The sequence below is a fragment of the Heteronotia binoei genome, chromosome 5, assembly GCF_032191835.1.
Source record: "Heteronotia binoei isolate CCM8104 ecotype False Entrance Well chromosome 5, APGP_CSIRO_Hbin_v1, whole genome shotgun sequence".
Taxonomy (NCBI): domain Eukaryota; kingdom Metazoa; phylum Chordata; class Lepidosauria; order Squamata; family Gekkonidae; genus Heteronotia; species Heteronotia binoei.
In genome coordinates this window covers 140,299,766-140,443,944 of record NC_083227.1, presented here as the reverse complement: position 1 = coordinate 140,443,944, position 144,179 = coordinate 140,299,766, and the positions used below count along the sequence as shown (strand labels likewise).

At 43.2% G+C, this 144,179-nt stretch overlaps 2 protein-coding genes across 5 annotated transcripts in view; one reads left to right on the top strand and one right to left on the bottom strand.

The window, feature by feature from the left end:
- The first annotated feature begins 36,791 nt into the window (after positions 1-36,791).
- Positions 36,792-125,502, top strand: SEPTIN8 (septin 8). 3 transcript variants are annotated; one of them, XM_060240510.1, is made up of 10 exons: positions 36,792-37,114; positions 83,832-83,946; positions 92,917-93,112; positions 94,998-95,184; positions 104,024-104,185; positions 105,954-106,050; positions 107,329-107,497; positions 108,607-108,739; positions 110,307-110,497; positions 125,443-125,502. In XM_060240510.1, the coding sequence occupies exons 1-10, from the start codon at positions 37,085-37,087 to the stop codon at positions 125,495-125,497; spliced, it is 1,335 nt and encodes a 444-aa protein (XP_060096493.1). In that variant the 5' UTR covers positions 36,792-37,084; the 3' UTR covers positions 125,498-125,502. The 3 variants fall into 3 exon arrangements, with proteins under 3 accessions (XP_060096493.1, XP_060096495.1, XP_060096494.1); XM_060240512.1 differs by lacking the exon at positions 125,443-125,502 and adding an exon at positions 118,337-122,152 and having other exon boundaries at positions 36,797-37,114; positions 95,004-95,184; XM_060240511.1 differs by lacking the exon at positions 125,443-125,502 and adding an exon at positions 118,337-122,152 and having other exon boundaries at positions 36,797-37,114.
- A 5,305-nt stretch (positions 125,503-130,807) lies between these two features.
- CCNI2 (cyclin I family member 2) overlaps positions 130,808-144,179 on the bottom strand; it is a 19,421-nt gene continuing 6,049 nt past the window's right edge. The window contains exons 2-7 of one of the 2 annotated variants that reach the window (XM_060240513.1): positions 138,564-138,720; positions 136,422-136,556; positions 135,739-135,813; positions 133,974-134,114; positions 132,427-132,657; positions 130,809-131,409 (exon numbers count right to left, since the gene is read on the bottom strand). In XM_060240513.1, coding sequence (XP_060096496.1) covers positions 131,014-131,409; positions 132,427-132,657; positions 133,974-134,114; positions 135,739-135,813; positions 136,422-136,556; positions 138,564-138,677 — 1,092 coding nt within the window. In that variant the 5' untranslated portion in view covers positions 138,678-138,720 and the 3' untranslated portion in view covers positions 130,809-131,013. Of the gene's footprint in view, positions 131,410-132,426; positions 132,658-133,973; positions 134,115-135,738; positions 135,814-136,421; positions 136,557-138,563; positions 138,721-144,179 lie in introns of both variants that reach the window. The other variant, XM_060240514.1, reaches the window with a different exon arrangement.

The window sequence follows — 144,179 nt, the reverse complement described above, 5'->3', positions numbered from 1 at the left end:
AATAAAACCACCACCACTGGGACTTTCTTTATGCTAGAAATTCTCTTTACCTGCATATTCTATATCTAGAATGCTGCAGTTCAGGGGTCTTTTCAAAATGCATGCATTAATGAAGAAAAAAGAGAAAAGAAAAAAAATCTGGTGAACTTTAAAAAAAAAACATTAATACTTTTAGGGGCAGAGGATCCAATGTGATCAACAGTAATAAGAACACAGAAGCACTAATAATAATTCCAAATGAAGCACTAATAATAATTCCAAATGATTCCAGCAAGTAGGAGTGAAAAGGCAAAGCAGTCCCAGCTGTAATAAAAGCTTATTTTTTACCTTTTTCAGTAGATCAGCACCTCTGTATGCAAAGTAAAGTTTCCAGCAGGACAGGCATATACAACAGGTAGTCTGGGTAAAGGGTGGAGCAGTGCGCAAACACTGTGAAAAGCATACAAACATGATAGCTTACACTATGAAGGGACACAGAAAGCATTGGCAGGGTGGAACATTTTGTGGAATGATTTGGCAAATAGGTGCAGTCAAAGGACCAGTCTGTTTTCCTCCTCCCTTTTTTCCACAGGTAATAATAGGGTAAGGAGAGAGGATGTTCAAGAAGGCTGTGAAAGAGTGTTATCCTATTTCTAATTCAAACAATGTTGGGGTATACAATTATCAAATCAAATGACTAAAAATCCCTGGCAACATTAAAGTTATCACTATACAATAAAACCTAACTATAAGAACAAAACCAGCAAATCAATAGGGGACTCAAACAACCAAGGATCAAGGACCAATGTAATCAGTAGCTCTTAATTGACCTGTGGCATGCCAGCAAGGGGGGCGGGGTTAGCAAATTGCCCTTGAGACACCTTTTTTTTTTTTAAATCTGAGGCAACTCCTGAGAAACTCCTGCTCCTCATACAGGCCAATCTTGCCTTTGAATGAGTCGGTAAATGCTGTCGAAACTATCTGCTGTATCGTAAATTTCAGGAGGTTCTCACAGGGGCAGGTGCTCCTTATCCAGCTGTTTAGGGTTCTGAATTCCAGCACCTTAAATTGACTGAAAATACCAAGTGCAATTGCAAATTTAATGCCTATTCTATTGATGTGTTTTAAAGTTTTACGGTCTGTTTTTCCTACTGTTCAAAATACAACTTATTAGAAATGTACATTTTAAAAATGACTGAACATGAAATATGCTTATTTAGTGACTGAAGATGAAATATGCTTATTTAGTGTTGTTATGGAATTCCTGCAGTTAACTTTGGGAAAGCGAAAAGTAAGGTGGAATTGCTTGGCAAGTAGATCCTATAAACCACAATAAGTTTAGAAGTGAGTCCTGATAAGTACAGTAAGTTGAGAAGAGGATCCCACTTCAGTCTGTCATTGCACAAGAGCATGAATGACCGGCCAGGGTTGGGGCTGGTGAACTGAATGAAGCTGGAAAAAATGGAATCCTAGTGTAGATCTGGGCTGAGTGGCACGCCAAAGTTGCAAACATGGTCTTTCAAGAGAAAAATTCCAAGACAGATCTTCCCGTTCTACTATATCCATAGAGTTCTCTGATAGCCAGTTTGGTGTAGTGGTTAAGTGTGTGGACTCTTATGTGGGAGAACTGGGTTTGATTCCCCACTCCTCCACTTGCACCTGCTGGAATGGCCTTGGGTCAGCCATAGCTCTGGCAGAGGTTGTCCTTGAAAGGGCAGCTCCTGGGAGAGCCCTCTCCAGCCCCACCCACCTCACAGGGTGTCTGTTGTGGGGGAGGAAGGTAGAGGAGACTGTGAGCTGCTCTGAGACTCTTCGGAGTGGAGGGCGGGATATAAATCCAATATCTTCTTCATCTTCTTCTTCAATATAATTCTGTGGATTAAGGTTATTCATTTTCACCCAATCTATGACAGAGCTCAAGCACAGACTTAGAATACTGCTTCACCAGCCTCTCTACTGAGATAATTTATTAAAGATAACATCTCTATCCCCCAAAGAAAACCAAGCCAGTCTGAAATGGATCTAGATCATTTAATCCAACGGTGCCTGGAGATGTCCAGCTGCCACCTTCAGTTATTTTGCCCCAGAATTCTATTCGACAGTCCTATAATTCTGAACGTTGAAAACGATATGTAAAAGGGGGCCAAATATGTAAAAGGGGGCCAAATTCTAGAACTAAAATTGATTCATGAGACACCCCTCAGGATAATTCTTTTGAACAGGAACATTTTTTTTGCCCAGAGGTATGATCTGAAATCTATCACCCATAAAGGAACAGAATCACTGCAAAAAGGTTCTCTCAGTCACAGAGTCAGTGTGGTCTAGTGGTTAGCGCCAAACTAAGAGAAACCCAGGTTCACGTTCTAGTCCGGCCATGTAGCTCACAAGGATGAGCCTGGGTCACCTATTCTCTCTCAGCCAAAGCTATGTCTCATAGTTGTTGTGAGGAGGAAGGGAGAAATATATCTAAGGTCCTTGGGGGAAGGGAGGGATAAAAAATACGATGTAAGTCTACAAGGTGTTATTATGGGATCAAAAGTTGCTGAAAGATCAAACAGAATGAAGTATCCCACTCCTGATTTAAGTTATCAAGCAGGGGGATTAAGGTAAACTCCATCTGAAACCCAGCCAAAAGTCAGACTTCGATAGAGCTACACACTAAACTTCCTCTAAAAGGGCTTATCATTTTCCAGCTGCAGCTCTCACAATCACAGGTTCTATAATTATGTCTAATGATGAATTCTTAAGGACTAGTGGGCTCTTATTGATGGTTCAAAGCAGTTAATACACAGCTCTCCAAAAATCTCCAAAAAGGATGTGCTTATGATTCCTACAGCTAGCTGTTACCAGCCATGCGAGACAGGCATTGACAGATTTAGCATTAGCACAGATCTCCCCAAGCGCTTTGTGCACATCCTCAGATAAAACTGACTGAAACTCAACACCCTTTAGCGATCTTGTCAGGTTGTTGGCACCAATCAATGACAATGGGAGGATATGGTGTAAAAAAAACCCTACCCAAATTTAATTATCAATTAACAAGCAACCCTCAGGACCAAAAAAATTAAGCCTTGGTCAACTCAATGCAATGTTCCTTCAAATCTATATTAAAACTGGAATAGTCATTAGCCAAGCAGCAACAGTGCCAGAATAACAATCATGTGGTATGTAAAAGTGATTGCACCTCAAAAATAAGGAGCTTACTATATCAAACTTGCATATGATGTAATTTGATCCACTGGGACTGTCAAAGGGTTGGAGGGTTTGCTAATATTTATTCCTTTCTATTTGATTCACAAAATAATTATTTCCCTCTCCCTGCTTGTCATGGTTTTCTCTAGTTCCACTACTGCAGACTCTTCAGGTGACAAGGAGTCCCTCTCAGGCCCTGAGATATCTGAGGTGCAGGCCCCTCTGAGTGCTCCGCAGGTGGACCCCATGATCTTGTCGCAGCAACCTGTTGTGGACCCCACCCCTGCCCTGATCCAACTGAGCAGGAACCCACCTGGAAACCCTTGTGCCCCTTTGGCACCTTCCAATGACTTGGAGCCACTACCCTGCCAAGGTACTGTGCCCCCAGGTCCACCCAGAACCTTGAGATTGGAGACAGGGATGCCAGTTCTGACTCAAAAAATATCTGGGGATTTTGGGGGTGGAGCCAGGAGACTTTGGGGGTGGAGGCAGGAGCAAGGGTGTGACAAGCACAATTGAACTCCATAGGGACTTCCGGTCATCACATTTAAAGGGACCGCATGCCTTTTAAATGCCTTCCCTCCATTTGGAAATAATGAAGGATAGGGGCATCTTCTTCTGGGGCTCATAGAATCAGACCCCCTGGTCCAATCTTTTTGAAACATGGGGGGTGTTTTGAGGAGAGGTGCCAGATTATATGTTGAACATGTGGTGCCTCTACCTTAAAAAACAACTCCCCCCAAGAGCTCCAGATACCCACAGATCAATTCTCAATTATACCCTATGGGAATCGGTCTACATTGGGAATAATGGAGTGCCCAGCAGACATTTCCCTCCCCCTCCCCAATTTCTGATGACCCTGACCTCCAAACAGAGGGATCCCGCACCCCCAAGTGGGGATTTGGCAACCCCAACTGGAGGACTGAGGAGGACAATGACAGAGATAGGGACCAATTGAAGGAACACACAATGAGCAGCTCAGGGTCTGCCTCTTTTTTGTCTCTCCAAGGAAGGAGAGGAGGTGTAGTAGCTCTTGACAGGGACTGGGACTTCATTCAGGTCATCACAAAGGGCAAGGATCACTGCTTTCTCATATAAACCTGAAGAAATTTGGAAGGTTTGCCGGTTCAACAGCTTCCATAAAGACTACTGTCATTGCCTTGGACTCTGCCTACTTGCCAGCTGCTTGCCTCAATACTCTCCTTGTGTCTAGTCTCCCTTACGCCTTTACTTTGTACCTGCCCTGATTGTCACCTGCCTACCTTCTAGCTGACCTGCTTCTGGCCTTCCTGCTCACTTTGCTGGCCTCAGAATGACTACCGCTTGTTGTCTACATAACAGTACACTTATCGCTCTGCCTCCCCGATCTGTTTGACAGTGATTCATTGTTTCCCATTATTGGAATAAAGAGTGAGATCAAGACGTAATTTCATGACCTCTACAGGGACAAAAGGCAAAACAAAGAAGAATAATCAAAAGATTACTGTTGCCTAGTCCATTCTTCAAAAACACCTTTCAGGTATTGCCAAAAAATGCAAGATCAAAAAGTATAAAAACAATTGAAAGTGGAACTGCAGCACACTTAAACAAGGGCAGCAGAATGTTTTATTTTGATTGCTATATTAAAACATTTGTATCCCACTTTCCTTTAGATGATTCTAAAGCAGCAGTGCCCCTTTCAGAATGGCAAATGTTAACATCATAATCCCATGGAATCAGATTCCCAGAAGTTGCCAAGCAATCTTCTGTTTGGACCACTGTCAGATCCAGATCTAGGGTTTGATTAACTATGTTTCTGCAAAAAGAAGGATTTTCACCTGCAGTGTGTGATTTCTCTCTTACCACACCTGCTGCAATCCAAAATGGCTCCCAAAATGCTCTTCTGGGGGGCCCCTTGGAGCAGCACTGAGGGAGTATTCTGGGAAGGAAGGAAGGAAGGAAGGAAGGAAGGAAGGAAGGAAGGAAGGAAGGAAGGAAGGAAGGAAGGAAGGAAGGAAGGAAGGAAATAATGCTTTGTGAGTGGAAAGTCTTCCACCTGTGGAAATACTCAATCAGATCTAAGTCACAACATGATCAGGCAATGTAAAAAACTAAAACCAAACCTAAAAATACAACCACACCCTATTACTGATTTCAGCAGATGCCACATCTTTCCTCACCACTGCATAAAAACCAAACAGGCTTCAGGCTCTGATGGACAAGCAAGCCCCAAATATCCCCCACCCTCTTCCTACCTGTTCTTCTTGTCAGTGTCATGCAAGTGGCCTCCTTCAGTACTGGCGGCATCAGCCTGCTCCTGGATAGATTTCAGATCAAAAGGCTGAAGCCAGGTAGGATGCAATAGCTGGGCCTGAGCCTTTGCCAAGTGTCACAAAAGTGCAGCTAAGTCAGATGCACATGGAGGAGATTTGCTTGAGAATAAAGACTTTAGTTTGCCAACTTCAATATACTAAGCTGAAAGCTGTGGGTTTTATTTGATTAATGGGGTGGGATCATTAATTACTTAAGAAAGTTGTGACAAAATAAATCAAACAAACATTTTGTTTAGTTCCAGCAGTCATGTCATCAATATTCCTTGCTCTGCTACTTTTAGAAGTTCATTTGGCAAGTGCAGTCGCAAATGTTGCATTCTGTCCTCTTGCTTCAACTTACTGTCACCACTGAAGCTTTGATTTTGCAGAAAGGGAAGGTTGAAGAGAGCAGGCTATGCAATATGAGTTGCTGGGAAAGAACTTTCAAAGATTCTTCCATCTATAAAGCTTTTAAAGATGGGTGAATACTAGAGGTGGGCACAAACTGGGAAAACGGTGGTTTGTTTTGGCTCATGGTTTGTTTGGTTGCTCAATTAATTGGTTTGTGTTGATTCCCGTTTTTTCGATTTCCTGAACCAATTCATGATTTTTTTGGTTCATGTTGGGTCAGGGAGGGGTAGAACAGCCCCTGAGTGGTCTAGAGATGCCAAACTTGTGGCAAACTCTTCAGTGGACGCTCCTCTATCTGCTCTCCAAGTTTGGTGAGAATTGGATTGGGAGGGCTGAGTTACTGCCCCACAAAGCAGATGCCCCCCAGCACAGTTGGTTTTGGTAAACTGATAGAAATCGCACATTAAAACAAAAGCTTATGATTTAATAATGGCTTAGCAAGTTGTTTTTTTGAAAGCTAAAAAATAAAACAGCCACACTGGCATGAGCAGACTAACAACCCCCTGCACTCATTAAATGGCTGCTTTGAAGGGTGGACTCCATGGCATTATACTATGCTGAGGCCCCTCCCCTTCCCAAACCCCACCCTCTCCTGCATCCACCCCTAAACTCTCCAAGTATTTTTCAACACACACCTGGCAAGCCTAGAACAGACAAACTAGTTTTTAAAAGGCCTAATATCTGAGTGGGCTGGGACCCAATATCCCAATCAAAAACCAGATCACTAAAGTTATGTTGACATGAGCCTGTCAATAGCAGATAGCCCAGGAGGGGGTCCCTTTATGACCCCCCCAGGGTTACTTGCAGTCTAACCTATTCCATTGTGTACTGTGAATCATAGCATCAATTGAAGGAGTGTGGTAAAGCAGGGATACAATGGCACCATTGTCCTGCCTTGGTAAACAAATGGTTTGTCTCTGTACCTGAATTGTTATCCAAAGGTCACAAGGTTGATTTGCCAACTATTTCGATACCAACAGCCAGTTATCTTCCATTTGGACTCTTCAATCCATTTGCAGGCCTAGATTTTAATATGCTGTTTGAGCCAGTGTTTCATGAAAGGACAAGAAATTGAACTAAAGGTCCAATTTCTTAACAGTGATGCTTTCGTCCAAGGCAAGGAGCCTTCCCTTGAAGCAAGAGGGCTTTCATCAGGGGAAGGACACTAGACAACATGGTTATAAAAGGGGAGTAAAATGCTGGAAGGTAAATGACTATTGGCTATGCTAGCCAGATGGAATCTCCATTAGGCCAGTGAGCTACAGTTCATGGGAGCCAAAAAGCCAAAACATCATGCCTGCTTGCAGAGTTCCTAGAAATAAGGATCTGGCTGACCACTGTTGGAAATATGATGCTGGACTGGAAATCCAAAGGATATTACTCAGGGAAGAAGCTGTCCTGATTTTTAAAATGAATGCACTAGAACCCATAGGTTTAAATTCAGCCCTGGATTTATCTTGCGTTTTATAATTAAAATTATTTTGGTATTTAATTTTCATTGATGACCAAAGTAAGTGGTACATAATAATACGTAATAATGTACAAGTCGTTTTGTCCTGTGGAACTCTAGGCTTTTCTATACCCCTTCTGCATCACAGCTGGCTTTGCAAGGCTTGCTCAATCACACAGGAGCTACAGAGCAAAACCTCTATTTTCTGCATTCCCTGAGGCTGCTCCCTTGGGGAGAAGGGTGATGGGCAGAGCTTACTTTACCAGGCTCTCTCAATTGCACAGCAGAGCTACTGAGCCAAGCCTCTTTTCCTTCTATTGGCTAAGGCTCATCCTCTTCCTGGTCCTCTGGGGAAGGAAGGAAAGAGCCACAACTTCCTTTGCCCCGTTCCCTGGATCCCATGAAAGCACCTTTAAGACCAATGAGTGCTAACGTTTTAAGTATGTTTTAAGTTTGTTTTTTTTAAAAAAACCCTTTGTGTTTGTCTGTGTCCTTTATAAAGTTTATATCTCTGCTAGAGTTGTGGCAGTATGTCACAAGGCAGAGTGAGATTTTAAGGCTCTGCTGGGGAGATCTGTTAAAATCAAAAGGGCAGACTCCTGGTTATAATAAAAATCACAAAACACTGTAAGAGGAACAAAAGATTCTTGTAGCTGTGTGAAGATTCCAGAAGACAGACAGAGATCCTAGCAGTTAAAGGGGTCTTGGCACATGTTTATATGAGGTGTCAGTGTGAAGGGCCCTCAAGGGTATAGATCTTCAGATAAGGGAATACCACGTTAGCTAGGGGAAAGGGTCTGTGGTGGGAAGTTCTGTCACAAGTTCAGTCCTCTCAGGGAGTGGAGATATATTTAAGAAGCCAAATCCATCTTAAAAGTCTTTCTATAGTTAAGAGTGTTATCCAGTGTGAGGGAAACACTGTTCGTTTTGATATTATAGTACCAGCCTGCCAACACAAGAAGTGTTCTTTTGGATTTATAATTTGATTTCCTGCCTGCCAACTGATTTTAATATAGCAGCATTTGATATTATTTCCTCCCTTCCCAGCCTATCTGTACATAATAAAGCTTTATTCTTTGTTTTGAACTTTAAAACTGCTACCTGTGCCATTATTTATTTCTGACAAGGTTAATTTTAGTTCTCCTGAGGTACTGCGTAAAGACCTGACAGGATTCAAAGTGGTCTCCTTTGCCTGATGACCCTGGCTCTCTCAAGGCAGCAACACTTGAGATAGTCAACGTTGCATGCAAGGGTTGTTTTGCTGAAAAATAGGTGACAGAGCCCATTAGCATAACTCATTAGCATATGTCACCCGCCACCAGCCAAAAGCAACCTGATGCAAGAAATGAGAGCCCCGGGTGAGAGAGGCCTGCCAGGGTGAGAGAGGCTAGAGATCCATCCAGCCCACGCAGACCTCACTTACCTGGGGCTCTCCTTGGCCATTGCCCCCACAGTCGAAAGGCCAGCAAGCCACCCACTGCCAAAAATCACATAAAATGTGGAGAAAGGTTGGCATGGGTTTCTCCAGAGGTTAATGAGGGCTGCTGGGGGTGTGGCAAAGCTCCTGGTGACTGGCTGGCTGTGCATGCTCCTAATCCAGGTATTGTTATGCAGCTGCACCTACTATTCAATGGACAAGGTAGGTGGGGAGGAAGGGGAACCCTCAGAAAGGTTCAGAAGCTATGCTTCTGTGAGCTTCTGCTGAATTCAAGGCCTGTTTGCATCAAATATGTTTGACACTCAAACATGACTGAATCCTGAGTTCTCTTCAGTTCACACCGAACAATTCAACAGTCTGTCAAATAGGGTGAGGGACGGTGGCTCAGTGGTAGAGCATCTGCTTGGGAAGCAGAAGGTCCCAGGTTCAATCCCCGGCATCTCCAAAAAAGGGTCCAGGCAAATAGGCATGAAAAACCGCAGGTTGAGACCCTGGAGAGCCACTGCCAGTCTGAGAAGACAATACTGACTTTGATGGACTGAGGGTCTGATTCAGTACAAGGCAGCTTCATATGGCCATATGGCCATATGGGGTGACCATAATGTCTGAAGGCCAGCCAGGGACACGTTGGGGGGGGGGGGAAGGCAGGGGTGCGCGCGCGCTCCGCGCGCGCGCCGCCGGAAACAGGAAGTGACGTCACTTCCGGTGACGTCATGCCACCACAGGAAACAGGAAGTGACATCACTTCCTGTGACATCATTTCCCCGCGTCACCTGCCGGAAATGGGAAGTGACATAACTTCCTGTGACATCATTTCCCCCAAAAGCCACTGCCGGAAACAGGAAGTGACTTCACAGCACTTCCTGTGACATCCCCAAAAATCCCCCAAATATCACCGCCGGAAACAATTTTGTTCTGAAATCCTGTATATACTTCATCAGTATATGGGATAAGGCACTTTCTCAACTGTGCTGCATAATGCAGCCTATTTATTTATTTATTAGCCTGTCACTAATAACACAGGTCGAGATGCAGGACAGGAACCCGGAAGTGACCGACAGGCTGCTTCAGCGTGCCGCTGCGCCGGCCCCCTGGGCCCCACAACGATGGGACCGATGCCACAGGGACGGGCTCGAAACACTCTATAACCCCTCAAAAGAACAGCAGTCTAGCTCGCTTCCCCCGAGCCCTGCCGCCATAAGCCTCAAGGGGGCTCATTTTGCGGCATCTCCCGGCGGGAGGGTGGCACCCGCACGGGACACATATCAAATGAAAGAGGGGGCGCAGGGCTATCAGAAACAGCCGGCGGAGGGAGTCACGAGACCACCCCACTGGGGGATCCACACCCCGAAAGTGATGAAGGTGGCGCAGACAGAGCCAACAGGACAAAATAAATAGGCTGCATTATGCAGCACAGTTGAGAAAGTGCCTTATCCCATATACTGATGAAGTAAATACAGGATCTGAGAACAAAATTGCACCAGAAGACACAAACACAAAGCTCCCTTACACTGAATCAGTGCTTGGGTCCACCAAAGTCAGTATTATCTACTCCAGTCACAAACACAAAGCTCCCTTACACTGAATCAGTGCTTGGGTCCACCAAAGTCAGTATTGTCACATAAGAACATAAGAGAAGCCCTGTTGGATCAGGCCAGTGGCCCATCCAGTCCAACACTCTGCGTCACATAAGAACATAAGAGAAGCCCTGTTGCATCAGGCCAGTGGCCCCTCCAGTCCAACACTCTGTGTAACATAAGAATATAAGAGAAGCCCTGTTGCATCAGGCCAGTGGCCCCTCCAGTCCAACACTCTGTGCCACATAAAAATATAAGAGAAGCCCTGTTGCATCAGACCAATGGCCCCTCCAGTCCAACACTCTGTGCCACATAAAAATATAAGAGAAGCCCTGTTGCATCAGACCAATGGCTCATCCACTCCACCACTCTGGTCACATAAGAACATAAGAGAAGCCCTGTTAGATCAGGCCAGTGGCCCCTCCAGTCCAACACTCTGTGTCACATAAGAACATAAGAGAAGCCCTGTTGGATCAGGCCAGTGGCCCCTCCAGTCCAACACTCTGTGCCACATAAAAATATAAGAGAAGCCCTGTTGCATCAGACCAATGGCTCATCCACTCCACCACTCTGGTCACATAAGAACATAAGAGAAGCCCTGTTAGATCAGGCCAGTGGCCCCTCCAGTCCAACACTCTGTGTCACATAAGAACATAAGAGAAGCCCTGTTGGATCAGGCCAGTGGCCCCTCCAGTCCAACACTCTGTGTCACATAAAAATATAAGAGAAGCCCTGTTGCATCAGGCCAGTGGCCCCTCCAGTCCAACACTCTGTGTCACATAAGAACATAAGAGAAGCCCTGTTGGATCAGGCCAGTGGCCCCTCCAGTCCAACACTCTGTGTCACATAAGAACATAAGGAGGGAAGGGAAGGGAAGGGAAGGGAAGGGAAGGGAAGGGAAGGGAAGGGAAGGAAGGAAGGAAGGAAGGAAGGAAGGAAGGAAGGAAGGAAGGAAGGAAGGAAGGAAGGAAGGAAGGAAGGAAGGAAGGAAGGAAGGAAGGGGGGAGGGAGGGAAGGAAGGAAGAAAGAAAGGAAGGAAGGGAGGAGGGAGGGAAGGAAGGAAGGGAAGGGAGTGAGGGAAGGAAGGGAGGGAAGGAAGGAAGGAAGGAAGGAAGGGAGGGAGGAGGGAGGAGGGAGGGAAGGAAGGAAGGGAAGGGAGTGAGGGAAGGAAGGAAGGAAGGAAGGAAGGAAGGAAGGAAGGAAGGAAGGAAGGAAGGAAGGAAGGAAGGAGGGAGGGAAGAAAGGAAGGCCGCCCCCCGCCCCCCCGCTTTCGGCCCCCTTACCTGCTTCCAGGCCGGCGGAGAGTCCAGCGGCGGCGGCGAGTCCTGCGGCGGCGGCCTCGTGGCGAGGGAGGGAGGGAGCTGCCGGCGCTGGCCTCTAGAGGCCTCCAGGGACCAGCGCCGGGCCTCTCCGCTACCGGCGCTGGCCTCTGGAGGCCTCCAGGGACCAGCGCCGGCTGCTCTGCGGCCTCTCCGCGGCCTCCGCTGGTCCCTGGAGGCCCTCCAGAGACTCTGGAGGGCCTCCAGGGACCAGCGGAGGCCGCGGGGAGGCCTTCGCTGGTCGGCGCTGGTCCCGGAAGGCCTTCCAGAGGCTCTGGAAGGCCTTCCGGGACCAGCGCCGGGTGCTCCGCGGCGTCCCCCGCGGCCTCCGCTGGTCCCTGGAGGCCCTCCAGAGACTCTGAAGGGCCTCCAGGGACCAGCGGAGGCCGCGGGGAGGCCTTCGCTGGTCGGCGCTGGTCCCGGAAGGCCTTCCAGAGGCTCTGGAAGGCCTTCCGGGACCAGCGCCGGGTGCTCCGCGGCGTCCCCCGCGGCCTCCGCTGGTCCCTGGAGGCCCTCCAGAGACTCTGGAGGGCCTCCAGGGACCAGCGGAGGCCGCGGGGAGGCCTTCGCTGGTCGGCGCTGGTGCCGGAAGGCCTTCCAGAGGCTCTGGAAGGCCTTCCGGGACCAGCGCCGGGTGCTCCGCGGCGTCCCCGCGGCCTCCGCTGGTCCCTGGAGGCCCTCCAGAGACTCTGGAGGGCCTCCAGGGACCAGCGGAGGCCGTGGGGAGGCCTTCGCTGGTCGGCGCTGGTGCCGGAAGGCCTTCCAGAGGCTCTGGAAGGCCTTCCGGGACCAGCGCCGGGTGCTCCGCGGCGTCCCCGCGGCCTCCGCTGATCCCTGGAGGCCCTCCAGAGACTCTGGAGGGCCTCCAGGGACCAGCGGAGGCCGCGGGGAGGCATTCACTGGTCGGCGCTGGTCCCGGAAGGCCTTCCAGAGGCTCTGGAAGGCCTTCCGGGACCAGCGCTGGGTGCTCCGCGGCCTCCGCTGGTCCCTGGAGGCCCTCCAGAGACTCTGGAGGGCTTCCAGGGACCAGCGGAGGCCGCGGGGAGGCCTTCGCTGGTTGGCGCTGGTCCCGGAAGGCCTTCCAGAGGCTCTGGAAGGTCTTCCGGGACCAGCGCCGGGTGCTCCGCGGCGTCCCCGCGGCCTCCGCTGGTCCCTGGAGGCCCTCCAGAGACTCTGGAGGGCCTCCAGGGACCAGCGGAGGCCGCGGGGAGGCCTTCGCTGGTCGGCGCTGGTCCCGGAAAGCCTTCCAGAGGCTCTGGAAGGCCTTCCGGGACCAGCGCCGGGTGCTCCGCGGCGTCCCCGCGGCCTCCGCTGGTCCCTGGAGGCCCTGCAGAGACTCTGGAGGGCCTCCAGGGACCAGCGGAGGCCGCGGGGAGGCCTTCGCTGGTCGGCGCTGGTCCCGGAAGGCCTTCCAGAGGCTCTGGAAGGCCTTCCGGGACCAGCACCGGGTGCTCCGCGGCGTCCCCGCGGCCTCCGCTGGTCCCTGGAGGCCCTCCAGAGACTCTGGAGGGCTTCCAGCGACCAGCGGAGGCCGCGGAGAGGCCTCCGCCACCGTTGCCGGCCCCGCGCGCGGGCGGGGAAGACGGCGAGTGAGGGAGGGAGCGTCCCTGCGCGTGCGCAGGGGCGCTCCCTCCCTCACTCGCCGCCTTCCCCGCCGGCGCCCGCGGCCCACCGCCTCCGGGGCTGGCTAAACCGGGACCTTTAATGGTCCCGGTATAGGCAGCCCGGGAGCCGGGATTGGGTGGCCAGAACCGGGAATGTCCCGGGAGACTGGGACGGTCTGGCCACCCTACTGTCAAACCTGTTTGCATCAGGGCTTTTTCCAGTCTTTGCAGGCTCCAAAATATGACTGATCAAGGAAATCAGCAGCCATTAACATTATACGGAAGACTTAGATGAACACTGAATGGTAAGATTTTATTTTAAAAAATGCTGTTTATGACCAATGTATATACTTTGTGACTGATTTAACTCTACCGCTGTGTAACAGAGGAAGCAGTCCTGACAATTACAAATACTTTGTCTTGATAAATAAAACAGGAGTCTAGTGAAACTTCAAAGACTAACAAAATAAATTCAAGCATAAGATGTTGTGAGTCAGAGCTCACTTTGTCAGACGCATAGGAGTGTAAATTCTTCAGGATAGTTTATATACATAACAAAAAGGGGAGGAGTTACAAAGAGACGCTGGTTCAAAACAAAATCAAATCTGATGTTCACTTTACATTCGTGTGAGATTTGGGTGTCTCGATGGTTTGCCTTTTTTGCCTGCGGTACTCCTAGAAATTACATATCCATCTGGTATTATAAACAAACCTGTATAATACAAGTGAACCCTATGTGGTTTATTTATTTATTTATTTATTTATTTATTTATTTATTTATATCTAGACTTATATCCCGCCCTTCCCACCGAAGTGGCTCCGGGCGGCTCACAACATTTCAATTCACACAATTCATCTTAAAAATATTTACATAATAAGTTAAAACCATAATTAAAATACAAATAGGAATAAAAACCAGCGGTCAATAGGTGCATTTTTAGTTCCATCTAAAAAATATTCACATTTTCAGTTAGTTGTTATAGGCCTGCTGGAAGAGGACTGTCTTGCAGGCCCTGCGGAACTGCCCTAGGTCCCGCAGGGCCCGCACCTCCTCCGGCAGTTGGTTCCACCAGTAAGGCGCAGCCATCGAGAAGTCCCGATCCCTGGTGGATTTCAGACGGGCCTCCCTTGGCCCGGGGATTGCTAGTAGATTTTTTGAGCCCGATCGTAGTACTCTCTGGGGGGCGTGTGGGGAGAGACGGTCCCTAAGGTAGGCATATAAGTAATGTTTATAAGTAATGCAATCCGGTTACTCTAGTTGAACCACTATATTCTCTGTATGCAAGTAGGTAAAAGCCTCAGCTGTATTTAAATTACAATTTATTATAAAATGCATTTTCTATCATAGTCTGCAAATAAAAGGGGTTTTACCAATCCCATGAAGAATTCATTACATTGACTTTAAACCCTCAATCATAACTTGACACGTCACCTTGCACCTGACTTTGCATCCATAAGTACCTTGGTTACATTTTTATTCAATGCAAATCAAAACCTGTATTATATGTTCCTGTTTTTGTTTTAAAAAATCAGAGTATTAAACATGATTACCTTGATCAACTATACTTTCTGAACAATATTAAGGAACTGGTATAGTGAAGAAATGAGATTGGCAGAAAAGGGGGGCAAAATTGTAGCATCTGTTGGCAGAGTTGCCAGGTGGCATCTGGAGATCTCCCACTATTAGAGCTGAACTCCAGATGACCAAGATTAGTTCTCCTGGAGAAAATGGCTCCTTTGGAGGTTGAACTCTATGGCATTATGCCCTGCTGAGGTCCCTCGTCTCCTAAACCCCTCCCTCCTCAGGCTCCACCCCCAAAATATCCAGGTATTTCCCAGCCCAGAAATGGCAACCCTATCTGTTGGGAAATTAAGTAAAGAGGCTGGCTACAGTCCTACAAAGAAACAGGTGTGTTGAGATCAGTGGATTTAATTCTGTTGGATCATGGCAGTCAGTGGCAGACTGGCCCGGGTATCAGCTTGCCCGATGGCAAGTGGGCCCTGTGAGCCCCTGATGAAGTGGCCCCTCTTAAACATTAGACAATATGTTTAAAATGTTAATGACCTTTTAAGTAGTTTGAAAATATAGTAGAAGCTACAATATAATAGAAGTTCTTTATCTCCTGGCAACCAATATTTTTAGACCCAGTTCGCCACTGATGGCAGCTGTTTTTATCATATATTTTAATATAGTTTCTTTAAGACATGCATTTTTTAAAAAAAATCCCTAGAATTGTGCAAATACCTTGAACATATATTTATTTAATTAATTCGATTTTTAGCCCGCCCTTCCCGTAGAACAGGCTTAGGGCAGGTTACATCATAAAAACAGTTAACAGTAAAAACAGGAATAATAATTCTTAGAGGATGAGAATATTTTTTTACCCAGTCTTTTAATTAAAAGGTCTGTGGCAGATCCTGGGGCCAAGGGACATCACAGGGATGATTGGGACAATTCACTTGCGAGCACCAGGAGAACTCACAGGAACCAAGAGTCAAAGGCATCCTGTAGGGACAGCCTAATCAGGGATGTCCACAGCTGGGTGTGGCTGGCTAATCCAAACCACAACTGTACGGGGTAAAGGAATTCAATTAGATTTACAGGCTCAGGGAGGCTGGCAGGGTGGCAACCTAGTGAGGAAAAGCCTGGCCAGTTATTGAGGTGGTCTCAAACTGCTGGTGCAGACAAGTAGGAGACATCCAAGAACAGTCTCGCACAAAGAGTTGACCATCATACTTATAGCGGTAGCAAGAATTACTATTGCTTCAGTATGGAAATCTCCCTCACCTCCTTCATTAAGAGTCTGGTATGATAAAGTTTGGGATCAATGTATCATGCATAAAATTGTGATCTTTGTGAACCACACCTTTTCGATCTATCTGGACCCTGCTTTTAAATTTTATGTCAGAACAATGTATTCTTCCTTCCAACTGCACTTATCATTCTTGGCTTCTCTTTTTAGTTGTTTAAGGTCTGAGAGGCGTATGTCTGGGTGTATTATTTGGTTGGCTCGTATTTAGTTATTATTTCTCTGTTCATGCTATTTTATGCAGTATTTCTTTGGACTATTTTTTGCAATGCTATTGAATGATATAATTTTATGCTCTTCATATGCATTTGTAAGTCAAAGATCTTTGTTTTTAATAAAGATTTTTTTTTTTAAAGAATAAATGGCAAGTTGCTGGCTGGTTGGAAGCCTGTGTCTTTTTATTGGTATGCCTTGACCCACACTGAGAGCCTCCTAAGGGTGTCTGTGTTGCAAGTGTCCTGCCTATCTGTTCCAACCCCAAAGCCTAAAACAGGGTTCAACTTTTAGCTATTGTGTGTTTCTCTTGTAACTTGAGGACTGTTATCTCAGTATAATTTTAGACTTATTTTGTTAGCTTTTTATGCCCTAGCTTGTCTTTATCAGCTTAGGTTGTTTTGTTGACTTGTTTTTATTTATACATTTTATTGCTTCTCTTATTGACTTTTTGAAAAAAAAATTGGTGTGATTTGCTTATGTTGTGTTGTTTGACTTTGTTTTCTTGTTTTAATGGTGAGCTACCTTCAGCAGGTCTGGAAAGGTGGTGTACACATTTTCTAAACAAATAAATAAAACATTTCCTGTATCAGTTCTCAGATTTGAAAAGTAGTGCTTTAAAGTTTCTATAGCAGAAGTCATCAAACATTCTGTATTTTCCTGGATCAATCAAGGTGAAGGTTGGCAGGCTGGGATTTAATCTCTAAGTGCGGGACTGAGAGGTGTGTAATTAGATTGAAGTTACTTTTGTCACTGTGCTCAAACAGTCCTGAACTTTCTACTAGTGTGACTGTCACTCAGGGATAGAAGAGCTCCTCAAGTTTGTCACATAAAAGATTCCAGATCTTTAGGTTCTTCATTAGAAGCATGAAACTGAATTCATTTAGTGGAATTTTGTTAGTGTATCTGGTGGGAATGGAATAGAATGGGCAGAGCAATCCTGAGTTACACCTATGTTCGAGTGCACAGCCACCATGTAACTCAGGTGCTGCTAGTTGGTTTCCTAAGGGCCAAGATATGCTGGGGTAGAACAGGTGAGAAAGTGGAGCTGGCTGCTTGTGGGGTTGTTGCCATGGCAATTCTGCTGGAGCATGGCCTACTGGAGTACTGCCAAGGGCAAGAGGGGAGGGGACAAGAGGGGAGGATCACTGGACCAATGGGATTGGCGAGTCCTGGGGCAGGTGCCATTGCACATAAGAGCTGAGGGTGGGGAGCGGTTGCCCCGGAGAGGCTAATTGCCTCTCCCCCCTGCCCCCCTGAGAGGGACCTGTGCCACTGGCAGGCACCTGGACATAGTAACATCAACAGTAACCTGTTAACTTAATTTATTACTCATAGAGGAGATGGAGATAAAATTGAGATTTGCTAGACACAATTTTTTTGAACATGCTAATAAACCTGGAAGGTGGTTGGCCTATAGAATGAGAAAAGAGAATGCCAAAAGAATAATATTGGTTCTAAAAGACGAAAATAACAAAGAGAAAGTTCAAAAACAGGAGATATGCCAAATCGTAGAACAATTTTATAAAAAATTATATGAAGATAAACAAGTTCGCAAAACAGATTTAGAATAATATATTAACTAAAATAATCTTAATAAATTTACAGAAGAACAACAAAAAAATTTAAATGAACCAATAACAATAAGGGAACTTGAAGATGCAATGGCATCTCAAAAGAATGGTAAAGCGCCGGGTCCAGATGGATTGCCTGCAGAATTCTACAAAGCTTATGAGGAGTCCTTACTGTTACCATTTAAACATCTCCTTGAAAGGATTCAAGACGAAGTCCAAATACCAGTTTCATGGCAAGAAGCCACAATATCCTTAATTCCAAAAGAAGGTGCAGATTTGAAAAATATAAAAAACTACCGTCCAATCTCTCTTTTAAATGTGGATTATAAAATCTTTGCAGCAATATTGGCACAACGTTTGAAGGGAGTTCTACAGTCCACAATACATCAAGACCAGGCTGGATTCCTTCCTAGAAGAGATTTGAAAGACAGTGTTAGAACAGTTTGTAATATATTGGAATATTATGAGACCCATACAGAGAAGTAACTGGCACTAATTTGTCTGGATGCTGAGAAGGCCTTTGATAATGTTCGTTGGCAATTTATGTTACAACAACTGAAAGGTATGGAATGTGGTGAAAATTTCTTGAGAGCAATAGAATCAATATACTCTTCCCAAAGAGGAAGGGTGATGGTGCATGGTGAACTAACAGAAGCAATTTATGTTCAAAAGGGTACAAGACAAGGTTGCCCATTGTCACCACTCCTTTTTATTTTATGTTTAGAGATATTGAATAACCAGATAAGAGAAGATACAAGTATCAAGGGAGTGGTGGTAAAAGGTGAACAATACAAATTGAGAGCTTTTGCAGATGACCTGGTTTTTATATTAGAGCAACCGATAGACTCAATTGACTTTCTTATAAACAAGATCACTCAGTTTGGTTACTGGGCAGGACTGAAGATCAACTACCATAAAACAAAATTTCTGACAAAGAATATGACGATAGAACAAATTCAATCTCTTCAACAAAAATCAAGGTTTTTGTATGAGAAAAGAATCAAATATCTAGGCGCACTTATCTCAAACAAATGCAGTAGTTTAAAAATGGACAATTATGATAAACTACTCAAAGAAATTTAAAAAGACTTGGAAAAATGGCATGATTTGAAATTATTTTAATGGGAAGAATAGCCTGCCAAGACTGTTATTTCTATTTCACACTGTCCCAGTACTCTTAAATAGTGTTTTTTTCAAGAATTGAATAAGATGGTTTCTAAATCTTTTGGCAAAGCAAAAAACCAAGAATTAAACTAAAGATACTGCAAGATTCTAAATTGAGAGCAGGTATGGGTCCTCCAGATTGGCAATTGTATTATAAAGCTTCTGTGCTTTTGTGGGTAAGAGACTGGATACTATTGAATGATAAGAGACAATTGCTGTTAGAGGGACATGATCTTAATTTGGGTTGGCATGTGTACCTATGGTATCAAAGACTTGAAGGACATTCTTATTTTAAGAATCATTGGTTCCGGAAATCTTTGTATCACACATGGTCATGGTTAAAAACGAGAATTTATCAGAAAATTCCAAGATGGGTATCCCCAGTGGAAGCATTCACTCATCCAAATCTTTTAAAACCTAACCAGAGTTATAGATATGATGACCTGTTGGGAAAAGATAATCAACTGAAAACCAGAGAAGAGTTAGAAAGCATGGACATTAAAATGAGTTGGTGGTTGAGAATGCAAGTTGAATCTAGGTATGCCAAAGACAAGACGATAGGCTTTAACACAGAGCAATATTTGATAAAATTTTTCTAGGTCCTCAAGAAAAGCTAATCTCTAAATTATATGCATACCTACTACAGATGAAGATGCAAGATGAGGTTGTAAAAGATTTTACGGTCCAGTGGGAGAAAAACTTGGGTCATAATATTATGTTAGAAGAATGGGAGAGATTGTGGAAATTCAATATTAAATTAACCAGGTCAGTAACCTTTAAAGAAAATTTGTATAAGATGTTTTACAGATGGTACATGATTCCACAGAAATTGCGTAAGATGTATACTAATATGTCTAACAAATGTTGGAAATGTGCTAAACAGGTGGGTTCTTTTTATCATATGTGGAGGACATGTGAGATGGTGACGGACTATTGGAAAATGGTTCACGAATTGTTACAGAAGTTTATGAAGACACAGATGCAATTCAAACCAGAACTATTTTTATTGAATATATTTCCTGAGGACTACTCCAAAGAGATGAGACATTTGTTGGCGCATAGTAGCACAGCAGCCAGGATTCTTTTGGCACAGAGATGGAAGCTTCAGGAAACTCCCACAAGAATGGACTTGGTGGGTAAAATTCTGGAAACAGTGGAGTTGGACTACTTGTTGGTTGGAAAATCTAAGGAAGAAGCAAGAAAACATTGGTTGAAATTCTATACTTGGTTAGATACTCAAGATTCTCTGTTGTGAACTTATATCTCCTTTCTCCTGAATTTTGTACTATAAGATTGCTTTTGTTGGAAATGTCAAATTAAACAGGTATTTTAACAAGAAGATTTACAGTACAAAAATATCAAATTGTTGATGATGTAAAGCTAAGAGATAATAATATGTGACAATTTATGTATTTTAAGAAAGTATAGTAGATGCAGACTTGTATTTCATGAAAGTATTTTATATGCAGAATAAGATTGATGCGTAATTTTAATTTCTCATTCCCCTTTACCCTCAACTTCTAGAAAACTAATAAAAATCTTTAAAATAGAAAATGAGGACTGGTGGGCCCCTTTTTTGGTCTCCCTTTTTACTTATATTGACGCTACAGGTCATAGTCCTAAAGGTTGGGAAACAGCAGTCATTGTTCCACTTTACAAGAAAGGAAAGTCAGATGATCCTTCCAATTGCAAACCCATCAGTCTATTGTTTATAATTAGCAAACTGTATGCTAGACATCTTCAAGACAAATTGGTAGACTGGTTATCCAGTAATGACATCATTCCAATGGAACAAGCTGGCTTTATGGAGGGTAGATCCACACTAGACCATTGTTTGGTCCGTCAGCATTTCATCGAAAAGTATGGTAACAAAGGAACCTCCTCCCTATAGGTGGCCTTTGTGGACCTTAAGGCTGCTTTTGATTCCATCTCCAGGGTCAAGTTGTGGGATAAATTAGAGTCATCTTCAATGGATAAAAGACTCCTTTTTTTAATTAGATCCATATATCAAATTAATCTGGATCTATCATAGATTGTATACTTATTTGGTCCTGTTTCATCCTTGTCCCAATAGGTGACAATCTTGGACGAACTCAGGGAAGGAAAATATTTATGTACTCTTTGATCCACTCTTCTATTTTTAAAAGTATTCTACTTTCTGTAAATCCCACGTACATTTCAATTTTCTTTTAATAATAAATATGTATTCGACTGTTTGATATATCAGAATACCACCCTAAGAGTTAAACTGTATGTCTTTTGCAGCGGGTGTTTCCAGAATGAAAGGTCTTAGGAAGCTGAGTAATTCTGACCATGTCCTCAACACTGCCCCCACCTATGCTGGCATGACCATCTATACCTCAGCTGCCACCATGCCCCTCCACCAGCGGTCATGGGCAGCCAGACACTCCGGTGCCCCTGTACTGGCTTAAGTCCCATTTACGCCACCATAACTGGACTTAGACTGGTGTAACTGGGACATACCAATGTCAGGGTTAGTTTGCTTTCAAAGCACCCCCCCCCCTTTATTGCACTGTCAGTCAGGTAAAGCAATGCATGATTAGAGAATAAAGAACGAGATTCCAAATCTAGGCACTGGGAAAGCTTTATTTAAGAATTCAAACAAAGCTTTCCCAGTGCCTAGATTTGGAATCAATATATTGGAGTCAATATTTTACACCCAGCATGCATGGAGTTGTGGAGACAGCCGTGCTTTGCAGATGATGGCAGGGCTGTCAGACTCCTTTCCTTTGTAGGACAGAGAAATGGTGATATTTACAAACAATCAGGGAGCAGCAAATTTGCTTGTGGAATTTATTTGTAGCACAGCACAGCAATACAGAATGATGGAAGCCCGGGCCAGAGAATTTCCTCATTCATGTTTTCTTCTGAAACAAAGGGTGCCCTATGTCAAGTCAAACAGTTCTTCCCTTGTTCAGGAGAGAGATGCAGTAACCTTTCAATGGATAAACAATTGAACAAGAGCCTGTGGGAGGGGGGGAGAGGAAGACATCCTCAGAAAAAAAGCATTATCTGAGCAGCCACTTGGGTACGAATCAAAAGCCAATTCTTAAATGGATTGGTCAAGGCAGAGCTGTGGACAATATCGCATGCTCTTCAAGTAGCCAGAGATTTCATCAGCATGTGCTATTGTTCAAGAAGAAGCTTTTGTTCAAGCTATTTTTCTCCAAAAAGAATGGTGTTATGCCTGATCAACAAATGGGGGGTCTCCTTCATTTAGACCTCCCTACCTGTTGAAAGTGAGTGCAAGAAAGGTTTGTGGCTTAGCCCTCTACCTGCAGAGAAGAAGAAGAAGAAGAAGAAGAAGAAGAAGAAGAAGAAGAAGAAGAAGAAGAAGAAGAAGAAGATGATGATGATGATGATGATGATGATGATGATGATGATGATGATATTGGATTTATATCCTGCCCTCCACTCCAAAGAGTCTCAGAGCGGCTCACAATCTCCTTTACCTTCCTCCTCCACAACAGACACCCTGTGAGGTGGGTGGGGCTGGAGAGGGCTCTCACAGCAGCTGCCCTTTCAAGGACAACCTCTGCCAGAGCTATGGATGACCCAAGGCCATGCTAGCAGGTGCAAGTGGAGGAGTGGGGAATCAAACCCGGTTCTCCCAGATAAGAGTCCGCACACTTAACCACTACACCAAACTGGCTCTCCTAACGTGTGGTTAGCATCCAGTCACGTGGGCCTCTACTTGCCTTTTGAAATGACAGAGTCCCAAGATTTCTCTGAATGTCTATATCAGTTTCATGAGGAATGACAGAATATTCATTGTATTCTTTCATTCCATATTCCTAGCCCAGTCTCCCTAGTAATGTATAATAGCTTTCAATTTATCTTTCCTTCAGAATCCTCAGAATGACTTGCAAGAAGTTAATCTACATAATTGATTTGGCAATCAGCTAATCAGTTAAATGCCAAATAATCAATCCAGTCTTTAATTGGCTGACTGGCATGCCAGTAAGAAGAAGCCCACAACAAAACTAATACCAGCCCTGATTGTAAAGCTTCACTATAAAGAAATGCAGAAGCAAAACAAAACAAAAAGTTACAAACTGCTCACCTGTGCAAAACTCACTCCTGATATCCAAATCTGCTGAACCAACAAAGATAAGAAAAATTCAAGTTTCTATATGATACCTGTCTTGGTATGCAAATGAGACATTAGGAAAATGCATACTTCTATTATTTGAACATGGCTATGCATCAGTGGCAAAAGATTACATTGGTGTTTGGCTGCCACATATTGTGGATTACTTTAGATTTGCTGACTTCCAGGTTGGGGCTAGACTAGAATGACAACTGATCTCCAGACTACAGAAATAGTCCTTTCTTTCTTTCTTTCTTTCTTTCTTTCTTTCTTTCTTTCTTTCTTTCTTTCTTTCTTTCTTTCTTTCTTTCTTTCTTTCTTTCTTTCTTTCTTTCTTTCTTCCTTCCCTTCCCTTCCCTTCCCTTCCTTTCCTTTCCTTTCCTTTCCTTTCCTTTCCTTTCCTTTCCTTTCCTTTCCTTTCCTTTCCTTTCCTTTCCTTTCCTTTCCTTTCCTTTCCTTTCCTTTCCTTTCCTTTCCCTGGAGAAAGTGACTGCTTTGGAAGGTGAACTGTATGGCATTATACCCTACTGAGGTCCCTCCCTAAATCCTTAGACTCCACCATAAAATCTCTGAACCCAGTAGGGTTGCCAACCTCTGGGTGGGGTCTTTGATCTCCAGCTGGCAGAGATCAGCTCCCCTGGAGAAAAGGCTGCTTTGAAGGGTGGACTCTATGGCATTTTGCCATGCTGAAGCCCCTCTCCTTCCCAAATCCCACCCTCTCCTGGATTCACCTCCAAAGTCTCCAGATATTTTCCAACACAGACCTGGCAACACTAGAACCCAAAGCTGGTAGTTCTAGGTTGCCTGGATGGCCACTATGAATGAAGGGTAAGGAGGGATGGACAATCTTGATTCTGCTGTGATTAAATATTTATCCTGCTCTAATGAGTTACTGTAATGCTTATCCAAGTATTTAAGTATTGCATCGCTATACTAAGTACATTATGATACAGAAATAAGAGAAAAGTGAATGTGATTTTTGCCCCTTTCCACCTCCTGACTATTCCCTGACATATGATTAAATGAAGAAATATTAATCAACCAGCACACAGATGCAGTCAGCAGCAGATGGCAGTGGTGATCCCCACAGCTGCAGGGACCGGTGCTCCAGTCCTGAAAGCTCAGGGCAGCCACTACTGGATGACTCAGATATAACCTAGAAGGGAACAGTTTCTGTTTTGTATCCCATGTATTGGCTCAGTGCTGTCTTAGGATGTGGCTGTGATGCCTGCAGTGAAACGGGGTGAATGGAATACTTTTAAATCTAACTTAAGATGAGTGAGAGAGAGGGTGGAAATGTCTGAAGAATAATAGCAAATGTTGCTTCAGTTTCAAAAATTTTTTACAAGATAGGCCTTGGGGTGATATTCATGATCGTATGTATCGAATTTTATGCTGTTAGCCGCCCTGAGCCGCTTGGTCGGGGAGGGCGGGATACAAATAAAATGTATCTATCTATCTATCTATGAAGAAACATAAGGAGAAATCTTCACTGGACAGTCAAGTGCTTGCACATTCAGTCATACTTTGAGTACCCTTTCTAAAACTGGATTTACATTTCGGGGCTTTTCTTGTAATATGTAAAAGTTTTTCCTGGAGTTTTTGACCCTTATTCTGCATTCTGGGACTCCTTCCGATTCCATATCAACCATCTGCAGCAAATCATTCACATTTATTTTATAGACTTAATTTACACTGTGTCTTTCTTCTCAACGGGGATCCAAAGATGCTTATATTGTTCTCCTCACTATTTTGTCTCACAACAGCCCTGTGAGATAGGCTAGGCAGGGAATGTATGACTAGCACAAGGTCACCCAGGAAGCTGACAGAGTGAGGATTTGAATCTGGGTTTTCCAGAGCCTAGTCTGATATGCTAACCTCTACCACAGAGGAGCTCTTGACCTCCTCCCACACATCTTGTTTTCTTAATCTTCAAAACATGTTTAAAGTAGAGTGATAGAATATTCCACTTGTATATTTTTAAATTTGCTATATGGGTTCCCTTCCCTTTTAAATAAACACTTGTGTTCAATTTTAAATGTATTTTGCCTGAGTGCATTCTTTATGGTATGACTTGTCTGGCCCAACTGGTAAGAGCTATGAGTTGGAAAAAGGTTGTTTGTAGACTCAGTTAAACTTTACTCATTGTATATTTATTTAAAATGTGTATATTTCTACCTTTCTACTTAGCACTCAGGCTGCCTTAAATAAAGTATGAACTAGATAAAAACAGCAATTTAATGAAACATAAGCTAGAAAACAAAATAAATATTGAAGAACATAAGTAAAACAACAGCAAAATAAAGTAGTGGTTTAAAAACACTTGCTCAGCCCATTTAAACCTGAGTTTAAAAGCATTAAAACCAGTCATAGTAATGAAAACAATAAAGTAACTGCATTAAAAAGAAACCATAACTAGCTTATCAGAACAATCAGCTTTGAGAGGATGGCTCTCTTTGTCTGCCCCCCCCCCCTCCTCAAAGAAAAAAAAGAAAAGAAAAAAGAAAAGAATGGTCTCAACTGATCTCCAGAAGACCATCATTCCAGTCTCCCTGGGGAGGGAATCCAGAGGTTGGGGACAAGAACAAAGAAGGCTGTCTCTTGCACACCCATCATCACTCTTGGCTCCTATGAAGTTGTGACATGGAGAAGGCCTACTCTAGAAGTTCACAAGCTATGGGCAGATTCTTATGGGCACAGGCAGCCCCATAAGATCATTTTGGGCTTTGAAGTTCAGCACCAGCACTTTGAACTGGGCCCAGAAATAGACTTCTTCCAAAGTGGCCATTTTCTCCAGGTGAACTGGTCTCCTTCACCTGGAGATCAGTTGTTGTTATGATCCAGGGCCTAGTGAGGCCTGCAGGCCCCAGGGAAGCCTGCTTAGGAGTTACTGGGAAAAGTTTACATCTCCCAGGATCCCCTCTGTCCCTCTGATTGGGTAGCAAGGGGTTTGGAGGGAAACAGACCCAGAGAGGAATGGGGACTGGGAAGAGAATATATAAAGGCCAAGCCCAGGAAGTGGGTTTCTTTCCCTGGAAGGCTTAGCTGGAGATAGGCTGTTGCCTGGAGAGCTGGAAGCAAGGGAAAGGCCCTTACCCAAGGGGTGTAAGTGTAGTATTAGAGTAGGGACTGTAGAGATAGACGCGTTAGGGCATTTGTTTATTTTCCCTTCACCCTTTTACTGGTTAATACACCTTGTTAATTTATGTTGCACTAAAATAAACCTTTTTTGTTGTTGTTCACTCTGCCTGGTCCTCACGCCTATTATTGGCCTAAGCTACAGGAGGCCTGAAGGGCTTGGGAGGGGACTCTGGGAGGGGCCTTCTCAAGGGGAACCCTTGACCCAGAGTGGTGGTAGCAATTAATAATACCCCCCTGAGTCATGACAGTTGTATTCCCAGGAGATCTCCAGCCACCGCCTTGTGGTTGGCAACCCGACCAGTGACACCCCAGTCAGCTTCTGGACTGCCACATTCTGTTCCAGTTGCAATTTTTGAACGGTATTCACAGGCAATTCCATATAAGTAGCATTAAAATAGTCCAGCCTCAAAGTAGTCAGGGGATATTCAATCAAGCCCAGATCTGTCATTTCCAGAAATGGTCACAGCTGATAAACCAACTTAAGCTGGAGAAAGGAACTTGTGATGACCTCTGCTACCTGTTTTTCAAGCAGCAGAGCAGGATCCAGAAGCACCCCCAAAGCTGTGTACCTGTTCTTTCAAGGAGAATATTATGCAATACGGCACAAGCTGAAACCCTACTCCCAATTGGACTTTACCGCTTTCCAGCATCACTTCCATTTCATCTGGATTAAGCTTTCATTTGCCCACATTCACCCCTTTACTACCTCCAGATGCTGGTTCATGTTTTCTAACACCTTGTCGGCCTTTCAAGAGCCAGGGAAGGCGGCACTTCGCCTCTTCCCTGGCCTTAAAATCGTAAAACTGAAGGGTGCTGGAGGCACCCCAAGGGGGTGTGGGGCGGCAAGGCTATGTATCACTGCGGGTGGGGTGGGGCAGGGGGAGGAGGCTGTGGCCCGGTTGCCAACAGGCTGCGGACCGGTAGTGGTCCATGGACCGGGGGGGGGGGTTGGAGACCCCTGCTTTAAAGCACCTTGCCCAGGAAGGACAATTTGACATTGGACAAAAGCTGCTGAGATCTTGACAATCTAAATATTAAAACAACAACAACATCAGAAGATCTATGGAAAGAACCACCACTTATAAAGAAGCACTTATTATCAGCTCTAACCATCTCCTTAACCTCCCCTCTGGCAGCTTTTAACTGCTGAGGTGGGTAAGGGTTGAGAACAGAGAAAAAGGAGATTCCTTCTTCATCAACACCTCATGGTAAACTTGAATATGAGCTCCAAACTGTTCAGTTGGCAACAGTGTGAGTCGTCTTTAACCATCACTCTAGCTGCCCATCCATTTACCGGGTATCTACAGCAGTTTCCGTATACAGAAATTCTTCTATGGTTGCAGCATAATTTGGTACGAAGCTGACAGCATGAGAGTTTATTTAATGTTTTTATAGTGTAAGGCAATGTTGTCATATACAACAAACTGATGGCAATGATGACTAGTATGAGAATATATTCTGGCAAGCTTTGGGCTGCATGTGCAATAGTGGCTTTATGATAACAGCCTGACGAATATATCTGCTGACATATTTTCCATATATCTTTACTATAAGCAAAGGTTTTCATTACACAAATCATTTCCTGACATTTACACTGTGATATTTGTTACATTTATAAACATGAGAAAGCTATGTTTCCCCTTCCCTCTTACTTACAATGCAATCCTGAGCAGAGTCTGAGTCTATTGAACTCATGTTGTTCCAATATATACCTAACAGTTTAAAATATTGATAGATACCATTGAAATCCAGTTGCATTTATTTTAGTTTTTTAAACTAGCTGATTAATACATAAACCATGAATGGAGTGGAAAAATTAGATATGCTATTTTTAAGAACAGTGTTGCCTCTGACAGTAAAGAACTCAGACCACAGTGTGAATAAAAATTAATGTGCTCAAGGTGTCCATGGAACTATTCCTCTAGGCATCTCTTTAAAATTCATTACAATGCTGTTGGAAAATGTATCAAGGAAGGAAACCTCCCCATACCTTGGACACACTGAGGAAGGGATATTTAAAAACAATGCTATATCAGCTTTAGAAAAAGCATGAGCTCTGCCATTAAACACCACCCAGACTGTACAAGAGAACAATTTGGGGGGGGGGGGGAAATGATAGTGAAGCATATATGTATCCTGAACAGGGCACTGAGCTACAAACTAAGACTATATAATCAGGGCCCAAATATTGTATTATTTATTTACCGTATTTATCCGGTTATGGATATTTGGTGGAACTGACTGCATCCATATTCATAACCATTCATTCTGTGGATCGAATTTTGTGATTGCAGGATTTGTGCAGATATTATTACTGGGTGTCAGGATCTTAGTTTGGATAGGTTCATGTCAGCCATGTCTCTTACTTTGTGGTAGTAAACAGAGAGAACTGGTTTTTAATGTGTTTTCCATCCTCATTCTCTTAAATGTATCTGACTTTTTAAATAAAATGTCATTTTATTTTTTGTTTTGGATGGTAAGGGAGCAAAATCTGTGTTTGATCACTGAAAAATAAAATTCAGAAGGATTTACATACGATCCTGCACAGCCACTAATAGTATTCTTTACTTATCTCCTCCCACAGATCAGTGATTTGTGAAATGGCTGTTATTATGAACAGGGCCGGCCCCGTCCACTAGGCAAATTAGGCACCGAATTGGGCTCTCCCCCCCACCAGCACCCAAGACAAATGCCTAATTGCTTTGCTGCAGTTGCTGGCTTGTGGTGGCAATTAGGCTGTGGCAGAAATTAGGTGGCAGCAGCAGTGGTGGCAGCTGGTGGGCAGGCCACCCCCCCACACACACTCAGAGGAGCGATGCCAGCCTCCTGCTTACCCATTTCTGTGGGCATCAGTAGAGCGCTCTCTCTTAATAGAGAGCAGAATGAGGGGGGCAGTGGGCAGTTAGTCCACCTGGGGCGCCACATGCCATAAGACTGGCCCTGATTATGATGCATGATTGTGGATGAGGGGGCTGGATATTGTAAAGGGTATGATGCATTTCACCACTCATAGGATCCCTGTCAGCGATTATTTGGATATAGTAAGGAGTTACTTTATTTTTCCCAGATGAGTGAATGGCAGTCAATTATTTCAATTGTCTTAGGTCAGAATAACTCAGCGCAGGATTGTACTGTGGGTGAAAAAAATGGTGTGCCCATTAGATTGGAGGCTAAAAATGACTCTGGTTATCCTAATATCTGGGGTGTGGGTCAGTTTATGTTGCTTGTTAACTGTATCCAAGGTTTAAGCTCATTTACTCTGTCCCACAGGCACTTGGTCTATTGTGCCACAGTGAAAGCCACGGAAAATTGAGCCACTCTTCACTTTCATGAAGAAGTCCTACATTCAATTATATATTGATTTAGATATAGTGTGCCTATAAATGCCTAGAGTTGAGTAGCTTCTACTGGAGAACTTCACTGGGTATCTTTATATCAAGCTCAATAGGAATGTATCGGGGTTATCAAGTCTTACCCAGCTTCAGGTGAGGGATTGTTTTGCATGATGATGTCACCTGAAAATGACATTATCATGCCAGGCACATCATGTGCATGACCCTCTAGCAATTAGGTAAAAATTCTATGGCACCCAGGGCTGGCCCTCCCGCTCGGCAAATTAGGTGGCTGCCTATGGCGCTGGGAGGATGGGGGCACAAAATTGGGCTCCCCACCCCCCCTCCCGGTGCCCCAGGCAAGCACCTAGTTTGCCTTTCTCCCCAGCCCCCTGCTGTTACCGCTGCTTGCCCCTCCATTCCCTTCCCTCCCTTCGCCTACTCCCCACAGCTCCACGCCTCTGCGCCTCCCCCCTCCCCGTGGCATCTCCATGCCCTCCCGTTTCTCCCCACCGCACATCCTTCTCCTCCCTCCTTTCAGACCCTTTCCCACCCCCACCCCCCATTGCAAATTTCAACGCTGGAACCGGCTCTAACGCCGCTTCCGGCTCTCTAAAGCGCCCCCCCCCGACTGAACACTGAAATTGCAGGTAAAACTGCGCCGTGGGGCCAGGCTGCACTCACCATCCCTCAGGAAAAGCGTCCTGAAAGGGCGACCCCCGCTGGCACTGACTCCTCCCCTCTCCACTTCCTGGATGGAAGATGAGTCAGCAGGGGTCGCCCTTTCAGCACACTCTTCCTAAGGGATGGTAAGTGCACCCCGGCCCCATGGCATGGTTTTACCCATGATTTCAGTGTTCAGCCGAGGAGGGGGCCGCTTTAGAGAGCCGGAACGCGGCACTAGAGCCGGTTCTGGCATTAAAATTGGCAGCGGGGGAGGGGTGGGAAAGGGTCCAAAGGGAGTGAGGAGGAGAAGGCATGGCGAGGAGACGTGGGGGGGGCGCAGAGCTGTGGCGGGGAGGGGGGAGGCGCAGGTGGCACCAGGCAGCAAGTCTGCCTACGGCGCCATGGGGCGTCAGGCCGCCTCTGGCACCATATAGTTTTTTACCCAATTGCTAAGATGTCACACACACACACAACATGGCTGGCACAATAACGGCACTTCTGGGTGAAGGTCATCATGCCAGGCACATTGTCACACACCAGAGCTCTTTGGGGGGTGGGGTTCCCCCCGCTGGCCCATTATGGGGTGGCTGGTTGGAGGCCCCAAAATAGGAAAAACCCCTTCCCCAATGGTAACTTGGGAAGCCTAGTGTCAAAATCCACTAAATACACTTTTTAGAAAGAGTAAGAGTCCAGTAGCAGCTTAAAGTCTAATAAAATTTGTGTTAGGGTATGAGCTTTTGTGAGTCACTGCTCACTTCTTCAGATATCTGAAGTGAGCAGTGACTCACAAAAGCTTATACAAATGTTGTTAGTCTTTAAGGTGGGGTGGGGAATGCCAGGCCCGAGGGCCGTATACAGCCCTTGAGATCACTTGGTCTGGCCCTCGGGGCTTGCTGGGTCGAGCCCCCCTCTCTCTCGTGGGCATTGTGAAGGATTGCTGCTGGGATATATGGGTGCCTTTAAAGGTCTGCTGGGAGCAGCTGAAGGGAGGGAGGGGTGGCAGGGGTAGGGGATGAGAGCTAGCTACCACCAGTTCAATTTGCACATGATTATCCCAGATGGTGTGGCCTAATATGCTAATATTAGGGGATGCGGTCTAATATGCCTGGACCTAGGCATATGCCTAGGGTGGCGGATCTGGGTGTGTGTGTGTGTGCTGAATTAGACTCTCCCCATGTGAATTCAAATAGAAAAACAATTATTTGCATTAATTTTGCCGGCCTGAATCATTCTCCCTTGGCAGAGCACTGCTTTTTAAGCTGATAATTTTGTATGGCTCACGAATGATGTTATAAATATCCAAACGGCTCTTGGCAGAAAAGATTCCCCAATCCTGCTTTAAGGTGCTACTGGATTCTTACTGTTTTCTAGAGCTACAGACAGACTAACATGGCTACCAATACTGACTTTTTAAAAAGTCATCATATTTTACTAGGTTGTAAGTGAATTAAACTTTCCGTTACTCACAAATCACTTTGGTAAGTGTTCCCCATTTTGATCACTGCTATTTCAAGAAGATCAGCAAAACAGATATGGAAGAATAAACCCCAATCAGGAAGTGCCTCTTCAGAGAAGTATTTCCTTATGCACTTCCTCTTTTATGCTAGTGACATTTGGAAGTACCCTGAACCGATCAGGAATGAAAAGGGAATAAATGTTGTTTTTAGGCTGGCGATCATAAATGTGTATAAATCAGTAAATCATGCATTTGAAAAAATATGTATGGACAATTTCTTGCAAACTTCAGAGAGCTATATACCAATTTACCGCTATTTACATGCCTTACTTAATATGTTATTCCCAGGACTTTATTTCCGGAAAAAGAGGTGCCGTAGCTCTCAAGAAGGAAATGAAGGAGAAACACATGGGATTCTTTGAAACAATATAATTTTCATGCACTATGGACTTAATTGTTACCTCTACTTTTAAAGGAGTTTCCAGACTTTAGACATGTCACCAACTTCCTCAGTTCTTTCCTCAGGTCTTGCTATTGGTGCCTACTGCTGAATGATGACCTTGAAGCGACAGTGTTTTAACATAGTGTGTTGGATTGAGACTGTCATACTCCCCTGGTGCCCCTAATGACCTTTTGGACATTTTTTTTTTTTTGAGAATTTTTAGTTTCTACCTAGAGGTTCCAGAATTCTGTTCTGGAATATTCCCCCAGAAGAAAAAGTTCTCGTTATTCCAATCTTAGCTGTATTTATTGCTCAGTTACTTAGGCATCTTGACTTGTAGTAGCTCTTCCTGGCAACTACACACACACACACACACCCCCCCCAGTTTGTAATATTTGAGGAAATCTCAAATGTAATATTAATTTGAGGAAATGTCATTGAATCTGAAGGAGTGTAAATACTAAGTCTCTCAGTTCTCTCTTGTAGCCATAATTGAACTTTATTTGACTTGTAGGTGCTACTGGACTCAAACCTCCTTCCCACATATGTTTGTTAACTCTTGTGCTTTTGTATGCTAATTTATTGCCATTTATGAATCTTTCTTGCATCCAGACTCAGGTATAATCAGCCAGCACTTATGCATCTTGATTCTAAGTGTCCCTTCCTGATAGCAACCCCCCACTCCATCCCCTATAAGTAAAGTTTGAGGAAATTATTTCATTGTATCTGATGGAGTGTGCTTACACACGAGAGTTTATACTGTGAATAAAACTGTTTTTGTTTTAAAGGTGCTGCTGGCCTCAATTTTTGTTCTGCTGCTTCAGACCAACATAGCTGCCCCACCTGAATCTAAGAGGTAAATGGTCGTTGTAGAAATATCTAAAGAAATCATTACCAATGTTTTGTCTCTCAAAGAGCAGCTACGTGGAATGGAAAGAGTACAGTACTATTATAAAAACAGAGAGGTATTCTAGATGAGTGAGTAGAGTGACATTCCTTAAACCTGACTTTTGGGTTGCTTATAAGTCTTCTGTGTAACACAACTCCTAATATATGTTAACAAGTAGACACTTGTTTAGGTTAGTTGATTACATTAGATAAGGTGTTTCATATTCAACAAATGGACTCATATCTTATATTAAAAGGAAATATGTGAACAAGTTCCCAATGTGTGATTCTCAGTTGGGCAGGGAATTATACCCAGGATTCCTTGCAACACTACAGCAGATGCAGAGGCTCCAAGTCAGATCCCCTTCCTGGATGATATATTGTTTTATTAAGAATCAGATGTGTTCGTTTGTGCAGACAGGGTTGACAACTGTGGCTTGGGAGTTTCTGGAGATTTGGGGTGATCCCTGAGGAGGCTGGAGTTTGGGGAGGAGAGGATGCTCAGCAGGGATAAGTTGCCTAAGGTGCTAGTCCATTGTTGGCACCTGGTGAGAGATTGGCAGGAGGAGGTGAGGACCAACCTGACCAGTGTCAGTCTGACTCCTCAATATTGCTTCCAGCGCAGATTGGATGTGATACCATGGGATCCATCAAAAACTCTGGTTTAACAATTGAGTTTTGAGTGAATCCTAGAGCACCATGCCAAAGTTATTGTGTAATTTCCAGTTCACACTAGAAATGATATTGTGGCATTGGCACAATCCTGAATCCCCTTGCCCATTTCCCCCTTATTGCTCTGTCAAGTGGAGGCAGAGGGTGGATCCAGGAAGAAGAAGAAGCGGAGGAGGAGGAAGAAGAGAAAGAAGAAGAGGAAGAAGAAGAAGAGGAAGAAGAGGAAGAGATTGGATTTATACCCCACCCTTCACTTGGGGACTGGAATGCCAAAGTAGGGAGTCAAAAGGTAACTGGAACAATGGACAAGTTTGGCCTTGGAGAACAAAATGAAGTTGGGCAAAGGCTAATAGAGTTTTGTCAGGAGAACAATCTGGTCATAGCAAACACCCTCTTCCAACAACCTAAAAGGCGACTCTACACATGGACATCACCTGATGGGTAACACAGAAATCAGATTGATTATATACTCTGCAGTCAAAGATGGAGAAGCTCCTTACAGTCAGCAAAAATAAGACCTGGAGCTGACTGCAGCTCAGATCATGAACTACTCATGGCAAAATTCAGGCTTAAACTGAAGAAAACTGGGGAAGCCATTAGGCCATTCAGGTTTAACCTTGATCACATCCCTTATGAATATATGGTGGAAGTGAAGAATAGGTTTAAGGAACTAGAGTTGATAGACAGAGTGCATGAAGAACTATGGATGGAGGTTCATGACATTGTACAGAAGGCAACAACCAGCACCATCCCAAAGAAAAAGAAATGCAAGAAAGCAAAGTGGCTGTCTGAAGAAGCTTTACAAATAGCTGAGGAAAGAAGGAAAGCGAAAGGCAAAGGTGAAAAGGAACGATTCACCCAACTGAAAGCAGATTTCTAGAGAACAGCAAGGAGAGATAAGGAGGCCTTCCTGAAGGAACAATGCAAAGCAATAGAGGAAAATAACAGAATGGGAAGGACAAGAATTCTCTTCAAGAAAATTAGAGAAATCAAGGGAATGTTTCATGCAAAGATGGCAATGATAAAGGACAAAAATGGTAGGGACCTAACAGAAGCAGAAGAGATTAGGAAGAGGTGGCAAGAATACACAGAAGGATTATACAAAAAGGATCTCAATGTCCTTGACAACCATGACGGTGAAATTGCTGATCTTGAGCCAGACATCCTGGAGTGCGAAGACAAATGGGCCTGAGAAAGCATTACTAACAACAAAGCGAGAGGAGATTACAGTATCTCAGTTGAGCTATTCAAAGTCCTAAAAGACGATGCTGTTAAAGTGATGCACACATTATGTCAATAAATTTGGAAAACGCAACAGTGAGTGGGCACAGGCCTGGAAAAGATCAGTTTATATTCCAATCCCAAAGAAGGGTAATGCCAAGAAATGTTCAAACTATCGCACCATTGCACTCATTTCACATGCCAGCAAGGTCATGTTAAAGATCCTACAAGCTAGGCTTCAGCAGTATGTAGATTGGGAACTACCAGAAGTTCAAACTGGGTTTCGGAGAGGTAGAGGAACTAGAGATCAAATTGCCAACATTCGCTGGATTATGGAAAAAGCATGGGAGTATCAGAAAAACATCTATTTCTGCTTCTTTGACTATGCTAAAACCTTTGTGTGGATCACAACAAACTGTGGCAAGTACTTAAAGAGATGGGAGTCCAGACCACCTCACATGTCTCCTGAAAAACCTGTATAAGGGTCAAGAAGCAACTATCAGAATGGGATATGGAACAACTGATTGGTTTAGAACAGGAAAAGGAATTTGACAAGGATGTATATTGTCACTCTGTTTATTTAATTTATATGCAGAGTACATCATGCGGAATGCCAGCCTGGATGAAGCACAAGCTGGAATTGAGACTGCCGGGAAAAACATCAACAACCTCAGATATGCAGGTAACACCACTCTAATGGCAGAAAGTGAAGAGGACCCAAAGAACCTTTTGTTGAGGGTGAAAGAGGAGACCACAAAAGTAGGCTTGAAACTCAACATCAAAAAAACTAAGATCATGGCATCTGGATGCATGAGTCCTTGGCAAATACATGGAAGACATGGAAGTCGTGACAGACTTCACATTTCTGGGATCCAAGATCACTGCAGATGGTGACTGTAGCCATGAAATTAAAAGACGTTTGCTCCTCGGGAGGACAGCTATGGCAAACCTTTGCAAATACAGGGAAGACATGGAAGTCGTGACAGACTTCACATTTCTGGGATCCAAGATCACTGCAGATGGTGACTGTAGCCATGAAATTAAAAGACGTTTGCTCCTCGGGAGGACAGCTATGGCAAACCTTTGCAGTATAATAAAAAGAAGAGACATCACCCTGCCAACAAAAGTCTGTATAGTCAAAGCAATGGTATTCCCTGTAGTAATGTATGGCTGTGAGAGCTGGACCATAAGGAAGGCCGAGCACAGAAGAATAGATGCTTTTGAGATATGGCGCTGGAGAAGACTCTTGAGAGTCCCTTGGACTTGCAAGAAGATCAAATTGGTCAGTCCTAAGGGAAATCAACCCTGACTGTTCCCTGGAAGGTCAGATGCTGAAGCTGAAGCTCAAATACTTTGGCCACCAAATGAGAAGGGAGCAATCACTGGAGAAGATCCTAATGCTGGCAAAGTCAGAAAGCAAAAGAAGAAGGGGAGGGCAAAGGATGAGATGACTGGACAGCATTACTGATGTAACTAACATGAATTTGAACAGACTTTGGAGGATGGTGGAAGACAGTAAGGCCTGGCATGACTTTGTCCATGGAGTTGCAAAGAGTTCGAATCGACTGTGCGACTGAACCAACAACTTCACTTGGAGTCTCAGCGTGGTTTACAATCTCCTTTTCCTTCACCTCCCCATAACAGACACCTTGTGAGATAGGTGAGGCTGAGAGAGCTGTGACAAGAAACTTATTTTGTTATTGGTGGTGGTGGGGTTTTTTTTTTGTTCTTTTTAGTTACCAAAATTCCCTTTACCCACACAGCGGCCCAACTGAGTGTGGGACTACAGTTCCCAGCATCCCTCTCATGGAATACCGGGCAGCTGCAATCAGGCAATTCCATCTTTTCCTCTCCGCTCCGTGTGGAGGATCTCAAAGCAGCCGAGATAAGTGGAGGCTTTCATTGCAGAGGGAGCCGGGTTCCCCAAGTGCTCCTGAAGCCGCAAAGCTTAGGGCGAGGGCGGCGCCCCGCGTTCCTCAGCCGCCTGCCAGGGGGAGTTTCCAGGAAGTGGCCATATTGGATTCATTCACTTGCATCAATCCAGAGACGAGAGCAGGTTTTTACAAGACGGATCGAGGGCCATAGATCTGCAGGAAGACCTCCTTGTTCTTTGCTCCCTGGATCTCTCCAGCCATGGCCACTACGGACCTAGAGCGCTTTTCTGTGAGTAGCAGGAGTTGGGTTTGCCTCTTGCAGGAGGGCGAGGGCGAAGACAGCACGCACATTTCCACGAAACAAGCAGGGAGGCTGAGTCTTAGAAGCTTGGGGGGCCGGGGGTAGGGCGGGAGGTAAAAAAAGAAATGGTTTTCCTGTGGAAAGTTTAGGGACAGGTCTCCATTTGTGTCCGAGCTGTTGGTTACATTCCTTTCTCATGGGAGGGACGCGGTTCAGTGTCAGGGATCTTCTGTGAAAGGGAGTCGCCTTCTCTTGCAAAACAGCCTTCGCCTAGGCATACTCCAAAATACTCAGGAATGCGGTTGCCACTTGTGTGTTCCCAGGAAGGGCTGCTTTCGGAGAGTGCGCGTCTCTTTTGGTGATTCTGTGTGTCTTTCTTGTCCAGATGTAGAATATCTACATGTTCCTTTGGGTTCCCTTCCCCCCTTTCATGTTGCTTTGGGCTCTGCAGCAGGCATAAGCAGCCACCGAGCTTCTCCAGTGGTAACTATGGTACCCATTCCATATTTTTTTACTCTTCAGTAAGTCTCATTGAGTTCAGTAGAGCTTATGCAAAAGATTCTTTAGTCTTATGTAGGGAAAGTCTAATTAAAAACAATGGTCCATCAGAGGAAATAGAGTGTGTTGGTGTTGTGGCAATAAGCTTTCAGATTTAAAGAAACCCCATTTGTAGCAGGGTGGTCTGAATTTAAAAGGAGGCTCCTCTTGGTAGGGAAACGGATGTGTTTAATGCTTGCTTGGCGGGTAGTGGGGAAGGCTGATTATTAGAAGAAATAAAACAAAAAATTATGCCATTAAAGGTTCTGAACTGAGCTAAACTGAAAACAGAAATCCAGTAGCAGCTTAAGGACTAATAACATTTAGTCTCTCATAAGATTTTGGTTGCAATCACACACACTGAATAATGCACTTTCAGTCCACTAACTGGATTTTGCCAGTTCAAACAGTAAAATCCAGTTGGAAAGTGGATTGAAAGTGCATTATTTAGTGTGCATGATCATCGCCACTGTGAGTCAAAGCTCAGGTAATCAGACACATCGAGTGTTTATTCATATGAGATTTATTTATATTTTACATTTCCATTGAACAGAAAGTGGGAATGGGAGGAAAGTTACAAAGAGATGCCAGTTTAAAACAATTACCACTCTAAGAGAAATCATTTCATAACTGTAGAAGATGGGCAGAGTAGGATAAGCATAAAATCTAATTAAGGGAGGTGGCAGGACAAGAATGATAAACAGACCTGATTAACATCTGTGAATGGGTCATGCTGAGCTGTTAACATCTATAGTGAGTGAGGAAACCCAGGGATGGGGGAGAACATAGTATTTCTGGATGAATCCTGCAGCATTTTCATGTTGTGTTCTCCCTTTAATTAAAAAAAAAATTGTTTAAGGGAGAAGTGAAACCTGTTTCTGAACAGAAACCAAGTTAGTGTTTAAGGTGCCATTGGACTTCAGTGTTATCTTGCTTTGTAGCATTGCTACTCCTCTGAAATTATTATCAGGAGAAATCAGCTCACTACTAATTGCAGAGATGTTGCTGTGCTTGTCATATACACAAAATGTTCTTGTGAATTTAGTAAGTTTACAATGAGAGAGACAAAAACAACTGTGGCTGAAGTGAGCTTTTCTATTTGATGATGGCGTTTAATAATATTGATTGGCTGTGATTATGATCTTGATTCTGTAATTATGCTAAGGTTAATTTGTTTCCCCTTTGACATAAGGTAACAAGATCATAGGAATAACTTATTTCTCCATCCAGTGTGCTATAGTGTGTAGAGTGTCAGAGTAGGATCTGGAATACTCAGGTTCAAATCCCTCTCTGCCGTAAAAGTTTACTGGGTGATCTTAGACCAGTCACACCCTCTTGGCCTAACCTACCTCACAGGGTTGTTGTGAGGAAAAAAATGAAGGAGAGGGAAACAATGTAAGTAACTTTGAGACTCCACTTGGGAGAAAGTCAGAGTGTCAATTAAGTAAACACATAAAACTTCCAATGAGGCTACTCATGGCACTGTTTTGATTTGCACTGATATTGGTACATCAATCTCTATATCATATCGAATTAAGGCTGAAGTTATAGCTACACAGGGCAAACAGCAGTAGCCTAAAATCTGTGAGTTCTGGGATTCTTCAGAAGTCTGTGTGGTTTTGTGCAAGATAAGGAAGTCTCAAAGATGGATGCATAAAATTTAATGTCCAATGTGTAGTTTAATAGCTGAGTTATACAGTCCCTTTCTTTCATTTTACATTTACCCCTCTGATAGAATGGGGTGTTTTTCACTGTACAGAGTCCTGGGAGACACCAGTTCTATATATACTCACTCGATGAATCCTGTGTGATGTTTACTAAAACAAGCAGTTGTTTTTTCCCTCTTCCAGAATTTTTTTTAAAAGTTGTTTGTCAAATATCTCTGTCCACCATTCTCTTATATTGAACACAGCCAATGTTTTGTTTGAATTGCCAGATGTCTTCGGCCAATGCAAATCCTTAATTGTGCAAATGTTGGCATCTAAACAAGACAGAAGCGAGGGATGGCTCTCTGAGCCAACACTGTGGGTGTCTTTGAATGGTAAACCCAATTAAAGGTTGATTTGTATATTTCAGAAAGCACACACTAAACTGTGCTTTGTTGTGTGCATGAAATGTCAGATGGAAAATTTGGAGAGTACTCTATATCTTGATAGGTTGAGTCTGGAAGAGCTGATTATGATCCTGGTAAGAAAAGACAGAATATTGTAAACAGCTGTTTGCATATACATTGTGTATGGCTGTGTATATTGCATGAGCTCATTAAACTTGGTGAAAGCAAAGCTGTTTCTGTCTTATTGTTCATTTCTCAGCCAGGCATGGATGATGTTTTCAACCAGGCACAAACATGTTCTCTTTCACTTTAATTTTTGGGCTATCCTGTGGAAAAAGCCACATGGTACTCAGGTTGTGAAATGAGCAAACACATGTTTTATTTATAGCTGTTGCCCATATATCGATTTGGATTTCAAAGTCTGTGTTTTCAATTGAGCTTCATCCCATTAATCAAGGGACAGGGGGAAGAAGAATGCACCATCTAGCTGCAGTTGACTCATGGTGACCCCCAATGACTCATGGGGCATTGCAGGCAAGAGATGAGTAGGGTGACTTGCCACTGGCTTCCTCTGCAGAGCAGCCTCAGTCTTCCTTGATGGTCTCCCATCCAAATACTATCTGCTTAACTCCCAGACTCTGAAGGAGCCTGAGCTAAGCTGGGCTATTTGGGCAGCTTAATGGGGTAAAAGTGGGATAAAAAGTTTGTGAATCTGCTCCCTTGGTTTACAGGGCTGGCAGATTTTGCAGATGTTTGGATACGCACTGTTAGAATAGTTGACACTCCTAGGTAACTAGTTAACGTTGCTAACTTTTCAGCAAAAAGGATGCAAACTAGCACTACTGTGATTGTTACTTTAAGGTTGTTTAGTTCCCAGGGAAATCGCTTCCACACTACTCCAGAAATGCCTCCTTGCCCTGCAGAGATTTGTTGCTGTGAACTGAAAGAGTTACAATGTTCTGGGATTCCTCAAACAATATATGTCATATTTCTGGAATCCTTGGAATTTGAGTGGATTTGAGGAAAAGTGATATTTTGCAGAAGGATCTTGAAGCTACCAGCAAGAGCGTTGGGGAAATGTTGCTCATGGGTCTGGTTCTAGTAGATGTCTTCAGTGCCAAAAGAGCTCATTGTACAAAGTATCCATTGTACACAAGCAGTTAATGGCACAAGTGTGTGTGTGGGGGGGGATCACAAGGAGAGCATTGCAATGAGTGCCTAGAGTAAAATTTACTACTTGTACATAAACACCGTTTCCATTGTATCCAAGACAAATGCCCCCAGTGAACAAGATGTGTATGCTCTCAATGCTAGTGGTGAGCTATGTGTGGTTTCCACAGTTTGCCTTCTTAAGTAATGCTTTCCATGGAGGTAATGCCTGAACCGATCCATAGTGGAAAACACAACAATGTGGGGATTGAAGAAGGCATAGCGTAGGGAGATTGCTGGAATACCATACAGAAACCAGTTCTAAGCTTGTAAGTAGTGCATGTCCACTTGCTTGAGGTGCATAAGAATTAATATACACAAGGAAGTGTGATAAAAAGTGTGGGTTCTTTCTTTTTTTCCTTTCAGGCAACCAATGAATTATGCATGTATGTGTGGGCAATCAGGCTTGTAATTTTGTGAGTTAGTACATTTTGTGGACTTTGCTTTTCGGCAGGGGAGACACATGTTCTATCTCTATATCGCACTCCAGTGTGACCAAGGGAATGATTGTGGGGAAAACCAGGCAGAAAAGGAGATTATCTTGGTTTCTAATATGTTGGAGGTAGTGAGGGAGTAAACAGGTTGAAATTTGGCATAGATTAAGATGGAGAAGAGAGTCTGCCCTTCTGTTCCATCAACTTGGGTTACTGGGTTAGGAGGCAGGTGTAGTCACTATTACAATGGTATTCCTTTCCATACTCTGAGTGAACAGTTCTGTAAATGTTCTGTGAACAGTTCCATCACTTCTATAAATGATGGTTATGAGAATCTTGGGGACCTTCTAGCAGTCAGGGCAAATTCCACCACTTGGTGGCTTAAACTGCAATACCAGGAACCCCAGGAATAAGAGCGTGCCCTCTGTCTCTTATACACAGCTATATGGCACCCACATGGTATCTGCAGTATATGGACATTCTCTCCACTTCTTAATTTTCATTGTGGCCTTTTATAGCTTGTAACATAAGTATGAAAATGGTTGCAGTAACACCAAATGGGGGCAGCTGCTTTTTAACATTCTGCAGTCCATTGTGGGTGCTAAAACCACACAACAACTATTATTTGTTTATATATAGGACAAAAATAAACTGTGTTTAGAGAGCAGGAAGCTCAAACCATTTGTATTCCAGTAGCATGTTGATTTTTTGAAACACTGCCAAAAGCTAGAGCTCAGTGGTTACTGTATTTCTATCAAGAACAATTAGCTCAGAGGGAAAATTGTTCTAGTATTAATGTTTGATGCACTCAGTGTGAAAAACAAAAACTAAGCAGGGCCTACATTTTAGCATGTGTGGTATCACTGGGGGGGGATCCAAAATGTAATTCACATGAGGAGAATAGATGATAGGATGCATGCTGTGTAATTGCTACCAGAACTTGAGTTGGATGGAATCAGTGTAGGTTTAAATCTACGGTACTGTTCCAAGGCTTAAGTTCTATTGTGAGGTTTTGCTGAAGGAATGACAAGGAAATACTTGTCACTCATCTGCATTGGAAGTGGGAGGAGAGTTGCAAAAACAGCAGAATCAGAACAGTAGTGCCCAGCAACACAACCTAGTGCCAATGTGGCAGCAGTGCAAACCCAAGAGGACTAACCAATGTCACACCAGAGAATCCCAGCAGGGTGGGTTATTTATTTATTTTGCAGAAGCAATGTCAGTATAAGCCCTGCAGAACACTCAAAAGTGCAAGGTGGGCAGGCACTTTTACTAGCCTGTTTGAATCAAGGCCAGCTCAATACACAGAAGCCCAGTAATGTTTTGTTTTCTTCCAAAGCTGACGGCAAACCCGGAGAAATTCATATGCACCATTTCCCCAGAGAAGGCCTAAGACAGCGAGGGGGTTGTGTCCACCCTGATTTTCCTCTCTCAGCAGGAGCCATACACTCCAACCATCACTGCTTCAGTGGAGGAACCTTACCTGAGGTCCTGCAGCTGCCCTTCATCACAGGCTCACCCTTTCCCATCCCCCACCCCTTCAAAGAAGAATGCTTAAATTAACTTCCTTATTTATGGTGCTCCCGTGAGTTCTGCTGGTTTCTCTTTGGCACCCAGGTCTCAGAATCCAACTCTACCCCTTTCATCTCCATCAAGATGTAGAACAGTTTTTGTACTGCTGTTTTAATTTCAGCATGTATTTTTGGTTGGGGGAGGCTGGTGACTCAGTGAGTGACCACACGCCACCTTCACCCTGTGCCACACTCCTGTCAGGGTTCTGTAGAGAGATTTTGGTGCAGGTGGATTCAGAACGGCCGCAGGGAGATTGGTGGGGCATATTTGTGCCAGCCCAACCTGTTAATGTCCCTCCTACTTTCTTCTAGTTTCATTTTAATTTTGGGAAGAGTGTTTCACTCCAACTGCCCAGCACCAGCTGAGAGAGGATGCAGGCACAAGTGTGTGCTCTCTTGAGTCACTCTCAAAGGCCAGGACCTGAGAGCTAAACAGGGGCAAGTTGACCTTCAAGAAGACCAACTGCTCAACTGTCCAAGGGAGCAGGCATTAGTGATATGAGCTGACAATGTTGCCCTTATGGGAAAAAAACCCACTCACTCTGCACTCTCATCAGAGGGCATGAGAGGAGCCTCTGGGCTACCTCCTTCATGCCTAGTAGGTCAGTGGACTGGTGGCTTGAGATTTGTAGGGCTCTGCAAGGTACTCCCTCACCACTGCAGCAACCATGTCCTCTTGTCTCATGTGCCTACCACTCCCAGAAGGGCTGAGTGTCCGCCCAATGAGCGCCATCTCACAGGTCATCATGGTGGCAGCTGCAGAGGTTGGAGGATGATGCCACCATGATGACCTGTGGGATGGCACTCATTGGGCGGATACCCGGTGAGGGATGAACAACAGTGAGGGATGAACAACAATGGAGCTGCTTCCCTCCCTCTTCCTTAGCTTGCTCCAACATGCCCCTTTTGGCCTGCATTTGTTCAGCTTGCTGGGAGAGCTCATTTCTCCAGAGAATGAGCTTGTTGGCCCACTCAGCTATCTTGCCCTTGATGTGTGGGTTGCACATGGTTGCCAACATGTAGATTTTCTGCTGTGTGAGAGGCTGAAGGTGGGCCTCAAATCCATCTTGTAGCCTTTTCACCAGCACACACACTGCTGGAACCACATCTGCACATATGCAGCTGGCTCCAGAAAGAAGGTCAAGTCCTCATGAGCCATTTGGCTCATGGAGATTACCAGAACCAGACTTGCCATGTCAGAAGAGAGCATCTCTGTGTAGCTCATAAAGAGCCTGAGAATTTCCACAGTCTGAGAGATGATCAACCATTCTTCCTGGGAGAGCCTGCTCTCTTCCTGAATTGCCCCGGCCTCAGAGATCAGGATAGTCAGGGCTCTTTTCTGCTGCACCAAGTGCTTGAGCATGGCACAAGTGGAGTTCTGGCATTACCAAGCAGGTGGTGCACCAACACGCCTGTCAGTGTCTGCTTCTCATGCAGCAGATGAGTGGCCTTCACACTGCAAAAGAAGTGTCCCGTGATATGCTGGCATTTCAGATGCTTGAACTCAAGAGTCTCAGCATCCAAGCTGCGATTCTCTGTAGAACCCAGCCCAAAGGCATCCTTAACCAACAAGTGGAGAAGGTGGGCCACACAATAAATGTGCCTGAGGCCTAATGCCTGTGTTGCTGTCCTGATGTTTATGCCACCGTTGGTCACCATGAAGTCATGGAGAGGTCTCTGCCTATCCATGCCAGTAACTGTTTTTTTGATGGTGGATGATACGTTGTCCACCATGTGTGCCCCATTGAGTACCTTGGTGTGGAGCAGAGCCTGGCAGTAGCTGGCCCAGGGGCCCTCACCCTGTCTAACCCTAGTTTCTCCACCTCCACCTGTAATGCTGCTGGGCTGCCACCTCTGCATCACTGACTTCACTCTTCTCCAGGCAGGCAGGATCTGATCCGAAGCCCACAGCAGAGGCTCTCAGGCAGCAGGAGTCATGCTCAGAGCAGCAGCTGAAGCCAAAGCCAGCCAGACCTCACTCAGCAATGGAGTCTAGCTCAGCCAGACACTTGCTTTTATGCTCCTTGCCAATGCACAGAAGAATTTTTCAAAAAAACCCAAACTTCTGTGATTGGCTAAAGAACAGTGTTCCCCCTAACCTGAAATTCTATTTGCCAAATTGCCACTACTTCCTGCTTTCCTTCTGTTTCCTTGGAAACGGACGGGAAAAGCAAGGTAGTTACTTAGTTGGACATCACATTTGAAGCCAACAACCTTGCAAACTGCAAACCTACAATGCAGTGCCATTTGCAAAAGCATTGTAATGATTGGCTGTAAAGCGCTGTGGCTCCCCCTGAGGTGCTTTTGCCACTGGGCTGCAGAGATGCCTCTTCCCTCCTCACCCTGTTGCCCTGGACACCCGAGGAAAAGGTGGGAAAGAGCTCTAGATGCAAAATGAAAATATCTCTGCAGCCCTTTAAGTCTTTTCACCACTACCTATTTAATGTAGCTGAATGTACCTGAAAAAAAATGGGGAAATCAGCTTTATTCAGGATCAACTATACTGGTAGCTGGTCAGATTTCCTGATCCATATTAAGCTTAAATAGGTTTTGAAAAACTTGGATACAGCCGACTGCGCAACTCTACTCATAACCCAGAAAACAGTGTCTTCCTAACTACTCAAACCACGAGGCTGCTACAGAGAGCTTCAAATAAATTAGTTATGCTTCAGTTTGCAAATGGACCTGAGGAGGTGAATATCAGTTGAGAAAGAGACATTATGTTTCTGGATGTAACCCTTTAAGGGTCCCTAGTATGAGGGACCTGTTGGCAAGTTAACAAGGAATTAAGTATGCCAAATGATACCTGTAAGGAACTCATGGAGAAAGGGGATTACTTGCTGTTGTGCTGCTGCCTCCCCTTTGGTCCTCCTCTCTGGCCTGCCACCCCCCACCCCCCCCCCACACCACTGCCTCAGTGGTGGAGGGGAACAGCAGACTTCCTGTTCCTTCCTGCCTTCTTCCTACCCTTGCTTGCCCACCTACTATTTCACTGCCTTGATGACAGCAGAGAGGAGGCAGTAGCAGTGGTTACCATGGCATCAGCCTCCTCATCCCTCTCCATCATCATGCAGCATCATGACCTTAATGGGGTGGAGTGGGAACCGTGACTTCTGGTCCTTTTCCCTCTGTCCATGCTGCAGCGTTCACATTACAGTTGTCTGCATTGTTATACATTTTGACTTTTTGTAATCCCCCCACCAGTGTTTTTTGAAAGGTTTAGAATTTTTCTGCAAACTTGGCTTGTCTCCCTCCCGCCCCCCATGTAGAAATATCTCCCTTCTCTCTACATAGCCCCAGTCCACAGAATTGTGTCTACAGATGGGACTGTGTTGAGTATTAGATATATTCATTAACATGAATTCAAACTTAAACTTCATAGTGTTAGGAATTTGGAGGGAGACAGGTAGTAATTTGAAAGGAGATATGCTTAGCTTGTTCCCCAAAACAGGTATTAAGTAAGAATGTCTAGAGTAGTGTTGTCTGCTCACATGTGAACTCTGCTATAATGGATGAATGAGAATTAGTGATGTGGCTGAACTGGGAACATCTCTGCACAGCCATGAAGCCTGCTGGAGTGCCTTGGCCAGGTAACACTCTCTCATTTAGCCTACCTTTCAGGTTGGTTCTGAAAGAGCAACAGAATTGTGTATGAAAATTAGATGGAATGGATGCCTTTATTTTGAGATACCCCCCTGGTAACTAATGGTAACTAATGAGCAATGTGTACTAAATGGATAAGTGCTCATAAAATGTAGAGGTATAAAATGGAAGCTGTAGCTGCAGTCCTGTGCATCCTTGTGAGTAAAGTCTATTGTTTTCTGTTGGAGTTGCTAGCAAGCTAACATAGAATTGGGTTTCATATTATGATTTGGACTTCTTTGTTCAGGTGGCAGGAGGAAACCGGAGTGATCTTATTCTGGGTAGATTTGTTGTTTTAAAAAGGGGGTGACTTTGCAGGCCTGCATAACAGTGGTTCCTGTTAATAAAAAGAGATTCACTATAGGCAGTGCTAGTGCAAAAAGCCTTTACACAACAGCACCCTTACTCTGACTTAGAGGAAAAAATGATTACATTTTCACAATGTCAATGTCTTTATTTTCACTATAATAGTTGATAAATATAAATGGCCATACTCATGGGAATTGGAATCAAGTGCATCCACTTTTCCCTAATGTACCAGTTTTTATCTACTCTTTTTAAATCTTGCAGATGAGAAACACAGTGAAACCAATAATGCATGTTTGAATTCTTCACCATGGGTGTAGACCGGGGATGAGAGAACCTCCCGCCCTTAAAAGCTAGTATATCAGGCTAGTTTTCTGTTTGTAGGAAAGTGTCCCTCCCCCTCTCTGGGGGAGCATTTAAGTGTGCAGTTCCACAGAGCTTGGGTGGTTACAGTCCAGCCACTGGTAGCTGATTGTCCTGAGATATCATCTTAAGGCACATGATACAACCTCCTTGCTGAGCTAAGCTATCTAGCTTTGATCACTACCAGGATGGGCAACTGACTGGGAAAACGATGAGCACTGCCTTGTGTTCCAGGATGGAAGAAAGAGAGGAAAGAAATGAAATGAATAACTGTGGATTTTAGTTCTTGATTTTAGTCATGGCATATCAGCCATGGATCCCATAGCTGCTGGATCAGACCAGTGGTCCATCTAATCCAGGGATTCACAACCTTTTTGAGCCTGCAGGCATCTTTGGAATTCTGACATGGCACGGTGGGCACAGCTACAAAATGGCTGCCTGAAAATGGTTGCCAAAGAAGGCAGAGCAAGCCATAAAATAGTTGTGGCAGCTTACCTTCAGTTACATAATGAGATCCTTGTGCTGTGGTTGCAGCTACTGACAAAAAAATCCTCACAGCCAATAAAAACTCAGATGGCCAATTAGAAATCTTGCTGGGCAAAAGCCCCACTTTCCCCTGCCCACTTTCTAAAAACACTTGATAGGCACAAGGAAAGGTGTTGCTGAATGCCATGGTACCCACAGACACCACACTGGGGACCCCTGATCTAATGAAACGTTCTGTATCACACAGCAGACCAGTTGCCCTGGAGGGCCAGCTGCAGGGCATAGAGGCCGAGGTCTTCACTGTTGTTGCCTCCTTTAACTTGTATTTAAAGGCTTGCTGCCTCTGTACATGGAGGTTCCTTAGGCTTCCCAATCCCCAGGTCCCAGTGGGGGATTCCCTGGTTTTGCAGGCTTCCCCCCCGCCCCCAGCCAGCAGGCCGGTGGGGGGTGGGGAACTCCGCTCCCCCCAGCCACCAACTACCTGTAGATCTCCGGCTGCTTTAGAAACCTGCAAATAGGTTCCATTTTAAAATGTGTGCGTGTGCCTTTAAATAAGAGCAGGAAGCAGGAAGTACTTCATTGGGAAGGATCAGCAGCAGACTTCGTCAAAACAGAGTCCCTATGTTTGTTTTGCTTTCATTTCAGAGCCAGTAAGTGTTAAGGTTGCCAATCCCCAGGTGGGGCAGGGGATCCCCAGTTTGGAGGCCCTCCCCCACTTCAGGGTCATCAGAAACGCGGGGGGGGGGGGGAATGTTTGCTCGGCATTTGATTATTCCCTATGGAGACTTATTCCCATAGGAAATAATGGAAAATTGATCCGCAGGTATCTGGGGTTTTGGGGGGGCTGTTTTTTGAGATAGAGGCACCAAATTTTCATTATAGCATCCAGTGCTTCTCCCCAAAATACTCCCCAAGTTTCAAAAATATTGGACCAGGGGGCTCAATTCTATGAGCCCCAAAAGAAGGTGTCTCCTTCATTATTTCCTATGGAAGGAAGGCATTTAAAAAGGTGTGCGGTCCTTTAAAGAGTGATGGCCAAAACTCCCTTGGAGTTCAATTATGTTTGTCACACACCTGCTCCTGGTTCCACCCCCAATGTCTCCTGGCTCCACCCCCAAAGTCCTCAGATATTTCTTGAATTGGACTCGGCAAGCCTAAGTTTTCTTTAGTCCAGGGGTGTCAAACCCATTTGTTATGAGGGCCAGATCTGGCATAAATTGGACTTTGTCATGCCTGACCATGTGAGTCATAAAATGTAATGCCAGGTAGCGGAGATAGAAACTATAAAGATATTGTAACAGCTTTTCCATTGGAGCCCCACATTAGGAGGGGTGTGTGTTAAAACTAATATTTATTTGCAAAACCAGAGTTCCGTGAGTTTGTTGAACTCTATATTTTAACTGTGGTCGGTCCCAAACCCTTTCCCCTTAAAAAATATAAACTAAAAATATAAATGGTTTTATTCTAGGACCCAGGAAAAAAACATGAAATGGCTGAGCATTGCAAGTTTCTTCCCCATCTCAGGTCTACTTAGAGTGGCTCTCCTGGGCCTCAGGGGGTTTTTTACAGGGTGGTTTAAGATAATTTTGGTTGTCCTCTTCAGCAGTTCCTCTGCTGTTGTTCCATTGGAACACCATTGTGTGTTAAAAACTAACGATTCTCTGCAACACTGGAGTTCCTAGAGTTTACAGAACTTTATTTTTTAACTGTGGCTGGTCCCAAACCTCCCTCCCTCCCTTAAAAGGTGCCTCCCTATATTGGAAAGGTGGGAAATAGTGAGATTTTGCAATGCAGGTTTTAAAATGAAAAGCACAAGGATCACAGCAGACCTACACCCCACCCACCCACACATATATATGCATAATCCTTACCTGTGAGGAAAACTATGGTGCCCAGGAGGGTGGCTGGGAAGTTGGCAGCCTCACCCTCTGCTTCCTGCTCGGAGGCAGCCCCACCCCATGCTCTTTGCACTCAGAGGCAGCCCCTCCCACAGCTCTCTATACTTAGAGGCAGTTCAGAACATCTGGGTGCCTCTTTGAACACAGACGAGGCAGAGCAGAGAGGAAGCAACTTATCAGATCACCAGGAAAAGCGGAGCAGGGTCTTGTGGAGCCACAGTTGTACTGCCGACCCAGCAGGGAGCATGATTTAATTGGCAGTAAATCTTTAAATGGAGGGAGTGTTGGGAGGGGGAGGCATTCTGTCCATAAGGTAAAAGTAGTCCCTGTGCAAGCATCGGTCGTTTTTGACTCTGGATGACGTTGCTTTCATGACAGACTTTTTATGAGGTGTTTTGCCATTGCTTTCCCCGGTCATCTACACTTTCCCCCCAGCAAGCTGGGTACTCATTTTACCGACCTCGGAAGGATGGAAGGCTGAGTCAACCTGGAACTGGCTATCTGAACCAGCTTCCTCTGGGATCGAACTCAGTTCGTGAGCAGAGCTTAGGACTGCAGTACTGCAGCTTTACCACTCTGCACCATGGGGCCCATAGGATGGGTTAAAAACCTGAGTTGCCCTGATGTGTCCCTCAGGCCATATGATTGACACCACTGCTTTAGTCACTATGGCTAGTAGCTGCTGATGGTCTTTCCCTCCATGAATCTGTCTAATCCCCATATCCATTCATCTACTTTGTTTTTACCCTGCCTTTCTCCTTAATTGGAACCCAAAGCAGCTTACTTATACCATTTTTCTCTCCTCCATTTTATCCTCGCAACAACCCTGTGAGGTAGGTTAGACTGAGAGTATGGGACTGGCCCAAGATCACCCAGTGAGCTTCCATGGCACAAGTGGGGATTTGAACCTGGGTCTCCCAGATATTAGTCCAGCACTTTGACCACTATACCACACTGGCTTGGGCCATCTATGGCATTTCTTTTGCTATTGCATACAACGCAACATGAATTTCCATGTAGGGAAAGGGAAGCAGTGGGTTTGGCTTGTTTCCCCCCTTCCTTTCTTCCAACAGGATCTGTTGGGTTGTTTTACATTTAGAGTTGTTTTGTACCTATCTTGTGCATATCTTGTCCTTATGCACAGAAGATGATTGGAAGCCCCTGTTTGACATTCTGGTTTTCCTTGTTAACCACTGACAGTTTCGAAGTCTAGCTCTATGCCTAGGTTTGGATTTTTGCTTTTGGAAAGCAGCCACCACTTTCAAGGTAACGTTTCAAACGAGCCTTGCTGTGTCTCTCCCTTCTTCCCAGTGCATGCTCATTGCTAAATGTAAAATGTGGCCGAGAGAACTGCTTTTTATAGGAATGAGAAATGATTTTCGTCAAGCTGGAGATCTGGGCTTGTTTTGATAGAAACCCCCCAAAGTGCTAATGGATTTATGCTTAGTCCCTGACTAGCCAGGGTTGTTCTTCGCTTTTAAATGATAGGGTGTACTTGGCAAATGAAGGAGCTCGGGAAAACATTTGAAAAATGTTACCAATAACGAGGGCAGCAGTGTGAGAACAGGTCATGTGCTGCTCTGCTTGCATTTCATAACAGACCACAACTGTTAAGTGTTCCATAGAGCATTGCTGTGGGAAAGCTGATTGTTGTGATTTCCCTCTGGAACTGGTTTGTGACGTTTCATCCCTAACCAAAGAGATAGAGCAAAGAGACTCTTCCATAAAGGAGAACCCACACTGGGGTGTGTTGAAGGAGCTGCATGAGTAGAATTTTCCTATGTTGAGTTATTCTGTCTTCCCCCCAGCTTTGTAGCGTTTCTGTTAGATTGTAAGGTTTCTTACTTTGCTGTAGCAAATAAACATGGTACTCTCTGGATATTATTAAATGTCCTGAAGTGTGTGATGGGTAACTGCTGGAAATATTAGTAATGAAGAGAAAATGTATTGCTTTCCCCTGCAGTGGATTCTGCTAGCTGTACTGATGGCATGAGGTTGTGAAAATAGTAGAGGATGTCACCCCCCCCCCCAAAAAAAAGTCTGTAGGGCTACATCAGAAATGCCAACTGGAAGATATTAAACTAAAATAAGCAGTGATACACAAAACAGATGGAAATCCTGTTCTAGTTCCAGCTACAAATAAAACCCCAAACAAAATTTCAGATGAATGTAAGATGGAGGTGCCATTTCTGTGTTAAATAGAAAAGGAAATATATGTGATGGAGGGTGGGATGGATGGTCATCAAGGTTAAAAAGGCCAGCTCTTTTGCCATAATCAAGTTTACATTGTAAAATGTACAGCTGCATTTTAAAACATTTCACAAAAAACCAAAGGTGGTTGTCAGTAATAACCACCATCTGTCACTGGAAACTCTGGCAGAGAAGGCTCTGCTGGGCAAACTTGGCAGGCATCTGCAGCCAGCCAAAGTGGGTAGTTTCCAGAACCTGGTACTTCAACTTGCCTAACATACAAAAGTAAGCTTGAAACTCAACATAAAAAAAAACTAAGATCATGGCATCTGGCCCCATCACACCTTGGCAAATAGAAGGGGAAGACATGGAAGTAGTGACAGACTTCACAAGATCACTGCAGATGGTGACTGTAGCCAGGAAATTAAAAGACATTTGCTCCTTGGGAGGACAGCTATGGTGAACCTGGGCAGTATAATAAAAAGTAGAGACATCACCGTGCCCACAAAAGTCCGTATAGCCAAAGCGATGGTATTCCCAGTGGTAATGCATGGCTGTGAGAGCTGGACCATAAGGAAGGCCGAGCACAGAAGAACTGATGCTTTTGAGCTGTGGTGCTGGAGAAGACTCTTGAGAGTCCCTTGGACTGCAAGAAGATCAAATCAGTCATTCCTAAGGGAAATCAACCCAGACTGTTCCCTGGAAGGTCAGATGCTGAAGCTCAAATACTTTGGCCACCAAATGAGAACAGAGCACTCACTGGAGAAGATCTTGATGCTGGGAAAGACAGAAGGCAAAAGAAGGGGACAGCAAAAGATGAGATGGCTGGACAGCGTTACTGATGTAACAAACACGAATTTGAGCAGACTTCAGAGGATGGTGGAAGACAGGATGGCCTGGTGTGACTTTTTCTATGGGGTTGCAAAGAGTCTGACTCAACTGAACAACAACAACATACAAGAAAGCAATGGCTTCTTTTTGATGTCATAGTGAGAGCAGGAGATATTCCTTGCAGTTGCATTATGCCTCAGCTGCATAGTGAGGCTGTGGGGATAACTCCCTGCTTCTCTCTCTCCAATATAGGAAGTAGCTGGAGCCTCTTCACTTCCTTGAGTATGTGGGGTAGATGGGAGACTTGCCTTGGGGACTGAATGTGTGGCTCTTTGCTCCCATCTTTTCCTTAATGCCAGCACTTACTTGAGATGCCCTTTACCTGTATCATAGTTTCATTTCTGGTTTTCCAAGTAAAATAGGATTTTAAGTCTCTCAATGGGAGATGAGGGTGGGTTGGCTGGTGGGAATAGTGGTCCCACTCCATGTGTGCATGAGCCACCACTGGGTTGAGCTGGCAGCCCATGTCACTGGGGCAGGAACTGCTGACCGCCCCACCTCATGGGAGCCAGTGATCCCAATCCATAAAGTGGGCTGGTGGATGCCATGGTAAGCCTGCTCCTTCCTTTCCCCCTCCTTTGGGAGGCAGGGCTGTTTTTGCCTCCTGTCCCCTGATTGGAGACCACATTTACTTTAGTTACAGCTGGGCCTGCTCCAGAGTTCCCAGAGCTGTAAGCACATTTTTTCTTGGTCTCAGAATCGAGCATCCTGAGGATGTTGGTTCTCTCGGCTAAACCAGCTCTTCTCCCCCTCCTGGCTTCTATAGCTGCCAAGATAAGAGCTTGAAAACGTTTAAACAATGACTGTGATGTAGGTGAACAGGATTTTCAGGGGTCATATAGACCCTGTGTGGCTCCCTTCTCTCCTGGATGAGAGAAATATGTTGGATAAACTTTATTCAAAGCAGAGGCGTTGTTTTTCCTTGGTTCAGAATGATTGCTTTTTTCTTTTCTTTCTTTTTTGTAGTGCAGAGGATATGCAGAGCAGATATGTGTGTGAACAGAAATGGAATGGAGAGACAAATGACTTCGAATGTAATGGCAGTGGCCCTGTTTGCTTCAGTGTAATATAGTGGCCGGAGTTTTGGGCTGTGTGGCCAGACCTGTATTCAAATCCTTACCCATCTCTAAAGCTCACTAGAGGGACCATAGACTAGGGCTGATACAACTCTGAGTTGAGAAATTCCTGGAGATTTGGGAGTGGAGCCTGGGGGTAAGTTTGGGGAGGGAAGGTATAATCCCTTAGAGTTCACCTCAAAATAACCATTTTCTCCAGGGAAACAGATCCTCTGTACTCTGGAGATCAGTTGTAATCCCAGGAGATCTCAGGGCCCCACCTGGAGATTGGCAACTGCCATGGGCTAGTCATTATCTCTGAGCCTGGTAGTGAGGATAATCCGTAATGAAGAATGGGCCAGGTGCAGATGTGTAGATACATAGTAACCCACACATCTTGGCCCTGGGGGGTTCTAGGCTTCCAAGGTATTATCCAATAGAGCTGTAAATTAGCAGCACCTTAGACTTCAAAGTCTAATGCACGAATGTGGTGTCTTTACAGTGTTAAAGAGTCCTGAAATTTGTGATGATTTGTGATGATAACTCCTCTAAAAGGTTTTAGATGGTCATCAGAGGAGGCAATGGCATGGCAGCATTACTGATTTAGCCTTTCTTTTTTTAATCCAGACACTGTTTTCCTTTCTCAGAGCTGTACTCATGTGAGGAATGGAATTCTTGTGCTTCTGAAATTGTGAACTTTCTCATCCTTTAAGGTCATTCTAGAGGAAATGTCTTTCATTTTTCTGCTTCATAACTTCCTTGTGTTTTAACCAACTTCTCCAAGGCATAGTTTGTCTTTTTAGAAGTGTTTAGGTTTGGTCCAAACATGCAGAAGAATGGACTTTACCACTTCAGACAGCAGGTTGAGGGATTACAATTTTTTAAGTTCCTCTTTGATCCTGTAAACTTTTTATGAGCTTTTGTACGGGGGAGCTTTAATCACATGATCCCATACCCCACTAGCACTGTTAACACATGTACGTTCTGCATTTACATGTGAACATCTACTTGTAAGAAACAATCAAGACAAGCCACTCAGCAAATGACACTGCGGACCAGTTCTTGGATAAAAGTGGAGTTTAAATTATGCATTTACCTGTTAATATGCACTGAATGTAACATGAGAATTAATCAGTGCATCAAGAGTGCCCTGTACATAGATTGCACATATGTTCATTGTGCTTTGAACGTATGTGCAATCTATGTACAATGCACTCTTGATGCACTGATTAATTCTCATGTTACATTGAACAGGGCTATGGTCGGGAGTGATGCAACTCATACCTTTGGGGCTGCCTCTGCTGGTACATCCCCCAAAGAGTAGTGTTACTCTCCATTGATAATAAACTTCTGGTGACTCCTGACCCAAAGAGTGTCCAGCTGTCCTCAGCCAAGAGCCAGGGGTTTTTTGGCTCTGGCCCCGGCCCGGTGGAACTCTCTGCTGAGTGAGATCCGGGCCCTGCAGGATCTGATGCAATTCCACAGGGCCTACAAGACAGACTTGATCAACCAGGCCTATGGTTGAAGGCAATGATGGTTCTTCCATCTTAGTCTGGTCTCCCTTCCCCTTCCCTTCATATCAGGCAGACTTTAGGATATCAATCTCCCTTCTGAGTAGGGTTGCCAAGTATGCCACAAGAAATATCTGGGGACTTTGGGGGCGGAGCCAGGAGACTGGGGGTGGAGCCAGGAGCCAACTGAACTCCAATTACATTTAAAGGGACCATGCGTCTTCTAAATACCTTCCTTCCACAGGCAATAATGGAGGATAGAGGCATCATCTTTGGGGGCTCGTAGAACTGGACCCCCTGGTCTAATCTTTCTGAAACTTGGACAGTGTTTTGAGGAGAGGCACCAGATGCCGTGCGGAATTTTTAGCGCCTCTCTCTCAAAAACCAGCCCCTCTGGAACCCCAGATAGCCACGGATCAATTCTCTATTATTTCCTATGGGAATCGATCTCCATAGGGAATAATGGAGTGCCCAGTAGACGTTTCCCTCCTCCCACCCCTTTCTGCTAACCCTGAAGCTGGGAGAGGGCCTCCAAACCGGGGGATCTCCTGTCCCCAACTGGGGATTGGCAACCCTAGGCTGGGCCGCTGAGGACAAGGGAGGAGGCAGGAAGGGAGATCCGGAGCCCCCCCGGAAGTACCTTGGATGCCGGTCTGGTGGGACATGGTGCCGAAGAGCCGCTGGGCAGCGTCGCCTCTGGTGAGGGCAAAGGCAAGAGCTACAGTAGGAGTCCAGACCGGCCTGGGAATCTCACGTGATGCGTCGCCGCCACTCAGCGGCTTGCATTCCTGAGCCCGGCCGGCAGCTCCTTCCGGCCCGGCTGCTGCGCTGGGATTAGGCTGGGAGCCAGAGGGAGCGCCGCGGTCGCCGCCATGTGTAGCCGTTGCGCCCTGACGATGTTTACGCAGGAGCCGGAACTAAGCCGGTTATGGGGCTGGCTTCCAAGGAGGGGAGTTGAGGGTGCAATGACACAGATGGATAGTCTGGGCCAGCAACATTAAAGGAGGAGTTTCGGGGGATCTTGCAATGGAAACTTTCGTTCCAAACAACTACTTAGAGTTACTCCCCTTCTCTTGGCTGCTCCTCCGAGATGGGCTCAGCCTGGGCCCATCTCGGAGGAGCAGCTGCGGTGGGCGGGGAGGGGGTGGTGGCGGTGCGGCGGCCACGCCGGCTCCGGGATGGGGCGGCTCGCCATTTCCCCCCTCCCCCCGCTTCCGTTTTTTGGGGGAGCGGGGGAAGAGGGTGGAAATCCTGGGGTCCCCCGCCAGGGTGGGAGGGTTGGGAAGCCTACTTCTGAGACAAGCAGCACTAGGTGTGCCCCTCTTATATGCCAACTATTAGTGTTATTGGTTGTTGTTATTTTATTGTATTGTAGATAACACACACACACGTGCGCGCACACACAGTTTTAGTATTTTAACTCTATGGAATGTTTTATAAATGCTGTTACCTGCTCTGGGCGCTGTTAAACAGGGGAGGGCAGGCTATAAATAGAATGAATAAATAATAAATAAACCCAGCCTACCACCGTAGAACTCTACAAGCTTATTGTGCTGCATATGTAAACCAGGCTTTCTATAGGTACAGAAGCCTCGTTTTCTTGATAGATTTGACTGAGCAGTACCATTTCAGACTTTAGGTGGTAACGTCTCTGTGTCCCTTCCTCCTTCACATCCTCGTACATAGAAAATGAGGATGTCAGGGAGAAAATTAGGCTAGAGCCCTGCTCCCAGACATCTTCAGTATTCTATGTGGGTGCATTTATTTATGAAGCCAAGTCGCACCAAAGGTATGCTTGTGATATAATTGCTGCTGGGTTTTTCCCTCTCCTTTTAAATAGATTTTGGGTTATAGTTTTGTGTAAACTATTATATGGATCTGACAGGTTAAAAAGTGACATAAAGTATTTGTTGGACCATAAGACGCACTCCCCCCCCCAAAAAAAAGTGGGGGGGGAAGTGTGTGCGTCTTATGGAGCGAAGGTACGTACCTTCCTCCGGGGAGGGGCGATCCGCTGCCTCCGCCTCCGATCCCGGCGCTTCCCCCGCGCCTGCCTGCCTGGCTCCAGCTTCTTCCAGCAAGCGCTGGGATCGCTCCACGTGGCCCCACCGCAAACCCAGTGCTTCACGAGTGCCGGCTGTGGAGAGGGCAGCGTGCTTCCTCCTTGCCTGCCGGCTCCAGCTCTGACGCTTACAGCAAGCGCCAGGATCGCTCCCTCCGATCCCGGCGCTTGCTTTAAGCATCAGAGCTGGAGCCAGGCAGACGGGCAAGGAGGAAGCACGCTGCCCTCTCCACAGCTAGCGCTCCCGAAGCGCTGGGCTTGTGGAGGGGGCGGGTACTTCCTCCTTGCCTGCCTGCCTGGCTCCAGCTCTGATGCTTAAAGCAAGTGCTGGGATCAGAGGGCGGAGGGAGTGATCCCGGCGCTCGCGAAGCTCTGGGTTTGCGGTGGGGCCACATGGAGCGATCCCAGCACTTGCTGGAAGAAGCTGGAGCCAGGCAGGCAGGCGCGGGGGAAGCGCCGGGATCGGAGGCAGAGGCAGCGGATCGCCCCCCAGGAGGAAGGTGCGTCCTATCGTCCGGAGCCCCTTATGGTGCGAAAAATACGGTATATGTGTTTTAAACAGTTTAAATCAGTTCAGTACTAGTCCACGGCCTGTTAGCAACTGGGCCGCAGGGCCTCACCGCCCCGGCTCCCCCCTGCGGCGCTGCACAGTGCCACTCCACACACCCCGATTCCTCCTCCTCCCTCCATAATTCCTGGGAAGGGGTGGTGAAACACCACCTTCTCGGGCTCTTTAAAGGCCGACACCCCCCACCCTGCCGCTGATCAGCAGGAAAAACCACGCAGGAGGCTGGCCGCTCCTATGCCCCTCTGACACGCTCACGATCAGCGCTGGGGGCAGCAGCAGCAAGCAGCCTGCTGAAAAAGCGCCGCTGCCCTTGCCTCCTTCCCACTTCCTTCCCACACTCAGGAAGGAAGTGGGGAGGAGGCAAGAGTGGTTTTTCCACTCAGCTGATTGCCCGGGGGGAGGGTCGGCCTTTAAAGAGCCCGGGAAGGTGGTGCTTCACAGCCCCTTCCCGGGGGCGGTGGGGGGGGAGGCTGAATTTGGTGCCCATACCCTGCCGGCTCTGGGCCGGTCCCTGGTGCCAAAAAGGTTGGGGGCTACTGTTCTATGGGATAGTTGTACATACTGTAGAGTGAGATGTTCTGTTAATTAGTATACTTAAAAAAACCTTTCTTATGGTAAAAAAGATCTGTAAATGTAATGTTGCAGTTTTAAAAAGCTGTTTTTTTCATGACTTAGACTTACATCAAGAGGAAAGTTCTTCTACATGGGAGTTGCAGAGTTCACCCACCCACCCCGCTCAAATCTCAGGCTGCTTTGTATGATGCTCTGGAAGGTGCTCTGACATTTAGGAGCAGTTTTTTAAGGGACTGCAGTGGGAGGTGGACCAGAAAAGCCCAATTACATGAGTAGAGTACTGTGCCCAGCCATTTGACCCCCCAACTATAATTCCCCTCTACACCAGATTGAAAAAGAAGATGATACTGGATTTATACCCCACCCTTCACTCTGAGGAAGAGCCCTGTGGCGCAGAGTGGTAAAGCTTCTGTACTGCAGTCGGAGCCCTCTGCTCACGACCTGAGTTCGATCCCAGCAGGTAGCCGGCTCCAGGTTGACTCAGCCTTCCATCCTTCAGAGGTCGGTAAAATGAGTGCCCAGCTTGCCTGGGGGGGGGGGGAATTGTAGATGACTGGGGAAGGCAATGGCAAACCACCTCGTAAAAAGTCTGCCGTGAAAATGTTGTGAAAGCAATATCACCCCAGAGTCGAAAATGACTAGTGCTTGCACAGGGGACTACCTTCACTCTGAATCTTAGAGTCTCAGAGTGGCCTACAATCTCCTTTATGTTCCACAACAGGCACCCTGTGAGGTAGGTGGGGCTGAGAGAACTCTCACAGAAGCTGCCCTTTCAAGGGCAGGAGATGGCTGACTGCAGGAGATTGTAAATTCTGAGACTTGTTTACATTCTGTTTTGTTTAGTTATATGAGATTTATAATGTACAATTCCACAGGATTTTCTCAATGCTTAAAGTGTACTGCAAATGAGCCATGACCTATTTAATAAAGAACTAAATGTGTATTATGGATGTGTAATACAGTACAACATAGCCTCTATATTCAGAGGCTATGTTGTTGCTGTCGCATTAACTATAGGCATTAAAAGTTAACTAAATGCAGATGTGTATGTCATCAACCCTTCCCTTTATGAATGGGATGGGCAACTGAAAGAGCATGTTTCATCATAAAGCAGCTATTTCTCTTACGTGTTTGATGATGATCTTAATCATCACAGGAACCCTGAGAGATGTTGACTGAGACGGAGGGATGGTGGCTCAGTGGTAGAGCATCTGCTTGGGAAGCAGAAGGTCCCAGGCTCAATCCCCGGCATCTCCAAAAAAGGGTCCAGGCAAATAGGTGTGGAAAGCCTCAGCTTGAGACCCTGGAGAGCCGCTGCCAGTCTGAGAAGACAATACTGACTTTGATGGACCCAGGGTCTGATTCAGTATAAGGCAGCTTCATATGTTCATATGAGAGAGCGATTATGTCTCGTGAAAGATCACCCCCAAAGCTCTGCAGCTGAGAGGGACTTTTAAACTAGGCCTTGATGGTCCAAGGACCACACTGACTTGTACAAGGGTTACTATCAAATAGAAACACCATGCTCTTTTTTTTTTTTTAAAGGGAGGGGAAGGTGTGCTTTTAATTACCCATTACTAAACGGCAACTTATCTGCATTTAAGGTATAGATGTAATTCTGTGGTCAGCAAAATGCCCTGACTTTTGGACCGCCCTGTTCTAGTTCTTGTATTTTGTTTATGGATTTTGAGTTTTTAATGACTTCATGCTCGTGCCATGTCAGCAAGGCTGCCGTGTGAAAGAAACTTTGAACAATAGCCAGAGGGCCAATGCATCTACAATTTGTTTTCAAAACAAAAAAACAGTGATAATAAGCCCTTCCTCCCTTCCTGCTGTTCATCCATTCAGGACTGCTGCCATCTCCTCTACTTCCTTAACATGCCGTGAAAAAGATAAAGGGATTGTGTAGGGAAGGAGAATCAAGGGATAGTCTGTTGTGCAGGTTGACTCTACAGGTTGTCTGGCAATTTTTTTTTACAGTTCACAAAAGAGATTAAAAAGAAGGGGAGGAAGGATTGTTTTTCATTCCTGTAAATGTTTAAGCTGAGTGGGAGAGAGAGCTCCGGGTAAACTGGGAATTTTGTTTTATTTCTGTTTCCTTGAGTAATACGGGAGAACTTATGGTTTCTCTGAATAGCTGTAAAAGTGTAATATTTAAACTTGGAGGATCGTTGTGAAATGAGTTTATAGGCCTGAAGGGAGGAAGATGTTGTTAAGCCCAAGGGTGCTTTATGAAAGTAAAACAATAGAATTATTTTTAGAGCTAAGCAAGCTAGTATCTGATGTTTCTGAATACTTTTTACTGTACACAGTTTATTCTTCTTTCATGCACATAAATTTACCTAATACTTCAACCATACTTCATTTGTATGGTTCATTTCAACCATACAACCATACCTTTTCCCCCCAGTGTGGATCAGAGACGACATGTGGTACAGCCTTCCTGGGACTGTCAGTCTGCAGCTGGAGGACTGCGTGTTCAAATTCTACCCTGAGTGGAGATACTCCTCTTTTACAGAAAACCAGTGCTTCAAGGGAAATGGTCCTACATTCTTTTAAAGGAACACCTGACTTCTTATTGTGTCCCCAAGATATAAGAATAGATATGAATATGAGGAAATTAAATGAACTTTCCAAAATTATTGCTGTTATCTTGAAACACATCAAAGATCTTCAACTGTATACATAATTATTACTTGCTGAAGGAGGGGTCAAGGAGTGGTGGTGGAAACATACTCTTCCCACAGTTACACTAATGCAACAGCCACAAGCTGATGTGAACAATTAAATGATTTAAGAACCTGTAATTTTTTTTAAAAAAAATTAACATTGTGGTAAGGTGCCAATTAAGACGCACATAAGTTAACTGAGGTATACTTTAGAGTTAAGTATCACAAAATCTTGAAAGCTCCTTTTGGCAGTCAGATTGTCAGAGCTGAGATTTTCAGCACTGGTATCCAACAAATGTAGTTAATGTGCAGAGGGAGAAGGGGATGTTGAGATGAGGGGAAGCTGGCTGCTGGTGAAATAAATCCCAGCCAAGGGGGTCTGATCAGCAGATCCTAGTATTGTGGAGCCCAAATGCCATGATTTTGACTGCTGTTCTTGTTTTGCTTTTAGTTTTCATGTATGTTTCAGTGCTAAACATTAAAACCTTCCGTTCAGTAAGAAAAGCTAAAGAAGGCTCATTTTACCAATACAAAGAAGTGTCTTTCCATGGCTTCATTCAGACTCTGTTGGACGGCACAATACAATAATCCTGAACTAAATGTTAGTGTGCTGTCTTCCATCTCATTGTCTGGTAGTGCTGTTATACAAGAGGGGAGGACATACACATTCTAGAACCATCTGCTTACTGGCCCTAAACCTGTTTTTTTCATGGCAAGCCTGCTTGACTCGGTCAGAACTTCACTCTTGCCATTTTACTTGTACAACATCCATTTGAAATGCAAACCAGACAGCGGGACCATGTATTTTTAAATTTGACAATTCAGATTGGAAGTGGACAAGGTGAAAGCTTGGCACAGCAGAAGGGAAGCAAAAGGAAAGAAATTGTAAGGAGTGGGGCTGTATTAGTCTTGCCAATCCCCAGGTCCCGGGGGGGGGGGTTCTCCCGCTTTCCCAGGCTCCTTCCTGCTCCCTGTCAGCTGGTCGGCAGGGGGAAGCCCCACCCCCAAAGCCACCATGTGACTTTCCCCCTCCGGAGGCTCCAGTCTCCGATTGGAAAGGCTTCCTTTTGGGATGGTGTGCCTGTGTCTTTAAGGCTGAATGGGGCGGGAGGGGGAGCAGGCAGAAGAACATGGCTGCTCCCAGTGGCTGTGAAAGCAGCCCAGACCCTCCGTTGGTTGCACAATCTTTTCAGAGGTCAATTACATAGGAAACGTAAACTTGAAACTTTGGTTGCTCTGTGTTACTTTGAAGAAGTTGGAAGTTCAGCAACTCGTGAGTAGACATGCCAATCCCCAGGTAGGAGCAGGCCCTCCCCTGCTTCAGAGTCATCAGAAATGGGGGGGGGGGATGTCTGCTGGACACTTAATTATTCCCTATGGAGATGGAGATCGATTCCCATAGGGTATAATGGATAATTGATCTGGGGGTATCTGGGGCTCTGGAGGGGCTGTTTTTTGAGGTAGAGGCACCAAACTTTCAGCATAGCATCTGATGACTCTCCTTAAAATACTCTCCAAGTTTCAAAAAGATTGGACCAGAAGGTCCAATTCTGTGAGCCCCAAAAGAAGGTGTCTCTATCCTTCATGATTTCTAAAGTAGGGAAGGCATTTAAAAGTTGTGCTGTTCCTTTAAATGTGATGGCCAGAACTCCCTTTGGAGTTCAGTTGTGCTTGTCACAACTTTGCTTATGGCTCCACCCCCAAAGTCTCCTGGCTCCACCCCAGATATTTCTTGAATTGGACTTGGCAACCCTAGGCTGTATGTAGTAAATAGGTTTACTACAGATTTGTTTTGTAAATGTCCTTGGGGATTATACTTCAAGATCTTGTTGAATCTGTTTGTTCCTTTGGATTCCTTTTCCTTCCCCACCTTCCTCCTTTCTCTTCCTGCAATCCTTCGATCATAGGCTTCCCAAACCTCCCGCTCTGGCGGGAGACTTCTGGGTTCGCAGCCTCATCTCCCGCTCTTCAAAACTCTGGAAGCGGGGGTGGGGGGTGGAGGGGGGGGGGAGAACATACCTTTAGGCTTCATATTGTAGAGCTCCTGAGCCGTTTGCAAAATGTCTGCCCCTTTAAGGCTGGGCAGGAAGCAGAAAGGGCTTCTGAGAACGGCCCCTCCCTTTCTTTGCTTTCGTTTTCACAGGAAGTAGAGTTGTCCAGAGGAAGATCTGGTGTGTGTGTGTGTGTGAGAGGGAGGGAGGGGGCAGGGGATTCCCTAGTTTGGAGGCCCTCCCCCCCTTTAGAAAGCGTGGGGGGGGGGAGGGAAATGTCTACTAGGCACTCTATTATTCCCTATGGAGAACGATTCCCATAGGGAATAATAGGAAATTGATCCGTGGGTATTGGGGGCTCTGGGGGGGGCTATTTTTTGAGGTAGAGGCACCAAATTTTTAGTGTTGCATCTAGTGCCTCTCCCCAAAATACCCCCCCAAGTTTCAAAACGATTGGACCAGAGGGTCCAATTCTATGAGCCCCAAAATATGGTGCCCCTATCCTTAATTATTTCCTATGGAAGAAAGGCATTTTAAAAGGTGTGCTGTCTCTTTAAATGTGATGGCAAGAACCCCCTTGGAGTTCAATTATGCTTGTCACATCCTTGTTCTTGGCTCCACCTCCAATGTCTCCTGGCTCCACCCCCAAAGTCTCCTGGCTCCACCCCCAAAGTCCCCAGATTTTTCTTTAATTGGACTTGGCGACCCTATTCGATCATCATGAGATGTGGTTTTATTTGCTGACCCATTGACATCTACATTGCTCTAGTTTTTCTTCCTGCTTTTTTGGTAAAAGCCATTAATGCAGTTAATTTTCTTCTATGCTTATGCTGGGAATGGGGGGCATTTTAGGCTGTAACCCCCTCCCCCTCTCCTGTTTTGAATTAGTGTCTCTGTATTGTCAGCACCATGGAAATATTTCTCAAAGGTCAGAGGAGGTACTGCTAATAATGGTCCTGACTCTGCCATACAGAAGCAATAGTTTCTTGGTAGGCATTTGCAGTTGTAATTATTCCAGCAGAATAATTATAGATTAACTTCAGTTAAATCAGTTTCTAATAATATTTTTAGTTACAAGGTGATCAGTTAAAAGTTTGGAAAATGGGGGCAGGGGTTTATTAACTTTAAGGTTCTCAGTGAAACTGATATTGCAACCTAAATTGCTGAGGGAACAAGAAGAGCAGGATATGCCATACATTTGCTAGGGGGGGGGGAAGGGGGCGGGGGGGCAGAGGAAGAAGCAGAGTTTGGGAAGTCAATTAAAGTCTCCAGCTCACTTTCCCCATTCAGAAAACAAGTGTATATGAAAGGGTTGGGTTTATAGAGGTGCTTGAAGCTATAGCTACACATTTTGAAGAAACATTTTGCTGCTGATAATCCAGTTCCACAAAAGCAGCATTACAAATGTCATTTAAAGCTGCTTCTTCCCTCTTTCCTGATTTGCATTCTGGTAATGTGCCACAGTTTGCAAGTGAACAGAATGGTGAGACTGATCCTCGCAGTGTTCTTTCCAATCTCATACAATCTGCCCAAATTGGCTTTTTTGTTGGTTAATACAAATGTATTGTATCATCTGGATTTTTAATCTCTGAAAGCATTTATTCTTTAATCAGGGATCAACTAACTGAACATACTTGACGGTAGCTTCTTGCTTTTTTTTTTTTAATCATTTGACTGATACCTGCCAACTCACAGAAGGAAATTTTCTGCATTAGATAATTAAACTTTAGTTCTCTTCTTGCTAAAATAGTAAACATTTGTTTGAGCTGTAACAATTTGGATTCCCTTAGATTAAATGCACGGAAAGTTACCTCTTCTTTGCAGATGGATAAGTCAGTGAGAGGCTAGGCAAGAAACAAGCTTTCTGAGATCTAAATCCTATATTGACCTTTTTTTTTCTTTTTTGCATGGAGGAATTTTGAATTATAGGAATCTGCAGCCTAAAGTTGTACACAGGTTTTGTACAGATGGCCACAAACAAATTCGCAGACCAAAATTTGGCCCAAATTTGAGCCAGTTTGGAGTTCATGAAGCGATGTTCAAGGAAAACACCTTTCCTGAACATTTACTGGATTTGCTGCTGGTTCAGCTTGGCCAACCATTTAAACCTGACAGCTGAGTGGTGTGGGGCCCACCAGCCAGCTGTTAGGTTTAAATGACTGTCAGCCATTTAACCGTTCAATTTTGCTCTCCCTTTCAAAGGGTATGGGAAGCGAAAACCTAACTAGATGATCAGTGGACCAGATGAGCTGTTAGGTTTAAATGGCTGCAAGCCATTAAACCCCTCAGTTTTGTTCCCCCCTCTTCAAAATAGGGGGAGCAAAACTGACCAGTTAAATGGCTGCCATCCATTTAAATCTAACAGCTGGCCCGTGGACCTGCTCAGCTGTTTAGCTCTGTATAGAATTGTGCTGTGAAACTCCCTGACCACCCAGTGAGGTTAATCTTGTAGCAAATACTTGTATCAAATAGTACAGGGGTGGCCAACGGTAGCTCTCCAGAGGTTGCTGATCACAGTTTATCAGCAACCTCTTGTTAGATACAGACTCACACATTTTTCAGTATAATAAACATACTATTTCAGAGGTGGCCAACGGTAGCTCTCCAGATGTTTTTGCCTACAATTCCCATCAGCCCCAGCCATTGGCCATCTGGAGAGCTACCGTTGGCCACCTCTGAAATAGTATGTTTATTATACTGAAAAATGTGTGAGTCTGTATCTAACAAGAGGTTGCTGATATACTGTGATCTAATTGCCTCTGGAAGTCATTGGACATTTGTGCCTGTTTAAAGTAGCTCAGAGTACAGAATGCCTGCAAAGGCTGATCAGTTAGTGTTTACATTAGGTTAATAGGGAAGGGGAAAGGCCAGAAAAAGTGCAAATACCTTCTGTTCAGGTAAACAAGGCCTGAAATGATATGCAGAAGTGTACCGTGATGATCAGCTGTAGCTCTGGCAGGCTGTAGAATGATTGTTGTAATAACTTCAGAGTACTAACGGGCAGCTTGCCAGCATTGAGGGTCACTTTGGCAATCCATTATGAGCCAGAGGTCTGTAGCTAATTAGCACTTTTAGTTGAATGCAGTTGATATAACTAGAGCCTGTTGACATACAAAAATACCTCTGGAATTGCATGAAACAGTCACTCCCAAAGTTTTTTTTTTTTTTTTGCTCTGTTCCTTCCTGTGAACAAATCACTCTTCTCCTCCTGGTGCTCTGTTCTCAACTTGGAGAATGTTGGTTTATTGCTCTGAGGTTTACCCATTTCCTGAGGGAAATGGCCCCAGTTTGTTCCCCTTAGTCCATGGACCTTCTTGTGTCCCGTAGGATCTGAGCTGGAGAAAGGTGACATAATTTTGTAAAACATTTAATCTCTCACTTAGGAGGTAAATCAAAATGCTAATAACCAGTGGTGTTGGCTCAGATGGAAATGACTGAAGTGGTTTCTCTGTTAGTTTGCAGAGGTTCCAGCCTGGATCAATTCCTTAGCTTCATGTGGAAATAGTTACTCAGTGCCTTAGCCCTGGGTCTAGAAGTGTTGTTGGAATGCAGGTTTTGCAGTCTAGATAAAGATAAATTCACTTTTCCTTTAGGCCACTTTGAGTTAGTGATGCCCACATCATGGGACCTATTAAATCCTATGAGGGGCATATAAAGAGCTTGCTGAGACAGGAGCACATTAAGGCCACCTAGAAACAATTTATTTTTTATTTTATTTATTTATTTATTTATTTATTTATTTATTTTATTTTATTTATATCCCGCCCTACCCCACTGAAGCGGGCTCAGGGCGGCTCACAACACAAAAGTTCTAACAATGAAATTCGAATTTTAAATACAATAACAATTTACATAATTAAAACATTAAAAAACATTTAAAAAACATTAAAATCAGTACATCAATCCAACAGTTGTGCTATCTATAAACTTCCTTCAGTATTCTGGTAGTTTGGTGCCGGTCAGTTATAGGCCAACCGGAAGAGGACTGTCTTACAGGTCCTGCGGAACCGTCCAATATCCCGCAGGGCCCTGACCTCTTCCAGTAACTGGTTCCACCAGCAAGGGGCTGTTATTGAAAAGGCCCTGTCTCTGGTTGACTTCAACCGGGCCTCCTTTGGCCCGGGGATTATGAGCAGATTTGGGGAGCCAGATCACAGTACAAGCATCCAGACTCAGTGGCTGGAATTATCCCTGCCAGTATGCCCCACCGGATGCATCAAGGTGTAAAGGTCTTGCATCCTGATCTGAATAGCCCAGGCAAGGCCAATTTCGTCTCGGAAGCTAAGCAGGGTTGACAGACTCTGGCAAGTACTTGGATGGGAGACCCCCTTGGAATAACATAGGAGGAAGGCAGGGGCAGACTTTATTTAGCCACCTCTCTGAGGTTGCCATGTCTTCCAGGTGCACACACACATGCACATGACGGAAGTTGCTTCTGGTTGGAGGGCTTATTTAAAAAAAAAAAAACATGAGAGAAGAAGAGGAACTATACTTGTGCATAGCAAGAGACCTCTGTGAACTCATCCAGCGGGGCTCTTTCCTCACAGCTCTTGGAAGATAGCCTTCTGAATCAGAACAGGCACCCCCTTTCTACCATTGGACACCCCTTCCCTATCTTGGCTATGCCAGTACCATAACTAGGACAGAACTATACATCCTACACTTCTGCATATGCATGTGTAAAGAAGAGATCAGGCCCTAGTTTAGGAGCCAATAAGCATATTTAATTACAGAGGCTTCTTGTGGCAGAAAAAAAATGTTGCTATGATGGTTTTTCTTCCCTATATTAAACAATGCAATACAGTTGCCAAAGCTGCAAGATTCTGAGTGAGAGAAGACTATGGAACTGTAGTCGAGCTCCATATGTTATAGTACTGACTTGTCACACTTTCTTGACACTACTGTGAAAGGGCTGTCCCTTTGGCGCTGATTCATGCTGACAGGTTGGTGATAAGTATTCCAACCTGTGACTCTGCTATAATTAAACTTCCCAGGTGACATTAACTGGGTTAGAGCCTTTTTCCTGGTGGCTTGTATTTAAAAGTAATCAATGGATGCTTCGCAGCGCCCTAAATTCACAAGGGATTTCTGGGCGCATTATGTATTGTTTGAATTTGCAAATACTAATTTTCGTTTCAAAAGCCAGGGATCCTGGCTTTGCATAGGAAAGGTAAACTTGAACCTTTTGTAAAACTGATTGTGCAGGAGTGGCAGGGAAAAAATTATTTGCTATTCATCTTCAGTTTGCTCAGTGCCTCTCTGTGTCACATCATGTAGAATTAGGGCAACACAGTGTGAATAATGTTGTTAGATCACTAGTTTTCAATTAGAGAGCATGGTCCTGTCAGATGAATAATATAGTGACATCTAGTTTTATGTACAGGTGTGACTGTGTGGTTGTCTTGGAGCTTATAAACAGGTATAAAATTAAGGCAGTTTTAAAAGCACTAAACTGTCTTGTTTGTTGATTACCATTTTAACTCCAATACCACAAAAGTGAGGCACTTCAAGCTATTGAGGATGTTGAATAAGCATGCATTTCTTTCGGGCACTGCTTGACCAAGTGCAGCTGCTTTGCTGCCTCCCTCATTGCAACAGGACATGATCTTGGCTTTGAAGTTAGCACCTGATGTCTTGAATCTAGAGTGTTGTAGGGATGGCTTATTATGCTGTAAAAAGCCAGAAATATTGGCCAGTGTGAATAGTGTGTTCTTAGAATGACAAGGTGACAAGGAACGACAAGGTAACTCCATTCTCATAGCGTGGAAAGATGGGTGGTTAAAATGACTCCTTTCTATTCCTTGGATATGAAACTATTTACACTTTCTACTTCATATATTACTCCACTTCCCTCCCTAAAGTAGCTTACATTGTTTTTCCTTCTCTGGTTTATCCTTACAATAACATAGGCTGAAAGTGGGGGCCTGGCTCAATGTCACCCAGCAAACTTCCATGGCATAATTTAGATTTGAATGTGGGTCTTCCAGAGAGTAGTTTGGCTAATGTAGTAAGTAAATCTTACTAGTATGGATGACTTGGAAAAAAGACCCCTTAGGATAACCAGTTCTTATTGTGTCAGTCTGGATTGCTGCTGACGTTTTAGTACAGGGGTGGCCAACGGTAGCTCTCCAGACGTTTTTTGCCTACAACTCCCATCAGCCCCATCCAGCATGGCTAATGGCTGGGGCTGATGGGAGTTGTAGGCAAAAAACATCTGGAGAGCTACCGTTGACCACCCCTGTTTTAGTAGATGGTAGCATGGGGTTGATTATGCTTTCCCCTTCTCGAGTAAAGATGTTTGCAGTAGAAAGTTACTGGTCTATATCCTACTATCTATTCATGGAACACTGATTTGCCTCTCATGCTATCCTTGAGGGTCACCTGTCGCTCATGAACAGCATTTCCTGGAGATCAGTGGACTCCAGTGGGAAGAAGAGAGGTAGAAAATTGTGTTTCATTGAAAGAAGTGCCTTGTATGAATAGAAGAGTGTCTTGATTCAACTGATGAAGTGGGAAAGTACATGTAAGAATCAGAAGTTTTGTCTATTTCCACAGGTTTCTAGTTCATTTGTGATTAACTCCAATTCTGCATTTCGCTAGAGGTATTCATAGCTGTAAGGTGGTCCCATCGCATTCCAGTATCAAAACTTCTAGGTGTTCTGATACCGTATCAGAACACCTAGAAAAGTTTTGATATTGGAATCAGTGATACCTCCTGTTCCTAAATCACCAACCATTCTCAGCAGCTTCCTATTGGCAGGGCAGTCCCGTGCCAAATTAATTTTTGTTCTAGTCCAAACGTGCTCTCTTAGGCATGTACAGATGCCTTTTTGTGACTACAAGACCACCGTTCTCTCACCTCTTGTTATCCTTATCTGTTGCATCAGATGCTGTGTCTTGAGGTTCTGCCAATTGTTTTCAAATAGTATTGGGACTGCTTTTGTCAGGGGGAGCTCTAGAAGTTCTGCTGAACGTGCTGTGGAGCCTTCTCCCTCATAGCCCAAGCTTGGTACAAATGATTTTCACTGTATTTGATTCTAGAGACGAAAAGATACAAAATAGGTAACATTGTCAGTTCAGCTTCTGCTGGTATAGGGAGGCAAACTTCACATTTTCATCAACTTGTAATTGGGGAGAATAGAAAGCACACTCTCATATTAATTGCAATCCCATCCTGTCAGATCCAGTTCGGTGTAGTGGTTAAGTGCGCGGACTCTTATCTGGGAGAACCCTGTTTGATTCCTCACTCCTCCACTTGCAGCTGCTGGAATGGCCTTGGGTCAGCCAGAGCTCTCATAGAAGTTGTCCTTGAAAGGGCAGCTGCTGTAAGAGCTCTCTCAACCCCACCCACCTCACAGGGTGTCTGTTGTGGGGGAGGAAGGTAAAGGAGATTGTGAGCCACTCAGATTCAGAGTGGAAGTCGGGATATAAATCCAATATCTTCTTCCTCTAGCTGGCAGAATAGGTGTGTTTAGGGACAAGGCAGCTTTTGTACAGGTCTGTTGGGGGAGGGGGCCGACTGAGGGACACTGAATACAGTATCTTTCTATACAAGGCAGCCATTCTGAGGATGCTTTGGGGGCTAGATTAAATCCAGTTCCCACCTCAGCTGGCATTCTGGCAAGGGATGTAACACCTACCCCCTCTCCCTGCTGATGTAGTATGGGTTCAGCTGCCTGCCCTGGGGGGCGGGGGGAAGTGAATTTTTAAAAACCTTTTTAACCTTGTATGTGGGGATAATGGCATTCCCTCGCCAGTTCTATGTTGTAGCATCAAACCTTATGATTTGGATGTATGGTGATTTGTTAACAGAGCTTTCATCATACTTGGCAACTTCAGTGCATGTTGAATTATGTAAAGGAAAGAGTCAGGAACATTGGTGAACACTCTAAGACACTACTTGCATGGTGAAGCTATTTTTCCTCAGGTCTCCATGACTGAGGGATCTGGGACAAGAATTCAACTTTTGGGCCTCACCTAACCGAACCTTATTGACTCATGAGATACTGACATAGACTGGCTTCCCTCAGCACATTTTAGATGGGTGGGCTGTGAAGCCCTCAGCGTGTTATGGGAAACTTTCTGAAGCTCTGAGCCAGGGTGGAGTTGCCCAGGTGTGGAAAGAGATTAATAAATGTTCAACAGTCTTGCCTACTAGCCTGGCTACCTTAACTGAAGTTCATATTTTGAATGAGTGAGTTATGCCTGTTCAGACCTGGTTGATTTTTAGTCCTCTGCTTCAAGAATAGCAGTTCTCCTTCCTTCAGGACTGTGTCCATTTTTAAAAAAAACAACCATCATTGTTGGGTAGACCAAGGTATCATTCCATCCATGTCCCTCACACACAAGGCAATATAACACACATTTCATTTACCAGTAGAAAATTGTAAGGATCCAAAACTTAACGATCTAAACTATTCTCCTGTGTATGTAGAAAGGTTATTATTTTTAATTCCCAATCATTGTTCAGAGTTTCTTTTGAGAACAAGATTAAACTATCATGCTAGGAGTAACACCTACAGTCACTTTTCTAAATGATGCTGAGTTCTGAAAGATGGCTCCTTTTACATGGAAAACGAAAGGTTTCAGACTGCCTTTAGCACTGTGGTACTGGGTGCAGCTTTTGCCTAGTGGATTAACTTTAAAGTGTAAAGGACTTTGTTCCAGTAATCTTGCCATGTTCTTTTTGTTGGGGGGGGGGGGGGGACGACCAGATTTTTCAAATAACAAAAAAATGAAGGTAATAGAAAACTGGGATGTCCTACAGTGTAGTTCTCAGAAGTGAGTTATGCTTTATTCACTTTATTTCACTTCCAGGTAAGTGTGCATAGATTTGAAATTTGGAATCCTTTGATTCACCAGACACTGTGCTTCTCCTAGATGATGATGATTACTTTATCCTGCCTTTCCTCCAAAGAGGTGGGTTAGTCTGAGAGTGCCTGGAGGAAGATCACACAGCGAGTTTTAAAGCTGAGTATGGACTTGAACCCCACTATTTCCAGAGTCAGTCTAACATCTTCACTGTTGTACTACATAGAATTGCCATTTTGTGAGTCACAAATTGCTCTTTCAAATATACAGGGGAATTTAGTCTCTAAATTATTTTTAAGTCCCATTGCAAGTTCCATTAGTGTTGGCAACGAACCCAAAGCATGGACTCTCTATTTATATTTTTGGCTAGTAATAAAGCTTTTAGATCACTTGCTCACTCTGACACACAGTTGGTGTCATTAAAGACTCCAGCATCAAATCCTGAGAGAATTTAATGGGAGTGATGTCCTTCTTGCATCAGTACAATACTTGTGATGAGTAAAAGGGCTGCAAAACCAAGAGCTTAATAACAAAAGATGCTGGAGAGCACAGTTGACAAACTAACTAAGTTAGTGTGGTCCTTCCAAAGCCGATTGTCTAACATATAGTAAAGAGTTAGGTCAGCTCATTTGTTGATTTATAGCCCGAACATAATTTTTGTTTTTGTTCCTTTTGTGCATCACAAGAAGATAAATTTTGTTTTTATTAGTTCAAAAACTGCAACGTTTTGATAGGCATATAAGAATTTTATTCCCTAGCAAAACTAGAAATCTTTCCTCTGCTTTTATTTTCAGATGTTGAGATTTAAATTTAATAATTTTTTTTTAAAAAAAACTTTGGGTACACAAATTACGTTGTAAACTGCTGTGTTGGCCAGGACCCAGCCAAAAATAAGTGCTCTGAAGTCTCACTCAGTCAGTGGATAAGATGATTGACTTTTTCATGCTGAAATTAGTTGGCCTTCAGTGCTTCTTTGGATGGGATTGCCCATCATATGGGTTTAGGACTGAACAGCTATTTATGCTAGATAGACTGGTGGTAGCTTGGCGTTAGTAACATTGACTGTAACTGCAGGCTGTAACTGCCACCAGCGAGCCTGCAGCAAACGTGGACTATTGCACCCTTCTTAAATCTTCGTTCGCGAAGCCAAGCCGAGGAGAGATTGACTGTAACTAATATGAGTCGTAGCCACGACTCATATTGGACTAAATAGCCCTTTAGTGTAAATGTATTTTTTTTTTAGAAGTCCACGACTAAGTCTATGACATTCTTAGGGCAGACAGTATTCTGTTTCATCTGTAATATACCCATACTCCCTGGACCATTATTCATCTTTCAGAGATTATTTTTATTTCTAGGTGGTGCTTGATCTGACAATATCTCATTTTGCCTTTTAACACCCATGAGGTTATTAACTTGTCAGGAAAATGTTTATATGGCTGTTGTCATCTCAAAATGCATTAATCTCTTAAATGATGTCAGAGGGAACACCTGTGTTGTATCTATTTGCATAAGCTGGGAAATAGTTTTGTTTGACTGGTTTGTTTTTGAAGCTGGTTTTTTTTTTTAAGATCTAGAGAAACACCAATGTGCAAAGGGTGTTATAATAAGCAAGAAGACTGCTGTCCTAGGTTTTGTCTTGTGGTGTGTGTGTGTTTGTTTTCTGGTTATATAGAAATGAGAATTTTGTGTTTTAACTAGCAGCATGGGCCAGTCTCACCCATATGTCTGTAGCAGGTGTGACAAATTCCCAAAACAGAAATATTAGACATACCCACAGCCACTTAGGCTATTTTTCCAGATGCTTCCAACAGATTAATGATCTTCAGCAGTGGCTATTTTTGTGAGGACTTCTCTTCATGTATTGCGTCAACACAATTTGTTGAGTTCTTTTAGGCATCTGCAAAGGTTCTAGTTGTTTGTTTTTTTAATTGCTGTGCTTCTCTGTTCGATGCTATAAACTGTTTTGGTGATCTTTTGGGTTTCCAGAGCAGCTTGCTGTGCACTATTGATCTGACATTAGGGGTAGTGTATTTTGTAGGAGGAGGGAATCCTTTGTGCTGAATGACCTTACCTGAGTAAATTAAACGTACTGTTAAAGCCTTCAGAATTATGGTCCATAATTCTGGTCTGAATCATCTGTGGTCTAATATGGTCTGAATCATCTGTGTTGTATGATTGCTGGACTATAGCATTTCAGCATGCAAGTGAGTCCTTCCATCTTTAAAATGTAAATTCCCCCTGCACATGCAAAACTATTCTCCCTGAGGTGTATATACTTAAAGTGTTGTTTTAATATGGGAAAACTTGCAAATGTGATTTCTTCCACCAAAAACAGCATGGCAAAGTCCAACAAAGGATGACATATGCAATTGCTGTGCTTAAGATTGTGTCTTTTAATTTTAGGTCTGAAGTGCTTCAGGACCTATAGAGATTGCAGCAACCCCAATTCAGCTGATTAACACAGTCAGCTGGTGCACATTCTATTGCTGTTGTTGTTGTTAGTTGTGGGCTGCCATCTGTGAACTGTATCTGGACAGTAAATATTCCTAGAGAGGTATTGTTAGAGCTTGTCTGATGTGGAACTCCTTCAGCCTGGATAAGAGCATCCTATCTATCTATCTATCTATCTATCTATCTATCTATCTATCTATCTATCTATCTATCTATCTATCTATCTATCTATCTATCTATCATCTATCTATCATCTATCTATCATCTATCTATCATCTATCTATCATCTATCTATCATCTATCTATCATCTATCTATCATCTATCTATCATCTATCTATCATCTATCTATCTATCTATCTATCTATCTATCTATCTATCTATCTATCTATCTATCTATCTATCTATCTATCTATCTATCTATCTATCTATCTAAGCTGTTTAGTCTTGGCAAATCTGAGCTCCTTCATTGGTTGGGATTGTGTGGGAGTGTGGTGCATCAACCTTTGGCCCATCAAACCATCAATCAACTGCTCTTGCATTACATTGGCTGACTCTGCTCTCCCCTACCCACTGCTGCCCCCAGGACAGACAAGGATTGGCCTCTGGGGAAACTGCTAGGCAGTGGCTGCTGCTAGACAACTAATCTTGCTTCTCTCAGTAAAAAGCAGCCAAGCTTGGTTCTCAGTAAAAGGCAGTAGGTGAGGCCCTTTCAAGTCCTATTTTGGTCTTTGAGGGAGAACTCATTGGTTGACTCCACTCCTCTCTCTCGAGTGACTTTGTTAGCCAGCCAAGCTGCTTCTGCAACCAACGTTGGTTCTGGCAATTTATGGCTCTCCCTACTCTCCCATTGGCTAAGCCACCTGTTTCTCTGCTTTGCAGAGGAGACAAAGAAAGCCTTCCCTTGACTGGCTGAGGGATGGAGGAGGAAGAAAAGAGCCATAGAGAAAGCCTTCTCACGATCGGCAGAGGGAGGGAGGAGGATGGAAGGTTTTCTCTTGATTGGCCGAGGACTCCCTTGATTGGCTGAAGACTCCTCCCTATCCTCCTCTGGAAGGGAACCAAATACAGGGGGGAAATGGCCTCCTGTACCAGCAGTCTAGATACAGAGAGAGAGATAGGGAGGGACAGCAAGAGACAGATTGAAGTCCTGTGCTTAAAGCCAACAACGTTATCAGAGAGTGTGTTGGTCTGACAGGTATCACTATCATTGGGGCTAGTCCTCACTAAGGCTTCCAGTTCCAGGTTGGTGGGAAATTCCTGGAGATTCTGTGGTGGAGTTTGAGGAGGGCATAGAAGTTAGGGCTTCAGGGCAGGGCCTGCCAGACCCAGGTTCATTTCGGATCATTCACAAACTTCAAGCCTTACCTGCCTCACAGGGTTTGTCAGTCACAAACTTCAAGCCTTACCTGCCTCACAGGGTTGTGAGGAGGGGTGGGATCTCAGAGCGGTACAATGCCATAGACTTCACTCTCCAAACCAGAAATTTCCTCCTCAGTCTCCAGGCGATGCCTGGAAATCACTCAGAATTACAGCTGCTCTCCAGATGGCATAGATCACCTCGCCTTGAGGTGGAAGGGGGAATGAATGCCTTCACTTGGGTGGGTGGGAAGACAGCAAGGGTGGGAGTGCACTTGCTCAGAGCCTCTTTCTTAAGCCTGTTGTATTTCTCCTTCAACTGACCTTATTCCTAGTGAGAATATAATGCTTGCCAAAGGCAGAGCGTAAGCGTTTTGGAAGCTTTATTTTGCTTTGCTTTTCATGTTTTTGAAGCCAGTTATCATGCTTATCTCTTCACAAAAATATGAACCAGGTAAATCATTTATCTGTCTTGACTAGCTTGAGTGACATGCATACTAAAACAAACAGTTTTCAAGATTATGTACAGCCAGAGTTATTTCAGGAACCTGTACTGATAAAGTTGATAGGCGATAGATTTAGGGTAGACAAAAGGAACTGAGTAATTAAATTGTGGAATTTACTGCCAAAGGTCATAGTGATGGTCATTACTAAACATGGCTTTGAAAGGGGATTAGAAATATTCCTGGAGGACAACTGGCCAAAATAACTAAAGAGAAAGTTCATATCCAGAGACAATATATCTCTAATACCAATCTTAGGAAGCAACACAAAGAGAGTTGTTGGCCTCTATACCTCTTGTATGACCCTCCAGGGTTGGCCACTATTTGTACCATTGGTCTGATCCAGCAGGCAGCTTCACATAGAAAGTATATTAATATTTCTTCAATCCCTTTAAAAGCTCACATTTCTCTTTAATGCTCCTTATCTGGTAATAGTGGAATTTTGGGAAAAATTCTTGCTTGCCAGTCAGGATCTCCCCCTGCCCCAGCTGGCGACATAAACTTACAAGTGTTCATTTGGTTTGACTTCTGTTGCATGTTTCTAGTATGCAGTCTGTATTTTAAAGCACATAAGAATAGCTTCTGGCACACATGCTACTGTAGCAGCAGTTTGGAACCAACAAGGCCCTGGCCCATTGACTTACAAGCACAGCAAATGGAGGCATATTTGCTGCCTTGAGCATCTATCATAACAGACCAGACCTTTAATGGCATAATGCATCTATCATCAGATATGGCAAATGAAGATCTGCTCTTCCTGTGTAGACCTCTTCCCACATATTGGTTGTGGGCTTGAGGACTGTGAGTGGCTGGCTGCTGATCCTTTTGGTTTTTATGTGACCATTGCAACAAGTGTTGGATCTGATTCCAGTGGAAAACAACAATTTGATAACTTTACTTTAATGGTAATGGGACACTGATCACTCATTGGCCACCAAATCATCAGCTATTTTTTAAAGAAATAGTTAGTTCATACTCAAAAGCAGCTGACTGCATCAAATGAATAAGTCCCATTTAATGTATTCTCATATACAAGTTCTGAGATCGTCTTAGCTTGTCTTGGCAAATGGCAGAGCTTGCTTTAAAATTCATAACACTGATGTTGACTGTTGCCTAGGAACATCTCTTGTCTTCTGGGTCATTCATATTCTAATCATAGCTCCTAGCAAGCCTTCTTTACTTCCTTTCCTGGCTGTAGAGATGATAAAGCCCTCACAGATATTTTGACTTGTGTTCATCTTTTGTCTTTTGGTTAAGCTTTAATCAAATCATGGAATGTGTCTAAAACATCTTGCAAAAGCCAGTCCTTCCTATAGGACATATTCTGTAAATTAAACTGCTTTGATGGCATTTACTTTGATTTCCTACTTTGATAACAAAATCAGAGGGTTTTTTGTTTTTTTTCAAAAAAAGCAACACCAGTCTCCTAGTTTTTTGTGATCAGGCAAAAAAACCTTTCCTAGTGACCAGAACAGTAGAGCCCTGTTGGATCTGACCAATTGTCCCATCTAGTCCAGTATCCTGTCTCACACAGTGACCAACCAGTACCTCTGGATGGCCAGCAACAGGGCACAGAGGCTGAGACCTTCACCTGATGTTCACCTGACTCTAGGATTTAGAGGTTTAGTGCCTCTGAATATGGAGGTTCCCCTCAGTCACCATGACTCGTAGCCATTGATAGACCTATCCTTCATGAATCTATCTTAACCCCTTTTTAAAGCTGTTTATTCCTGTGGCCATCCTACATCATCTAACAGGGAATCCCCCATTTAATCAGCCACTGTGTAAAGAGAAAGAAAAGGTCTTTAAACTGCAAAAGCATTACTGCTTTTTCATTTTCTGAGCTATACATGACTAACACTAGTGTATGGACAAGCCAAAAGAAAATTAGGCTAGTAATAAGGGCTTTCCCCAACTCTGAATTGGGGAAATTCTTGGCAATTTTGATGGTGGAGCCTGGGAAGGGTGAGGTTTGGGTTAGGGGAGGGAGCTCTGTGCAGTGCATTGCCACAAAGTCCACCTTCCAGAACAGCCATTTTCTGCAGCAGAACTGATTTCTGTGGTCTGGAAATCAGTTGTAATTCTGGGAGATCTCCAAGCCCCAGCTGGAGGCTGGCAACCTGACTAGTAATCTTTGTGGATATATTTGCAAAGCTGAGCAACACTGTGCTAAAGTGCAACATTCTTTACTAGGGTTGAGGGCAATAGTGTAGAGAGGGGAGGAAAGTGAACAATAAACATTAAGGGACAGCAGCAAAAATAGACCACAAAAGAGAAGACAGAGATGGCTCTGGGTATGCCCGAGTCTTCCTTTGAATTTCCTGTTCATTGCATTATCTTATCCACCTCCTCTTCTGATGTGAGCCTTAAAACATCTGTAAGTTTCCTGGTCCAGGAAAGATGTGGAACTGAGGCAAACGCAGGTTTGTGATCTCTGCCCCTGTGATTAACATTATATCTGTCAAGTGAAAAGATTTGCTTGGACATTGTGAGAACAGTTATTGTTTAGTGTTGCCATTTACTCCCCTGCTGACTCCTGTGCTGATTCCACCCACCTCCGTGCTCTGTTTATTAAAATGCCTTTCTCACTGTCAGTGGAAACTCTAAAAAGAGACTGCCTTAGGTATTGACGGTGGTCCAATGTAATAGCTCAACAGCAGTGCCTTTTAATGGTTTTATATCCATGGAGGAAAAATTGCCTTTAGTATGCCATCCTATATTCAGTACAATTCTGCTCACATTCTATAGATAATATGTATTTATGGGTCTGGGTTTTTGTTTTAATAATTGGTGGTCAATATGGTACTTAAGATGACTTCATTACTGTTAGAATGGAAAACTAGCCAGTCCCAACGGGGCGCTTTGGATAATAGCTTCTTCCTCTGTTGGTGAAAACAATTGATATTGATGGGTCAAAACAGAGTGGATGACAACAAACTGTTCTGGTCAGATTGTCTTCCCTGCCTTGGCAGCCCCCATGGGAGAGTGTTGTGCTGCCTGTTCTTTCAAAAGATGAAGAAAGAACAAACATCTATCAATATGCACAGCAAGCACGATGAAGTATCCATTTAAAAAAAGAATTTGGCCTGCATAGTTCCATCATAGCCAAGAAAGCTGTTTTTATGATGGGATTCTCTTCTCATCTCATAAAATAAGGGATTTCTTGTTTGAACTTTTAAAGGGGGAGGTTAGATACATTTATATTTCACTAGACAAGTTAATATTTTGTTTAATTATCTTGGAGAAAAATCTCATGTTCCTTATGGAAATAATTGTGTGTGTGTGTGAGGGGGTTTAATAGACAGCTCATTGAAAATTTCATAAGTATTTTAACTCCTTTGAACTGTCCATACAGGAACATCTGTGTAGAATTTATTAGCACAAAGAACTGAGAAGCTTGGTCCACAAGCATTGAGACTGATTTTCTACTCATCCACCAGGATTTGCTGGATGAACTAAAATTAATTGCAACTAGAGCAGGTACTCCCTCCCCTTTTTTTCTCAGCAGGGAGACTGAAGCTCTAGCAGCTGTACAAATTCAATGTACTGTACGTGAAGCCTTTTGCAGCTCAGTTTGAGAGGCAAGGCATTCCCTCTTGAACTCTGTCTGCTACACAGTTAAAAGCCTGTGTGGTTTGGGCTGTGGTCAGATGACAGGCTTAGCAAGTTTTGGCCACACTTCTAATTTTATCTCTATTTTTTGTCCAAACATCTATCCTTAATCTGGTGCACCACATTCACCTTGTGGTTGACAGTTCAGATTATTGCTGCATGGTAACAACGAAGCAGTCAGTTGGGTAGCATCCTTTTAAAAGTTTGGTTATCACGCATGTCCAAAAGTGCATATTCAAAGCATTGCTCCTTTTTGACAGCTCAGCAATCCCTCCTCCCAAGTACTGTGATCTCATTGATTCCCATACAACTATAGTTCTTGGCCAGAAATCACTCCCCTTCCTGCCTGATCTTACCCCCTTTCCTACTCATCTTTGAATTATGTCTGTCAGATTGGTCAACATAAAAAAGGATCCTCAGGAGAATTCTTTTGGACTGCTCATATTTAGCCTACAGTTGTATTTGAAGCTTTCCTGCCAGAGGAATATTGTGATATGCTTGGAGTGAAGTTCTGGAGGTGGGATCATAGCAGCCAATATGGAGTGTAAGTAGGGACTATTTCCACCACTTTGCCACTCCCAAGAAACTGAAGAAAGTGTTTATTTTATTGAATTTGTTGCTCAAATACCCCTCTGGGGGCTCCTGATCCCAACAAAATATTGTGGCACATAAACACACAAATGGTGATTCACAACCCTTGTGTAAAGATCTGATAATGTGCATATCACTGCTTTTTTTAAAGAACACAGAATTGCTGTTTTAAAGAAAACACAACTGAAAGTTCAGAATTCCCAAATTGTTTGAGTTCACAAGTGAGAATTCAAGTGAGAAAGGAAAATATTATATGATCTGCCTGAAGTAGCACCATTGCAATTTATTTGATTGTTTTATTGCCTTAATATTGTTTATATTGTGTATTTTATGCTGTTAGCCACCTTGATCTGGATAGAATGGTCAGGATATAAATATAACATAAATAAATAAATAAACACCCAGAAATGCAGGATGAAATGGTTTATGTCAGTAAACCTCTGGACTTTCCCTGGTGTCACAAAACTCAGTTGGACAGGGGTGACAATGGAGGGAACGGCTGGAGAATGGGATATGGACGATGGTGTTTGAGCATGCCCTTTCAGTCTGCAGGGTAACAGCGATGATATCTGATCAAACAGTTTGTCTGACCACACCCTGAGTGGGTTAGAGTATCAGATTAGGATTTGGCAGATATAGGTCTGAATCTCTATTCTGCTGTGGAAGCTCACTAAATTATCACTTTCCTGGCTTCATGTATCTCACAGGGTTGTTATGAGGATAATCCTGTTAGGGAGAGAAAAGGAAAGTATAAATATCTAAACAAAAAATATAATTAGAGTTTACTTTTGTGCTACTGATCCACAGAAGTCATCCTCCCATAAATTATCACTAAATTATCACTTTCCTGGCTTCATGTATCTCACAGGGTTGTTATGAGGATAATCCTGTTAGGGAGAGAAAAGGAAAGTATAAATATCTAAACAAAAAATATAATTAGAGTTTACTTTTGTGCCACTGATCCACAGAAGTCATCCTCCCATAGTAACAACATGCCATGTAAGCCAACAGCTCTTCGCTCTTGGCCACACCTACTTCTGTGATCAGTACAGTAAGCCATTATAGCTGAGGTGAAAGTTTTTATCATAGGCAAATGTTCAAGCAAGTGTGAAATAATGTAGCTTGGTAAAACCCTTTCTACATAGTTTTGCTAAGTGATAAACTGCTTTCAAGAGGAGGTATTAAAGGAATTGTCTGCTGGGTCAAACACACCATCCTTTTTAAAATACTTAACCCAGGGGATTAGCTTTTTGACATAGCAGTAAAAGGGAAAAAATGCATAAAGACCCATGTAATGTACATTCATTTCAAAGATGCTCTTTCCCCAGTCCTTTAGAATAACGACACATTGAATCCAGTTTATTTTGGACACAAGTTTACACATGGAACTAGAAACACTGAGTTAAACCTGAACAACAGTTGGCACAATAAATCAGACTGATTTATTTATTGAATTTATTAAATCTGAAGAGTCTGCATTCTTATGGATATGACAGCAGCTCTTCTTCCTTTTTGTGTAATGCTTTTGACTTTCCACTTTGAAATATGGACATTAAAACATGACTGCATTAAAACAAAAATGGTATGCAATGTGGTGTTCTTGGAATAAGTCGAAAGGTTAAGTTTGTATCTTTTCTCATAAATGCCCTGAAGCAGGTACTGTTTCAGTGGAGTTTGTTTTTCCTGTATGACAATGGACTGAAGAACCTTTCAGTCTTAAGTTCTGTGCAGCTGCATTTTGCATGTGCTACAAATTTCAGGCTGAAGAAATTCCAGCTGCTATTAGTAGTAACATATTTTTGCTGGTTAGTTATCCCACATTCTTATCACTCCCTTCCTCCAAACAGCATATATATCTTCCTCATCTTTCCTTTCACAACTTTGGGAAATAGGTTAGGCTGAGAGAAGGTGACTGGCCCAAGGTCACCTGGTGGGTTCAATGGAGACTTGAAGCCAGGACTCTTCAATCCAAAACTTTAACTGCTGTGCAGAGCTGGTGGACATCTTGCATGTATGGCATGTCAGAGGTGTTTGATTATACCCAGAAACATTTTGAGTTGGAGGGAGGATGCGACTGCTTCAGTTACTACATTTGCGGTTGATGGGTCAGTCTGACAAATGACTGTGTTTTGGGGTGGGAGCAGTGGTGATTCTTCTTTCGTACATTCACATGATTCATGCATGAACCAAAATAAAGGAGTTCTGTAGTACTTTAAAAACCAGCGGACTCAAGCATTAGCTTCTGTGACTGCATGACTTGAATCTTATTGCAGCTTTAGCAATAAATAGCTTGTTCTACAATAAACCTGTTTGTCTTTAAGACAAGGCTCCTTTTAAGCACTGTGCTGAAATTGACAATCGTAGCAACCCACTAGAATATACTTGAAGCAAATGGAGTAACTTGGCATAGCTGCTAGCTACTTCCTGCTGTAGGGTAAGGCTTTGTTAACTGGTATATTGGTTAACCAGCAGCACCCATTCCTCAACTATGTTTGTTAACAAAGTATCTGCTGTATTAGTCGAGCCTTTCTGCGAAATACTTACTTGCTGATCCTGTCCCAGTGGACTGCATGGATCACTCTGCCTTTTGCACTAGATGACACACATTCTTTCTGTTTCTGTGAATGGTATGTGGCATTAGTTCTGAAACGTTTGACTCATTTAGTAAACACACCTTCTTGTAAAGGTTGTCAGTCTTGCAGTCTTTGCAGAGGGAAGAAGAACAGATGGAAGTGCTTGGAGTTGAGAAAGGGGGTGGGGTACAGCAAGATATTTTATGTAACAAGAAAACGGGTGTAGCCACAGATGGTGAGGTGAGATGGTTCCGTGGTCTTGTAGAGTAATGTGCATCCCCACCTGTGATCATCTCTGTAGTGCGATTGAACAAAGCTGCTTATGGCAGAGTCAAAGGAAACAGATCAAGGGCTCTGGTGGGGGGGGGGGGAACCCACACACTCTCGCTTTGTTAACATAATTGAGAAGCAGGAGCTGTTAGAAAATGAAAGGATTAGGAGTGATAAATAAAACATGGACAATTTTTTTTCTACCCTATAACTGAATCCTATTGTGTTTGACTGTCCTTTCAAAGGATCTTCACAGTTTAGTCTCCTGTTTCTTTAAGATAGTTTCCCGTTAAAACCAGGGAAGGTTTCTCTTCCTTCAGATGCTTGTCTGTAATTGCCAGTATGTCTGGAATGTGGCATATAAAAACATAATAAACCTCTATGTGGGCAGCAGTAGTATTGCCTTGGTGACTAGGGAGCCTGCTGTGCTCCAAGGAAAATGATAATGTTTCTTACAAAGTCTGTATTTTTATCCAAGGCTCTTGTTAATTTCCTTTCAATTTAACCCCAAATTGTCTTTAACAGAATGAGGAGAAACGGAATCTTTCTCTGGGGGGCCATGTTGGATTTGACAGTCTTCCTGACCAGCTTGTCAGCAAATCTGTAACACAAGGCTTCAGCTTCAACATCCTCTGTGTGGGTGAGTAGAGTGTTTATTGCAAAGGATAAATGCTTGAGGATAATGGCACACAGAAACCAGCACCAGGGCTTCTCCACTGTAGCTGTCAAACCATGGCTGATGTGCTGGGAAAGAACTTAAAGTGCAACTGTTTGTTCCGTCTGAGGCGGAGCTTAAAAAGCTTTGCTCTATAAAAAAAGTATCTATATAAAAAGGTTGTGGACAGGTGTGTAAGATGCATACTTTTGGCCATTCCCAGTAGAAAACAAACACCCGAATAATAAGCTTGGTACATTGAAAACGGATTTCTGCCGTAAAGTGTTAAGTTTTGGATAAAATGTCACTGCTGAGGTCTGCTCTCGTATTTTAAGACTGCTTTTTTGCCTTTATCTGATGGTGCCTATCAAGTTAAGCTTCATTTAACCTTGTATTGGGGAAAATATTTTGAAGCACAAATCCAAGCAATATATTTGTTGCGTAAAACTAGAGTGCTTGCTTGCATTCACTGGAAGAGTTTGCAAAACAATTTGATGGAGGGGGATCTTTCCCCTTTCTTGAGCAGCTGTTTGTTTATCTGGAAACTTCTTTTTTTGGAATAGAAAGATTCTCACAAATGAAATGAGGCCCAGGATGGGAGAAGGTGTAGAGTGACTAGTGGGAATCAAGTGGAATCTCCTCTTTTTCTGCTTGGGCCTACAGAACAGCAAAAATGATGTGATTTATGGAATGCCCGCTGTCTTTGCAGCTCTCTTGCCCCACCTCTCCCATTTCATGGCTCATTTTACTTGCCAAGGCTATGCTGATCCTTAGAGAAGAGTTTCAGGACAATCAGCAGGTGCTTGAAGATGGGAAAGGGAAAGATCCACTCTGCCATCACTTTCTGTGAAATCTTTGGGTGGATTCAGCCCATGGACTATAGAGTCCCACATGGTGACATGGTATGACCAAATGCAACATCATAATCCCACTATGCTAAATAGTTTTATATTGATGGGGGGTGGGGTTGGAAGTTAAATATATAATGGATATGCTTTTTCTCTCTGGTCCAGTCAAGTGCATATCGAGATTCAAAAATTGCTTTTCTGCCCCTTGAAAATTCAGCACAGATCAGGCTGTCAATAGCTTCAATTTGAGGCTGTGGACAAGCCAAGAATTCTAAATTGTCTGCATATGTTTGTTTCTCAGCTTCTAACGACAGCGCGTGCTCTTCTGGGTCTTGTTGAGGTTTTATAGTCCCTTTGCTGATAATTTTCAAGGCTTTTAAAATATGTGTTCTTGCAACTAGATGGGTGGATGGATAGAGTTATATGGGAGGTGCTGTAAATTTGTTTATTTTTATTTATTTCAAAAATTTATTAGCTGCCTTTCTTCATTACAGATAGGGTTGCCGGACCCACCACCACCAGGCGCTGCCCCCCAGATACTGTCCCAGCTGGCCAGCGGGGCAACTTACCTGGAGAAAGAGAGAGGCCCAGGCTTCATCACCAGCATCACACTGGCAGTAACATCATTACACCAGTGACACCCTGGCGATGCTCTGGTATTTGGGTAAAAACTCTATGGTAAAACTGGCTTCTATCATAGAGTTTTTTGCTGAAATACCAGAGTATTGCTTGGACATCTTTGGTGTGATTGACATCACTTCCTATGCAATGCCAGCAATGAGACCTGGGCTTTTCTCTTTCTCCAAGTAAGTCCTCCCCATTCCTTGCCGGTTGCCATGAGGGCCCGGCGACTCTATTTACAAAGCTCAAAGCATTTAAAATGCATTTAAAACCGCAGTTTAGGTCTGCTAGTAACTTAATCAAATGCATTGAATAAAACTATCTTCAGCTGCTTCAGACTGAAAGTGTGGTGGCCAGACTCATGTTCCTGGGGAATAATTGTTCCATAATTGTGGGACTGCCGCTGAAAAGTCCCTCTTACATAGAATCATAGAGTTGGAAGGGCCATACAGACCATCTAGTCCACCCCCCTGGGTTGCCAGCTCCAGGTCAGGAAATCCTAGATAGCAGAGATCAGCTCCCTGTGAGGTGGTGGGGGGATTAATGCCTTCACTTTGGTGGGTGGGAAGACAGCAAGGCTGGGGGAGGCATTCGCCCAGAGGCCTTTAGTGGTACCTTTCCAGGCTGGTGGGAAATTCCTAAGGGATCGCTACAGGCCTCTGAGGGAAAGGCCTTTCCTCCTGAGGAACCATTGTTGCCAATCTCCAGGCGAGGGCTGGAGATCTCTCAGAATTACAACTGTTCTCCAGATAGATGGCAGAGATTAGCTCCCCTTGAGGTTGTGGTGGGGGGGAGTGAATGCCTTCATTTGCGTGGGTGGGAAGACAGCAAGGGTGGCAGGCACTCATCCAGAGCCTCCTTCTGGAGCCTGTTGTATTTTTCTTCACAACGGGCCTTACTCCTAGTCAAATAATAATACATGGGCAAACGTGTCTGGAAAAATAAAATAACAGCACTTTCTAACAGCAGTTGAACTTACAGAAAAAAAAGAAGACAAAATGCAACAGGTCCCTTATCTATGTTAGCTGCAAGGGATCAAAGTCCTCATTTAACCCATGAGGAACCAAAATACCTATTCTCAAAATCCATTCGTCCTCCCTTCTAAGTAAGTTTATCATTGTTGCTAGCTAGCTTCTGAATGACAGGTTAATGGAGCAATGATAATGTTCTATAAAGAAGATTGGCTGTTTTTTAAAGGCGGATATTACTTTTATGTCCCACAGCATGAGTTTTTAGATTCCTCAAAGTTTTTCCAGCTTAAAATTTATGACAAGGCCACTTGATGACATAAATTATCCTTTTGGAGCTGGATGTCATGAAATTCTTAATTATGTGTTTTTATTATCTACAGGATTTATGAAAACATTCTTAATAGAGATGTACTTAAAAATACATGCAGTTCCCACAAGGAAAATGCCCTGGGAAAGACCAGTTCCTAGTAAAGTCTGTTGTGTGTTGACAGAAAGAGAGGTGTGTCAGTTGATCTCAATTAGATACTCTCTTAAAAGAGATGACGTCTCTTATCACACATAGGAATGTCTTCCAAAATATCCCAGTTCCTATATACGCTGTCTTAAAACTACTACTAATGTGGTTAAAAGTTAGGCTGTAAGTAAACTTCCCAAGGTCAGCTTTTTTCTCAGTGAATAATTTCTCCTGCAAGAAATCATCCAGTTTGGTGCAGGTCCCCTAGTTTCCTCTAAGTCTGTTCTTAATATATTTCAGATGGCGGATCTCATACTCTGAATTTTTGACACTACGTTTCTTTAAATAGCCCTCCATAGATTTTTCTGTTCCTCTTGCTCACCATCCCATACAAAAAAACCATCTGTTGTCTACATGCAATACAAATTTAATGCATTAGTTAATCCAATTGTAAAAGTCTAACAACTGATCTTGATCACTTGATTGCATGGGACAGATACAAAGCACCTTTAAGATCCATAAAGGTTTATTCAAGGTATGAGCTTTTTGCCTTGCTACACAGAGAGAGAGAGAGATAGACAGACAGAGATATTTGTTGGCTCATTATGCCTGGGCTCTCCTGGGTGCAACTGGGTTTGCCTTCCCCTTTTCACTGTATTCATGCCTTCATGATCCAGCCTTTCTCAGTAGGGAAGCAATGTGAACTATTTTGATGAGGAATAATGTCAGTCAGGTGGATTAGGCTGTGAGTGTATATCCAGACTCAGCATATTTCCTTTTTAGACTGGGGAATTTTAACCTAGGCTTCTCATATAAGTAGACTAATACTGACAGCTATACATTGCTGTCTCTGTATTCATGCACTGCCTCATAGGAGTTGTAGTTATTTCTCTGGGGAAGACTATAGTTTTGTAGACAAACACACAGCTCTCAGTGTGTGTCATGGTACCTTCACATATTCATGAACTCGTGAAGCAATTTATGTACAAAAGCTTGCATTTCATGTTTTCCTCTAGGTCTTATGCTCAAAGCATTGACCATGAGATTCTGTAATGAATGTCAATAAATCAACGGTAGGTTGGCAATAAATCAAAAGTAGGTACAAAACGTATAGATGGACACCTGAGCAACATACTCAAGATTGCTACAGCACAGACATTGTCTCCAACTTTTGATATGATTATTCATAATAAGAGGTGTCAGTTATCAGAGACTGTTAAATAAACAAAATATTGCAAGAGTGCTAATCCTCCCAGTCCTCAGTGTTTTAAATATAAAATGGTGTCAAAAGGACAAAAGGTCTAAAGGGGGGGGGACACTGTATCTGGAGAGAAGTTCCAGGATTGGATTACATCCAGAGACAATAGAATGAATTTTGGGTAAACTACAAAACAAAGAAGGTTCTTCATGGATTAGTCTTTATCTATAAGCTGACATTAGAAGTTGCAGTCACGGTTGATTAAAATCAGTGAAAAAGATGAAAGCTGACTCTTCTGTGATACAAACATGCTAGCAGAGACAAGAGATAGACTACTTAATTATTTATTACTTTTACAATGTTTATACTCTACCTTTCCTCTTGGCTCAAGGAAATTTACAATAATAATTGTAGCATTACAGTTTAAAGCCAAAATAAAATAAGAAATGCCAAGTACACTCCCTCCCCCACATTCCTGCTTTTCCTGTCCCCATCAAAAGCTGTAGCAAATAGAGCAAGCCTTGCAGCACCTCCTGAAGGCTGCCCTTACTTCTTTAGGCAACCCATTCCACAATGGCCAGGCTGCCTGAAGTGGGAGAACAGCCAGCAGGTGGCACCCTGAAGACTACTTGGCAAATGAGAACATGCAGGAGGAGGCCATCCTTCAGTTGTGTTGGTTGCCAGGTTCCCTGTGGTCACCAGTTGCGGGGTGGGAAAAAAGGTTGCTAGATCCGGGTTGAGAAACTGCTGGAGATTAGGAATGGGGCTGGGGAGGACAGGGGTCTCAGTGAGGTACAATGCCATAGAATCCATCCTCTAAAGCAGGGGTGTCAAACTCATTTGTTATAAGGACCAGATTTGATGTAAATGAGATCTTGTCAGGCCAGACCATGTGTGTCATAAAATGCAATGCCAGGTAGTGGACATATAAACTTGCTAAAGGGCACAGACAAACACAATTCAAAGATTTTTTTTTACTTAAAATAAAATATGCTTGCAATATTTTGTTTTATAGTCTCTGATAAATGCCATCTCTTGCTATTAATTAATTAAAAACTGCAGACAATGTCTGTGCTGTACCAATCTTGAATATGCTGTTCAGGTATGTACATCTGTAAGTTGCAAACCTACTTTTGATTTATTGACATTAATTACAGAGATCTTATGGTCAATGCTTTGAGCCTAAGACCCAGAGGAAAACAAGCAGCTGCGTATTGTGAGCTTTTGTACATAAGTTGCTTCATGTGCTGGTGAAGAACATGTTAAGGCACCATGGCACCGACTGAGGGCTATGTGCTTGTCTACAAAACTATAGTCTTCTCCAGAAAAATAACTACAACTCCTATGTGGCAGTTCAAGAACTGAGGGACAGCCATGTACAGTGGTCAGTATCAGCCTACTTACTACCTGGGAAGTTCAAGATCACCAATCAAAAGAAAATGTGAAAGAAATATCAAGGGAAATTTGCTGAGTAAACCTGGGATGGACACATACTCACAGCCTAATCCTGACTTCTTGTTATTGCTCTTCTAAATAGTTCACATGCTTTCCTATTGAGGAAGACTGAAGGGCATGGATACAGTTTAAAAGAGGAGGGGAAACCCAGCTACACACATAACAAGCCCAAATCTCTCTCTCTCTCTCTCTCTCAGAGAGAGAAAACTCATAGCTTCAATAAAATGTTGATAGTCTTAAAAGTACTTTCTTTGTATCTCTCCCAATGGTGGGCACTGGGCAAAGAAAGCTCTGGCTCTTGCCTTCCCCAGGGGACAAGGAGAGGGAGGAGCTTCAGCCACTAGAAGGAAGAGAGGCTTGTCTCAGTAGCTCTGCAATGTGATTGATTGAGCCTGGTAAACTTAATCACACAGCAGAGCTACAGAGCCAAGCTTCTTTATTGGCTGAGGCTCCTCCTCCATTTGGGAAAAGGGAGGTGGAAAAGGGAAAGAGCGAGGAGAGGCTGCTTTGCTGGCTGGCTTATCGCAGGGGAGAAACACAAAATGATGACTGAAGGAAGCAGGCAAGGGTCAGTTGCTGGCAGGCTTGATTAGCGCCCTCTGACACCCCTGCTCTAAAACAACCATTTTCTCTAGGGGAACTGATCTCTGTAGTCTGGAAATGAGCTTTAATACCAAGGGATCCTTCGGTTCCACCTGGAGGCTGACATCTCTACTCCCAGGCTATGAAGGACTTTTAAGGTCATAACTGGCACCTTGAATTAAACTTAGGAGCAAACTGGCAACCAATGTGGCTGTTTTAAAATGGGCAAGATAAGTTCCTGTTGGTTAGCCCCTGAGAGTAGTTAGGCTGCAATATTCTGGACCAGCTACAGTTTCTGGGTTGTTTTCAAGGGTAGCCTAACAAACAGTTTGTTGCAGTAATCCAGCCATAAGGCTGCAGAAGCATGGATAACTGGGGCCAGATTAGAGGAGTCTCAGAAAGACAACTGGTGAACCAGGTGCCCATGATACAAAGTGCTTGCGAATGCTGTGCCAGCCTGCTTTCAAATAAGCCTGGGTTCATAAGCACCTCTTTGTTCTTAACCTGCTTGGAAAAAACCAGCTCTGCCCCATCCAGAACTAGTGGATCCAGTCCCTCTAGAGCAGTGGCTCCCAACCTTTTTGGCACCAGGGACCGGTTTTGTGGAAGACGGTTTTTCCATGGACTGGTATGAGGGGGGTGTTGGGATTTTTGCCACCTCAGTCTGCCTCCCCATCCCTCCCCCCCATGGGGGTCTTTAAATGAGGGGTAGGCAAAGATCGCTGCCTCCCATTGGGTCTTTAAATGAGTATGTGAAGGTCGCTGCTGCGCTGCCCCTTCTGCCTGCCCGGGACTGAGGTAGATGAAAGAGGTGGAAGGGGCAGCGGGACTGCTCTGTCTCACTCCGAGGCTGCCTTCCCTGCAAGGGATCATTTAGTCCAACCCCCTGTGCAAAGCAGGAAACTCACAAATACCCCCCCCCCGCCCTGTCAAATGCACAGGATCCTACATTCACATGCTTGCTTACCTCCTCACCCATATTTTGATAGCGGTGCCTCTGTTTTTCATTGTTTTCAGAGGGACATATTAATCTCAGGTTGGTGCAGTTCCAATCTGGTTGGAACAATTCTGTAATAACAATGATTAATTCAGGTGCCTGGGGTTTTTTGATGCATAAGTGCATACAACCTTTGTTTTATCAGCAATTGGGAACAGGTTCTGTCTTGGCTCCGCAGAGAATTAGCAGATCTACAAAGTCCAACTTCTTGTGCTTTATTTCCTTTTTCCGATTTAGAGGAAACAAACATTTCATAAATGCCTTCCATTCTCATAATTTAACAGAACCCCCATCTGAGAATATAACAAAATACTCCATTTTAAAAGCTTTGAATTAAGATGGTTTTCTAAGTGCTTCTGCTGCTTGTTTAGTTTCTTGGGGGGAAATAATGCATTCCAAGTGTATATAAGTAGCTATTTAAAAACATTTACTGTTAGCATTTTCTTATTCATTTTAACCGGCTTTGAATCTCCTCTAGTTTTTCATATTGCCTCTTTTTGCTTACCTAAATTTAACAAAATAAGCATAGTTCCTAGGATCCCACCCCCCCCCTAAAGCAAATAGTGAGTAAATGTTGCTAGCTGTGACTGTACCTGGTAAGAAAGGGAGAATTATAGGATTGGACTAATCAGTACAAAGGAGAGTGCCAGCTTTCACATTTCACTTCTGATTCACTTCCAGGGCTTGTTTTCCTGCACCTCTTAAAATGACTTTTGCAGTGTGTTACATGCAAAAAGGAAAGACTTTGATGTTGAATGTGAGGGTCCAAAAGAAATGCAAACCTCTGCTCCTGTTCTGTCTTCAATGCAGATTAACATCACAAATAAATACAATCAGTTCTTATGTAAATGTGGGCAAGAAGTCTAAGCAGAAAGGTTGCTGATGCAGCATTGTGGGTGGGGAGAGGGATTAAGGACAGAGGCTCTAAATCAAAAGGAAAGCATTAAAGTCTCTCTACGGCTTGGAATGTCTTGAAAGAATCTCTGTTATTAATGGGCCTGGGCCAGCTTTGAAAGGGTTTGTTAACTCATGTTTCAAAATACCCCCGCACCTCATTGCTTCTCTGACAGAGCGGCTCTGCTATTTCACAAGTCTGGGTTTTTGCCAGCTGTAGCCCAGAGCAAATATTCCCCAGTTCAGTTCCCACTTGCTCTTCCAACTCTGCCAGCTCCGATTGCAACACATTCTTGTATCACAAACCACCAAAGCAGGAGTTTCTGGTACTCTCCCATCTGTCAAACAGGTCTGTATGGATTGGGAATATATTGAAATGATTATGATGATGATTATTGGCAAGCAGTTCCTGACCCTCAGTGGGAGTTTATTATGATCTCTCAATGATTACATTATTGCAGTTTTCTTTGCTGTTGATAATTGTATATTGATAAATATATAAATATATGTGGTAGCATAAAGAAGCTGGATTCCTTGTGTGGTAGGCAGTAATTGTATTTTTTGAAATTGTGCAGATCTTTGTCTAATGTCATTTTCTTGCTTTTCTTCCAGTTTGAGCTCTAGAATAGAAAGACAAACCTGTGATTTTTTTTTAAGTGTGGAAATTGTTTTAAATATTATTGTGCAGGTTATAGCTGAAAAAGAATACTGCCTTAATTTTTTTTTTTTTAGGAGATGGAATGGAGAAGGATTTTCCATTTGCATTTTTACAGAGGTGGAGGGGTTATGCTTACAGAAAGTATGGTTAGCTTATTGGGGAAATCAGGATTAAGAACATTCCTTGAGGGATACAGTACAATTGTCTAGCTAATTTGTTTTGAAACTATGAGAAATCTGTGTTAAAAATTTGATGAGATTCTTTTTAAATTCCATAGGTGAAACGGGAATTGGGAAATCCACGCTTATGAATACTCTTTTTAATACAACGTTTGAGACTGAGGAAGCCAGTCACTATGAGAACACGGTTCGCCTACGGCCACGGACTTATGATCTGCAGGAAAGCAATGTCCAGCTGAAGTTGACAATTGTGGATGCTGTGGGGTTTGGGGATCAAATAAATAAAGATGAGAGGCAAGTTACTTTCTGATTTGGTGCAGAAGGAACACAGGACTTTGGCATGTAATTCTGCTTTGGAGTACAATCACCAACTTATGCTATCCAGGTTTAATAAATGTTTCCATGTGCATTGAACTTTGTAAAACAAAGTAAAACATTCATGCTCACCCTGAAACTCCAGACTTGAGGCATGCAGGATAATGTTCAAACTGCTGTGTTGTGCATAGGCTAGAAAGAAAATCTAGAATAAAGAGGATTTAAGTTGCTGCTCTTCTGCTTTTCAAGCTGATTCTACCCATTCATATGTTCTCTGTTTCCTATTTCCACCAACAGTTAGTGTCTAAGTGCTAGTTTTGCCTCCGTTTCATTTGTAAGGTGGTGGCTGTTATTGCCATGTCTCCTAGAAGCAGCCAGCAGACTAAGAGTCAATTAAGGAGCACTTGTAGTTTAATAGAAGCCAACATCATCTCAAACTCTATGATATCTCTGGCCATATTCTTTTGGAAGAATATGGCTGTACTCACCCATTAATTTGCACTGGTTCTCACTGCCAGTGGAAACATTCTATAGAAGCAAACTTTAAGGAAAACTGTGTCTGCTATACAGTTTACTGTATTATCAGGTGACTCCCAACGAGTCCCAAGTACCTGTTCAGACATTAGTTCCCTCTCATGTGTTTATTTAATGCCTGTTTGACACAGGTTGAATATCTAACCAAAATACAACTATTTCAGTTTTGGAATACCAAAAATAAAGCTCAAAATAGTCAGATGATAATCCTCTGTGGAACCAAATATTACATGTAATAACTGTGTACAGAGAAGAGCAGCTATAGGAAAACATTGTGGGGAAAGTATTAGAAGATGCAGAAGGAAAGAAGAGGAAATAAGTGATATAATGAAAACAGCTCACAACATATAGAATCTAACGTAATCTCCTATTTGTTTGGATTAGTCAAGTGATATTCTGAAAACCAATGTCTATAATGCTTCCTGGGGATGGTGATTATCTTTCTTAGGTTTAGGGTAGATTATTCAGTTTGCACTTTCACATACAATAAACAAGAGGGATTATAATTTTTTTAGATGCAGTGCCACTGGTTAGGGAAAGGTTTAGCTCCTAAGCAGCAAGAGCAAAGTTGTTCTAGAGGAAAGGAACTTTGCTCTTCAGTGTCACTGCAGCCTTCTGTACCTCACCTAGTTGTGCTTCTGTAGGTCAGTAGACCACCAAGAACAGTGCAGGGAGCCAATTTGGAGGTACAGAAATCTCTCTCCCTTCCTCTGTAGATGGAAAATTAATTCCATCAAAGGAACTGCTGCTGAGCCAACAGGACAGTTCCTTTGGAACCCATCCATCATCATTACTGCTCAAGATCACACAGAATGTGGAAAAATAGAATTGATTTCCATTCATGAAGTATTTTGGTCCAGCAGCCACCTTATAAATTATGTTTTGCCAAAGATTTAACTGCCAAAGGCCACCCAGTGAAGTTTGTAAATCAGCCAGAATTGGTTGAAGTGTTGGAAAGTCCTCAGTTGTAACTCCTCATGATGAAATGAACAACTCTTGTTCAGTGTGCTGCTTCTGTCCTGTAATGTCTCCAGGTCCAGTATATGGTTGCATATCAGAGACCTAAACCCCTTTTCACATTGTCTCCCATTTCATTGCTCTTTGCATGCATCATGTTGTGCTTAATTTTAGCTTTCTTTCTGGTGGAGTGTATTGTTTGCAGTGCTGAAGTCTTTTAAAATATATTTAGTCCCCTGAGCTCTAAGCAAAGCTTGATGGTTGGGAAAGACCTTGTTCCCCTTAGTACAGATGCTTTTGTTTTCAAGCAATATACTTGAAATCCGAAACTGTAAATCACACCATTCAGGTTCCTAATTGAATTTGTTTTTAGTTACAGGCCAATAGTTGATTACATTGACATGCAGTTTGAAAACTACTTACAAGAAGAGCTAAAAATACGGCGTTCTCTTTTCAATTATCATGATACAAGAATCCATGTCTGCCTTTACTTTATCACTCCAACTGGACACTCACTTAAGTCCTTGGATTTGGTAACCATGAAGAAATTGGATAGTAAGGTATGTACATTCCATGAACGTTGGTTTTCCACTACTCAATGATTTTCTGCTACTTATTTATGTATTAAAATTGTAGTTACAGGTAGTATCTTTCCTTCAGCTATCTGGAAACACTTAAGATGCCAAGTAACTCTTGCAAGAATCCTCATCACACCGTAATTGCTTTCTCCTCCCCAACCCCACTTAAAGAGAATATGAGCTATTATATTGCCAATGATTTTTCCTGCGGCCATCTTTGGAATCATTCTGGCTAGGTTCTGCCTTTTCAAAATTGTTATAGTGTGGAAACCTTTAGATTCTTAGGATGATTACAATAATTAAATTTTACAAATGCCATTCTTCTGGCAGTGCAAAACGATTTCTGGTGGGGGCACGCACAAAGAGCAACTGTGCTGGGGAAGGGAAATACGTGCACAGAGATTAGTGATCATGGGTTACCTTAAAGTAGGCTCATCCTGACAGTCAACAGATTAAGTGATAACATGATGGTTAACACAAGAAATCACTGCCAGACCAGATTATAGTCATTCTGTTTAAGTCACTGCTGTTCTGGTGTAGTAGGCATTAGGATATATTGCTGTATTGGAGTGCATCTAAGGTAGCAGTTATTTATGTCAATGCATAGCCAAACATGTTGTCGTAGGGATGCTGAAATAGTGACTTCTTTTGGGGGGACATTTGGTGCGGCATTCTTGCTAGTTAATAACCAGTGGTTTCTTAAATGGTGCTCAAGGAAGAGAAGCACGTCTTCTGAAACTCAGGCTGGGTGCGGAACTTGGGGCCAGGCCGCTAAGGTCATGCGTGTCAAAAGCATCCTGTTAAATTCTTGTGTGTGGCTTCTTCATCTTTAAGATTATTTAAGTGAGCCAACCAGTGATGTTTACTGATATAAAACTTAATTGGGACATCTAGTCTGTCGGAAATAAAATTGAGTCGTCCTCTGTTCATTATTGCTTCTGCCTACAGGACAAATTGAATGGATTTTCTGAGCTTTTGTGTGTTAGGAGAAGAGATTGTTTTGGATACCAGCAGCCATTGATGAAAACCTAATTCAACAGGCATTTATTTTTTTTTAATTGTTTATTTTATTGCAGTGGATTAGCGGTATTTTTGCTTGTGAGCCTCCTTGGAGGCCTGTATTACATAGTAAGGCAGCAATATATATTAAATCAATTCACTTTCATATATGTTGAGGCACATCTGTGCATTTAATCAGTGCAGACCCGCATAAAAAATAAGGTGAGAGAACATTAAGGGCTGGAGTTATTCTCTGCGATCTGGCCACACTTGGCAAATGCAGCAACTAGGTGTGAGTTTCCAAGCCAGTGGATGTTTTCAGTGCTGCTTTGTTCATATTTTGCCTTCCTCAACAGCAGCCAGGCAAAGATTCTGAAGTAGTAGCAGATGAATACATACTAGCATGTTGATAAACAGGACTCTTCTGAAGGTCAGAAACTGTTACTCTAATTTTAAACAAACTGTGTGCTGAGATATAAAGAATGCAAGAATTTAATGGTAGCAGGGGTTGGTTTGGAAATGAACTTCTGGAGGACACGTTCAGGGCCAACTTGGAGGTCTGCGGGATAGGTAGGAACTCATGTTCTCAATTCCATCTCGTTCTGCCTTTTGTCAAATGTGGTTTCGATATGACGTTTGGCTTGAGATCAAACATCCGCTTCACTAAGATGTATTTTGGTGGTAGGCATTTGGATTAGTTGCACATTGGAAGGAGGGCAGCTGTTCAACAGCTTTGCAATGTCAGCAGAATGATGTCAGATACAAAGTAGACTGTCTGGGTTTCCTGTGGTGATGTTGAATCTTGTCCATCAGATTGGCTTCACCAGCGTGGAGGATCTTTCCATAGTTGGCTGTTCCATCATGCGTGCGTTTTCAACTGAGTTCATAACCAGCTGTTGCCTACTGTATCTCATTACTTACAGACAGCCCAAAATCATCTTTGTAGCTGAATTCTTAAGTTAAATAATAGCTGGCAGGGACTGCAGTTAAACCAAGAGAGACAGACTGGAACTGATCCATGTCTGGCTTTTTAAAATGGGGCTTTGATATATATATATTTTTAAAAGCTCACTCTGTCTGATTAGCCACATTATTAAGATGTGTGGTTCTGATTTTAGAAAAAAAGCACCTGCATTTGAAACAGCTTTTGTGATCTGCACATGCCTTATTGTATTGCTTTTATAATCAATATGACTTGGATCTACTGGAACATTTGGGCTGCAGAAGGGGTGCAGAGGTGAATAAAATGACATTCTGTGGGTAGGAATTCTTCCACAAAAATGCTCCTGTGGATCCAAACCTATATTTAACAGGGAAGGGCCAGACCAGATGATGAGACAGCAACAGCAGCTAGGTTGTAGAGGAAGTAAACCAGAGCAGTGTGAGGAAGACTTATTTGCAGCAGAGAAGTGCTTTGGGACTCCTGGCCTATTAAAATGTGGAATTCACTTCTAGAGAGTGTAGTGATGGCCACAGATATAGACAGCCATAAAAGGGGATTAGACAGATTTCTAGAGGATGGGTCTATCACTGGCTATAGTGACTAAATGCAGGGAGCCTCTGCATTTAGAGGCAGTAAACCTCTGAATACTAGAACTGCCAGGCAATATCAGAAGAAAGCCTTGGCTTCTGTGCTATATTGTTGGCCCTCTGAAGTAATTGGTTGGCCTCTGTATGAGACACAGTGCTAGACCACATGGACCTCTGGTCCAGTCCTGCACGGCTCTTCATTCTTATGGCTGTAAAACTCTTGTAAGCAGCCAGGTTTTAGGGGGCTCTGAATAGGTACAACTTTAAGAGGACATTGGTTCCTTGTCAAAATTTTTTAGATAAGAACACTGCAAAAATCAAGAGAGAAATATGGTACAAGCACTCTCATTGCCTCCCAAGAGTAGTTGTATAGGGTTACACAGGGCCTTGCCCTGGGGAAGTGGAATTCTTGAGGTTCTATAGCTGACTCCCATATTGAGGTTCTATAGCTGACTCCCACAGAGCCAGTTTGGTGTAGTGGTTAAGTGTGTGGACTCTTACCTGGGAGAACTGGGTTTGATTACCCACTCCTCCACTTGGAGCTGCTGGAATGGCCTTGGGTCAGCCATAGCTCTGGCAGAGGTTGTCCTTGAAAGGGCAGCTGCTGTGAGAGCCCTCTCAGCCCCACCCACCTCACAGGGTGTCTGTTGTGGGGGAGGAAGGTAAAGGAGATTGTGAGCCGCTCTGAGATTCGGAGTGGAGGGCTGGATATAAATCCAATATCATAATCATCATCTTTGAAATATCTTTTGTGCCCAGTTTCAAAATCAGTTTGCCATGCAGCAAGGGAGACAGAGGAGGTGGTTGTTTTGGAAAAACAAGTCTCCTCGGGATCCAAGGACTACTGTTATGGTTCTTTGGACAGGAACCAGTTTTAACTACTTTATGTCTGCTCTGTGATGCAGAGAGAGCACACAAAATGCACTGTTGCATTGACTTTCATACAATAAATCATGCACCTGCCCATTGGTATAAGAATGGCTGATTCATATCATAAATGTGTACCTTTCATCCTTTTGCATCTGTGGGCAGCTGGGTGAAAACTGTCATCAATGAGGAACCAGTGCATTGGTGGTGTGGGGGGGGGGGTCGGAGCAGGTGCTCAACAGCACTTCAAGCTCAGTATCGGTGAAGCTGCATGTTTTTACAGTGCTGCTTCTCGGTAGCCTGCTGGTGTGTTTTCTTCTTGCACTTAAACCACATTTTTTTTGTAAAAAGCCCACATTTCTCAGCTAAAGCTAATTGCTAAAGTAAAATTAATTAATAATCCAGAAGAAGAAGATGATATTGGATTTATATCCCGCCCTCCACTCCGAAGAGTCTCAGAGCGGCTCACAATCTCCTTTACCTTCCTCCCCCACAACAGACACCCTGTGAGGTAGATGAAGATATTGGATTTATATCCCGCCCTCCCCTCCGAAGAGTCTCAGAGTGGCTCACAATCTCCTTTCCCTTCCTCCCCCACAACAGACACCCTGTGAGGTGGGTGGGGCTGAGAGGGCTCTCACAGCAGCTGCCCTTTCAAGGACAACCTCTGCCAGAGCTATGGCTGACCCAAGGCCATTCTAGCAGGTGCAAGTGGAGAAGTGGGGAATCAAACCCGGTTCTCCCAGATAAGAGTCCGCACACTTAACTACTACACCAAACTGGCTTCAAGTTAGCTTGAGAAGTAACGATATTTTACCTGCTGCCAGCTACTATAAATTGTATCAGTTCACAAAGCTAACCCTATGGGATATTGCAGAAGACTGGATCCAAAGCATGGGGGGCTTTTCAATTTTCCCTCCCAAGGTGAGGCAGCCTTCCAGTATTTTTTTATTTACTTCATTGATACTCAGTTTTTCACCCACAGTAGGACCCAAAGTGGTGTATATCGTTGACCTCCCTTCCATTTTATCCTCACAGCAACCCTGTGAAACTGAGAAGGGGTATGTGACAGGGGTGACTATTCAACTAATCACTCCCCTGGAACAATCACCCTGTCATTGTTTCAGGTGTCAAAATTTATTTTTCAGAAAATGGCGCAGTAGGCACAGGTAGCCTTTTAAAACAAGTTTTGGCTTATTTCAGTTGACTGGCAGGGAAGGGATGGGATATTTATGTAGGTTTGGGGGATTTAGAAGATGTAGGCCAGGGGTGGGGAACCTTTTTTCTGCCAAGGGCCATATTGATGTTTATAACATCATTTGCGGGCCATAAAAAAATATCAACTTAAAAAACAGTGCTCCACTGAGGGAAGATGATTCAGGTCAGCAAAATTAATGCAAATAATTGTTTTTCTATTTGAAGTCATGTGAGGAGAGCCTAATCTGGCGCACACACACACACCCGGCCCGCTGCCCTAGGCAAATGCCTAGGTCCAGGGGTTTTTTTGTAAAAAAAGCCCAACAGGAACTCAGTAGCATATTAGACCACATCCCCTAATATTAGCATATTAGGTCACACACTCATTAGCATATTAGGCCACACTATCTGGGATAATCAAGTGCAAACTGAACTGTGACAGTAACTTTTCCAGGCCCTGCAGCAATTCTGGCTGGCCAGCCATGCCCCAGGGAGGCTGCCGCACAGTACATCTGGGCCCTATGATCTCTGCCTGGCTCTGGGGAGACTGCTGCACAGCGCAGCTGGACCCCATGATCTTCACTGGCCAGGCAGGCCCCGGGAGGCTGCCACATGGCTTGGTTCAGTCCAGCAATCCCCGGGGGCCACACCAAGTGACCTTGAGGTTGTATATGGCCCTTGGGACAGAGTTTCCCCACTCCTGATGTAGGTAAACAGTTAAAACTGAACACAGAACTACTGGTATGTCTGAGGTTGCTGACTTCACAAGATACAGTGTTACCCTTCAGTTGGTTTAACTTTCACTAAAGGTATCCTTGATGCTAAAGGTTTATCTCTTTATAACTGTTTTAGATTTCTAGGTAACTTTCTACCTTTATAATCACAGAATAATCTGCACCTTTGGCACTGTTTGAGGGCCTTTCACTGCCACCTTAAAACCCTTTGCCAAAGCCTGATCTTCCAGACTTGTTTTCCTTCTCAAGATGTGATTCTGTGTTTTAAAAATATAGAAACTGTTCTTAACTCCTGGGAACAGCCTCCCGCCAGAGTTTCCACTATTCAAAGCCACCCCACACGGGCTCTGAATCAGATTGCTTTGTGTCGCTTGACACATACTAGAGAGCATCACAAAAACCACCACTCTCTTTTCCAATCACTGTCCAACTCCTTCAGCTCAGTAACTGCTTTCTCAAATGGTATAACTGCCACCCGCTTTTCACAGTTAGAAGCAGTTCACCATTCAGAGTGAGTTCCATTAGCTGTCATTCACTTGCAGTTCCATTAGCTGTCACTCACATGTACTGCCTCTCAGCAGGCATATGCCTGCTGTACATCTCAGGGTGACTTGCCCAAAGTCTCCCAGCAAGCTTACATGTCAGAGTGAGAATTCAAAACCGTCTCTCAGATCCTATGCTGATACTCTAACCACTATGGATATTCTGCAGTACCATAAGCACCATGAGACCTATGGAAGGAACTACCACATTCCATGTATAAGCATGTTTTCCGCTTGTATAATGCAAGAGGAATAATTGAATCACAGCCAGAACCTTCACTTTTTACAAATGATTGGCTTTTCAAAACAAAATATAGAAACAACAAATACTAATGAATATTGGATTTTCTTTATCCCTTTAGCACATAGGGTTAATGAAAGTAATATTTGCAATGGAAAGTAATTTTTGGCACTGGTTAATTGAATGGATCATGCAATCATAAATAAGCCATCCTCCCATGTATCTTGGGAAGAATGCATTCCTAATAGTTCTGATTTTTTTTCTTAGTTTTATACTGATACCTTTGTGTGCTACATTAATAATGCAGTTAAGAATATGATTTATCATCATGCTGCTAAGAATGGTACCACAGATTTAGAGGTCAAGACTCTAGTTATCAAAATGTTAAGAATATTTTCCATTTGGTGCCCTATGCAGTACTCTCCTTAAAGGCCAACAAGTTTGATTTGGTCAGGGATGGACTGCCATTACAGCAACCAGAGAATTTCCCAGTGACCTAGTCTAGTTCACCTTCTTGGCCTAGTCCAGTCCACGGTAGTAGGGTAGCAGCTGGTCTGGAGAAAATGGCACCAAGATGAGCCCAGCCAAAACAGGCACCAATGTGCCCTAGCTCAGTAGAGCTGCCTTGCTGGGGAAAGTATGTGGCGCTCTCTCCTCCCTTCTTCCCTCCTCCTTTGTGGGAACAGGCAGGGGGGCTGAGCTGTTGTCCATGGCCATTTCCTCTCCTGATTATAGTACAAACTTTGCAGTCAAGCTTTCATAGATTAGAGTCCAGTGGCATCAGAAGAATTGGAATCCAATCCACAAAAGCTTTTATGCCGTAATAAGGTGCCTGAAACAATATATCATAGAATCATAGAGTTGGAAGGGGCCTCTAGGGTCATCAACTTCCTGCACAATGCAGGAAACTCACAAATACCTCCCCCCGTATGCTTAATAGTTTCTTATTTAAATAATTATTTGCCCAGTATTACATAATTTGTTGTCAAATATGCATTAAAATAGCTCATAAAATACTTCTATTGATTCTATATTAGATAGTTTAACAGCTTAAATCATTCTGGTTAAAAATATTTCCATTGGGAAATTCTTATTGAAGGCATATTCTAGTATCTTACACAGCTGTTCCAGTTATCATAGTAATTTGGGTTTTTTTATTTTTCCTTTTCTTCATGAAACCCTACCAAATGTATAATTTTATTCAAACTAGACGGCCAGTTTCTTCCCATTTTCTAGGTAAGCCAATTTTGAACATATGAAGCTGCCTTATACTGAATCAGACCCTTGGTCCATCAAAGTCAGTATTGTCTTCTCAGACTGGCAGCGGCTCTCCAGGGTCTCAAGCTGAGGTTTTTCATACCTTTTTGCCTGGACCGTTTTTTGAAGATGCCAGGGATTGAACCTGGGACCTTCTGCTTACCAAGCAGATGTTCTACCACTGAGCCACCGTCCCTCCCCAATTTCCTCCTGCAATTCCAAACTGCATCCTCAAGCACCGTATCCAGTAGCAAACTGGCTGGTCCCTGTAGAGGCTACAAAAACAGTAAAACTGGGTCTCCCAAAGACAAGGAAGGTGTCATTACCTAGCATGGTAGACTCTTCACATATGCAGGAAAAAATAACTATTAATTAATAAAAAGGGGGGGGCCTTTAAAAAGTGCTAGATGAAGTCTTAAAAATGAAACACTAAATGCTGCCAGGAGTCTGCTAAATGATGGAATAGAGATCAAATTGAGCTAGGGTTGCCAGCCCCCTGGTGGAAGCAGGAGTCCCCTGTCTCCTGGCCCTGCCTCCCACTGCCAATCAGTTGGCTAGTCAGGGGACAGTACTAGGAGAGAGAGAGTAAGGGAGGCCCAGGCTACATTGCCAGTGATATCACTTCTGCAGTGCACCAAATGTGATGTCATTATGTCAATGCTGTCCAAGTGATGCCTGGTATTTGGGCAAAATCTCTGCAGTAGAAGCCATTTTTACTATAGAGTTTTTTGCTCAAATACCAGAATGGTACTGTTATGTCCCAGTGTGATGACATCACTTCTGGTACATGGTGGAAGTGACATAACCATGCTGCTGGTGACATTGCCTGGGCCTCCCTCCCACTCCTGATAAGTACCCCCCATACCTTACTGCCCTTACCCCCCCCCCCATACCTTGTGTGTCCTCTGTAATTCCAGTTTGCTTTATAGTAAAGGGTGTGTGTCATGATACAAGCAACCAAACTTTGAAGCTCTTTGGAGTGCCTACATGCTATGTATAATGCCAGTAATGAGAATAATTAAGTCAGTCTAACCACAGATGCAATAGTGGTCTCTGTGTACTTGGGTGGGGGGAAGGAAACTACTCAGAAATAGAAAAAATAAGGTTTTAGAAATAGGGGTTGTTTTTTTTTTAAACCTAGCCAGATGAGATCTGAAAATGTTCCTAGGAGTACTGAATGTTGATAGCAGCTGAGTATCAATTAAAGCGAAAACGTTAGTGTGTTGTATGAAATCATCCTGCCATGCCCTTGGATTGGGTGGAATAGCAGGGCACTTTTTTGACCAGGAATTCAGTTCTGGCTGACTTGGCACCAGGGGTGTGGTCTGACATGCAAATGAGTTCCTGCTGGCCTTTTTCTACAAAAAGAGCCCTGGGAATAGAATATACAAATCATCTTGATGGCTCTAGCTGCTTGTTTTTAATTATTTTTGTTGCTTCACTTTTCTGTGCAGGTGAACATTATCCCTGTAATTGCCAAAGCTGACACCATTTCCAAGAGTGAGTTGCACAAGTTTAAGATCAAGATAATGAGTGAGCTGGTCAGTAATGGAGTCCAGATCTATCAGTTCCCCACGGATGATGAAGCTGTAGCTGAGATTAACTCAGTGATGAACGTGAGTCACAGGCTTCAAATTTGTATAGCTTTGTGTAGCAGTAGCATTTCCAAACTGAAGAGAACGACTTGGATCCTCCAAGCCATGAGCTCAACAGGACTCTAGGACAGCGGTCCCCAACCTTTTTGGCACCAGGGACCGGTTTCGTGGAAGACAATTTTTCCACGAACCGAGGGGAAAGGAATGGTTTCAAGATGATACAATTTTATACTTTATTTCTGTTACTACATTGGAATATATAATTAAATAATTATACAACTCACAGCCCGGTTGCTAACAGGCCGCAGCCCAGTACCAGTCCGTGGCCCAGAGGTTGGGGACCTCTGCTCTAGGATACGGATCTATCCAGCCTCTTCTTCCATGCCTCATCCCTGAAATACTAGGATTGGTGGCCAAGGGAGCCTTGGGGACAAGATGCTGTGTCAGGGCTGCAGTGTCAGGTGAAATCGCCTTCACCTTCCTCTTCCATTGGCAGATGTTAGCAAGTTATCCATTTGCACAAGAAAGAGAAGAGACAGAATTCCCTTCCTTCTTGGCAACTCTCCATAGTGTTTGATGCAAGAGGCTCCCTCACCGCCTAGCATCAGCTTTCCAGGGGTCAAGGGAGGCAACTGGGGAAGGTGGAGGCAAGGAAGAGATGTGGCAATAAGAGCCTTTGGTTCATGATGTTTAGGAGACAAGCCAATTTAAACATTCTTAGTGGAGTATTCTTAAGATGCCACCATTTCCCTTTCTCTCTGGGATGCTTCTCTTTATATTCAAAGGCATGCAAAATCCTGGGAAAGGCCATTCAGCAGACTATCATTGTATCTGCAAAGATATTTGAACCTCTCTGAATTTTGGATATTTTGGATAGTTGAACATCCATGGATGTTTCAGAATTCATTATTAACTGTGGGCCTGCCCTGATCCTTCTTCTTGCCCACCCCATAGCTTGCTGTGCTTGGAATAGCTAATGGGCGTTTGAATACTGAATTAGCAATTCTGCTTCCTGCCAAAAATGTTGCAGCAATACATTATGAAGCAATATCAAGAGCAATAATTGTCTTGCTGAACTGTAGTCAAAATTAGATTGATAACGTGTCATACCCCACCTTTCTCCCCAATGAGGACCCAAATTGGCTTATACCATTCTACACTCCTCCATTTTATCCTTTTAACAACCAAGAGAGGTAGGTCTGGCTGAGACTATGTGAATGACTCAAGGTCACCCCGCTGGTACAATGGAGGCATCAATTTTAATTTGCTCTGAGGCCCCTAGACATTTCATATATGCATTGTCGGGGGGATGTGTAGAATACTATAGTCTGAACACTTTCCTTAGCATGCTTCCATGGTAGATTAGGGATTTTAATCAAGGTCTTCTAGATCCTGGTCTGAGATTATGCTACGCTGGACCTGACAGGTCAGGGAAGTTCTTACACCCACCCACCCACACCTGGTTTTGTAAAGGAGGGAATATTTTTTCACCTTCCTTGTCTCTGCTGCCTTACAGATGTAAGATTTGTTCCAGAGACTTCCTCACCCAGTTGCCCTGCTCATAGCCATGGCACTGTCTACCAAAGTGGCAGCCAGGAAAGTATCTATGCTGGTTGAATGTAGATTATATATACTAATCCTCCTATATTTGCTCAGACATACTAAAATTTGCTGTATTCCACAGGTGTTTGTTTCCAAAAGTTAATCTGTGTGCACTTGCATGTATTTAGTTCTAGCAGGGGCTGGGACAAACAGCCAAGTGTAATAAACTTGTGACTCGCATTTTTAGGCTCACCTGCCATTTGCTGTTGTGGGAAGTACAGAAGAGGTAAAAGTTGGAAACAAAATGGTGAGAGCTCGGCAGTATCCATGGGGTGTGGTACAAGGTAAGTCAAGTGCTATGTTGGTTTTACAAGTGTCATATGCGCTTGCCCCTAGTGGCTGTTAGGGGACATTTCTTTTGTTGTTCAGTCACCAGTCAAGTCTAACTCTTTGCGACCCCATGGACAAAGTCACTCCAGGCCCTACTGTCTTCCACCATCCTCTGAAATCTGCTCAAATTCATGTTAGTTACAACAGTACCGCTGTTCAGCCATCTCATCTTTTGCCGTCCCCTTCTTCTTTTGCCTTGTCTTTCCCAGCATCAGGGTCTTCTCCATGAGTTCTCACTTCTCATTTGGTGGCCAAAGTATTTGAGCTTCAGCATCTGACCTTCCAGGGAACAGTCAGGGTTGATTTCCCTTAGGGCTGACTGATTTGATTTTGCAGTCCAAGGGACTCTCAAGATTCTTCTCCAGCATTTCTAGGTTACTAAAAATAAAGGGATGAAAAGGTCATGAAATTTTAGGGGTTTACATTTAGCCAGCTTGTATTGCATTAGCATGAATTTCATGTTTATGCTGTTATAATAATCTTACATAAACACACATTCTTTTTCCTTGTTGATCATATTTGCACATTTGCAATACCAAAGTGATTATGACACTTTCATTGATACTTAAGACTAAAACCTGGATGCAAACACCGAACAATGATACAGACTACCAAAGGAGATCAGATCAAGGCTCTGCCCTTGTATATCAGAACGAAAATGGAGCCGAGAGCAGGTAGAGGAAAGACAAGGAAAAGAGATACATCTTTGGCAAGTTTTAAAGAGACATGGGGAAAGAAGCCATCAGTATATTGGCAGACAGATTTTACTAATACAGGAGAGCTGAAGTAAAGAGGCTGAAGAAGAAATTCTGGGTTTGGAAAGAAGATTGCACAGCTGTCTTGCCCTCCAGAGTTACTGAAGTAAAGCAAAATAGAATTACAGAAAGGGCTGAAGGAGAATTAAAAGATTTAGCTGTAAGTAAGAGGCAAAGGATCAGTTTTGTAGAGAAATGGATCTTCCTAAATGCCTATTATGACAGTAATGCACATGATGATTTGGCAAGATTCTGCAGTACTGTAGTATACCATATTTAAATCATTCAGTGGCTTGTTAATCTTACTGGATGAAAAGGCTGTGATCCTGCTGCCAGAGAAAATTCTGCTTTAATTCCATTTAGACATGTACTCTGACAAAAAAGGTGCCAGGATTTTTAAGTCCGGTTAGTGTGTGTTTACTTGTCTGTAAAACCTTATTTTAATGTTGTCTGCAATGCTGCTTTTTGTTTAACAAGTTGAGAATGAAAGTCATTGTGACTTTGTGAAACTGCGAGAAATGCTGATCCGAGTCAACATGGAAGACCTTCGGGAACAAACTCATACCCGCCACTATGAGCTGTACAGGCGGTGTAAGCTGGAAGAAATGGGATTCAAAGATACCGATCCTGACAACCAACCTTTCAGGTGAGAGAGAGCTTTCTTTTCCACCACTGTACCTGCTAAAATGTGTGAAAGGTGAAAATTGTCTTGAAATCTGTGGTGAATTTTAGAGTCAGGAATTACAGAAGTATCACAGGTTTTTCGCTAAGTTTTTTTCTCATTGATAGCATAGGCATTTATTCTCTAATCCAGGGGTATCAAACGTGTGGCCCAGGGGCCGAATCAGACACCCAGAGGGTTCCTATCAGGCCTGTGAGCAAGTTTGCTTTCTTCTCTCTCTCTCTTGCTTCCTTATGTATCACAGCTTGCTTTGCCAGGCTTGCTCAATTGCATAGGAGCTACAGAGCAAAGCCTGGGCAGGAGGGAGAGCTTGCTTTGCCAGGCTGTCTCAAGTGCACAGCAGAGCTACTGAGCCCAGAGCTGGTGCATCCGTTAGACAGCATGAGGTGGCTGCCTGGAGCACAGCTCTGGGGGAGGGCACCAGTTTCGGCACTTCCGCCTGCCCTTGCTTCCTCAGCGAGGGAAATAGCAAGCTCAGTGGCTGCTGTGAGGCTTGGAGCCTCAGCAGGCACGCACGCCGCTCCATCCCTCGTGTCTGTGCTTCCAAGCACAGATGCGATGGGTGGAGTGACAGTGTGCGTGTGCAAGCTGAGGCCAGGAAGCAAGGAAGTGAGGGGTCGTGGGGGGCACCTGGCCTGGGGCGCTAGCCTTGCGCTGGCTCTCCAGCACTGGTGCTGACTGAGCCAAGCCTCTTTTCTTTCTATTGACTGAGGCTCCGCCCTCTCCTCTGTCTCCTGGAGAGAGATGGAAAGAGCGAGAGCTTCCTTTGCTCAGTTCCCTTGATCACACAGGAGAGATACAAAATCTTTAATTGTGTTTGTCTGTGGCCTTTATAAAGTTTATATCTCGCTACCTGGCATTACATTTTATGACACACACGGCCTGGCCTGACAAGGTCTCATTTATGTCATGGCCCTCATAACAAATGAGTTCAACACCTCTGCTAATCTAATATTTCTCTTGTACATAGTGCAAGCTCTAAACAAGCATTTTATGGTTGCTAACTTGTAAATATTTTGTAATTTTTAAAATGTCTAATGATCAGGGGGTCTGTTTTATTTTGTGTTTACTAGCCTTCAGGAAACATACGAGACAAAAAGAAAAGAGTTCCTTTGTGAACTGCAGAGGAAAGAAGAAGAAATGAGGCAGATGTTTGTGAACAAGGTCAAGGAGACAGAGTCTGAACTGAAAGAAAAAGAAAGGGAAGTAAGTGTGGCAGGGGACAAATCTTGGCTACAGAGTCATGTGTGCTGAGTGTAAAAACCCTTTTGATGGATGAGATTCTTAAGAATGAATTCCACTCTTAAGGAACTTCCTTTCTTGTTTGGTTAGACAAACATTCTTTGTGTTCTATTATAGTGACCAGGGTACCTCCAAGTAAGATGTGAGGGAGATGTTCTGTCCCCTGCTTGTCCATAGCAGCTGTGATATTGCCTATCTGATCACAAAGCTTCCTTTTAGATGTTATGGTTGACAACTACTACTAGAAGATCCCTCATTAATTTGACTAATCCGTGTTTTAAAATCTACCTAATGTCATGGTCAGTTTGTGGTAGTGGAATCTGTGTATTCTCTGAAGAAACTACTCCTGATCAACTTCATTTGGTGATCCAGAATTGAAAGGGGGGGGTGGTAATGTCATTTCCCACATAAATGTAAATTTATAATGTATCCAAAAATTGTCTCTATAATATTATTCTGCATAATTTTGTTTGTATAAAAACCTTATTTGGAACCACAATTTAGTGCCTCGTACTACAGCTGTAATGCTGAAACACGTTCTGGTCCCAAATCTGTTGGTGATTAGTAAAAGAGAGAGATAGCTGAAACATGGTGACTCTTTAAAACAACAAATCAAATTTTGATTTTTTTTTTTGTTTCTTTAAAGTCTTAAAATTCTACTTTTCAATCTAGACAGACCAAGATGCTTCTGCTGAGTTTTTCTGACAATGTATTGGGAATCTGGTACATGGAAAATAATGAATTGTGTAGGTGCCTAGCTTGGTGGCCTGTCCCTGCTAATCTAAACCACTCTTCAAAATCTGAGTGATCATCTTTGAATTGTTAAAATCTACTTAGAAGCATTAGGAGGAAAGTCCTTTTGAGTGCCAAAATACATTATTAATGTATTTTAAACTGATTTTGTTAGCTTTTGGAATTGCAAGCCGCCCGGACCCCGCCTTGGTGGGGTAGGGCGGGATATAAATCGAATAAATAAATAAAACCCAAGTGAAAGAAATGCAGGTTTTATCTGGACTACCTTTTCCTCATGGGTCCACTCTAACCATGACACTTTTCTTGTGGCTTTTAGATACTAAAGCAGTGCTCCACCCAACACTGAAGTTGTACTGTCTTGTGCAATGGGGAAAAGTTTACTTAGTCTACGCTGGAATTAAGGGCCAGTTTAATTTTTCATTCTGAAAAGGAAGAGTTGCTGCCTTCCCTGCAGCTGGATCCCTCATCCTTCCAGTAATGACTGTAAAGAGAATCCGAGTCAGAAAATGTAGTGTCTCCTTCCTGGAAAGGAAAACACTGGCGTGCAGGGAAAAAAAAGCACATAAGTTGCCCTTTCCACATAGCTGCCTTTTACAGATGTCACCAGTTCTCTCCAGAGTGAATCTGCAATGGTGTTGCTCATTAATGTTTGAATCAGCCCAGTTCCTACAGAATTTGTGGTTGGCAAAGCACCACACCGTAGGTCAGGGCCAAATGTCTCCTATTAGATAGAAATGTGAAAGCAGTGTTCACTGAATGTGTTTGATTTTTCTGCCAGCTGCACGACAAGTTTGAACATCTAAAAAGGATACATCAGGAAGAAAAGAGGAAGGTGGAGGAGAAGAGAAGAGAGCTGGAGGAAGAGATGAATGCCTTCAACCGGCGAAAGGTGGCAGTTGAAACGCTGCAGTGTCAGTCTTTGCAGGCCACTTCACAGCAGCCGCTGAAGAAGGACAAAGACAAGAAAAAGTAAGCAGCTTGATACAAGCTTCTTTACTAGACGGTGCATTCACACCTCGTTATTAGAACATATTGCATTAGCTTGGCTACTTCAAAAAGCCTTGACAAAGCCATTTAGGTAAGTGTCTGAGTTATTAAAAAAGATCCACCCAGTTTCTATTCAGAGCTCCTTCAAAATGAGTAGAATTCATCAACGGTATGATAAACATTTCAGCAAGGCTTAATTACTGTTCCAAATATTAGAGAGGTCGAAAATAAGGATCTGCCCTCTGCAAACGATGCTCGTAATGATGCTTATTTCTCAGGACAGTCCCTGGCACCTTTTGGTATCAAAGGAGTGCAATGCCTGCTGGTTCCTAAGGAAGGAAGATATCACCGTTAGCGTCTGGGTTTTGACATCTAGTTGGTTAATGTCAATCTTTTTGTAACAAACATACAGAAAGCACTTTAAAAGAAGTAAAGAGCAAGGTATGGAAGAGCAATGGGCAGGATATTAAGCATAGTTTCTTGCTTTTTACTATGTTTGGCAGCAGACTTAAAAATCAGATTATTCCTTTGCTACATTTAATATTTTCTGTTTCATGAATAAATACATGAATGCTGAAAAAGCTCCAGACCTTATTGTGAGAAGTCTTGGTAATGGCCATCAAGAACAGTACCAAGGGTTAGCAGTAATATTTCAAGGGTTTTTTACTGAAACGTACAGTGTCATGGTTTGCTGCTTAGTTCTGAATTTTTTTTGAATACATTTTTCAGACTTTCACAACTTTTACAGTTGTGAAATTTTATGGCCTGGTTCAGATATATCCATGACTGGGTTGTTGGGCCTGAACTTGTGTGACCCTTTTCCTCTTGTGTATTCTGATTCCTAGTTGGGACAAGCCACAGTTTCTCATTATGTCTGAATTAACAAAGTGGCTTGTACTTACCTCCAGACAAGAATTAGAAAACATAGTCTGAAATGGGTTCATAAGTTTCTGTTGCAGTACAGCAGGTAGTCCTGTGTGGTCTGGGCCGATGCTATCATAGGAACATGTGTAAACAAGAATTTAGGGTAGGCAGGTCATAGGCTTTTTCCCCTCACACCAGCTTGACATCTGGGTGGTGATCCCACCCTGTAATGGTAATGCATGGTGCAGCCTGTAAGGGCTTTATCTGAAGACTTCATGAAGTGAGTTCTGCCTCTGAATTCATCAAGGCTGACTTGTAGATCTTTGTCCATCCCTATCCAGATTTCAGTCCTGGAAGCTGAGCATGGGGGAGAAATACTTTGTTTTAGATTACCTACTATAGTTGATTGATTGGACTGTGTGGTCTATGTGGATATATTTCTCTGTAGCTACAGCATAGAATTGCTTTAACATTTTATAACTTGCAGTAACCTTTATATAATTCCTGACAGACCTTAGTATTGTATCAAACTGGAAGAGGCAAGGTAGCTACAGGGCAAAGTTAAAAACAGAACAAAACATTGAGGGGTGATGTGAGCTTCCACAGTAAATGCTTAGATGGTTGTTTAGACATGGACAGTCTTTGAGTCAGCACATGTAAATGCAATTAACATGTGTTTTATGAGCTAGCTATTCTTTAATTTTTTTTTTGAACATATGAGGCGTAAATTAAATAGATCTGTGTACATTGCTAGGCTAGAGCTAGTGAATGCCATTATTTGACATCCCAGTGGAAGATGGAATCACTGCTGTCATCACTTTTTTAAAATTAAAAGGTAGCAGCAGTAAAAGCCATAGATTAAGGTTTAAAAATCTGTATTTGGCAGTCAAATTTAATTGAGCTAATATGCTGCAATAATCTGGGTAGCTGTTAACTGTACAAACCAAAATTATCTTATTAAATTATCTTATTAAAGTTAGGTAGCGACTAGGGGTGTGCAAAAAATAATTCGGTATTAATCGGATTTGGAAATATATGGGGCCAAAATATTTGGAATACCGTATATTCCCGAATACTGGTATTCGGAATAGCCATATATACTGGAGATATACGGCTATTTCCAAATATACAGACCCATTATACCCTATGGGCCATTGAAATCAATGGCAAAATAGGGTTTATTGGAAGCCGCCTGGAGAGGAGGGGGTTTGAGGGAGAGCCCCCAAATTTGCAGGGGACGCTCCCCTAAGAACCCCCCAAGTCCCAAAAATATTGGGCCAGGGGTTCCCATTCCAGGGGCACCCAAAGAGGGTGCCCCTATCCCACCATTATACCCGATGGGCCATTGAACTCAATGGCAACATAGGACATAATCAGAGGCTATTGGGGGCAGGGGGGTTGAGGGAGAGCCCCCAGAACTGCATGGAACCCACAGAGGACTCTCCCCTACAAAAACCCCAAGTCCCAAAAAGATTGGGCCAGGGGGTTTCGTCTTTGGGCTCCCCAAAGGGCCCATTGCCACCAATGCTGGGCAAAGCCCAATTAGCCACTTCCTCCACTATAATTGCTGTAGGGAAAGTGGCTCTGGCCAGAAGGGGGTTTGAAGGAGAGGCCCCAAAACTGCAGGGCAGCTTCAGGGGACTCCCCTGCATGCAACCCCCCTGGCCCAAAAAGACTGCACCCATCTGTGGGCACCCCAAAAGGAACACTGTTCCCAATGGTGAGAAAAAAACAATTAGAGCCACTTCCCCCACTGTAATTATCATAGGATAAGTGGCTCTGGGGAGCAGGGGTTTTGAGGAGAGCCCCCCAAACTGCTGTGCAGCTTCAGGGCACTGTCCCACACAAAACCCCCAAGGCCAAAAAAAATTGGACCAGGGGGTCCAATTCCTGGGGCACCCAAAGCCAAACCTAACTTCACACCAGAGAATCTCTACAGGACCCAAATGCACTACATCCATCTATCTACTCTATGAACCCTGCTGGCCTGGAACCAATATAAACCCAGTTGCCAACGTCATTGCCACACAAAACACAATCTGCAGCAAACCCAGATGCCAGCTCTCCAGCCCTGCCCCAAACAAGAAGGGGAGAGCTGACCAAGCACAACAGGCATGCTGGTTCTGCGTCTCTCACCCAGATGCCAGCTTCCCTGCCACAGAACGCGCAATCTACAGATGCCAGCTCTCCAGCCCTGCCCCAAACAACACGGGGAGAACTGGCCAAGCACAACAAGCATGCTGGTTCTGGGTCTCTCAACCAGATGTCAGCTTCCCTGCTACAGAACATGCAATCTACAGATGCCAGCTCTCCAGCCCTGCCCCAAACAACGCAACTCTCAAACAAGAGAAGCGGTGGACCACACCTAGCTCCACATCATTCTGTATCTGACACAAAGCAAGAAGCATTTAGACTTACCTTGAGTGATGGATGGTTGGTTGGTCCAGGCTCTTTTGCGTTACCCAGGGTGCACCACGAGGAGGCGAGCCAGAGTTGCACCCCAAATGAGGAAGATCACTGGGAGAGCCTCAGATTGTGTGAGAGGAAGGGAACCATTCCTTCTCTTTCAGCTCAGCAGCAACACACCAGCTATCACTCTCCCATTAGAGGGACCTCAGTATTGGTATGGCTGCTGGCTGCCTGTCATCATCACTGGCATCTCCCTCTTCCTTCCTCCTGCCCCTGAAAAAAAAACTGGGTTATCCTGGCTGGGCCTGTGGGTGCTGTCGGTTAAAGTTGGGGGATGCAATGGCCCTTTCAGTATTATTAGGCATGTGAGGATGGGGACTGGGGAAATTTGGATTGCTTTGCAGATTTTAAATCAGCATTCACTTTTGGTTTTGGGATGGATGAAGGGTGGGGGGGTGCACTGCCAATCAATTTGTGAGTGAGTTTTTGGGCTGTCTTTGGACTCTAGTCTATGTTTAGTGGGAGAGTGTTTTACAACCACCTTCCAAGCGTGGGCCAAGAGAGGATGCAGGCACAAGTAGGTGCTCACTTCATTCACTCTCAAAGTCTGCATTCAGGGAGCCAAACAGAGGCAAGGTGACCTTCAGGAAGACCAACTGCTCAACTGTCCAGGGTTGCAGGCGATTGCGATGTGGGCAGACAATGTCGCCCATATGTGAAAAGACGTGCTTGCTCTGTATGCTCATTGGTAGGCATGAGAGGAACACCTTGGCCACCGAGGAGAGGGCCGGCCAGACCCCCTCCTTTGCAACCCAGTAGTCCAAAGGAGATATTTCCTGTGTCTCGTTGGGCTCCAAAAGATAGTCCCTCACCATCGCAGCACCCATCTCTGCTCTCAGGGGCCTACCACTCCCAGAGGGGCCAGTGAGCTGCCCGATGATTGTCATCTTGGCACTCTTCTAGGCGTGAGTCTGGTGGGAAACACTGCCTAGCCGGGGAGGTTGGGGATGAACAGCAGTGGAAGTGGCAGATGAGCTTCTTCCACCCCCCTCCACTGGGCCCGCCCTGACTCTGCAACGCTCGACCTTCTGGGAGAGCTCATCTCACCAGCGATAGAGCTCGTTGGCACACTCAGCGATCGTGCCCTTAAGATGTGGGTCTAACATGGTCGCCATCATGTAGACCTTATCCTGGGTGAAAGTCTGAAAGCGGGCCTCAAGCCCTTCCTGCAGCCTAAAAACCAGGGCGCGCACCACTGGAAGAATGTCTGCATGGCCTTGAGCTGACATTAGAAACGAGGCCAGGTCCTCATGGGCCATGTAGACCATGGGGATGACCAGTGCGATGCTTGCTGTGTCAGACGAGAGCATTTCTGTGTGGGTCTTGAAGGGCCCAAGAACCTCCACAGTATGAGAAATGTTCCTCCTCAACCAGCTTCTCCTCCAGCTCCTGCATGACACTCTGCACCCTCCTTGGGGTGATCGTTTTGGACAGAAAACTATCCCCAAAGCTCATCTCCAAGGAGGGCTGCTCTTGTTGCCCCTCCCCCGGCTGCTGAGGCCGAGTGACATCAGCTGGAGGAGAGACTGCCCGAGCAGCAGACCCCTGCTCAGTGCCAGCACCTAATGGCACCTCTGCTGGGGGTTCCCCAGCAGCAGCTTTGATGAAGGGCCCAAGGCCCTGAACCAACAGGTGCCCCGACTTCTTTTTAAAAACCCTCCCACCAAAGCTAGTTTGTTTGTTTTTTTGGTCCATAACCTTCTTCATCACACTCTGGCCAGAGGTCAGAGTGCTAGAAGGCGGCTGTGGAGTGGCCCTACGCACAGGTGTGTGGGGGAAACTGGGTCCTCCCCCTCCCCTCCACCCCTCTAATCTTCTCCTTGGCCTTGCCCCCAGGGCCCCTCTTCTGCTGCCTGTCACTCATGTCACCCTTGGCCAGTCTCACACAACCTGAACTGAGAGTGGGGTTTTTTACAAACCTAACTCACTACACTGTACCCTGAACCAACAGGTGCCCTGACTTCTTTTTAAAAACCCTCCCACCAAAGCTAGTTTGTTTGTTTTTTTGATCCATAACCTTTCCTTCTTTGGGTTGGGGTAATAGTCTGGTAAAGTTTAGAAGACCAGGTGATCCTGCCTCTACCTGGCTACAGTTTTTAAAACGCTACCTTGAGATGAAGGCAATCCTTGTTATATCCTCCTAGTTAAACTTCTCCTAACTAGATCCTGGGACAAACCGGATTTCCTTGCAAACTAGAAATCAGGTGTCCCCTATAACTTGAGATAAGCTGTAGTTTACCCTATTAAAATCTAAGGATGCACTGGCTTTCAGTGGCTGAAAGCAAGATGCACTGCAACCCTAGTCTTTTTAAAAAGGGAGCCTGATGTGGCCTAGTAGTCACGCTGCCTTTTATGAGAAATCTGAAATCTTTTAAAATTGCCCCTATCTGGCCTAGTTGAATTTTGAAAGAAGATAAAGCCCTAAATTGGATTTTTTTTAAATTTCAAAAAACACAATCCCTAAAAACACCCTTACTAGTGGGGCAGCCTATTTAGTGGCCCTAGCCAAACCAAAAGCACCCCCACACTCCAAAAATAGTTCTATAAAAACATGAAAGTGACCCACCTCACACAGCCCACACATCAACCCCCTCACACCATCCAGAGGATCCTGTATAATGGCTTCCAATTGGATTCGGAAGTATATGGTGTCATATATTTCTGAATCGGGGGATTCGGCAGTCTATTCGGTTCGGCCGAACCAAATGCGCACCCCTAGTAGTGACATCTTCTGGATAATACAGAGGAGATGATTTTGGAGCTGTTTCATCTAGTTAATGAGTGTGCTGTGTCTTAGATTTTAGCAAAGCTCCCATTGTAAGAGGATAATACTGTAATTAGCGGGGCTGAGGTTTCTAATTGGATAGCACCCCTGGCATTTGATACTGGAATCTGGATTCTTGTGTTCTTAAGGATCAGCTTGCATGATCAACTTTACCCAATGAAATCACTGCACTCTTTTGCCCTTGCACTCACATTTCCCTTCAGACCAAGCTGCCAGCAACGGAAATCTATGACGAATGCAAGTTTCACCAGACTGTGGGTTGGCTGTTGTATCGAATGCACCGTTGGATATGTGACTTCTACACACACAGTTGATGAGATTGAGCTTTACATAAATGAAACTTGCAGTCTGGTGAAACTTGAGCCCTTTAGCAACATAAAGTAGCACCTAGTTGTTATTATCAGATGTACTGATTCTCTCCACCCTTGTGTGAATTCCAGTATTTGTATGTAAATATGATTGTCTATCAAAATAGAGGTGTTTGTGTGTCTGCTCATGCATAGACAGTCTACTTATTTCATAGTATTTATTCTGGGTAGCAATATCAGCATGGGTGGTGGTATTCATCTCCTTTGAAAAGGATACCTATGAGTTAATACCAAAATAAAGCAGAAAACTGAGACACAAGATGACTGTTGGGACTGCTGACTTGATACCTACACGTGGATTCCTTGCTCTTCAGTTAGAGGCTAAATTTCTTTCTTACAGGAATTGTTAGTGGTTGTGACTGAGTTTGTGTTTTGGTTCAACATAACTCATCTCCTGCTTAAAAAAAAATCACCAGTTAAGATTTCTTTAAACATTACTAGTAATGTTAGGAGTTCCCATTTCTATTTTTAGTCCAGTAGTTTTAGTCGACAACCTACTTACACACAACATTTCAGCTGAACTGGCTAATACAGAAATATAAAACAATTGTGTAGATCTCATTTGTATACTGGGCGAGCTGTTCTGAAGACATAGGTTTGGATCCCACCCATTCATGGAAGAGGGAGCTCTGCAATTTCACCAGATGCCCCCTCCAATGCATTTTGTTTATTTTTCAGTGTTTCCTAGCCCTCTGCAGAGGATGTTTAGGGTTCTGGGGGAATATTGCTCTAGGGATGGCAAATAAAGATGACCTTCCATGAGCAGAAGCATACAGAATCCAAACCATAATGAGCTTGCATACTGAATCACCCAGTAGATTGTTTGGAATGGCACTGTCAGCTTCTTCTGATCCATGAAGGTAGCTCTAGTGGAGATGGGAACAATTTTCACCCACTGCAGATTCTCAATTCATTTTTCATGTTGTTCTGGGGTTTTCTTCAGGAGCAGCCTTTCGTGGAACCCAATGGTCTGTGTTGGGGGTGGGGTGGGAGGCAGGAACATTCCACTCTGCTGGTGAATTTACTTCTCTTTAGTGGAAAACAATGTTTGGGTCTAACCCAGGTGAAGGCTGTCCCTGCTATGGTGAGATGGCAAGGATTAAACTGAAGACCTTTTTAAAAGACTAAGAGTTTAGCTATGGTACAATTGGTAATGGAAATGTTGTCTAGCTTGTGACTTTGGTATAGTTTTGCTCATTTTTTTGTGTTCCAAAGGATCATATATTCTCTTTTATCACTGTGTGTGTATGTATATATATATATATATTTCTTTTATATTTTGATTATGTTTGATTTCTGTAGTTTAATTCATGCTTTTTATGTTTGTTTTTTCAGTTAATCTCACACACAGACTTAAATGCCAGGAGCGGACTTTGTGCATTCATGTGTTTAGTTGCTTGAGCTTCCACCTGTGATCCATTCTGCCCATACCATTATGCGAATGAGCCAGCGTGAAAGACAAAATGACCATCTTCTGTGTTTCTCAGTGAAAGGACTGGGTCTATGCAGGATGGAACTTAAAAAAAGAAAAAAGAAATTACTAACCTTGTATTTGCAAATTCCCCCATATGCATTGCAATGCCTAACTCTGAAATTAGCAGGGGTTTAATTTATTTTAAGCCTAATACATCTATTTATATACTAACACTACCTATCCCTAATAAATTAACCATTACAACGTAACTAAGACATTAAACATGAAAATTACCTTGGGGAATCTCATTTGTTTTATCTTTTAAAATAATTTTGGTGTGAAGAAATCACCAAAATGTTTTGAATAAACCATCACTCGAATGTGTGGTGACACTTTGAATTTCTTGTTTGAAGAAGACTGTTCCAGCTTCACAACTTCCACTCTAGTGGTATTATTTAAACAAAAACCCTAAATATCTTTAATATTTGTAGTAGTAATAAAAGTAATATTACAGTGTTTAGCTTTCCTGTACACCTGAAGTACAGCATTATTAAATAGGAATTTTAAGAGAGCTTGCACTCATTGTAATTATGGAACTATGAATGAGACATCATTCCATTTATTGTACCAATGTGTGCTGATGTCTGAGTAATGTTTCATCCTGAATCAAAAGTATGATGTAGAAAACTGCAGTTTATTTTTAATACCTTTAATTATCACTGTACACTCCTTTAAATGTACAGTTTGGAGAACCAGTTTGGTGTAGTGGTTAAGTGTGCAGAATCTTATCTGGGAGAACTGGGTTTGATTCCCCACTCCTCCACTTGCACCTGCTAGCATGGCTTTGGGTCAGCCATAGCTCTGGCAGAGGTTGTCCTTGAAAGGGCAGCTGCTGGGAGAGCCCTCTCCAGCCCCACCCACCTCACAGGGTATCTGTTGTGGGGGAGGAAGGTAAAGGAGATTGTGAGCCGCTCTGAGACTCTTCGGAGTGGAGGGCGGGATATAAATCCAATATCATCTTCTTTAAAGAAGGTTTTCTTTCTACTGTTTCTAAAAATGCACATTTAAAAAACTTGTGAATTTGCTTTACTGCAATGGCTGAAAATAAAAGTACACAGGACTGTTATATTTCAGCAACAGTTACTATCCTCTTTTTTGTAGGATGAAACTGAAATAAGGAATGAATATCACTTTCAGAGCAAGATTTCTCTTGAATTCCCTTTAATTTAGAGTATTGTTGACAATCATAGAAGCACTTAGATGTGAACATTTCTTAAAATTACATCTCTGTGTGGTGACTTACGTTCTTTAGACAAACAAACAAACAAACAAGACTTGCATGAGTGGGGGACCATCTGACCTAATTCCAAAATCTCCAGATTTTTGACTAAAGATAAGGGGACTCTTGACATAACCTAAGACTTTCAAATAAGAATTTGCTTTGCCAAACACCTTGTGACAAGATATATTTTGAAATAAGAGTTTGTGAAGGATTTCCCCAGCTGCTGAATAACTAGTTGCCTTTGGAACTGCTCCTGTTGTTTGCTAAGATTGGGAATCCTTACGCATGTTGGAAACGCTCATGAGCTAGAATTTGAAATGGAAAATCAGTGAGGCTGAGGTTGATGGCAGAATATTTCCAGGTGATGATAAAATTAGCTGTGGGACCTAATTAATTACATGAAGGAGACTTGAGGGCAGTAACATAGTATCATCACATTATACCTTAGCTTGCACTTAAATGATTTTAGGACTACAGTCTATATTTGTTTCACAAGAAATTCAAACAAAAACAGGCTTGTATCCTCCTTGAATTTCCATAGGCATGATGAATAGGGTGTTTTTCTCTGATTACTTTCTCCACTGGGAGAACTCATAGGAAATATTCCTGGGGGTCTCCCTGGAGCAACATTGGGGGGCATTTGGGAGGGGGAAATCAGTGAAAATTGTCCCTCCTTGCATGTGAAGCAATTCTGAGTGGGATCCCAGCCAATATTCACAGCTATTAGATCCAATTCATTCATTGCATAGAAGTGGGGATGAAAACTTGAAAGAAGTATGGGCATCTCTCATTCATTCTACACGTTGTGCCCTCAACCAGATCTGTCACCTTCAGAGGTAGTAGACATTGTTCCTCTGTTTTTCCCAACCTGCTTTTGTGTAATGTTAATGACTGTTCTCAGATCCCCATTTCTCTGGAGATGGTTTAGCCTCCCACTTAAAATCCTTTTTTAACGCTGTATTATAGCCTGAATTTTATGTTTGAAATGGTGAGAGGCACTTTCCTTCCCTGCCCGGAAGTAGCATTTAACGGGGCAGAGATTTCTCATATTGCACATTCTCTTCCAGAAGCCCATTAGAAGTGCTCATAAGATGAAATATTGTCTTGGGGTTTTTTCTCCCCAGTGTAAAAGGCAATTGTCTGTCATAGATTAAAAATCATGCTACAGTATTACTTGATATTTGTAAGGGGAAAAAACCTCATGCTAAAATTATACCGGTACTTTAAATGGCAAGCCATCTAAGAAATAGTGGTGTAGATATTTACACTTTTTAGGAGTTTGTTGTAATCTGATTTTTTTTTAAAAAAAGAAAAGAAAAGGCTGTGCCTCTGTTAAGCTATATATATATTATTTCCTGATGGATACAAAATATTAGGAGAAGGCGTTATTGTCTAAATGGACAAATATGACACATCATGTACAAGATGACAATCCTGGCAAAGTGAAGCTGGCAAAAGTTGTGAAGTCAATCATGTTTTCCTTTGTCAGATGAAAGGTTTTGTAAAAGCCTGAAGACTAATTACACGAGACTTCAGAGCAGGTCAAAAGTTTGATCAGACTAATGCAAACTAATGCATCTGTTCTAGCAAGAGCTATAACCAATAAGATTCTCTATGCACATTTTTTCTTTCTGATTGGCTTCCAAAATCTCATTTTCTTTCTTCCTACCTTTTTTGGAAGTGTGTGAAAAAACATTAGTATTAATGAAAATATTTTTAATTGCCGCAATGGCAATATTTTCCATATATTTCTGATGAAGACATTCAGAATATATGTAACAATATATTAACTGTGTGTGAAAATATGTATGTATGTATACACATACATACATTGTGCTGACCGTTTCATCCCTTTTAAAAAATTACTGACCTCAACTTTGTCTGAGTTTTGTTATCCTTTTGTACAAGTCATCCCCAACAGAAATCGCACATTTTTGTTTTCTTGGCTGGGACCCTCTTTAGTAGTACTTAATGTCATATTTTTGTATGAGACCAAACTCAGCTGTTTATTATAATTCTATACATTTGTTTCTTATTTAACAAGTTACTGGTGGTTATAATGTGAGATTAATCTTAAATTAAATTCACCTCTTACGGTAGGCGATGAAAACAGGAAATGTAAAACTATTTGACTCATTTCCCCCCCATCCTTTAATCAACTGGACTAATGGAAAGATGCAGTTTTTCATGGAAGTTTCACTAGTACATGTTTTCCGGTTTTTCAAAGCTTGTACATTTGAGACTGCAATTTATTCGTTAACGAGAGCAAAGTAGAGGATTCAACCTGGAAGATCAACCACACAACATTACTGAGAGACAGTGGGGGGAAATTATGAAACTGCTTTCATGAAATGTTAACATGTCATTCTCATTTTTGTTTTACAAGTTTTTTTTAAAGCTTTCAGTTTCTTTCAGTTTCCTATGTACTATTATTAAATGTTGCATTTTACTTTGAGTTCTGTGGTGTTTTACTTTTGACACGTTTCTTTCAGTGTTGAATATCTGTTTTCCATTATGTGGGGAGAATGCTTTCACTTCCAAGATTACATGTACAGTTGTGTGCCTGAGCGGAACCCACTGTCTCACTGATGTAAATTAATCTAAGGCACTTCACTTACAAAAATACCTGGAACTAGGATTTGTCCAGGCTTAAAAATAGTTGACTTGGTTTGTCAGATACATAAAGCATTGGGCTTTGTTGCAGTACTCCAAATACATCATACCATTCAGAGAATGTCATAGTATTGTGGCACATTGTTGGGCTTCCTTTTAAAGAAGGGGGGGGGATTCATTTCTGGGCAGGGAGGTAAGATTAGGGTAGCACTTGAGACTTGACTGAATACTTGCTTGTATTTGTAACAGTGAAGGGGCAGGGAATGTGAGAGGAAAATAATGCCTTTGTCCCTGAAGTCACAACTCCTTGGCTTCTCAAGAGCAACTCTGATAAATCTTGTTAATACAGTAGACACTCATGACATTAGCAGAGAACCTAAGGAGATTTTTCCTAGGTAGGTAGAATAGTAACAGTTTTCGGTTGCTAGGGCAGGGCAATTGAGAATACTGGCATAGTGATCTATACATATCATAATGGATTTTATATTAAGAGGAGCTGAAAGTGAGAAATGAACTAGCTAAAAAAAACACTTAAAGACAGTGATGGGTGAATGCTGTAAGAGATTTAAGTCTAGTGTAATCAGAATTGATCCTTACATTTAATACAAGCACAGCAGCAGACAGAACTGTCCTTATCTAATTAGACTAATTATATAATTAGGCTAGCACTAGAACTGCCACTGCAAAACATTGATGTGCCACACTAGCAGTGGAAATCTGCCATGTTAACTGTGCAGTCCTATGAAGAGTTATCCTATACAGAGTTACTCTAAGCCCACAGAAAGCAATTACCTAGTTTAAACTGAAATAACTGCACAGGATTGCATGGAGGTAACGGAGGGGATGATTATACAGGAACTTATTTGGATTGTAGTCCTTCACCAACAAATGAGGAGTTCTAGATAAGCCCCTCTCCCACTCCAAAGGCATAGAATGGTGTGGTAGAAGAATGTTGTGCTGTCTTTACAACTTGAACTATATAGTTAGCAGAACTATCATGTTGGGTGGGAATTATAGACAGCATTTGGCCTCTGTGAAGATTGGATGTGTTTAATTAATTTATTGGTTTAGTTAATACATCTGATGTATCCATGTGGATATGCAGATATAGAGATCACTGTGGTTGCAGTGTTAGATGTATGCAAAAAGCAACAATTTGGACTCATGCCTGAAATGTCTCTTTGATCTAATAACTGTTGGTAGTAAATGAAAATGGCTAGGTAATCAGGTAAATATATCCCTAATATCTATTATAAAATAGAGTATGTCGTTCTATAACATTTTCCTTTTAGAATTAAAAGTTGACTCAGTACTGCTTTCCACATCGAGATGCAAAGTCTTAGAATAAATTGCCCAAATCAAGTTTAAATAATTATATAGACATATAGTGTGCTATTGGTTGCTGTAATATATACTACCCTTCTGATATATAATCTTTTGAATTGGAGATTATGCTTGACTGTTGTGATATATACTACCTTTCTGATATATAATCTCTTGGACTCGGAGAGTTAAACCATTTAGTCTCTGACTTGAGTTCAGATTCATTGCTTCTAAAATGTTGCACTCACAAGTCTACTCCACTGGTGTTTAGATACTGGAGTGACTTTTACGTGACTTACACCCCGTTAAGAGGCAGGTAATTGGTATGATGAAAGGGAAAATGCTGGGAGCCAGGCCACTTCCACATGAAGGCATTATTCCATTTTGAGTGAGGTTCCATTCAGAATGTTGTAAAAGTGAGGCTTTCAGACAGGACCAAATCTACATGGGCGTTTTCGCACTCACGTTCAGCCGGCGCGACCCCCCTCTTCACCGCGCAGGATCTGCGCGGATTTCGCACTAAATGCCGCAGAGCAGCTGGAAGAGCCGGAAACTCCCGTCGCAAAAGCCGCGCAAACGGAAACTGCTTTTTGGCGGTTTACGTTTGAGCGGCTTTTGCGCCGGGAGTTTCCGGCGCAAAAGGCTGCTCCGTGGCATTTAGTGCGAAATCCGCGCAGATCCTGCGCAGTGAAGAGGGGGGTCGCGCCGGCTGAACGTGAGTGCGAAAACGCCCCATGTTTTTTGAGAGGGGGCAAAATTAAAAAATGGTGCCCCCTTATGGACCCATTCTACCTTATGAGCCCATAAAATAGAATATCCAATTTGGTGCCCCCCTCCAGGGGCGCCCAGGGCAAGCACCCCCCTCTGCCCCCCCTAGATCCAGCCCAACTTTCAGATGGGCTCGTTAAACTATATACACAGTGCATTTGGATTGAATTTTGAATTTCAGATGGTGCTATGTATTCCTGCTGCACTTGCTTTTTGATGCCTTTCCCAGTTTTATGCTGCATCATATAGAGAAACTGGTTCCTTTCTTTAAACAACAATATAAAAATGGGTAAAAAAAAAAGATAGCTCATTACAAAGTGCTACAAGTAGTTAAGGTAGTATCCCCTCACTAAAAAACACAACACACAACAAAAATTTTAAAAAGTGGCTTCACAAAAGTGGATTAAATCTTCCAAAAAAAGGCTCTTTATGACATCTGAAATTTAAAAATAAGCCATTCCTCCTCAGAATTGGCAGTAGTTTAAAGAGCCTGCCTGTCTGAAATGCAAGAAAAGCCACCTATTCATCAGATAACAAAAAAAGATTAAAGAGCCCATCTGAAAAACAGTCTTAATGACAGACTGAAAAGAGTCTGAAAAGAGATCAATGTGCCAGTTTCCCTTCAGCCTGTAAACATTAAAAGCGAACTTCATGCAAAATCTATCTAGGCTTGTAGTTGCATGAAACTAGGACCTAGTAGTCATTTAATTATGAATGTGATGAAGAAGAATGTAGCTTCTTTGGCTTCTTTCTAGGTCTTTTTACTCCATATTCTTTTTCCTTCTGTAATAAAATGGTTGTGACCACATAAACCCCCACCCCCCAAAAAGTTTACAACTGCAGGTATTAAAAGCCCTTCTTTAAAAAAAAAAAATCAGAAGATGCTTGAAGTTCTGGATATTCAAGATTCCATGAGTTGAAATAAGTGGAAATTTTGCGCTACCTCCAGTTTTATTGAATGTGCTTTCATGCAGTTACGCTTGGCTGTCATTTGGGTTAAATTGCAAGCTAAATGTTGCTTCTCTCTTGTTCTTTCTGTAGCTTCTTTAGTCTTCCCAGTTCGTGCTCCATAACATCAGGAAGATATGTAAATTAGAAGATTTATTAAGGCCAAAACAACTCACGCAGAAGAAATTTAATTGGTGCTTCCACTTTTTTTATGTTTTGCATTGTGTTGCACAGAAGAGATGATAAAGCAGCATCTGATTTTGGACACCTTTGCCTGACCAGGTTTCTTGATTAATTAGAACTCTGGCAGTTCAACTACCCAGCGTTTTAATTCAGGCTAAATGCATGGCATGCACTAAAACCAAAGTACTAATCTTACTTCATGGGGACAAAACCCTAATCAAAGTTTCCTAGTGGCAGACTGAATGCACTTGTGTACACACTTGTCTGTGTTCAATACAAAACTGATTCCCTCCCCCACCCCTCCCTCCAGACTCGCTGCTTTACTCTGCCACTGTAAATGGAGACTTGATGTGGTTTTGATTTTTTTTTTTTAGGGGTGGAGGGGGCGTAAATTTTGACTTCGGGTCTATTAACACCCTATAACATAAATGCACTACCTGACTCCCACTGTTTTAATTTTTTAAAAAACTTGTTTTTGTGGGACTAATAACCATACATTGGGTTTGGGATTGGGGGTTTCAAGAAGCTTTAAATATACCTATAATCTCTGCAGAATTCTTACATCCTCTGGCACTAAATTGTTTTGCAGAGTTTTTTCCAGCGTGAATTTTATAGTGGGAGTGTATGCAGAAGGAAAGTCACTTATGTTTCCTCATAATAAAATAGTGCCTAATTTGAACTGGGTTCCTTCTCTGATCAGTTTTCTTCCTCTTTCTTATTTTTGTGTCTATGTTTCTTGTTGTGAGTGATGGCTGTGTTGCCTCCACAATGCTTTCCCCTCTGGAAACCAAACACTGGATCTGATTGTGAAACCATTTTTAAAGGACAAATAAATGCAGGAGGTAGGGAGGGGGAGAAAAGGCAGAAGGCAGTTGTAGAGGGAATGTCTTACATGTTATTTCTTAGATCTAGCAAAATTGAAAGAATTACATCACTTTCTCTCTAAAACATGTATACTGGGTTTGTGTAACCTAGATACATGGATATTGCCCTTTTTAACATTCAGAAATAACATCTGAGAAAATGAAAACTGGAAATAGACCCATTGAAGTAGCAAAGTAATTGCATTCAATATGTTACCTTTCGTTTCTCAGCTCCTTGAAATCTGGAGGGGGAAAGTGTTGATGTAGGAATGAAACCAGTGGTGGAAGGAGAGCTTCCCTGTGTGGGGATGGTTATAGGGTTTGACCACGGTTTTGTAATTTGGGTTCTTTTTGCAAACTAGTGAACTCCAAATAAAAACAATTATTAGGACAAAATATGGAAACAAGTTCAGGATCTCCAGTGTTCTAAACTATAAAGTAGGCTGTGTTCCACCTTAGGCTATCAAGATTTTCTCTGTTCTGAGAATGCTTTTTCCAGCTTGGTCTCTTCTCCCCCTCCCCCTCCACAAGGTTGCCTGAAGCTGGAGGAATGCTTTAGACCTTGTTTAGTTGACTGCCAATGATGCAGGCCAGTGTCTGGCTGGGGGTTTGCCAGATCAGCAAGAAAAGTGTTGCTTGATCAAGCCAGAAGTCCACCTATTCCATAAGAACACAAGAGGTGCTCCATTGCATCAAACCTTGGGTTCAGCATAAGGGCTTATCCAGACAACCAGCTTCTCTACAGTACCAACGTGACATTGTAACCAAGCCACGTCCCCTGAGGCTGCCTCCCAACAATGGTATTCAGATGTTTGCTGCCTCTGAAATGGAGGGACCTGGCCACCATGAATCTGCCTAATCCCGTTTTAAATCTTAGTTATTGGCCTGTTTTTGTTATTGGCCATCATTATGCTTATGGACAGCAAATTTCACAACTGATTCTATTGACTACCAGTTTCACCGGGTGCCATGAGTGCCACTGTTATGGGAGTCTTTCCCACTTTTTCCCACCCCATGCCATACTTTGTCCCCCTTTACTTGTCTTTTCCCTAAACTCTTTAGCCTTTACTAATAGGAAAGGTGCTCCCCCCTCTGATCTTAGGGTGGCCCCTTTTACAGTTGTTCCAGCTCTGCAATATATTTTTGAGACAGGACAACCTGAACTGTCTGCAGTATTCCAAACGGGGCTGCACCATAGGGGCATTACAATATTCGCCATTCTATTTCCAGTGTCTTTCCTAACATTTATTTCCTATTTTCAGCGTCTTTCCTAACAACTTAGTTTGCCTTTTTTTTACAGCTGCTGCACACTGAGTCAACGTTTAATTAAGCTGTCAACTAAAACTCCAAGGTATTTCCTTGTCAGTCACCATCAGTTCAGACCTCACCAGGATATAAAGTGTACTTATTTATTGTATACCCTGCCTTTCTCCCCAGTGGGGACCCAGTATAGCTCGCATTGCTGTGAGATAGGTTAGGCAGAGAGTGCGTGACAGACCCAAGATCTCCCAGCAAGCTTCCATGGCAGAGTGGGATAGAACCTGGGCCACCCAGATCCTATTCTGAGATGTAAATCATAAGTACACCACACCAGTGGTGAAGTTAAGAGTGTTTGCTCCAGTGTGCATCCCCTTCCTTATGTTTACTTTGAACCCACTTATCCAGTTTCAAAAGATCCTCTTGGAGCTCTTCACAATTCCATCCCTTTTCAGTAACTAATATTTAATAGCATATTCTCTCTGAAAATGTTGAATCTTTTCTGTAGATGTGGCTTATAACCAGTGATAGACCTGTGTTGCTTGAGTTTTTATAATCCACTTTTTAAAGCAGTGGTCATCACTTCATCTGTTGGCATTGAATGTGATCAGTTGGTCTGATAAGTGTTTTTCTGTCTGTACCAAAAGTGTTGCGATTGCAGTCAGTCTTAAAGCAAAACAATTAAATTTTTATTTAACAATAATTACCAAAAAAATCCCTCTCATTTAGGAAACAAAAAAACTTACCTCCGTAAAAGCTAGTTAAGTCAGTTTGACAAAGAAACAGTCGATGCTTTTGATCCTATAAACAAAAAGCATCAACAGCCAATATTGTTCCAAGTGTTTCTTTAAAAATGAGACCTTCAGACAATATTGTGGAAGGCAATATAAAAGAGTCTTGGTCTGATATTCTGTGATTTCAAAATGCTGGAATCCTTGCTCATTTAGTTTATCAGCCACTGTGCTGGCAAGACACTTCTATCTTTTCTTCCTTTAGCACTAAGCACAGCCTTCACAGTTTTTCCAGTTGTTTTTATACTACTGCTTCCATTTCCCTGATGCATTCCAACATGACCCTGAGTCTATTCACATAACCGGCAGGCACAGAAAAAGTGCCTGAGAATACTGTACTGGGTCCTAGCAAGTGGTCAGCTGAGTAAGCACATGTACCCCAACCCTTTTGAGCCTGCACGCAAATCTGGAATTCTGACCCAGCATGTTAGGCACAGCAAAAAAAAAAAAAGCTGCCTCAGGAGGTGAAGCCAGCCACAAAATACTTGGCACAGTTTAATGTCAATAACACAGTGAAGTTCCAAAGCAACATTTAAAAAAAAATTGCACAGCCAATAGGAAGCCTTGCTAGGTAAAAGCCCCATCCACTTCCTCAAAGCACTTGGTGAGCACCAGAAAAGGTCCTGGCAGGTGCCACGGCATCCACAGGCACCTCTACACTATAGGGTTGCATGACCAACTCAGGAAGTATCTGAGGACTTTGAGGGTAGAGCCAGAAGCAAGGTTGTGACAAGCATGGTTGAACTCTGAAGGGAGTTCTGTCCATCACATTTAAAGGGACCGTGTTCCATTTAAATACCTTCCCCCCCATTGGAAATAATGGAGGAGGGGGCACCTCCTTTTGGGGCTCATAGAATTGCCCCTCCGGTCCAATCTTTTGAAGCTTGGGGGGGAGGTTATAAGAGGCACCAGATGCTAGGCTGAAAATTTGGTCCCTCTCCCTCAAAAAACAGCCCATTCCAGGTGCCCACGGATCAATTATCCATTATACCCTATGGGAGCCAGTCCCCATAGGGTATAATGGATTGCCCAGTGGACATTTCCTCACTCACCCACAACTTTCTGATAACCCTGAAGTGGGGGAGGACCTCTAAACCAGGGGATCCCCTGCCCCCAATTGGGGATTAGCGACCCTACTACACTACCATATGTGTTCAAATCAGTTTTTGAACCCCACAGCAAACTTTGCCTTTTGGCATTTACAGTAAATGTATAAACATGCAATAAGTTCACTATGGGTACCATGCAGCATTTAGATAGGTTCACTTTGATATATTTAGCACCATTTTGCACATTTTTAATATATATATGGTTTTACACATGAACTGCCCTGTTAACATGCTAAAGAAGGCTAGCCATACTATGAAGTAGCAAGCAACAGCCTGCCTACTTTTGCAAACAACCTTGAGGTGGTGTCTGTGCTGATACAGAAGAGTTGGCATTGCAAACTCATTTTTGTCTTGTCAGCTTGCGTCAAGAAAACAAAAGAGCCTGTCGCACACTTAAGGGCTATATAAATGGTTTCTTGTGAATAATATGAAAAAATAGCTTATTTCAAGTTTTGCACACTTAAAGGCCCATGATTGCATTCCATGATTGCATTTCTCCATTAATATATAAATCAATTTAAAATACTGCAATTGTTGCTTTTTAGAAGTGACATTTGATTATTGACATTTCCCGTAGATAGTCCTCAGCCCTACTTTCAAAGAGCAGCAGAAATTGTGGAAAACAACCCAGAGATGATGTGTGAAGAAAAAAGTGCTAATGCATTAGGGATAGTTCCAAAGGCTATGGTTCTGTCCTGAAGCTGCTGAACACTTCTACTGTCCTCAGTTTTTGGGATAGTTCCAAAGGCTATGGTTCTGTCCTGAAGCTGCTGAACACTTCTACTGTCCTCAGCTGGCAAAAATGTAACATTATTCACTAAAGCTCATCTCCTTTTATGGCACAATCTGTACTAGCCTTAATGCCTGCTTCATTCATTTTACCCAAGTAATCACCCATTTGATTGCTTCCTAATCAATATACAAGCTGGGCCTTAAATATCAGGCCTAAGGTTTCAGCGAAGCATACCTGCAGGAACCTTATCCTGCGTTACTAAGCCCTACTTGCCTTTGCATGTAACCTTTCACATTCATCCACAGCTTACTGAGGAACAGTGACACAGAACTTAGCTTCCGCAGGAGAGCAGAGCTAGTATCCAAATAAAGGCAAACTCTGAAAGGTGAAACTTTAGAAAGTTCTCCCTCAGCCCCTGGAATTAGGCCCTATTGTATGCTGAGAGTGCAGAATATAAAGTCCAAGCTGCTGACTGTTGAATCGATCCCTGAGATTTTGTCTTTTAGCTGCTCATTGCATAGATTACTTTGTGAGCTTTATACTCTGATTACACCAGAGCAACCCACCCTGAAAGTGTACAGTTTTGTAACAAGCAATTTAAAAGGCGGGGAGTTGGGATTCCAAAATGGGCAGTGCTTTCTATTTACATCTTATTATCCTTTGATATACTAGAAATAGCTTTGGATACTGGCTGGTCCCTTGCTATAACAGAGCAACCACCCGCCCCACTAGTCAATCTCAGGAGCGGGCTGTAATGGGGGACAGAAACGGCTACTTTCTTTTTGTCTCAGATGATCATTGCTGCTTTGTCCAGCCTCCGAGGTCCCATCTTCATTGTATAAGTACTTGAATCCATCATAGAATTCATCTGTCTCCATATCGTCTTCATAAGCACTGCCTTGGAGAGGTGTGAAAACTGCTGGGACTGCCTGGCTCCCTCTGGCTTGTAGGTTAATTTGCACTGATTTCTTCACCATGGAATAACAGCAGGGTAGACTTTCATCCAGATGGGCCTGAATGTTTTGACTTGCAGGGTTGAAAATATAGACAGCGTTGAATGGTTGGAAAGACTGGAGATTCTGGTCAACAAGCTCTTTACAGTGGATGAACTGAGTGCTGTCAATCTGCAATACAAGATATAACAAAGTCATTTTCCTCTAAATTTGTGAAAGCATTTGCTACCATCAGTGTTCCTTAACTAGTATACAAACATGTAAACACACAGCCTTTTTGTTGCCATGCATATACAGCTATATGAAATTAATTAAAGTCTACTCCAGCAATATGCGTTATGCTACCAATACGCATTGCGTACGTATTGCATGCGGAATCTCTGCACATTCTGTGATGCCTACAAATGATGGTGCTTTAACACAGCACTCAGTGTTATGTAAGCTGCAGCAGGAGGTACATAACGACGCCTGCCAAGTTGCTGAGTTCTTCTCTTTCAAAGAAGAATTCTCTAAGTTCTACTGTAACAGGAGAGGGTAGCACAGGTAGAGTAAGAAAAGGCATTATTACAGTTCTGTGTTATCCTAACATTTCCCACCCATACCTCCATGGTGCTTCTGTGCTGACCTCCATAACGGTTAGCACAGCTGACAACCCCACTTTATGTATTCAGCTCCAAGGAAACTGCATTGATAAGAGTACTGCATCTAACGATCCTTGACTTCCCTAGGTGCTCATTTAGTGCATGGCTTGGTGGACTGGAGGAAGCCACACAATGAGAGACTCCAGGTGAGATTTAAAAAGTAAAACGATGTTGACATCCTAAAGGCTATGGTTTAACAAGTTCTCAGCAGCCCAAATTGTGGTGAGATCCAGTTTAGGAAAAACAGTACATGCTGGGCTAAGCTGAAAGCGGGACCTAAATCAGGCACGGTGCCATGCATCACATAACTTAACAATGGTCTCTGAATGACGGTTCTCCATCAAAGCATTAACTTCCATTAGAACTAACAGAATTTTGCATCCTGTAAAAAAAAATGCATTCTAACAAACATATAAGCACTCCTGAGAAGTACATTAAAAAACGTGCAACGTTGGTTTATAAATATTCATGAGGTTTCTTTTTTAATTTTATAAAAAAATCTTTGTATTGGCCTCATTTGTGGTGCAGAGGCCATGTTGACTCCTACCTGTGCTTTTTTTAGCAGATCTGTTATCACAGGAAACCAATCAGGAGTCAGCCTCTCCAACTCTAAGGTAATGATCACCAAAGCCAATGTGGAGCCCTTAAACTGCAGCAGTTGGTGGCACGCCATGCAGTGCTGCAGCTGTTTGGTCAAGAATGCGGCATGGCGGGAAGGATTCCTCTGAGGAAGCCCATGTAGCAGATGGGCCCACTTGGACATCACCATGGCATGGAACTAGAGGGAAGAGAAACATTAAAAAAGATATAAAGATATTACACCTATATATACATATATATAGATATATATAAATTCACACCACATGTTCACAAATATTTTAAAAAGAGCAGAAATCAACAGTGAACTTTGTACGTTTTCATATGTCATTGACCAGAAGTGCAAACTAATTATTCATGGCAGGAAATCTCTTCAGAAGTTTGTTATTTTGTTCTACTGTTACCGTTTTGTGTCGTAGTTGCCAAATATTGAAATGTTTAAGCTTATATTGAATGTAACTAATTCTGAATTCATTGCATTGTTGCAATTATTGATTCAGAGAGTCTGGCGTCCCATTTGTATGACTGATTAAAAATAGCACTGTTCAAGCCAGCCAATAGAGGTAACAGAGAAAAAGAAAAGAAATCACTGATGATGCTTGAAGCCAATTTAACAATCGCTCTATCCTGGTTGTGATGGGATATTTCCTCAAAACAATCCTCATGCCAAGGTGGAACAAATACCCACCATTTGCCATAAAGAGAAGAGTTGAGACATTGTCATAGCACATGGTTTTTGCCTTACTATAGCACACAGTAACTTCTTAAAGGGAAGCTTTCGTTCTTCCTATGAATATTCAGCAAATAAAATATGATTTAAGTGCCAGATCAGAATGATCTAATTTACCTTAAAATGAGGGTCGAGTGTTTTTAGTGCAGGGAGAGGAAAAGAAAGATTCAAGATAATCTATTTGTGAAATGTAGCAAAAAAAAAAAACCTCTGAAAGCTTTTTATGTACAGTATTACAGAGTGCAGGTTGTTAGAAATATTTTTTCAGTGTGTATTTAAAGAGAAAAGTGGTCTATAGTGATATGGTATGAGAAATCTTTTTTCAAAGTCTATCTTCAGTTGTCCTTTCAAAATGAGAGTATATATCATCTGTAAACCAGGCTTCGGGATTTGGAATAGCGGGGTGTTAAAAAGGAAGTTAAATATCTTCACAGTAATATTCCTCACAAGACTTGCTGATATCCTAAAGTGTTATGCCTCCAAGTAGAGTTGCCAGCTCTGGGTTCAGAAATACCTGAAGATCTGAGGATGGAGCCTGAGAGAGTGGGGGTTTAGGGAGGGGAGGGACCTCAGTAGGGTATAATGCCACATTGTCCACCTTCCAAAGCAGCCATTTTCTCCAGAGCTCCAGCCCCCACCGGAGGGTGGCAGCCCTACTTGCAAGGCTAACCAGATGGGATGTACACAGTGCATCACTGCTGTTTTCGAGTCTTATTTGGTACAGAATAAAATCTAATCTTTTCTGAGGGAAAATGTTTTGTGCTTACAATGTTTAAAAAATCCATTGATGTTGCTGTGTAAAGATCCCAGTGAAGTTTATCAAGTACAATTCTTTCCATCCTCAAAATCTCAGCTGGAGAACATTTACAGCCACTCTGCACTACAAGCTTCTTTACTGATGGTATTATCTGTTTAAAAAACAAAAAAGAAAATAATAATAATAATAATAAAAGAAACCTAATTCCTACAAAAATTCTCTGTATTGTGTGTGGAATATTACTGGGTCAGTGTGATCAACCAGATTCCTTTAAATAAACTCTGCCTGATATTAAATATCTAAGCTCTCCCCCACCCCCCTACAATCACACTATTCATTTTTCTCTGTAATGAATCCCCTTATGTTCATCCATGCTGAGGGTAAGTATGAAGGTGTCCTTGGACTCAATAGTCTTATTTTTTGTTCTGAAACTATGGGGGAAAGAAGAGGAGGAGGAGAAGGAGATTGGATATACCCAGCCCTTCACTGCTTGAAGGAGTCTCAGAGCAGCTTACAAATCTCCTTTCCCTTCCTCTCCCCACAACAGACTCCCTGTGAGGTAGGTGGGTCTGAGAGACCTCTCCTGGAACTGCTCTTGAGCAGAACAGCTCTGAGAGAACTTGTGATTGTTCCAAGGTCACATCAGCAGATGCATGTGGAGGAGTGGGAAATCAAACCCAGTTCTCCCACATAAGAGTCTGTGTTCTTAACCACTACACCAAACTGGCAAAAAAAACCCCCAACTTTGCAGGTTGTAGGCAGTGTTTCCTCTAAGGTGAGTTGGCATGAGCTAGCTCACAGATTTTTAGCCTCCAGCTCACACATTTTTGTCTTAGCTCATGAGGGGTGACCCCAGAGCACACTAATTTATGCAGTAGCTCAGAACTTTAATGCCAGTAGCTCAGAACTTTAATACCAGTAGAATTTTTGCTCACAAGATTCTGCAGCTTAGAGGGAACATTGGTTGTAGGCACAAACCTAAAACATACACTGAACAAAGGTTCAAATCCTGAGAATTCTGATGAAGTCTGCTTCAAACCTTTGCATGGTAGACCTGCTGGATACCTCAACAGTATCTTTGGTTTCACATTGAGACAGTATATAATCAGACCTACATTGTGGGCCACTATCCCCCTTGATTTAGAGAACTCTTTTAAGAAAGGCAAACATTTTTCCTCACAATAATAGAACAAAAGAATATGAGGCCAACTGATTCAAGCTTATCTGATGCTCTGCTGCTCAGGGGGAAAAAAAATCACATTCCAGATTAAAAACAGGTCTGTTTCTGTAATGCAGTGTTGCAGATTGTGGCACTGTGCTAGCACAGTCTGCTTCACTAGGATATGTTGCTGGCATTGTAGCATGAGTCAATACTACTGCAACAGCAGCCACCATCATTAATAAATATGGCACAGGAATCAGATGCACAGCTAAGAAAAGGACAGTTTGACAAGAAGGCTACAGGCAGATTAAGACTAAACACGACTCACCCAGACTCCACTGTAAGAGTCTTTTTGCACCAAAGATCTAGCTTTGTTAGTATAATGCCACTGGCCCAAAACATTATAATAAATGTCTATAATGGGATTGCAGCTGACTGCCCAGCAGGACAGAGAGCCCTGTTAAACTTTGTGTGGGATGCCCTGCACCTATGTTGACCAACACGGTGCCTTGAGAAGTTGTAGCCACATGTATCTTATCATGTCAGCATCTTATCCTCTGATTCCCCCACCCTACCCCTTTGGGTCACTGTATTAAAAGCCAAACATACATACCTCGTCTTCTTCATTGATTTTGGCTGCAACAACCAGGCAAGCAATCGCAATGCACTGGAGGTATTTTAACTGTGCCTGAAAGTGGGGAATGGGATGGGGTGGGGTGAGAGAATGGAGGATAATGCCGAAATAGGAAAAAAGAATGATTACTATCCATAGCTTAAGTTTTTAAGCTGCCTGATTATACTGCAGCATGTAGCAGAAATAATCTAGCAATCACAGTAGTAATGCTCTTGAAGGATACACAGTCACGTGGGGTGGGGGGAATGGGTGGTGGAGGTGGGTGTAACTCAAGTTACACAGCCCAGATAAAAGGGCATGGGAAAAATGTTTAACAATCACTCCTTTATGTATCATGAGATTCAGTGAGGGATCAATGCTATTCTTATAGCTGCTACAAACAATATTTTATTTCCATCTAGAATTAAAGCATGGAGCTCAGCTGTTGGTTTCAAAGGGAGTCCAATTTGTGTCAATGGACAATACGTGAAGCTGCCTTGCAACAGAGTCAGGCCTGTGGGTCTGTCATGGTTGGTATTGTCTACTGCTGATGAACTGCACTTTCTAGGGTCTCAGGAACACGTTTTTCAGATCACTTAACACTTGAAAATTTTTAACTGGAAATGCCAGGGATTGTACCTGGGACCTTCTGCACACGAAGAGGAGAGGCCAAAGCTCCTTACCTTCACTGATGCCAGTAACCGGTTCAGAATACTGGTGGCCAAGGCAAACGTTCCAGGACAAAACTGAAACAGTGAGCTTAATTCTCCAATCCACAAAACAGCTTTCTCATAATAAGATGGAGGAATGTCTGTGCCCTAAAGTGAGATAATCAAGTTGAAATAAGGCTGAATATAAAGATCATTACAAGAAATTCTGTTGTGCCAGTCAGCATGTAGCATTCTAGGCACACACAAAAAAGGGATCTTTATTTTTTTCTCCCCAGGATGGATTTTGAGGTTGACCATTGTCCACTGAATACAAGACATGGGCTTGGATTATAAGTTTTACTTCTTTTTGCACCCCTCTTCTTATGTGACAGAGGTGTTCCTCCGTTGCACAGTGTTTTCCTCTGCCTGGTTCATTGAGAGATGCTGGTCCTGCACAAATAAAAGTTCCCAGATCCAAAGGAATGTGTTCTGCAGCCCAAGCAGAAGCTGGGCTCAAGGCCAGCTGTGGTACTCTGTTCCTCTTTCCCCATCTGATAAGAATAAGAAGGGGCTGATACATACAATTAAATGAAGCGATAACAGAAATGTTCAGTTGTTACCCATGTTCAGTCTTTTGCACAATGGAGAGAATTCCATTGCTTATATAGTATAATGGAGTGCCTAGCAGATCTTTTCCTCCCCCTTCCTCTCTTTCTGATACCCTGAAGCAGTGGGAGGACCTCCAAACTGAGAGATCCCCTGCCCCTAACTGGAGATTGGCAGCCCTCCCATCCCATGTATTTTTTTTCAAACATTCAGATTTTCCTGCAAACTGGGGCATTTTCCAGGTTTGTAGAAAAATCTGCCTTATCAGTTCACGGTTCCAAGCATTGGATTTAAGCATCCTCAGATCTGGCCAATTTGGTATGTGACTGATTTCCATTACTGCAGCCAATCAGACTATAGTCTCCAGTAGGGTTGCCAAGTCCAATTCAAGAAATATCTGGGGACTTTGGGGGTGGACCCAGGAGACTGGAGGTGGAGCCAGGAGACATTAGGGGTGGAGCCAGGAACAAGGTTGTAACAAGCATAATTGAACTCCAAAGGGAGTTCTGGCCATCCTATTTAAAGGGACTGCACGCCTTTTAAATGCCTTCCCTTCATTGGAAATAATGGATAGGAGCACTTTCTTTTGGGGCTCACAGAACTGGACCTCCTGGTCCAATTCTTTTAAAATTTGGAGGGTGTTTTGGGGAAAGGCACTGGATGATATGCTGAAAATTTGGTGCCCCTAACTCAAAAAACAGCCCCCCATGAGCCCCAGATACCCGCAGATCAATTCTCCATTGTACCCTATGGGAATCAGTCTCCATAGTGGAATAATGGAGTGTCCTGCAGACATTTCCCTCCCCCCACTGCTTTCTGATGACCCTGAAGAGGGGGGAGGGCCTCCAAACCAGGGGATCCCCTGCTCCCACCTGGGGACTGAGAAAACAACAATAACACTTTTCCATGTATAAGGTACAAATATACCAACAATATTCTATAAATATGTTTACTGGCAAATCCAAATAATAATTCCAATCAAACCATATAGTTACAATGAAATAGTACAGTGAGAAAATCATCCACTACCCACGATGCAACTACTGCCCATATGTAACGACTTGTTCTGATTTCACAAAAGTTCTAAATGTTATGAAATCAGAACAAGTCGTTACATATGGACAGTATTTATTTATTTATTTAATTTATATCCCACCCTCCCTACCAAAGGCAGGCTCAGGCCAGCTCACAAACCAAGGGTCGACGCAAACACATTAGTGTGTCTGATACAATAAAACAACAATTAAAACATAAAAACAATTTAAACAATTGTTTTTAGTTGCATCGTGGGTAGTGGGTGATTTTCTCACTGTACTATTTCATTGCAACTATGGTTTGATTGGAACTATTATTTGGATTTGCCAGTAAATACATTTATAGAATATTGTTGGTATATTTTATACATGGAGAAGTGTTATTGTTGTTTTCTCAATAGTCACACCTCTGTGGTCCCGATTTCTTGTGACCCCACTTGGGGAGTGGCAACCCTAGTCTATATATTTTTTAAAAAAAAAATAATTCTCATATATAATGTTACACTCCATTCATATGAGGCTTGAAAGAGAATACCTTTAGTGTGAAATCTTGGAAGATGGGCACTTTCCAAATCTTTGCCTCCCTGGCTAGAGCATACTCCAATACAAAGGCAATTTTCTCACTCTTTGAAGGCCCTGTGCACTTCATAGCGGCTACTGAGTAGGCCTGTTTCCTTGGCTGGAAGCACTACCTGCAACCAAAAACAATTATGTTTCCCAAAAAAACCCAATCTCATCAAAAGTCTATTTTCAGACAGTGGTTGATGGACAGACATGTGTCAGCTCAGAGAGGCCTACTGTAAATATGTGAGCTCATGGCTTTTTTTGTTCCAGGAACTTCTTTGCATATTAGGCCACACACCTCTGATGTAACCAATCTTCCTGGAGCTTACAGTAGGCCCTGTACTAAGAGCCCTGTAAACTCTTGGAGGATTGGCTACAACATGTGGCCTAATATGCAAAAAAGCTCCTGCAAAAAAAGAAGAAGCCCTGTGTGAGTTGAAGAGACTGATGCCATTTTGCATGTACCTTACTCAACAGTGGAGAGCACCAAACTATTGGTATTGGTGACAAATCCTCTCAGCAGCTCAGTATTTTCCCAAGCTGTGCTGACCAGATTCCATGGCTAGTTTTAATCCCTCATGACCGAGTGCTTTACATTCATGACATGTCCGCCCCGCCCCCCAACAGCTGTTGTACTTGCAGACATTATACCACTCTGTTTTTAATCTTCTCTTCATCCCCTTGTTTGCCTATTCTGGGTGAAGGATGATGCATATTTTACAGCTACCATGTTGAAGGGGGCTCTGTGCCGCAAGGCAGCTATCTCCAAGCTCTTTGTATCCAGCGACTTTCCTCGGTTGTCTGCTCTGTAGGCCTGGTTTAGACAAGCAAGGGAATTAGATGGTAGAATGTTGAAGTCATATAACGGACACACCTGGGCAGACTACAGGTGGCAGGTTAAGAACATAAGAGAAACCATGTTGGATTAGGCCGAAGACCCATCCAGTCCAACACTCTGTGTCACACTAGAGTCCAAACCCCAGGTACCATAAGGAGATCCACCAGTGGGGCCAGAATTCCAGAAGTCCTCCCACTGTTGTCCCCAAGCACCAAGAACACAGAGCATCACTGCTCCAGGTTCCAGCTCTGAATGCTTTTTCCATGGTTGCTGTTTTAAAAAAACCTCAGCGCAAAAAAAAAAAATAGCCAGTAGGGAGAAAGCTGTGTCCTCTCTTTGTTTGCTCACTGGTTTCCTATTTGTAAAGAGTTTATAACCCATTTCAAGCATGATTGTAATCTGATATGGCACAGGAAATTCTACCACTTCACCATATTATGCCTTCATTCTCTCACATGTGTAAATCTGGACATGCATTCATTCAATTTTTGCCCCGTTCCTTTCCCTGCCAAGCAGGGCTTTATGCAATGCAATGAGATGACAGAGATCTGAAACAGCAGAATGGATCATATCGCACCCAGACTACAGGTGAGGCTTATGGAAGAACACATTATAGAATGTGCCCCTATGTTAAAAACTTGCTGTCGACAGAAAACAGCACATAAGAAAAGGGTAGGTTTGCCAAGCCCCTAGTCAGAGTGGGAGATTCCCTGCCCAGAATTCCTGTTCCCCATTGCTGCATTTCTGGAGATGCCTAAAGCTGCTGCCAGTACTTCTGGGTATTCCCTGGAAATGTCATCATTTTGTTAGTTATGCCAATCCTCCCATACCATTTCCCCACATTCCTCCTGCTGGTTGCTCAGCATAACAATCCTAGGAAAAGGAGGGAACAGAATCTTTCTCTCTGCTGTATTATTTTCTGTTTATGCAGAGCTTCCACATAGGTTTGCCGCTAGAATGGAGGAGGGAAGTCCTATCAGTTTAATAAAATGCTACTTACCAGGTGATGTTATTTACTTCCATGCCACGAAAAGTTTCACCTGTCCATCTCCACACATTAAACTTCTGCTAGGTGGACAGGACTAGGGTTGCTAACCTCCTGGTGAGAATCCAAAGAGATTCACAGAAAAAAGGTTGAACCAAACAATAAATCACCATGAATGAATAACTACAAATAACTTCACTATATTTCAAAATAAGTATTTCAACAATTTTCAATAATGTTCACAAATCACATTTATAACATCATAAACAGAAAAGTCCACAATGGGAAAGTCCACAATTACTGTCATCAAAGTCCAATATCCTTCTCAACCGCTCATAAAAGTGGGGCAAAATGCTTGTGTCAGTTCTATGATTCACTAAATAACTGTTTGAAGTCCGATGTTCAAAAATGGTCCCATTTATGAACATCGGACTTCAAACAGATATTTACAAGATACTTCCTAAGCACCTCAACACAAGCACTTTCCCCCACTTTTGTGAGTGGTTGAGTAGGTAGGAGGGTAGTAATTTCAAGGGGGGAGAAGCCAGGGACTAGGAAGAATGAGCCAAGGGAAGACAGGAAGTGGCCTAGGTGAGGACAGAAACAGCAGCAGAGAGAGAGAGGAGGAAAAGCATCCTCACCTGTCCTCAAAGGTCCAAGCCCCTCTACCTGGAGCAGTCAGAGAAGGAGCAAGGGGGTCAAGAGTAAACCCCCTCCTCCCCATGGTCTGAGTCCCCAGCAAGCCTTACCTGAAAGGCCTTCTTCCAGCCCTGGGACCTGCCTCTCCTCTCGGTGGCCCACCTGCCCCTTGTTTGGACAGTAGGATATTGGACTTTGATGACAATAACTTTCCCATTGTGGACTTCTATCTATGATGTTATGTTATTTGTGAATATTATTGAAAAATTATTGTAATACTTATATTGGAAACATAGTGAAGTTTAGGGTGATTTCTATTGTTTGATTCGTTCTACAAGTGAGGCTTGGAGATCTCCCAGACTACAGAGACCAGTCCCCCTGGATAAAATGGCTGCTTCAGAGGGTGAAGTCCAGTGTTCCCTCTAAGCTGAATTAGTGTGAGCTAGCTCACAGATTTTTAGCCTCCAGCTCACACATTTTTGTCGTAGCTTAGGAAAATTGACCCCACAGCACAATAATTTCTGCAGTAGCTCACAGCTGTAATGCCAGTAGCTCACAAGGTAGAATTTTTGCTCACAAGACTCTGCAGCTTAGAGGGAACATTGGTGAAGTCTATTGCATCATATCCCTGCTAAGTTCCTCACCCTCCAAACCCTGACCTCCCCAAGCTTCACCCCAAATTTCCAGGATTTTCCAACTTGCAAGGTAGCAACCCAAGACAGGGCTCCCCACCCCCTCCTCCAGGTTTCTAGTAAGCCTAATTCTACTGGTAACAGTTTGAAGTGGGCTTTGACCACAATATTCTCCTGCATTTGTGAACCTTGTTGACCCCATTTGCACTATCATAGATTCAAAGAAAACCCCAGCACAAAACCCATTCTGTAGAATGCGGTGGTAAAATGTTAACAAGAGAATGGACTCTATCTTTTCAAAATGAAGGACCACATGCTTTTTATACTTCAAAATTTGTTATGCATCTAACATTCTCCACAACTAGAAAACCAGCACAGTAGGCAAAGATGCCCGAGGGACTGTTATGGTGTTTGCTTGCCCTGGATTTACATGTTTTGTATCACTTCTGTACACAACCTTTTCCAAATGTCTCTCAGCAAACTCTTGCACTCAGTTTTAAAGCCCTAGCCAATAGATCTATCATGATCTAATGCTGGAATTGTCATATAATCTGAAACGGGAAAAACGAGAAGACTCAAGAGCTTTGTCAAATTTAACGATTTGTTGTTTTAAGTCCTACTGCCAGATGAATTTAGGAGCATGTATTCATGAGTGAAACAAAGGTTTATGGATGCACATACAAGTAATAAACATAGAAATCATGAATAAAAGAGGCCGAGATGTATAATATCACATTGTGAATGATTCTCACATGCTGAGGGTGCTTTCATGAGGAAGGCACTTGTGCTCCAAACTGGGTTTTTTAAAGCATGCTTATCAGTTTTCCAACGTTCCCCCTGCTTTGCTCCATTCTTTTCCAAAATCTGCTTTGCTGCTATTTTCCCTGAAAGATCACAATCAAAGCAGTTTTGCAGCAGTGGTATGGACAAGAAACACCTTACCTCCCGGCCATGTCAGCACCATTTTATTGCAGAAAGACATCCCATCACCTCTGCAGTTCCCCACATCCCATGCCACAAGAGGGTTTTTTTTTTTGGGGGGGGGGGGACCAACTTTAAAAAATGGTACTTTCTACAGTGCTATAGCACTGTAGCAACTAGCAGTTTTTGTTAAAAGGCTGGCACCAAGCCCTCCAGTGTGTGAAGGGATAAATGAGGAAAGCATAGAGAATACCCCATGTGTATGTTGGGGTGGGGTGGGGGGACAGCAACAATGCTCCTTTGTTGCTTCAAATCATAATGGGAAAACAGTGCCCTGGATGTCTGAGAACTGAAAAACTTTGACAGGATATCATTCAGCTATCTGGACATTTTGCTGCTGTTGAGTTTTTCGTCTCCCTTCCTATAGTTTTGTTGCTGCAACACAATACTCTGTTCTAACATAAGAACATAAGAGAAGCCATGTTGGATCAGGCCAATGGCCCATCCAGTCCAACACTCTGTGTTACACAGTGGCCAAAAAAATTATATATATACATATATATACACACTGTGGCTAATAGCCACTTATGGACCTCTGCTCCATATTTTTATTCAATCCCCTCTTGAAGCTGGCTATGCTTGTAGCCACCACCACCTCCTGTGGCAGTGAATTCCACATGTTAATCACCCTTTGGAAAACTTCCTTTTATCGGTTTTAGCATGACTGCTCAGCAATTTCATTGAATGCCCACGAGTTCTTGTATTGTGAGAAAGGGAGAAAAGTACTTTCTCTACTTTCTCCATCCCATCGATAAACTTGTAAGCCTCTATCATGTCACCCCACAGTCGACATTTCTCCAAGCTAAAGAGCCCCAAATGTTTTAACCTTTCTTCATAGGGAAAGTGTTCCAAACCTTTAATCATTCTAGCTGCACTTTTCTGGACTTTTTCCAATGCTATAATATCCTTTTTGAGGTGCAGTGACCAGAATTGTACACATTATTCCAAATGAGACCGCACGATCGATTTATACAGGGACATTATGATACTGGCTGATTTGTTTTCAATTCCCTTCCTAATAATTCCCAGCATGGCGTTAACGTTTTTTATTGCAATCGCACACTGTCTTGACATTTTCAGTGAGTTATCTACCACGACTCCAAGATCTCTCTCTTGATCAGTCTCTGCTAGTTCACAACCCATCAACTTGTATTTGTAGCTGGGATTCTTGGCCCCAATGTGCATTACTTTGCACTTGGCCACATTGAACCTCATCTGCCCACTCATCCAGTCTCAACAGATCCCTTTGGAGTGCCTCACAATCCTCTCTGGTTCTCACCACCCTGACCAATTTAGTGTCATCTGCAAACTTGGCCACTTCGCTGCTTACTCCCAACTCCAAATCATTAATTAACAAGTTAAAGAGCATGGGACCCAGTACTGAGCCCTGCGGCACCCCACTGCTTACCGTTCTCCACTGCAAAGACTGCCCATTTATACTCACTCTCTGCTTCCTATTAATTAGCCAGTTTTTGATCCACAAGAGGACCTGTCCTTTTACTCCATGACTCT

What these genes read in the sequence shown, in the direction of transcription:
- SEPTIN8 (XM_060240510.1), top strand. Translation starts at nt 37,085, where the DNA reads ATGGCCACTACGGACCTAGAGCGCTTTTCT. An exon ending in CTTCAACATCCTCTGTGTGG is followed by an intron (nt 83,947 to 92,916) that starts GTGAGTAGAGTG and finishes TAAATTCCATAG; the next exon opens with GTGAAACGGGAATTGGGAAA. An exon ending in TGAAGAAATTGGATAGTAAG is followed by an intron (nt 95,185 to 104,023) that starts GTATGTACATTC and finishes TTTTCTGTGCAG; the next exon opens with GTGAACATTATCCCTGTAAT.